The 115,539-nt window shown below is 33.9% G+C and overlaps 8 protein-coding genes and 1 long non-coding RNA gene across 9 annotated transcripts; 4 read left to right on the top strand and 5 right to left on the bottom strand.

Moving 5' to 3' along the window:
• Nucleotides 1-12,995: 12,995 nt before the first annotated feature.
• LOC142974946 (uncharacterized) lies at nucleotides 12,996-55,017 on the top strand. The gene is made up of 24 exons (XM_076117524.1): nucleotides 12,996-13,243; nucleotides 33,536-33,703; nucleotides 34,433-34,590; nucleotides 38,193-38,359; nucleotides 41,926-41,995; nucleotides 43,111-43,240; nucleotides 45,138-45,330; nucleotides 45,501-45,638; nucleotides 45,771-46,000; nucleotides 46,143-46,268; nucleotides 46,353-46,505; nucleotides 46,668-46,843; nucleotides 47,104-47,242; nucleotides 47,464-47,732; nucleotides 47,964-48,137; nucleotides 48,465-48,641; nucleotides 50,408-50,611; nucleotides 50,971-51,213; nucleotides 51,430-51,614; nucleotides 51,802-52,070; nucleotides 52,219-52,368; nucleotides 52,493-52,639; nucleotides 52,855-53,011; nucleotides 53,303-55,017. The coding sequence occupies exons 1-24, from the start codon at nucleotides 13,227-13,229 to the stop codon at nucleotides 53,501-53,503; spliced, it is 4,041 nt and encodes a 1,346-aa protein (XP_075973639.1). The 5' UTR covers nucleotides 12,996-13,226; the 3' UTR covers nucleotides 53,504-55,017.
• A 312-nt stretch (nucleotides 55,018-55,329) lies between these two features.
• On the bottom strand, nucleotides 55,330-64,307 carry wmd (serine-threonine kinase receptor-associated protein wmd). Its single transcript, XM_076117525.1, has 8 exons — nucleotides 64,077-64,307; nucleotides 62,648-62,782; nucleotides 61,230-61,388; nucleotides 60,189-60,310; nucleotides 58,946-59,027; nucleotides 56,651-56,818; nucleotides 55,890-56,104; nucleotides 55,330-55,605 (listed from the first exon to the last, which is right to left on the bottom strand). The coding sequence occupies exons 1-7, from the start codon at nucleotides 64,189-64,191 to the stop codon at nucleotides 55,911-55,913; spliced, it is 975 nt and encodes a 324-aa protein (XP_075973640.1). The 5' UTR covers nucleotides 64,192-64,307; the 3' UTR covers nucleotides 55,330-55,605; nucleotides 55,890-55,910.
• Nucleotides 64,308-64,792: 485 nt separating this feature from the next.
• Spase12 (Signal peptidase complex subunit Spase12) lies at nucleotides 64,793-65,242 on the top strand. The gene has a single exon (XM_076117523.1). It carries the CDS (start codon nucleotides 64,877-64,879, stop codon nucleotides 65,156-65,158), a length of 282 nt encoding a protein of 93 aa, XP_075973638.1. The 5' UTR covers nucleotides 64,793-64,876; the 3' UTR covers nucleotides 65,159-65,242.
• On the bottom strand, nucleotides 65,231-78,935 carry PGAP1 (GPI inositol-deacylase). Its single transcript, XM_076117522.1, has 17 exons — nucleotides 78,586-78,935; nucleotides 78,418-78,509; nucleotides 77,831-77,961; nucleotides 77,058-77,215; nucleotides 75,351-75,629; nucleotides 74,570-74,740; nucleotides 73,885-74,006; nucleotides 71,349-71,483; nucleotides 70,777-70,933; nucleotides 70,039-70,310; nucleotides 69,609-69,737; nucleotides 68,980-69,201; nucleotides 68,454-68,642; nucleotides 67,990-68,143; nucleotides 67,322-67,821; nucleotides 67,006-67,107; nucleotides 65,231-66,792 (listed from the first exon to the last, which is right to left on the bottom strand). The coding sequence occupies exons 1-17, from the start codon at nucleotides 78,736-78,738 to the stop codon at nucleotides 66,399-66,401; spliced, it is 3,360 nt and encodes a 1,119-aa protein (XP_075973637.1). The 5' UTR covers nucleotides 78,739-78,935; the 3' UTR covers nucleotides 65,231-66,398.
• Nucleotides 78,936-79,233: 298 nt separating this feature from the next.
• Nucleotides 79,234-81,406, top strand: Alg14 (ALG14, UDP-N-acetylglucosaminyltransferase subunit). Its single transcript, XM_076117519.1, has one exon. The coding sequence runs from the start codon at nucleotides 80,021-80,023 to the stop codon at nucleotides 80,672-80,674; it is 654 nt and encodes a 217-aa protein (XP_075973634.1). The 5' UTR covers nucleotides 79,234-80,020; the 3' UTR covers nucleotides 80,675-81,406.
• Nucleotides 80,748-84,758, bottom strand: LOC142974942 (uncharacterized). The gene is made up of 2 exons (XM_076117520.1): nucleotides 84,202-84,758; nucleotides 80,748-83,495 (listed from the first exon to the last, which is right to left on the bottom strand). The coding sequence occupies exons 1-2, from the start codon at nucleotides 84,535-84,537 to the stop codon at nucleotides 83,217-83,219; spliced, it is 615 nt and encodes a 204-aa protein (XP_075973635.1). The 5' UTR covers nucleotides 84,538-84,758; the 3' UTR covers nucleotides 80,748-83,216.
• Nucleotides 84,759-85,363: 605 nt separating this feature from the next.
• Nucleotides 85,364-105,575, top strand: LOC142974939 (uncharacterized). Its single transcript, XM_076117517.1, has 7 exons — nucleotides 85,364-85,605; nucleotides 85,682-85,839; nucleotides 93,079-93,235; nucleotides 96,969-97,565; nucleotides 100,266-100,556; nucleotides 101,810-101,915; nucleotides 102,375-105,575. Exons 1-7 carry the CDS (start codon nucleotides 85,560-85,562, stop codon nucleotides 102,535-102,537), a joined length of 1,518 nt encoding a protein of 505 aa, XP_075973632.1. The 5' UTR covers nucleotides 85,364-85,559; the 3' UTR covers nucleotides 102,538-105,575.
• LOC142974940 (uncharacterized) lies at nucleotides 101,802-108,757 on the bottom strand. Its single transcript, XR_012959586.1, has 2 exons — nucleotides 108,608-108,757; nucleotides 101,802-101,981 (listed from the first exon to the last, which is right to left on the bottom strand). It is a non-coding gene; the product is annotated as an uncharacterized LOC142974940 (long non-coding RNA).
• Nucleotides 108,758-113,276: 4,519 nt separating this feature from the next.
• CtsB (Cathepsin B) lies at nucleotides 113,277-114,579 on the bottom strand. Its single transcript, XM_076117516.1, has one exon. It carries the CDS (start codon nucleotides 114,440-114,442, stop codon nucleotides 113,429-113,431), a length of 1,014 nt encoding a protein of 337 aa, XP_075973631.1. The 5' UTR covers nucleotides 114,443-114,579; the 3' UTR covers nucleotides 113,277-113,428.
• Nucleotides 114,580-115,539: the final 960 nt, after the last annotated feature.

Below are 115,539 nucleotides of genomic sequence, written 5' to 3'. Positions count from 1 at the left end.
TTAAATATTGCGTAATTATTTAAGACGCAAACCTATAATCTGATTAAAATGTATAAATAGGTAAAAACCTTGCGTATTTCACAATTTATGTAAAATAAAAACTTTGCTTTAGTAACAACGGTGAATAGCAAAACTAATAGGTCACGCCCGACCAGCAGTTCGTAGTCATGTGATCTAAAGTTCTGAGAATTAAGTTGAGCAATGAAAATCGCCGGCTTAGCGAATCACTACTTTGAGTAGGGTGTAACGACTCGTTGCTCCCACCGCTTAAATTATTACTTGTTATACGCTTATTACACACTTTGTAATAAAATATTATTGCAGTCTATTTACTTCTTTTATGCGATTGTAGCAAACCGTGTCAGATTGTGTAGGCTTTGCTCTAGACTTCTGAGTTTGTTAGAAGACTGTAGTCCTATAGCAACTAGACATAAACTTTTTGACGATGTTTTTGTATCTTTTTGTCCAACATAGTTCGTACTTGTGTTTTAAATTATACCAAATAATTTATGTGTATTTTACGTTAATGTATAATTCTAAACTAATATTTTTTTATAAAACCATCAAATTACAAAGGAGCATTCAATTTATGAAAAGTGTTGATTAATTACATTTGCTGTCTCAATTATATTTATTCCATTTTGAGCCATTATTGTTTTAGATCGAATGCCCTCTAATTACTTAAAATATACTAAATTGGTGGGATAAGATAATCAAACCCAGGACAGATCGCTTATGCGCTTGGACCGCATCGCCATCTATTTCATAATTACTCAAAATATAGTTTAAACGGGAATTCACAAAAACAAATTAAAGAGGATACCAATCTCAAATCATGTGACTAGATTTTGATGTAATTAAAAAACCCTTGTCATGCTCAATCACGTTTATTTTACGATATAAACGTAAAAACTATAGTTTATGATAACCACGTGGATATTGCACGTCTTCTCGTCGCAGGTGCTTACCTCATCGTAACGCCAGGTCGTCGCACTATCACCTCAAGAGGTCACCATTCATCTCCATACATAATTTCTATTAAAACAAACTCGTTTATTAATAGACGAAATGTTAATTTGTCTAAAACCACGTCAGAGTTGGATAAAATAAAGAATTTGATGGACTCTTTACGTGTATAGCGCTCGTTAAAAGTATGAGGTTTGTTTAAAGTTTTGCAACTGCGTGTTCGGATCTCGAACACCTGTATTAGTGCTAAAAACCTTTAAAATTTTTGTTTATTTCGTATTTTACAAACTAATCAGTTGCTTTAAAAATATAGGACCTTAAAATCCTTACCATAGGTCCATCTGTCATAATATATTCTACGTTATCTATTCAATTTAAAATTACTTAATTAATGACAGTTGACCTACAAATATTGAAGCCAGTATGCAAAATGACAACTTGTTTTTATCAGTATCAAAATCTTTTCACAGTTTAGCTTAAATGTTTAACTAGAGTAAAGACTGTTGTTAAATATATTGTAGATAAATACATATATATAATTTTAGTCGAATTAATAAACACTAATTCGACTTAAAACATTTTGTAACATGAACAAACAAAAAATATAATGTTAATTTATGAACTGTAATGCATAATATTGTAACTAGCATAATATTATGCAGTTTAAGGATGTCCATTACTCGCTCTACTTATAAAAGGATACATACGAAATGCTAATTCGCAAGCGTAGCATAGTTTCGCTAGATTCAATTTACATAGAAACACGGTAACTGCAGTGTCGAGCCAGCCTCCACGATTACATAAGTTAAAGACAGTTTATTGCCGGCTTGAACCGGTTGGTGAATATAACGTGTCATAATGCGAATCACATGGCTTGTAGGCAAACCCGCGGTTCTATTGCCAACACTGGTAAAGATGTTGAAGAAGTAGGTACTATTACCGGTAATGTTTTATCAGAAATTAGTTAATTGGCCTGTATTCATCTATTGCAGAAGATAATGGTGGCGTCAGGCAGAATTAGTGCACTTTCGTTCGTGACTCAAAAGGGGGACACTCAAAACCCATGAAAAAGTAAATAAATTGCCTCTTAGAAATTATTTACTGTGCTGTTAATACGTATGACTGTTAAGATCAAAAGGAAATCCATCAGAATCCTTATTATTATATGTTGAAAGTTTCGTACTATTTAAATGTGTGACCCTAAACAACAAACAAATTATGCAATCAATTAGCACCTAAACTGTATGTGGTAACTTTAATTCTTAGAAGATAGATTGTACAAAAATACAAATACATAACGAAAACACATAGAGGAAAGAATTTAGTTATGCACCTAATATTTCGGGCATTTTAGCAAACATACAGCTACCATGCAATAAATTATCTTTGTTTAAAAAAAAATAGGCAACCAAGCTTGCTTAAAACATACTTTTTTACTGAAACTTTGTGTAGAAAAGGATCCGCTAAATATACGGTCATAGCCCCAATAAAAGCTATCTTATTTATTTACAGCCCAATTACAGATATTCAAACATTTCATTAAAAAGCTGAAAAAATATGATTTATCACTTTATTTGTATGTTTTACCAAGACCCACTGTTATCTGTTATGCCAGGAAGTTCGATGAAACCAAAGTGTACAAACTAAAAAACTAGTTTAGACGATATTTTTAAGGCAGGCTGTTTTATTGTCAATATGTAAACTAGATATAAATTATATTGGCTGTTTTATCAACACATTTAATATTTATTCACAAAATGGACATATCCGTCCCAATATTTTTATTTATTGAATCAGTCGACTTAAATTGTGTTACCAATACGTAATAAATAAGTAAGTAAGTATAAAAATCGATTACAATAATTGGATAAATCTCAAATTAATAAACAAAGTTAAAGTACCAATTACAAAGGTATTTAAAAAAACAAATACTCTATATCAAAGGGCACAAAAGGACATTGCACTACATCGTTTTGCGAATAAATGAATTGGTTCAAAGTTTGTGGAATAGGACTCGGCGTCTTCGCGGATCCGGGTCAATGAACCAAAAACAAGATGAAAAATATAGTCGTGACACTACTTTGTAGAATATTAAGTAAAATATTTTTATGACAATAGACGGAAACTCACCTGCAGCAAATATATAAAACGACCAAAAATTTACACTAACTGCATTTTGTATTTGTTCAGGGTCTTACATAAGTTAAAGATTTTTATATTTTTATGATTTTTATATAAGATGATTATAAATGAATATTTAAAATAATAATATAATTGTACACCATAGATTACTACATTCGTAGCTAGCTTGTCGGTATGGTAAGGCACGTTGAGGCTTACTGGACGCATATTCGGTTCGGCATTAATCGGCCTAGCCGGGTGGCAATTCAGAAAATATGCAGATGAACCCGATCGGCACAAGTGACATGACCGAACAAGTGAGTTAAATCGGTTTTGTTATTCGATAAATGTTGCCGAAGGGAACGTGCCGAACCGAATATGTGTTTTAAACTTCTTATTACATGCTGCTGGTTGCAAGACATGATATCACTAGTCACTTTGTAAGGAAAAAGACACCTGCTTATTAAAAAGCTATTGTTCCACTTTTAAGTAATATTTTACTACTCCCATTACGTTGACTACATAAGAACATTTACCAAGATTTTTATGCCTTTAAGTAAGAAGGTATGGTATAATTAATACATGGACATAATGCCTATGCTTAACACATAGCTAGAGTTCAAACGACGGATACATATCAGTCTCACGTGCTCACGATTTTCTAGATAAACTATAATGATACTGTGTTTTCCCGCAAGCGTGTAAAATGTTTTTGACGCATCGAAATGCTTCACCTTGAACAAAAAATTGATAAATATATGAACAATGACGTGTTCTTTGATCGTCATCGAATTCCCCTCGTGAAGTATGTTCTAACTTGAATGCTTTGTATGACATTCCTTATATCATCAAATTTAGAAATACGTTAATAGAAATACGTATAAGCTTATCTTATCTTCAAATCCAACAGCTCTACAATCCCAAATCTCTTTGTATTGAATGTGGCATGCTGTCACCACGATCTCAGTAGACTTTTTAGCCCAAGCATTTTTTAAGATGTTACTAATTATAATTGAGGTCATCATCTGTACTCACGAGTATTACCAAAACAAATCATTCTCGTGTATCCATAACCTACCCTGAATAAAAGATAACTTCTCATGAAAATTCTATTCAGTCACACTATGTTATGCCTAGTTGCCTACTTAATATATGGTTAGATTACAATTATAAACGCAACCTCCGGCAGTAGGCTTTTCTCACAATAATCTCTTAAACGTAATGTATAATTGTTCAACATTGTATTTAACCGCAGCGCTTAACTTGAATCTTAGAAACACGTCTCGTATGGTAACAATGATGGTGTGCGCTCACGACGGCGTCTCACGCGCATCCTTGGTAGAACTAACGATTGTCCCTTCTCCTATAGGTTACTGACCCTGACTGCAACTAACTAGACAATAACCTATGTTTAGTTATTTTATTTTTAATGAGCGCATATTATTGTTGATGATGTGCATTCGGAAATTCCCATTCATCATTTTGCTCATCTTTTAGTATCGACATTACGACATAAAAATCGTACCATAATTTTTCTCTTTTTTGTTTTAAAATAGAGTTGGGATGTAGAGCATTTCTGTGCTAACGCGACAAACCACAAATTACTCATCATCTTTTAAATTAGTAACAATGAGGCATGAGCTTTTTAGTTAACCGCAAGTCTTATTTATTAGACTTGGTTCTCGTTTCCTATTTGATCTATATAAGGTAATCTAACAATCCTTTATTTTTTGTGACTGTTATGAAAATAGATTGAAGACGGTGGTCTTTAACCTTAAAAATATTTTGATAATGAAATACTGACGATGATATACTGATGATTATGATGACATGTTTGCCAAAATTAGTTAATCAGTGTATCAGATCAATCAAGTTTAACAAAATCAACCTTATATGGTAACAATTTACAAACAACCTATTGTCACCAATCAAGTTGGTCCAAAAATAGCGTCCAATTTATGCAGCTTTCTAACCATCATAAATATTTCGGAAATATGATAGCGAACAAGTTATTAATTTATTACTTCACGTTTATAAATTAAGTTAGTAAATGTTTGAACGGAAATAGTAGCACGCTGCACTTGGCCGCTTTTTGATAGAATTGACCAACATGATATCAAGATCAAGTTGAGGAGTTCGTGGCTTAGTTAACATCAGCCGCGCGGATCGATCTCTGAGGTTAAGCTACGCTTGTCGAGGTCTTTCTGTGGATGGGTGACCATCTTACACATATCGAGTTCCTCCGTGTTTCGGAAGGCACGTTAAATTGTGGATCCCGGTTGTCATTTTCAAAGATCTTTGACAGTCGTTAACAGCAGTCAGAAGCTTGAAACCAGTCTTACTGAAGGATATCGTCTTGTAACTTAGGTTACTGAGTTGTAGAGGTTCAATAGGCAGTCGCTCCATCTAAAATACTGATATCTAGCTGCATCCGGTGAGACTGGAAGCTGACTCCAACAAAGAAAGGCTAGGCTGATACAATATCAAGATAGAGTTGAATTTAAACAAATAGACTATAGTCGTATAAATAACTTAAATATTCCGTGAGCATCATCACGTAGCCTCGTCCTTGTGTGATTCACACCTGTGTTGGGTCAAGTCTACTGCAATAATATATTTGAAAAGAAACTTAATATGTTATAGATGGTCTTTTTCTAGGTATTTAATGTGTCACATTTTACAAGTTACCGTAGCAGTATCCTCAAGTTTTTTAGGTATTCTTAATATTTACATATCGGCGATGGCGGTCCTGTATGACAAAATATATGGTTGTGAATGAGGCAAAGGAAGTTTGCAAGGATCGTTTCAAGTGGTTTCTTTCATCTCTGCCTACCTGTATGTATGTTTTAAATACCTATTTCGTAATTTTCATTCTCATCATTTTGTGTGTGAGTTGTCCAATGCCATCCAATTATTCATTTCTTTATTTGCTAAGATAATATTTTTGTTTCTTGTGTTAAAGCAAGCTGCAAGACTTTATAACTTCTACTGCAAAAAGAAATCAGACGGCAGGAAATACAAACTATCAAGATTTTCCTCACTCAATCTCGAATTCCAAATGATGAAAATCTTGCGTTTAAAAAAATATGAGCTTATAAAACTTTCATAATATTGTGCTTTATTGTGCAATTGTAGCCAACATTATTGACCTAGATATTAAGTTAATAAGTGAATAAATTAATTATATACATATATGCATAGTTTATAAATAAAACTAATTTCTTATTATCACCAAGTTTTTACGTGAATTTAAGAAAATGCTATTTTTATCTAACACGGGCATTAATTCCAATTATTTTTTTCTTGTCATTTGTCTTTGCCACATTCTTACAAAACCGCATTACCATTAGTATGTTCGCATAATGATCGTGGGGTCAGTGACTTCAAATAAACCGATCTTTACAAACCAATAGATACTACATCATATTTATCAATCAACATTTTCGCAAGGCATCATTAATTCAAGAGTCCTAATCGATTCAAGATAAATTAATAACAATGCTTAATATGAAAACAGTGATTTGTTATAAAAAGAAATATCTATATTCTTCTTTGCTAAATAAAGAGACAGCAATGCATGACAACAAGTCAAAAGAGCCACCTAATAAGCTATTTTTTTTAACCCGTTAGTGTCCCACTGTTGCGCAAGGGTCTCCTCCCGAATGAGGGACGGGTCAGGCCTTGGGTCCACCGCGCTGGCCAAATGTCAGTTAGGGAATTTCTTATAAACACTTCAAAAAAACGTCTTTGGTGTGTTGCCTCGAGTTCGAACCGTCGACTACTAACGTAGGAGGTGCCAACCTACATACAGCACTCGGCCATCACTGCCAACTGCTTACAAGCTATCGGATACGTATCAAAAAGTGTTGAAACTGGACCTAAGAATCATAATATTCCTACTACTCTTTAATGTATGTATCTAAATATCCATGTGAGGAATCAACACTAAGATAAGCTAGCTCTACGCAATATCTAATGAAGGACCTACCCAAAGTATTGCCTCAGTCTTAACATTTACGAGAGTATTTGATGGCTACTATTAAGATAAAGTATAAAATCTGAGATGTAGGTAATTTCCTGATAAGCTCTCGAATAGGTATAGTCATTTACGCAATTGATATAAACCATATAAGACATGCAATCTCGTTGTTTTTGGGGTATGAGCTTCTATACCTACTATTGATTAAAAATATTCCTTAAATGCAATGAATTGCGAAATACAAGGAAACGCTTTGTTGTAGTTTAGTGTAATGCTGTAAAAATGTGTCTATATTTTAGAATTTTCGATTCAAACACTTTCTTACAACATAAACCAACAAAGACATGCATAAATTCCATTCCAAACATCAGTAAACAATTCTTCGTTACGGAACTCCTTCAAGACAATCAACTGTTTCGACATGCGAGCACTAAAATCGTTGTGAAATCATCTGTATAAATCCTGCTTCGAAATAAGACCAATCAGAGATCACGACGCACCAGTTACCTACACGAACTTTATTATAGGGTCTCAAGTTCCAAATTAATATTATGTTATTACAAAACAGACGTTATTATTTTACAAACTACTTTTGTAGCCGACTTCACTCCTGAAAAGAAAAGAAAAAGTTTTATAATAGGTCTACTATTTTCATAGTGAGATAATTTTTAAGTCGGTTTAAGAGTGTAAAAGTCTCAACAAACATACAGAAACGTGATTCTCTACAGTCGACAGTATGATTATCAAGGGTCTGACGTTTCAAATACACTGCAAAAATAGTTCCTACGGCGGGCGAATAGTTCCTACGGCGTCTGTTAGTGGCGCTGATCAAATTTCCCAGTAGCTAGTTGGTTGTTGATAGTCGACAATCTATCACTTGATATTCGATGGTACCAATTGTAGAGTATTATATTGCGCTACAATACTGTTTAAAATATTCGTTAAGTATTACGTTATAAATGTACAGTATTATACGTATGCACTACACAACACCGATAAATTATGGTTATAGTAGCTTTAAGCATGTTGAAATCGTTTTGGTCTAAACACCATCATTATATCAATCTGAAACATCGTGATTACTGCGTACAGTTTATACCATGCGTTCTAATCATCGTTTTATTGCTCGTAAAACAGATAAGTATTACATACTAGTTTAATATAATATTACTAGATGGGCACTATTTTCTCACCGAACGTCGCACGTGTTTACAACACTTCTAAAGTAAAAACTAGTATAAAGGATGCTCAACATTAATAGCTTGTTATTTTCCAAAGAATTAAGGATACTACAAATTGTTTACAGGTTTGTTTACTATAAGCGTCAGGTAAATAAAGTCCACTTCATTAAAATTAGTACACAAACAAACAATAACATTAATAGTTACTACGTACATTATTATGCAAAAAGAGCCTAATAAAAATGCATTTTAAATTGCATCTGCATGTGACTTGTCATAAAAACTCCTAATTGGATAAACATACATATATCGCCTCGTTGCCTCCAGTGTCACGTGAGAATGATGAAAATAAACAATGCATGTATTTCTCAACGCTACCCTCGTCCTTGCCAACTGTGGGCGCAGATACGACCTTTTCACATTGAGCTAACCAACACGACGCTGATAAAAAGATAAGAATAATAATTTGAATATTAATAAACATTTTAGTAGCAATTTAATTATTTATTGATATTTATAAATAGTTTTGCTACTTTAATGTGGCTTACGATCTACAATAAATACTAAATTTATGTAGGTATGTGCTGCGACTTCTAACATTTTGAAATTACCAAAATTGCTGTCAGCTATCTACATTCCCCATCTAAGCGAATTCTTTGGTGTAAAATGAGCTTCACAAAAGTTAATTGCCTGGTAACAAGGAACAACATCATAACATTAATAAGTTATTTGATTGCATATTAGACGAAGAATATTTTGTTACTACTTTGTAAAATTACAATATTTTAATATCTACACTTTTCATTTAAAGTGAGGCTACAAATATTTTCGGTTCAGCACATCCGATTCAACAATATTTATCGAACAACAAAACCGACCGTCACAATCGGTTTAAACATTCAGGCACAGTAATGTCGAGCGGGATTTTTCCCGAACATTCTTCTACACATATTCGGCTTTGCCGCCCGGCTAAGCCGTTTGATGCCGAAGCGAATATGTGTGAAGCACGCCTCGGTCTTCATTTTCTAAAATGTCAATTATTCTTGCTATTACTACCGACATCTATTACTCAATCTTTTTCTCACACGGAATGAAGCGACTGATAATTATGTTAAGAAAAACAAAACTGAAAGTTTGTCTCTTTGTCTCAAGTGGACAGGAAAGCATGACTAATCGTAGTACTTTACCAGTTGTACACGAGTATTATGTAGGTACAGACATACACACAAGTTATTTTAAAAAAACCATACTTTCAAAATCCGTATACGTTTCAGAAGCTTAACAAAAATTGTAAGCGTTATGAGCCGCAATCAGACAATTTTATTTTTTCTTTTAATACATATGTGAAGTTTAATATAACGGCTTTGCGTTTTCTTCTCGACTGTACTCGTAAGCGTCGGTATGTGTTGTACATGTATGTACCAAAGGCTTTGAACATGCCATGCCTTCGACCACGTGCAACGAAAGTGAAATTTTGGTCAATATTGTTTTAAACCCAATACATAATAATATGTGCACGGATCCTCACGTAATGTTGTTTACAATGTATCTTCGGAAAGGAATTCTGCAAAAACAAGATTTAATTTGCAATATCATTGATCGGTTGTAAATATTATGGGCACATATAATTTTCTTATACAAGAAAACATGTGAAAACTGGTTTTGATAAAAAAGAGATTTTTTCATTACGCTGGTGTTCACTGTCTAAACGATTTACGTTATATAAAAGTAGCTTTAAAATTACTATACAAATAAAAAATGGCCCTACAATTAAGTTTAAAATATTTATAAACTAAACTAGGTCAATATTTTTTAGACCTTATAAGTGTTTTGTTTGAATCCAAAAGGGGAAGTTATAAGGAAACTAAAGCATAGTAATAAATATTATGTAGCTTTCATATCTTTGCAATAGAAAACTACTGTAAAGTATTTATCAAAATATACAACAATGTATCTAGATATATTTGTATCTATTATTATAGACTGCCTAAGGCCAGCCAAAATGGGAACATTTGTCACTACTTTCGTAAGCCTACTGACTCATAGGCCTTAAGCAAATCAGAAGCAATGAACCAAATTCATACGGATTTACAATACAAACATACACAGACGGCTAAGTCAAATCTAGAATCAAACAACGCACCAGTGAATATTATATATTTGTGTATTGTGTAAGTAATACCAGAATTATGAAGTCTTAGTACTATCATATCGCCTTCATGCAAATTTACTGACACTATAACTCACTTAAAAGAAAATATTAGGTCGGAGAAAAAGTCTTCTCGCATTATAATATGTATGAAATTGTAATCTAATATTTTCTCTACACAAGAAAGCTCGATATTTGGGTACCTCACGAGCTCACTGAAATAAACCTAATGAACCGTGTGCTCATTTGCGATTCTTGAAGCCAAAGAGATTTTATTACAAGTTCACACATGCTATAATGCGAAAAGACTTTTTCCCCGACCTAATATATTCTAAACTAGAGACTTAGATTTATCTTCTAAATAACAATAGTCTCTATAAACACTTTTACAAAGTTCTTTGTAATACCTACTAATGTAATCCTACAGTTCGATTGTCAGTAATTCGGTACTGACAAGTTAAAATAATTCTATGATGTCATCAGAGGGGCTTGGAAGCTCCAACAACTTTCACCCATGGAGTGGACACTTGACAATTGCATAACAGGGCAATGTTCATGCTCATATCAGATAATAATTAACTTCTATACACTGTATGTGGCAACTGTCGGATATCATATTGGTGAAGGAGAATATCTTATTATGGATAATGCATTTTCTAGTGTTAGTACTTATTATGTGTCAAATCTGTTGTTGAGAAAGTAATGTTTAAAGACAAAACAAAAATTGTACTTGATATCATCCTAATTTTTAAAATCTTCGGTCCAGGCACAATGCAGTTTTTGAAGATTTTCCAGTCTTCCGTCTAACTACTGTATTGATTGAAAATGTGAATTGATTGATCTGTAATTCTAAAAAAGGGCATAGTTAACATTTTTGCTGTATTATATTCTTAAATAATACGATGAGCTCAACATTTTCTATGATCATCGTTATAAACGTCCGTGGTTTGACACCTGACTGTGATATGGTAACCATCGCAAATACCTCTAAAGCGTTAATTACTTGTGAAACCCTTTGTCATTACATACTAATTGCTATTTTGCAAAGAACCTTGAATATTTCACGTGTTGTAACCAATTTCAATAAAACATTGAAAGTATAAAATACAATGTCCATGAAATAAATAAATACGGTACTTATTAAACAGAGGCTTTGAAAATATTTTCCATTATCATTAGATGTTAAATAACCCTTATTTTAACTAAAATTTTACAGCTTACTGGCTCTACACACAACATAAGAACTGATTTGACCCCAGATCTGAAAATGCGTACTACATCTATTATAATTTATTCTGATAGCTATAAGTTAATTCTTATAACAATTGGCCTAAAGCAATAAATAGAGAGAAAAATATTATTTTTGTGTATAAATAAAAAACGCCAATAATGACCGCTTCTTATTTCAATGCAAGATTTAAATAAAAGCTATACACCTGTGTAAGTACAGCAGTTCTTAGAGTTTCTGAAATATTAAATTGCAGAGAAATTTTAATAATTACATAGCAACAGTTTTGAAAAAAAGACCGTTTAAAATACCGAGCTTTACCTGATCTAGATATAGATTTATGATGCGTTTAGATTAGCAATAAAATAAATCCAATGATGTTACAAATTAGATCATATCTATTTATAAACTTTGTAAAGTGGGCGGTCAACGTTTGATGCATTTATTATTTATATGACCTTTCAAGTCTCTAAAGCTGAGCAGATTGGAGATATCTACTTTTATAGTTCCGTAGTTCATGAAGGGAAAATTACCCGGTGTCGTATATCTTACGTGTAATGTGTATGTAGTTACATACGTTTATCATATGACTTTTCTTAACAACCTACCCACATTCGCAAGAGTGAAAGTTGCGCGGTCACCACTTACAATCGAATAAATATTAACCCGTGTATTACATAATACCGATAAATATAATACTCGTTTTACTCGGCACGTTGATGTTTATGGATGACATTTATTTTATGCGTTTAAACAATAATAGTAGTAAGCGAATTCTTTTTTTAGATAAATATAGAGACGAGTCTAGAAGATAAAGAGCTAGACAAATAATAGAAAAAATAATTCATAGAACTTTTGATGTACATTTTAAAGATTTGAAACGTCGATGTAATTTTGGCACTGGGGTACTTCAATTACAATTTTGTTACTTTACCATTTAGATAATTATTTTTGCTATTTAGATTGTAAGTTTCTCATCTAAACTAATTATCACATACGCAGCGATCAGTTTAAATTGCTTTGCCGATAAAGATCTACCAATAACCTAAATAAGGCCTTATAATTTTGTTGGCTATTATGCTGTCCAATTCAACATCTAAATGCAATGTCAAATAAAACACCACAACAATGATATGACCAGCGGCAAAATGTAAATAAACAAATTGCACCGCAAAAGTGGGACACCATAAACGTTCACCGTGTCAGTAGCGCATAAATTGTCGGGGGTACGCGAAAATTTAATTTTGTCATCGAATACGCAACCGCTTGGGAAGATAGCGTCATCGCTGAACGTAACCGCGGAGTTTGATAACTTAACTTTCTCTCTGGGCGCTCGCCGTCGGGCTGCTGTACAGCTGAGCGAGCCTCCAGCAACCAGCCTCATTCCGTCTTTACCGTCGAGACAGCACGTTCGCGGCGAACGGTGCGCCTCGCCACCCGCTCTCACGCAAACCGCGATTTATTCAATTTAAATATTGACATTCGACCGTTCGATAAAAATACAAAAAGTGATTCCGTTTCAACTTGTCGTGATCTTTGTTCCGTTTCAATTAAATGTTTTTTGAATAAACTTTAGTTCAGTTGTCTATTGTTGCCGGCACCATGGGAACTTGTAAAATGTAAGTTGGCTAATTTATACGTGGTATTGGTAATTGTAATTAAGATTTCTCAATGTGACAGCCCTAGTATAATGGTTGGTTACTAGAACGACTGATAATCTTAAGTTCATTTTATTCGACAATCCCTTACGCTCCATCATTACAATAAGTGCTACGGCTGTCAATCAACTTCAGCTTTAGGACTTTGCAAACTAAAATTGAAGTGTCAAATCAACTGCTAAATTCCTCTCCTTCACAGAATGTAGGACAATGCCAGTCGAGGCTACAAGTTCAACTCGGCTTAATATTGATAATTTAAGCTAGCACTCAAACAATACTTGAACGCAAATAATTATATTTAGTGGTAATTTTATATTTCTTGAAAAATAGAAAAACTAAATTCAATAGGTACCTATATAGGTCAGGAGTTTTAAAATTTTATGTCAAAAGCTTAACTAATTCGAAACACTGGCCAATATTGCACATAGTTTATAAATAACTTTTGCTTTGCATATTAGAAATCAATTAAGTTTTTCATGCTATTTGCGACAAACGTTACATTGTAAACGTTTGCGAAGTGCAATCGGTCTTATTGCGTCAACCTTGGAAACTAAAATCACTACATTTAGGCAAAGAAACAGCTGAACTTTTAGTTCGTTTTACCTGTGACCTATCAGTCCGTGAACATTCAATATTATTATTCTAAATCTTTATATCTACATAATATTACATATATTATGTTATTTAAATAATATCCACGTTCCACTTTTATAAAATTACCGGTATAATCTATCTGTTCTTAATTTTAAGTCCTCAATTCCTCGTGTGTAGGTTTCTTCCACTAATAAATTATATAAGTCTATATCCTATTGCATATTACGTTATTTAATCAGAGATTATTACATTTAAGCACAAAAAGTAACAGCTGAAGCAATATTCAACAGACTGTCGAAAATTCTTTGTAAAAACGTCACAATGTTTTTTTTAAACGGTGTCAGTCGATGTGTTGTGGATCTAGAATTTGTCGATACTCTAAATTCCCATAACATGCTTGTTTCTAAACATACATATACAGGCATATACATTAAGCAATTACCCGATTAGTTTCCTTGGTTATGTCGAATGTAAGTTTAACAAGCATCAGATTCAGTAAATTATTTCTATTACCAGCTTATGACGTCCCAATAATCGGTCAAAGTCTCCTTGTAACTTTCCACTTAATCAGTCTCCGGAGATATTAAAAAATGAGACAGTCTTGATCAATATAGTGATAGGTTGATTTTATTAAGACTAGAAGTGTGATAAACTTACATAACACCTCAGAAAGTACACACAGGAATGTTTGAAACACGCAACAAAATCCGGTAAATAGTCAATCTATCTTAATAAACATTCCGTGAATCAATTAATGAAATTGACTTGCGATTTCGTTACGGTTAGCACTAGAATCTGTCTATACCCTCATTCCTTAGCCAGTTCGTCTTGCACCACACTTACATATAGTAGCCTGAATTGCGGACAAAAATCTGTGGTTACAATAGTGTGAAGATTGACAAGCTCTTTAGTAACCGCCGGTGATGATAATATTGTGTAACCACTATTTGTGTCGTACTCTTGCTTATGTCTTAAAGAAAAGAGACTATGTAGACAGGAGTGACAAAACGTCAATAAATTATTCTTACTGAACCGTTACTTCGTGTAGCAACGAACAAATTACTCTAGATATAATTTAAATTGATGCAATATGACCATCCGGAATGTTTCACTTAATACGTATACTGCGTAAGTAATACCAAATATAGTATAAGGATGTGAAGTTGATATTTTATTCATAAATGTTTTAATTCATCACCGGTTATTGTATCAGGTAAATGCCCGCGCAAGGTCAACCTGAAGCTTTCGCAAAGATATGAATCCTTTTACATATTTGTTCTAAACTATTTTTACAAAATTGCTATGCGATGTCGTGATTTAGCTAAGTACTTAGCTATAAGTGCATAGTGGATACTCTAGCGACACTCAGTTTAAAGTTAGACTTAAGTTCATGTTTTCGTTGTTCTGTGACGTGTATTGAAACGATGGAAATAGTTTCAAGCATTACTTAAAATGTTGTATCCTTTTCTACTTAATATACGTATACAACATAGTCCAAAAACACTTGTCTCTATGGACTAAAGTTAAAGTAAGCTCTGTTTAGTTTCTATTAAGGAAAATCGGCATCTACTATACGTATGTTATATTTACTTTGTTTAGCAGTTCCATTAGTTGACACCTTCAAATAGTACGAGAGTGCTGATAATTATTAAATAAATAGGTCATAGACACTATGTACAGAATTTATGTCAAGGGTAAATACCATTAAAATTAACAGATTTGTTTATTTTTGACATTATTTGACAAAAATAGAATAAAAGAAGTTTATCGAATGTCTTAGAGGTTATTTTACCTGACTTGGCAACACTTATAGGTGGTGGAATGCGTAATGAATGAGCGATAAAATCAAATGTCTCAAATGATATAATTGAACTGTGGGTAACCGCAACTCAAGTGTGATTGAACCCTATGTACTTGCATAGACATAGGAGCAACAATTTGTATTAGTGTCTTTCGAACTGTAAACTAGGTGGTAACTAGTGAAATATGTTGGTTGCCCAGAGTCGAAAATAACAATAACCTTTGACAATACTTTATCTATATCTTAAGACGCAAAAAAATAATTATTGCTAGGGATACCAAAAACCAAGTGATGATTATCATATTGATTTAAAATCGTATAGGCAAAACTACCAGCATTTTGATAAAGTTTATAGATGCAGTTACACAATTGTACTTTAAATAACGTTACAAACTCTAGTCAAGTCTTCTAGTTTTATATTCGCACATGATTGGATAATGGTTCGTAATCTCCGATGTTATTCCTCTATCGTAGGCCTCTCATCTCCAATAACATGATGTATTTAACGTAAACACATAAGAATGTTAATGAACACGTGACTCTACACCTGAGCTGTAATATTGAGACATTAGTAACATAGTTGTTTCAAACGTGCAAACTATGTACTTAGTAACAGATGCCTAGATGACCTGTCTTCCTCGTTAAGATTTATTGCATAACGAAGAATCTGCAATGTTACATTGTATTGCAAGAAATATGAATAAATGATAAATATCATTGGAAATATAAAAAGATGCGATGCAGAAAACTTTTTGGGAACTATCTTGGTGGACTCTGGATTGCATTTAACGCACTTACCATCATTACCTTTTGCCCATATATTAAATTGATTAATTTGTAGCATGAACTTATTCTCAAAACTAATGATCTCTCTTAAGAATATGACCATTTTGTACTTAATTCTCTTGATGTCCAATGTGATGATGATGTTAGTTCATGATGATGTGATTTTTCATTGGTTATAATCTTATTTTCTCATAAAATATACCGGGGATTCGTGTTTTGGAATTTAAATAATATCGTGTTTAATATACTGGTCGACTTATTATGATTCTCTCAAGTGCTTTTTGAGGGCTTTAGTCGCTTGGTAAACTATAATTAAACTCGAATACCATTTGCAAGCCTGATCGTATTATTTCAATAAATAACAAGAATCCGTTTACATAAGCTTCTTAATAAAACATCCTATGGTTTTCCTCGTATAATGAGCTCATCATAGTGTAAACATATAATTTTTCTTAATGAATTATGAGCAAGGAAAATCTGTACACGCATACAATTAGAAAAACGACTGTTTTTACTCATAATAAATCATTTGAAGTAATATCAATTACAAGTGAGCTTTTTGTTCTAATTTCTTAGTTCACACACACATAAAACGTAGTTTTTTGTTGAAGTATAAAAGTAAGCAGTCGATTTTCCTTAAGGATAAGTTAGACATTCTATTTGTTATTTATTCCAAATGCATAAGTTAAACAAGTGATAACAAGATAGATACAGGGTGTTGCAACGTCGCCATGACACAGGCAGCAATGCAGGTCACAATTGAAATGATGCGCACGCGCAGACGGCTCATCGAAGTCGTCACTACGCTGAATTGCGTAATCGCTGCCGGATTACGCGCAAGCGTGACTTCAATCTAACCGACATATTATCTAGATGACCGTTTTTGAATTTAAGCGAAAGTTACGCTACATTTGAGTTTAGTTTTAATGTCAAAGGTTTAATTGCGTGTGAATTGCATTTTACTGTAACCTGAGCGATATGATACTCTCAGAATCACTCATAATCTATACTAATATTATAAAGCTGAAGAGTTTGTTTGTTTGTTTGAACGCGCTAATCTCAGGAACTACTGGTCCGATTTGAAAAATTCTTTCAGTGTTAGATACTCCATTTATCGAGGAAGGTTATAGGCTATATATCATCACGCTACGACCAATAGGAGCAGAGTACCAGTGAAAAATGATACAAAAACGGGGAAAAAATTTATGTGACGCTAGCGAAGTTGCGCGGGTCAGCTAGTCTGTTATAATACTCAGAATCTGTTATAGCATTATATCAAATGTCTGTGTAAGCTATGATCTTTGTCTGTGGTCTGCACATGTGGTCAAAAAATAATTCTCTCTGTCTTAAAATACCATGTATTAAAGGTCAAATCTCGACAAATCCAAAAAAGCACACGACTTGTTATAGTTTAACAACAAACGAGCCTTTGTTCATACGCAAGAGGTCAGCAAACGCGGTGGTCCCGAGTGCGCGTACGCCGTAACTTTACGCAACTCAATGGGACCTCAGCCTTCGGCTTTCCGCTTGCGTAACTTCGAGTTTTCGATTTCTTCCAGCCTCGGGCGGATTCGCTTTCGTTCTCGCGCTTTTGTCAACGCATACATCACTATAGATTAATGTATGTTATTGTTAAAATACATGTATGCTTTTGTTCTGTTGATAGGACGATATTAATCTAGAGGTATATTATTGATCGTTGTAATTTGACATTCCCGTTCTAAATAGAAACAAGTGAAATAATAGTGGCGGTGCCCGAATGAAGCTGTAAGCAATATAGTTTATTGACACTTAAACCATTATTGCAGAAATTATTTAACTGAACTTTACGTACAAGTAACCATCACTAAGATTACGTTACAACTGCGGTAGTCTTCAGAAGACAGTAACTAATAAGATGATATATTATCCGGTTACCAACCCAAGTATATGACTTAATATTTTATTCGGCATACATGTCCGACTGTTCTACACCTACACAAATGTCAGGCCATTCATAAGTTGTTACATAACGTCCATTAACCGAGTGTGTGCTGTCAATCACCGCACTTCATTATCAATAAAAACGTACTTAAAAGTTCGCGGAAGAACATCACATACGTAGAGCCGGAACTTGGATGATTCCGAGTAAAATAAAGATATATCATGGATTGTACAATGATGTTTTTACCTTTTACGATCACGAAGATCCGTGTGAAGACATTAAGATGCATTCTGTAAATAAACACGTATAGAAATCAAATACATACTAATTCTATGGTATTTATTGGATATGTCACAATACATTTTTGCATACGATTAAAGTGTTGTAAATCCTCATATTGCATACCGACACAAATGAGAAGTAATTAATCGGTTTCGTAACATTATATGCGTATTCATTCGTCGACTGTGTAAACCTTTAGCTTACTTCAATTATTAGCGAATATTTACTCAAAGCTTTCGCTTCACACGAGTGGACTTATGTCATTTTAAACATCTTTCATTTAATTAGCAACCACACCTTTTTGTCAACTTGGTTTAACAATTTGCAACGCGATTTCCGTTAGCCAACTTTCGTGTGTCGCAAAAAGTTAATGTAAAATTTTGATTCTTAGGTACGATGTTTTGAGGTGAATACTGTTGTTAATTTAATTAAATGTAGCTATCGGAAAACATGGTTGCAAACATTTTGACATTGTCCTTTCTCTTATATTGCGAGCAACAAACAAATGCGTACAGTCATAAAGTCGGGCGCAAAGTACGAAGGCCGAATGACCGACAGCAGTAAGTGTTACGGTCGCTACAGACTGTTAGGTAAGAGACCGCGTGCTCATCATTACGGCATAACAACGGGGTAATAATGAATTTTCTTCCTTCCTTACGTATTGCACAATATTACAGCTACTACTGACATAACTACACTTATAATTTTTTGCCTGAATTGTACAAGTGTATTGATTAAACTTCGTAATTAGTAAAACGAAGAATACTGTTGTATTTGCAAGGATAATAGTGCAGTCACGAGATAGAATGCATGTCATGTGTTTTTTTTTATTCTAGTGCATCTTCGCAGATACGCAAACGGAACTAACACAAGGTTCATTACTTGAGAAGACTTCCTTCCGCTTCAATCTCAGGCAGTGATGGACCATGTCAAATATGCTAATATAATTTAATGAAAAAGTAATCTATTTTTATTATCTCATCACTTTGGGTGTCTATAACAGGCAAAATAATTAGAATCTACATATTCACTTCAGTCGTGAGACTTGCACGTGGGCGGAACTCAAAGACGCGGTTCTATTAAATTATTGTTTTCCTTATCTCATCATCTACTGAACACGGGCTCCCACCGAACCCCAAGGTTAGAAGCTAACTGCATGGTTAAGCCTTTATCTTATAAGTTACTGGTATTAATAATAAAGTTTTGTAATACCGCATAACTTTCTAGCTCTTACAAGATAGTAAAAATGTATCTTTTGATTTACAGCGAAAAGTAACGCCCTTAAGTAATTAAAAACAAGATTATTTTTTGTTACTAAGCAAAATTATACGGTAGGCATACTTTACTGTTCTATTATACAGCATGGTGTTCATAATTTATGGACGTAAGAATACTTAATTTAGCTAATCGCACAATCTATCAAAATCACAGTCACTATAAAATTTCCGGAGTATTTTTTACATATAGATGTTCACAACAATTTGATAGACAACTCATTCGCAGATTGATTTTGCCATATCGAAAAAACATTCGTAAAAAATAAGCGCCTGATTAATTTGCTACCTTTGATTTTTAATTTATGAGTTATTAATCAGGGAAATAAATAATTCATATCAACACACTGACGTTGACTGAAATATCGTTCCGTATCGCTATTTTGATGAAACTATTCGTTTATTCGTAGTGACTAAACGAAGGTTGACTAGGCAATTAGCTTAACATAGGTGATGTTGTGATGTATCAAAATACGATATTAAGCAACATTATGATTTATCACTTTATGCAGTGTTTTGGTCTTTGTTTCTTAATGCGGTAGATACCGGTTTTTCGAGTCTTTAACTTATTAATACATCAGTATTCAGTATATGTTATAAAGAACGTTATTTTTAACATATTGTAATAAACAATCTTACCCTCTTATTCATAAAAATATATGAAGTTATGAAAGGCTTGTAAAGTGTATTGTTTCTTTCACTCCTCAGCGAAACGAAGAAGAGAATACCTATGTATTTTAGTAGTTTATTAACTAAAATAGGTTTATAGTGTGTTTATGAATAAGAGGGTTAATAGTATCTTAGTCACAAAACATAAGAAAAATATTTCCTCTAAAGTTACACTTTGAAACGGAACTACATTACTCATCTTCACGCACGTTTACTGAGTTGACCAATCGTACGAACGCTCTGCTATTAAACTCAGTTGGCGAATAAAAAGCTCATATCACGGAGGCCGGTCATTTGGCCCTCTCAATGACGTAATCAGTGACGTCAATAGCAGTTCAAACCGTCATTTATCACTTAACGTTTTTCCCACCTGCAACCTCATCCTAGTGAAGACGTTTTGTGTACTTATTGAGGAAATAGTAACATTTACATTAATCATCATGTCTCTACGTATTGAAAGAAAAAAAAAGGATTAACCAGAGATACTCGAGGTTCTATGACTCAAGTTTGACGGCTGTTTCTTGAAATCCTGTACGATATCTAGTCACATATTTCACAAAAACTATGACTAACAAAAGCTACGACTAAGAGCGGAATAATCATGATAAGCGCGGGTAAGACTATGGGCCACAGCTAACTATCAATCGCGTTTTCTACTGCAACAAAGCATTATCAAAATTAGATATTTCTTATTGTTGCACACAGTTACTTCCCTGTGCTTGTGTTACCTTGAAATCAGACGGTAAAACAAATCGTTCACTTTATATCACAAGCACACATATTACCTTACAATAAGTAGTTATTTTCGGTTAATTATATGCAACGCAAAGATCACATAATTCACCAGACACTCAGTACCTGTGTTATTAACTTTGCATACGAATAAGGAAGGTAATAAATGAAGCAAAAAATCAATCTGAATATTGTAAATATTACAGACTATTACTACTGTGTATCGCTTTGTTAGATACAGGATGTGTCAATATAATTATGTAATGGTATGCTGATATAATAACCTTTTAATGAAATACACATACATCGTGTGAAGCAAATATGTAAGAAGCTATGTTGTACTAATTAGTTAGAACACCTTTACAAGAAGTTGTTGCCGCGTAATCATTTCTTTTCCTTGTTGGACGTAATTAGCACCCTCTTTAAAACTCAAATGCCACTTTAATTGGGGACAGATTAAACGTCTAAGATATTTCCCTTATTAAAACAAAACTCAAAAGATTTATTTATCACGTCCTAATCTTCAGACATATAAACAACCAAAACATCTTAACTTAATCACACGTCTACGAAACTACAATCTCTCCGCTAGTATCTTTCACAATCGTACACCGTCATTGCAGCTACCGGTCATAATATATCATCCAGTAGCATTTATTATGTAGACTTTGCCTTATACATCAATACCTTTAACTGGCCCAATGACCGATGTGAACTTGTAACTTTTACAACAAATATGGTATCGTATATATCTCAGTTGCCCACAAAGGTCACGACTACTACAAGCGTTAGGAAGTAATCAAAGGCCAATCAACCTTCTTTAAGCTATTGTCGTCTTTAATTACAATCGCGGTGTAATAAGACAATTAATAAAAACGTCAAACAAAGGAACTGCACTCGCGCTTTCCGTTGTTTCAATTTGTCGTCGCGTTTAGAGATGGATGATAAGCCTGGTTATAAGAAAAACTGGTCTTTCTTTTGAATGATTGGCTTGGATTTTGATATTTATAACCAAAACAGTTAAGCACCTATATTTTTAGGGAAGATGCAGATTAGAGAATCATGATACCCATTCATTTCATTTTTCCATTTCATAACCTTTTTTAACTTTTCTGACATAATTAAAACTTTGTAAAATTGTCGCTTTTAAATCCACGGTAAAGATAAAATGTGTTTTATCTTCCCGAAAAACTTAATAATGCTTTCGTTACCCGGATGAAATCAGTACTTAACGTGTTATTATAATAGAAAAACAAATTACAAATAATAAAGTTATTTATAAGCAAAGTATTCACGATACGATGTACCTACTGTATTATTATAAAGGTTAAATACAGGTTTTACATTGCAATATTCAACAAGCCATTTGATGGGAATCTTGTAAATTATTCATACACATTCTTAAACGATTAATTGCTGTGTCTTTTGAAAATTTCAATTGTTGTCCAGTAGTGCGTGATCGAGAGGTGTTTTATACTAAACACTAAATGCTAGTTATATTGTGTAGACATCACAATTAATTGGTGTTGACACTTCAATTAAACACACAGATTCTAGCCAATGAAACGTAACTAAGTGTTTTGTTGAGAATTATGGTACTTAGTACACGCCACGTCTAGTTAACTAAGGCTTAACAACCCAGATCTATCTCTCTATATATAGCCCGCTCCTACCCATTATTGCCAATAGGTCTCCCCTTAGTACGCCATTTTTTGCCATTCTGTGCTTATCTCATGCATTTGAGTCTAACACATTTCAAGACGTCGTCCGACCAAAATACATCCCAGATATTATTTATTGCTGATTTCACCACCTTTTGCTAGAACATTGACTATAAAAGAGTTTATTGATGTAATTTTAGCACACCTGTCGTAATAGCATTTTCTTTTATTGTATCAGTATTTATCGAACAGAACGGCTTTATACAACGCGTGTTTGTAACTTCGTTATTAAGTGTTTAATACCCAGTAACATTTAATTTATGACCCAACGTAAGTTAAATATGTTTAAAATCTCATGTGCGGTCATTGTAATCGTGAGAAAGTATGTTTGCTAAGCCTATTGCTAACGTTTGAAGCGTGTTATCAGGCAGAAAATTAACGTTAAGAAACCACTTATTAACTATTGTTATAAAATATGTTATGTAACTGACACGTCTAACTTCTAAGAAATGAATTACTGAGACACTCGTAATAGTGTAATGTGAATTGATCAATGTGACTTCGATTATAGAATCATTCTTTATTATACTCTAGAACGTCTAATAATACGTGCGAAGCTAATATTTTATGTTTTAGTTTATGAGGTCAGGTCAAATATCGTATTGTGTCACACCACATCGTAAATCAACGTTGCAGAAATACTTACATAAATTAATGCCTGGACAACGCAATACTGTAAAGATACGAGATATTTAACCATAGAATTTTAAAAGCTTTTTGGCAAAGCATTACAATTAAGTTACATCGAGTGTATGGCTTGCTTAGCAGTAACGAAAGTCCGTCTTTAACAGACTCCTGCCAACAAATTAATTACATTGGTAGAGATAGTGAACAGAACGTCATAAAAGGTTTTAATACTCAGTTTTATAGATTGTAGTATAAAATACTTTTATTGTTCGTTCCGATTTTTTTGCATTAAGTCCGTGATTAACTGAACTTGCTTCACTTACTTTTAAATGTTTTTATTTATATTGTTTTTTACTAACAAGCAATTAAATTGCCAGTCAAATACCGCCTGTTAAAAGGCGAGCACCTCTCGACGCCAAGGTTAAGTGCAAATTATTCCAGTTTTCACACAAAAAAGGACCTAATAAACGTACTCGAAATATTATGAACATTTGTAGACAGATACTCGACCCCGCGACACAAAGGAAGGTAATGCGTTTTATCAGATCTTGTTTTGTTAAGTGCGTATCAAAAATATTTTAATTCTTTGGTTCCGAATACATAATGTACTTATTTTGCATATTACGCTTGCGAATTGCCTATGATCATTCAAATCTAAATTTAAAATTTGATAATGGTCTGTCTATGAAAATAGATGCGTCTCGATGTCATCAATATCTTTAGTACTAACGTTTTTAAAGACAAAGAAAATAATATTCATAGTCTAATGGCTTTAGGAAATGTCATTGTCATCGAACGTAGGTAGAGGCGTTGAGATTTATTCTACAATCTTAGGGGCGTACTTAAAACTTAAATTTTACGCACGAACTTATAATTTTCCATACATATCTGGAAATCATGACTAACATACGATTTACAAAAACATTTTTATTACACAAATTTTCTTTAAGATTAGAAAGTCGACTTTTGTCCTGTAACAGAAGAACATTTGACGTTTAAACAAACACGTGTTATTCTCGTATTTATTCTTCTTTCATATTGACCTACGAATACAAACAACAAAGTCTAGCATCTTCGGAAGTTAATTTACATTTCTGTCATAATACTACATTATCTAATAAGAAAAGGAAAGCTCTCGCGTAACAGATAGACAAACAAGAATACTTCACATCTCGTGTGACACTTTATTATGTTAAGTATTTATTTTTGAATATTAATGATGGGTTATTTATTTAAAAACAAACATTTGTTACGTCATCAAGGGCCGCATAAATTACTGTAGCATTTGTTTATAGTGAAGTATCAATATAAATTTTCTCTTTCCATTGATCACGACATTATATTTTTTATTGCCAGTCTGGAGCTATGGCACGTGTATTGCGTTAAGTTGATTGACACCCATATGTTTTTAGCGCATGAACGTTACAAAAAAAACCATAGACCACAAGGAAAAACAACGAACTGTTAAGAAAATCGTTTATTAGTTCACGGCTTAGTTAGCTAAATCTTAAACTTTCAAGTTAATGGGAGTGATTTGTATTTAAGACTAGAGTAAATTTTGCTTGAGGTAACGAAGCCATGCAATTTTGTGAATTGGCAAAAAATGTGCTATATTTTGAAAATATCGACCAATCAGTGTTAAAACGCAACAATGTACCTAAGTCATGGACCACACCTTAGCTGGACAAAAGCGTGTGACAAATACATATCTTCAATACTGATTTTCACTTTTAAATGTCTCACACGTTCGAACAGCAAACATCACATTGTGAGGGATTAGGTAACCGTTTTTCCCCGAGCTCGGTAGTTTTCGCAAGCGTGTTGCCACACTACAGCTCTAAGAGTCAACGTTAATTGGCATGGCCTAAAGCACATTTACCCGCCGTACCGGGAGTGTTAAATTCAATTTGGTAGGGTTATGCTGTCACGTGATGTTGGTCACACCGACTCGATCGAGCGTGCAGATCGATGATTGAGGTTGATTTCCGCTTCACAATTAAGCAAATATTCACTTTCGGTTTTTTACTGATTCACCTATTGAGCAAGCTGACACGTATTTCTAGATTCACTTAATAGTATTGTTACAACATTACAGAAAATATCACAAAAGACTTAACTTACCGTTCGATCCAAGATCTAACTTGCTATCTTGAGCATATTTTATTTATAGGTATTTTACAACAACAAATACTTAAATTATTTATTTTACGAAAATTCAAAGTTTTTTTTAAGCCAAACAAAATTTTAGGATGAAAAGATATGACGTCTAGTTTGCATTCTTTAGAAAAAATTTCCCGCCAAACAAAGTCCGGGTATTTTCGGCCAGTAAATTAAGAACAAAATCGGTCAAGTGCAAGTCAAACTTGTGCAATTTGAGTTCCGTAAATAAAAGAGAAATAGTCGAAGTTGGAAACAGGTGTTTAATTACAGTGACAAAAAAGTATGCAACTGTGTTTCATTCGATTCCTCAATGTTAAAAGAATGCTTAGAGTTTTTAGCATTGAACTCAGGTTAATCGATAAAACTAGTTTTGTAATAAAGTAGTCTATGTCTATAACCTAAGTCCATTTCATTGAGAAGTGTTACTCGTTTATAAAAACAAACAGAGGTAGGGTGGGGCTTGCCTGATACACACGGTTGCCCAAGACCCGCATGCATGTAAACATATAACGTTACGTCATCTCATACGCATAATGCGGAAACGTCGAAGTGCGAAACATTTTTCACAAAAAAGTACGGCAAGTAAATACCGAAAATAACGTTAGTAAATTAACAATCAACTTTACAAAAACTATGACAAAATACATATCGCTATATAATTATAAAGGTTTCTTTTAATTGTTTTACTATTATATTTAAAGCAAGTCCAGCGGGTCCTGGCACGTTATAAAAAAATAAAAAATAATAGTGATTCAAAATTAGTTTCGTTTCTTAATTCAAATAAAATAGAGTTTTTTCACTGATCGAGATCCGGGGTAATAAATAAAGTTATGTGTTTTATTTTGTTAAATTATTTTTTAATAATATTGCAAATTTTATTTTTTATGATAAAAATAATATAAACAATAACTTTACAGTTCTTAAACTAAAGATTAGAACGTACAAATTTTAATAAATCTATGCTATCTTATCTTATTTATTTATTATTAATAAGCAGTAGAAAAACCTGATTCATTGCTTTTATATAAATTTAAATGTCAGCTAGCAACCTATGCCGGTAGTTTACAAGCTTCAGTCCATATTCGGCAAATGTAACAGTAACGTATGTAGTTGTTTCCTGACGTTGTAATTATATTACATACGATTCACACGTGTACTTCTAGTGGGTTGAAGACTCAGAAGAAGCATTCAGGATGTAGTCTGTCTCTAAGTAAAGGTCGACAGGTGTCCGGCTTGTGAGGTCATCTTTGAGCGTTCCAATCATGTGCTCGACTTTTTGTTGTTTTGTTAATACAGGTTCAAAAATATTGGAATATTAGCACCTGTTACTACTCGGTATAAATATGGCTTTCTATAAACTACTACATTCTTTTTCGGCTCATATTTTTTTTGGAGTAGATAATATTTTATAACAGGCACTTAATAATTAACACCTTTGTTTTGCATTTCTTTTTTATTGCCATAAACTGAATTTAAGAAGAAATCATCAGCGAGTTCAATTTTTGTTTTGTTTTAATAAAAAAGCGGGAATTGGTATATTGTGTAATTTGTTTGTAAGAGTTATGTATACACGGACAGTTTTTCGACGATTCAAGAGTACAATAAATAAATGTAAGTTCATATTTGAGAATTTATCGCAGTCCACACTTCCACAGGTAATAATATTTAACATTAAGATCTATTACAGGTACATAACTATCAATGTTATAATAATCAAATTAAAAGTATCTTAAATGTTCAATGAACCGAAGTTTTTTGTTGATAAAAATCCCTTGCCTTTACCATCTTAATAATATGAATGAAATTAAGCATAATTATTAGAAAAAATTGTTTAGTAAAAAATATCATAGCTTGGGTAAAATATAAGGAAAAACGGTTGTTTAAAGACAATTATTATGTAGAGATAATCTTTTAGACAACATAATTTTCTGGTCAACGATACCCTTCTTTTTGGAGTAGGTAATTAGTTTTTATAATACCTACTAATAAATTGCTCAATTTTGATTCGCCATGATGATGTTTTATTTATTTTTCATACTCACGTGATGAACTCATTAAATGCTGGTTACAGTTTGTTTGAAAGAAAATATATTTAGGAGTGAAAAGATTCGTTAGGTTTTATTGAATACTAATTATAATTATCTATTACAATTTCGTGAGCTTGATACCTATGTACTATACTAACTCATTTCTTAATTATATCCTGTTCTAAACCTAAGCAATTTAAATAGTGTTTTAGATCTTATATTATGAAGGTAACTGCATCAATTAAATGCATTAATTTATTGGTACAGACACAAATAAGTAAATATTTCTAATATGGGATCAATAAATTGCATAGAAATATCATTCCTTAAGCTATTATGTTGTTCACAAGCAAACATTATACTAAAGTTTTTGAGAGGTACATATATTTGCTAAATACAAGAAAGAACAGGAATGACTACAATTATTAATTAGTTTTCTTTCTCTCTGTGAAAAATAGATAACATAACGTGTTTTATCATAAATAGAAGAGTCACTAAATAGCATAAATGTTTTTTTTTGTATCATACTTTTAGATAGACCATTTTTATTTCTTGCATCGAGATATTAAGTATTAGTATGCTTTTCCGTACAATTCTACATTAACTGAGCTACATAAAATAATGGTCAAAACTTACTAAGAATTTGTGCCTGTGAACCCTTAAGCCATTTCAAAAGTAAGATAAATGTAGCTGCCGGCTCTTAGTCCAAATAAAGTGTAGGTCACTTTGTACTAAGCTGCTCTACTTTCAACTATAATCCGATCCTTTCAGTTCTGTTTCGTTGACGTGACTATAAGGTCAGTAATAATGCTTATCCGTTTGCCGAAATGACTTAAGTTGACTCTACATACATGGTTATCCGATTATGTGCAAATCACATGACTATTTACACAACCTTCCCAAACGAACAATGGGTGTCGGAATAAATCTCGAGTATCCTAGACCACTTACGTAGAGATAAATCATCTAGATAAGCCGAGCGCGGTACGTAAACTTTCAAGTATCTAATTGAGGCACATTTGTTTGTTAAAAAAATTGTTGCTAGGTATTCGAATATAATTTGATGCCGTTAACACGTTAAGTATCATTAATTACCTATTGTTGCAAGTGTTATGAAAGCTATTCAGACTATATTTAGTAGTGAGAAACTTTAAGACTTGTTTATAGGACAAACTAATATAATTTCTGCATGGTGCATCTTTTGAACGCAATGCTAACGACCGTATTTTGTATTATATTTCCCTAACAACAGCGTCGTTATGCGGGTCTACACGTAAATCCATGTTCAAGCATAAAAAGTTCGTGATTACAACACTTAATTGACTCGATTAGTACCTCGACTGTCCCACTTATCTTTGCATAGTGACTTACTTCTGCAAGTTTTCCGATCACGTGCACATTGTTACATTATCTACGTATGTATCATTGTGTAAATGACTCGCCTCTGTACATGGTATCAGCTGCATATTAAAACTCCAATTGGAAAACAAATGAGTCCACATGTCACATCCAGTGATCGTTTTCGTTTAAGTTTCGCCACATTCTGACCTTGTCCAACATAGTAGTCGATATCCATTTTAAGTGTTCAAACTTTTTGGTCACGTACTTCCCTCGGCACTTTCGCTTTACTACGTTGCTAATATCCTAATGATAAAGAGTAATAAGATCTTATTGCCACTGTGACATTGAATTCGTCTGGGTGTAATTGCCAACTTCAATGGCCTTCGTAAAAGCTCTTTATACAAGTTCCAATACCGCGAAAGAATATCGGAAGCGATTGTTTTGGAGGATAATGCAGTATTAATTCATTGTAATTACCGTTCAAGTGTTCATATCAAAAAACAAATTTAATAACGATGTTTTTACGATGATAAAGTTTTATTGAAGGTGTTCTTAACTTACAATTTAAGTATGATTTAATCGTATTGTTATTTAGTAACGATTATGTAGTTAAAAAATACGTATTGAGTTGTAGTAGCCGCCATAAAAACGATTTAAATTGTGTGCTTTATTTTTGTGTGCTTTTAATTAACGGCTGATTACTTGATAACAGTATTTGAACTGTCATTGTTTTAAATTAAAACAACGCATTATCTACAAATGACATTTGTAAGACAACAGATAGATATGTATATAACAATATATAGACATTTAAAACACAAAAGTGTACAACATTCGTGTTAGCGTGTTCAGAATGACCTACAATTGAAAAATCCACGGAATAACTGATGAGCTTTAGCATTTATGTAACAGCATACCATAGCATACTCGAAATCCGGGACCGTGAAAGCGGCACGTTGACATTTAGTCATAATATCGTGCTCGGCAACAGCTGACTAGTCGTTTGTTGTTCCTTTCAAGGCGAGACACACAAAAAGTCCTAACTAGGAGATAAAATGCGTGCTCCAGTTATGTAATTTAAACAAGTTTCACTGAATTGTTAAATTTATTTCAAGAGAAAACCGTATAACATAAAAAATATAATATTTCCATGTGCTATATGCACTATAGCTTCTCCTAAATAATTAGATGTTGACCTAAAATAATCAGTCAGGTTATCAAAAATTCATCGTGAATTAACACAAAGTAAAAATTTAAGAAGCGGAAGCTGAGTTTAAAAGAGGTAGTTTAATTCCAACTTACGCATTACATTTCATGACTTCTTAACAGCTCATTGTGTCCAAATATTGGGTTTATTCTCAAGCTCCATATATGTATGACCTGATGATTACTTCCATACAGAATAATTACATGCATCTCATATCACCTCCGGGTTCAAAAGAAATCGTTTAAGTTTTGGATCGTAATTGCTTTGTCCTTAGTCGTGTCTCACGAACATCATGATATTTGTGGTTTAAAAAGTTGTTTTAATTCACTTTTACATAATAAGTGCACTATGTTGTCTCGTAAGTGAACTTATTTGAAACAATTTCCAGTATAGTCTTAGCTTGTACTCGCATCTTCCCACCCTTGAAATGACTCACGACTATTTTGCAGATTAAGAATGGGTTAATGGTCAATGTTAATCAGGGGCAATGTAGCTTTCTCAGGAATGTTTATAATGCTGTATTTTCACAACTTACGCTTAATTTCTCACAAACAATAAAAGTTTATCTCTTTCAAATTTTAACAAGTTAGATTTATTGTTACTAGAGTTATTATAGAACATAATACTACACGGTATTCTCAAAAAAAATGCCAGTGAACGGTGAAACCATTTGTAAAACACGTAAAGAATTGTGCAAATTAGATAGTTTCTCACATGTAATTGTTTTACTTTCTTTCCCGTCTAATAACTTCGCAAGTGTCTTCAATCTTTTTATATCCATATGACCATGATTCAACGTATTTCAAAGACAATTCGTGAGTTCGTGAGCACACAATTGTACAGGTAATTACCAAAACAATGCATCTGTGTATTAAAATAATTAACTTAAATGTACAATTTGTTTGTTATTTCATAATAATATTTATTTACAATTACTTAAGGTTTAAGGTAATTATGGTTTGTAACGTTTCCACATACGTTGTGTTGAATCTTATCTGTAGGATACTGAAGAACAAAAATACTTAAATACACACAAACGGAAGTACAATAGAGGTTAGCAGTAAATAGCCTTTTAAAGCTGTAAGCTAAGATTATCATGTACTCTGCCTATGATTATAAGTATATTATCTGTGCTCTCTGCCAAGGGTTGAGTGGCGATGTACGTATTCGTATTACTTTTAATTAAAATTTTCTTCGGCATTCGAATTACAGCCTAAAAACGCATAATTGAATTTTACGTTCGTAAAAAAATCAATTAGTGATATAACATAAACAAAAAAGTATAATTTATTATTATATAATATGAAACTGTTACTGAACTCAAAGGTCAACCACTTACACTAATGCGGATATAAATATAAACGTAACTAGTTTAAAGCTATTTACAACACCGGTATAGAATTATTATGACTAAGTATTTTGCAGTTTCATTTGCATACTATGTGAAAACAAGTAGCATAGAACATTTACTATTTTATTTTAGTAAATGTGCAATTAATATAACTTAGAAATCTTCCTTATAAGAATTTAAAAAGGAAAGTTAGGAATATGGTATATTATTATATGATTTAGATTTATACATTTCTTGAATGACTAAGTTGTAGTTTTACAAAACCAATATACGTAAGTGAATTTTTATCTAATAAAAATTAACGATAAAATTCTAAGCCTTCGAATTTAACTTATGTTGGATTAGTTACGGATCGCTGAACCTTATGTGAGTAGAAAGTATGAACATAATATGTTATAAAACTTATAACCGGTACTGTATAGTATCATAAGAGATCATAGATAAAAATGAAAGCGAATTATCTTGCGGTCTTTGGTTACCATGTGGTCTAAGAAACCCTATATTATATGCATAATGTAGATAGCACCGAGGTTGCTAACCTGAAACAAATAGGCTTAGCATTGCCTATTTTAACCGTTTTCATAATAAATTTGAGTATTTCACTATTATCAACCAACCTGCGGGCTTACCACGTACCTCAGTTGACATTAACCTACATCAAATTGATGATCACTATTCAGTACATAGCTGCGTTGACGTGACGGTTTAATCACTATAAATTAAGGGAGACAACGATGTACAGTAAAATGGCTTTCAAATAGTTGCCAACTGAAAAACGTGACAATGCCAACTACCCTTGCCTTCAGATATTTTTCAGATATATGTAGATACATTATTTATTATACGTAAATAGATCTCAATCACTTCACATAGAGTCTGATTAGGCCTTTAGTGACCACTGACCACTTGTAATTATCTACTAATGTTTAATATCTGAAGAATACAGCACATGTACTTAGCAGTCATAAACCAAGTTTATAATTATAATACCTTGAACTCCAACGTAACGTGTGCCTTAAATGTGGGTTAACGACATATTAATAGTATTTCATAGTCAACGTTTAACAGAACGTAACGACAAACGTAAATCTATACTTTTAATAATATTATAAAGCTGAAGAGTTTGTTTGTTTGTTTGTTTGTTTGTTTGTTTGAACGCGCTAATCTCAGGAACTACTGGTCTGATTTGAAAAATTCTTTCAGTGTTGGATAGAACAGTTATCGAGGAAGGCTTTAGGCTATATATCATCACGCTACGGCCAATAGGAGCAGAGTACCAGTAAAAAGTGTTACAAAAACGGGGAAAATTCTGACCCATTCTCTCTTATGTGACGCAAGCGAAGTTGCGCGGGTCAGCTAGTGTGATATATTTCGACTGTTTTATAGTTATTTATAATTGTATTCATCTTTATTGCGTTCAAGTTAACGGTATGTCTAGTAAATTTAATTAGATGGATTTATAGTAGCTTGGAGATTTACGGTCTAAATAATAAATAGTAATTTTGTGGTTACAGTAAGCTGTATAATAAAAATATCCAATTCAATAATTAATTTATTGTCGGGTCGGGACAAAGAGCAAATGAATTCTACTGAATGTAACCTGCACGCTTCTTCTAAGCCAGTCGTTTAGTAACCAAATATCAAACATATATTAAATTATATCAATTGTATAAGGAGCTGCGGAGCTTTATCATCAGATACGTGACTATATTTCGAAGAAAAATCTAGGTACTAAATCATATTTATTTTTGTTACAGGATACGTCGAAGTTTATTGCTTTTTGCGGCTGTACTGGCTGTACAGGCGAGCGCACAGAAAGCAAAGTTAGATGACAGCAACATTCAAGCAGTGCCAAGCGACTTGAGAAGAGCCGTTAGTGAAGCCCTCGCTTTAGAAAAAAGGTTCTTATTAGGCGCTAGCGATGCGTAAGTACCTTATTTGTTATTTTATAATAATATGTATATAATTATATTATGTATTTATTGTATATGATTTCGACAAAGCTGTATTCCTACTTACGTGAAATTATTTTACCGTACTTATTATGTAAAAAATGAAGATATATAATATTTTTCCCTCGGTTTTGAGAACAGTGCAACTAAAAACTGATAATCTTTCGCAACTAGCACTGCTGTTGAAATTCATATTGGTCAAGATCATGGAAAAAATGGCGGCTAAGAAATATAGTGAAAACATATAATTATATTTATTTTATTCTTATTAAAGCCATGCTTGGTTGATAAAGCGTTACTTGGTTGAAATATTTTTTCCCAAACACCGTATCCACGCGCTATTTTTTTCATTAATTACCATATTTTGTTTCCATCACTAAATATATAGGGTCACTGTTTTTGCATTTGGTACACTAACTGTGATCTCTAAAATCAAAGTATTCGCTTCTCAAAGTTATTCGATGCGGATTCAAGCAATGCAACCTTTTAAGTAGAGATTTAAATACAACGAGCTATGAGTACAATCAGTAAAGCTTTAGCATAATGAGTGCGGAAAAATGTTTTTTACAATTCGCAGTTTCATGTCACACCAACGCATATAGCCATAGGTCATATTCACATGTTTATTTTTGCTTTAATGCCCCAAATATCATCATCATCAATTTACAATGACAGTATTTAATATTTGGTTTAATCTCACAGGCACAACTGCTCAGCAGAGGAAGACGAATCCAGCAGAATTCCGTGTCCTCCCAGCAAGTACCGCAGTGCAAGCGGTGAATGCAACAATGTACGTCACCGGCCGTGGGGCAGGAGGGGAGACGTGTTCCTTAGACTTATGCCGCCACATTATACTGATGGTGAGTGACCACTATGACAATCGATCTAATACAGTATTCAGCATGACAGGACACTTACATTAAAGGTAATAATCTAGAGCCTGGTAATTTGTTTCAAGCAATTAGAAATTAAATAAATACTTAGGTAGGTAGGTTCTTTGTCTTAAATAGTTGGTTCCAATCGTGACATTTGATAACCATTATTAAATTTGTTAAAAAATGTTTTTTTATTCAAAATACGACTGTTTCAATTCAATTAATAAATGAATCGTATTATTTATAAAAAAAAAATTTAACGTCATTCATCATACAACAAAACATAAATGTGCAGTTGATAGATTCATTTCCTTGACAATTAACGAGAAAAAAGTTAAAAACAAAAATTAACAATAGGTGCTTAATTTGGCGGGTTTTTGTGCCAACTAGTATTGCGATGTCCGTAATTATTGCAAGATGGTTTTACCTTAAGAGAGACATTTAAATTGCTATCATCAAGTGTGAACAAATCACTTGCATTCACGCCACCTGCCAGATGTTATGCAAGTAAATGTATGTATAGTCACTACCTTAAACATGCAGTTAGACGACGTCTCATTTTCAAACTCATGAAAAGTATTAAACATATTGGAAACATACATCAAACACTCCTTATTCCCATAAGAAAAGATTTTCAAAGAAGCGACAATTCTTTTAAATACAGTACCGCGATTTTCTACCACTACCGGCTACCGACAACCGGCTAGTTATCCAAAAATGTTGAATGACAAACGGTTCAGCGCCTCTAGCGGGCGTCGTAGAAACTATTTTGGTAGTACATTTTAAATGTCAAACTCTCAATTGTGGATGGTTCCAATTGTAGGGCATCGTGCTACTGCATGCTTATTTTGATGCACACATCTCAGACACGGCAAATACCTATAGTATACTTAAACTTTTATTGATAAACCCGAGCTTGAAAATGTGACCATGTATACCTAACTCGCTCGTGACTGTACATCATAACAGTCAGTGATCAAAGACAACCTCTATGCGTTATTATTGCTCATTGTAAAACGCGTAAAGGTTACGATAAAGAGGATTAAGGTTGTGGTTGACTCGTCTTGAATATGACTACATAATGTTACCTATTTGTAAAATATGTTTTATTTATTACTTCCTTTGATTTCAAAGGCTACGTGTTTTCGATAAAGAGGATACGAACTCAAGTTTTTAAAATATAACCGTTTGAATACAATACATAATGCTTTCATAATTAATTCAGTATTAAATGTATGACCGTTGCCCATAGTGAACCTTATCTTTGATCCAAAAATAGCAAAGCAATAACAAAGCAACACCGGCAATCACCCAATATAGTAAAAAAAAACATCAAAGTCACTATCTACTTTTGTGTTCAATGATTCTCCTATACGTGGTAACCTGCATATAAAAACATTGTACGTTGTCAAAAAACCCCCATGGCATTCAACATAGTTGTCAATTTTATGTAAATGGGAATTTTCAAATGACTTTGGTTTTACCCGTCGTCGTCTTGACAATAACAATACATATAAATTCTGTGAAGTAATCTTAAGTAAAATGCGTTTTGTAACTATTTTTTTTTTCCAAAAAGTGACGTAGATGAATCAACATTTTTCTATAAAGACAAATGTCAAAAACTGAGTATTAAAATGTCTTCTTCTTTTACCAATATAAGTAATTGTTATTCACTTAAAGAGTTTACATATTTTATTATTACTTAAAATAAGTTGGCTTGATATTTTAAGCAGTAGATGTAATCATTTTACCTTTAACTTTAACCTTACAAATCCATATGTCATGATTAATAATGTTTAGCTACCATAAGCGGTAGCAGGAGTATAATTTGATAAATCATAATGAAGTTTATAATATTTTTGAATATTAATAGTTTCTTATAAAGATGTATCATAAATACCTTCAAGCATTGCGACACAAAGATGCCATAAAATGCGTATTTCGTAATAAATGACAAATGACTACCAAACGCACATGACAAACATAACTTTCCTTTTTAAATCACGAAGCTTTGATAAGACTGGCTGTCGTAATACGAATAATGTTAGATGGTCTATTCATGGATATGCAGCCCGAGAGATCATACAAGATATCCATTCATTAAATGCGGGTGATTTGTCTCATTCAAGACGCGGAAGCGAGCTCTTCTCAGACAATAGACTAAGAATTTCCAACGTCCGAAGCTATATCTTAACTCGATACAAAAAGCAAATTGATTACAGGCCACTATCATCTCCAGTTACAATATATCTTCTTTTTAATTTATTGGATGCGTAATTTGAATCGATTTATTGCCAGTATTACCACAATTTGTAGATATCGCTTGTGAGATTTAACTGTAAATAAATTAAGTATCGGATCTTTCGGTATCACATTCTTATGTCATGTGTACGATAATTGCTTCGATAAATCAGATATTCAATCTTGACGTAGGCACAAAGATATATATAAGATGCAACATCATTAAATCTTCCGTTATTAAATATTAAAACACAGGATTTAAAAAACGCTTACGCTATTCTTAACTATTCTGAACTTCGCTCATCCTTAAAATATTTGTAAAATAAAAATTTATTAGTCTGGCACAAATCACTACTTATCAGCTATTAATTAGACGATATTTAACTACGAGGTTTTTTCGTAAGACTGCTGCCTAAACTATTTAACTTGTTAAAATACCGCAGTAAAATACACGAGAAATTAAATCCTCTAACGAAACTCTTTGGAGCTTTTTTGATATAAGATCAGATTATAACACAAATAGCCGCTCAAGAATGTATAAGTATCTAAGAACATTAAACAGCCTATTATTTATTCAATAATAATACTCTAGATTATTTTTAAATAAATAAAACGTATGTTATAATAAAAAATATTATATTCATTTCATACTCTTGATATTATACTTTAAATACTAAGCAAAATAAAACAAAATTCATATTTATTCATTGTGCTAATCTGATGGTCCATATTTAAGTTCTGACATTAAAATACTCGGTGCTATTACGATCTAAATACATATTTATCTATCTAAACGTCTAGCTTTTAATTATTAATCGGTCTAATATTTGCATACATATTATATTTCAATGCACATACCCATTAGCAATCAGAGCAATGCGTTAAATCTTAATGCATTTTGAAAGGATCCTATAATAGCGAAGATGTAATAGCCCGTCGGAAGGTAATCTCTACAACATGTACAATTTATTGACTTTAATATGCTTAATTGTATATTTCGCAAGGATCATGAAATAAGTGAACCGTTTACGTATGTCGTTGAAGGATACTTAAGGAAGAGAAGGGATTTTATAAACGGCCTGTTAATCTTTATTTTATCTGCTCAAGAACGCAGTGACGTTCGATGAGGAAGACGCTCTTCCTACTATTTTAATGAACCGAATATTAAATAACTAGTCTAGATAATGAACTGCTGGTTCCTACTCTAGTTTTAAATTTATTGTTTATATTAAATAAGAATTCGGAGCAGCTCTAAGATTATACAGCTAATATACAATATACATCGTTTATTTACCACTCAGCCTTCAAATCACTCCCACCCAACTAATCTATTGTTTTCCTTCTAGGAGTTGCTACGCCTCTCTCACCACCGTATCTGCCGGACGCCTCGTTAGCAGTTCATGCTGCGTCCCAACTGACTCCATCTGCAGACCACGACTATGTAACCAGTATGCTCGCCGCCTGGGGACAGGTCCTCATGGATGACCTTATTGCCACCGCAAATGGGAACAAGGTACTACACCTACTACTTTGTCTCATTTTAACATTTGCAGAGAAACAAAAACAAAAGGGCGACAGAGTTCAACCTTGCAGTACTCCTTGAACTATGTCATAATGTTCAAGAGAAATAGAAACCTAGTTGGCTTATGAATACAATAAGCATTTGGCACGTTGAAGACCCACTACACAAACGATAATAGAAACAAGGTGCCACAGGTTTGAATATTCAAATTCTCAGACGCTATGACAACCATATTAAAGTTTTGTTTGGTTTCTAAATGCTTATAAACTTATTGTACCTACACATGTCAAGGTTTAACAAATATTAACAAAAAACTACAATCACATATCCTTCTAAAATTAGTCTCTGATTCTAAAACGAATCTTAAAAAGTTCAATGATTTGTTCGGACTTTTGAATGGATTCGTTTCAGTCTAATGTAATACGTAATGGCTATAATCTGTTACGTGTCTAAGCTTGAGTCTAAATCACACATCGTGTGTTTATTGTGAAGGCCAGCGGACGCATGCTTTTTGTTAAGAGGAACGGATGGTGGCGCAACTTGACACCTATTCAATGCCCGCGTAATCATCCATCTAATGATGCGCACCTCCTATATACGCGATTTTTTTAACCAACTTGAACTTGGCCGAGACTCTACCAATTATAACTGATTATATGTTATTATCATTGATATCTTAGGTTGAATTCATAGCTGTATTATTGTAAAGATTCATTGATATATCTCATGGTTAACTTCGAGTGTTCGCTAGAACATAAATGTCATAATCATGGGCTTTAGGTTTACGACAATTATTATGCCTAAGTGGAAAAAAACAGAAAAAAAGGGATGTATGTCAATTTTTTTTTTACTTTTTGAACAGAAATATGATTTTATGAAGATAAGAAGGCTACGTACTCATTTTTTTTATGAACAAAGTAATTGTATGCTAAAGATTAATGATAGGTGGACGTTTATTAGAGGGTTATTATAAAGCTTCATGTAATTGACTATGAACTTTATCAGTGTCCTTGTAAATAACAAGCTTAAGTAATAAACTGTTGTATTAGAAAATAATATGCTTAATCAAGCACTTTTAACAGCCAGTCACGTCGTGACATTTTCATTAGCGAGTTATGGGTAGATGAGAAAGTCTTCGTGCCTTTAGCTGCCACGGGACGATTATATGTTTATTATAAAAAATCTGCTTAAATCATTAAAAGCCGGCTTTATAATTTTCGTAGTGGAAAACAAATGTGTTAACATTCTCATTTATAGTAATATGAATTTTATAGAATCTTCTAAAATAAAAGCTTATATTGTCTGCATAGAGGCTTTAGAGGATACATATCCTTATTCTAATCATAAAAAGGCGGATGTTGCTATGCGTGCTTCTAATCGGTCACGTTCCTTACTCTTGCAAAAACTAGTAATGTACCTGTTATTAGTGAGTGCTCACGAGTCCTACGCGAACTACGTGATGAACATCCAAGTGGTTTTTTGCCAATTTCAAATCGTTAAAACAACTAACAAGGATAACATTTTTATTAACCTTGCGAACGAAGCACGTGATGCTGTATCGAGTTCACGCGGTCAAAACCAGACTCAAAACATGTATTGTGTCATCATTAATAGGCGTTCATTATAAATTATACATTAATATTATGTTAAAAATGTACAATTTTATACTAAAACTGAACACATCAATAACAAGTGAACACAAGGCTGCGTTTCGTAATCTTCGTGATAGTTCGCGGGGTCGCATAGAAAGGTTACGTACGTAGTCGCAGTGAAAGCAATGATGAGGTAACAGGCTAACAGGCGATCTCTTATTTCCTTATGGGCCCACCTTTCGTGATATAGTATTAGTTTAACAGGAAATCGTTTCAATTGTTAAACAGCGGATATTCTATTGTCTTTATAAAATAGACTTTGCCGTAAATAATTAATACTATTAAACATAATAGCTATGTTCAAAAGCGAATAATTTGATGACGACACAAATTAAAATTGAAGTACTTCAACTAATTGGCTTGATATAATTAAAGGATTAAAATTCCAATTCACATTTACGTGATTACTTAGTAGTTCGGATATTTTGTTTGATCTTTAATGTAATTACGTACGTCAGAATTCAATTACTGAGATACAACGAGACATTAAGTAAATGGCTTAAATGTTTTTCTTGGATCGTACACATTTTATGGTAATAAAATATAATGAAAAAATAAGTAAAATACGAACAAATGTGACTTATACCTACGTTCTTAGGTACATAATCTACCAACGCATAAAGGGCATAGTAACAAACTAAGATTTGGACTATACAGTCTTGCGCACAATATTCATTATGTTAATCTTTGAGGTATAACGAGATTAGAGTGATTAAACTTTCTCTGTCTCGGTACAGAGGTAAGCCGTGCATTCAAATTCTGTCAAATTACGACCGTATATTGTATATTTGACTATGTAACTGCCTGACAAATAATAGTAGTAGTATTAACAATAGTAGCATAAAACGACATCATGTACCTACCTATGTGGTACATTGAAGTGTCATGTCAAGAGAAAGAAAACATAAACAATACAACAAAAATTTAATCCATACGTATTATAATACTAATGTAGTTATTAATTATCTAACTGGCATGGTTCTCTGCGACCATTTGACAATAAGACTTTTTACTTCACCAACATACAGCCTCTAACAATATTTTAAATCAAGTACCACGCACATTATTCTAATTTTATCATTTACGTAGGCCTTCGCTCATCGTTCCAGTTCAAATATTTATTCGTAATCGTTTATACCTTCATAGTATTTGCAGTATCTCTTCAATTTAATTATATTTAAGTATACTAACTCAGATATTCAATTAGCAAACGAGTTGTAGGATAATCACTGGGTGACCCACTCAATACAACCGGTCTATTAGAACTATAATTTTATAATGTGTGTAATTCGATCACTTGAATCTATACAAGACAAAACAGCTTTTAATAGCATACACAATTGACGGTATAATTCTTTGTTGATGCTGATATTGCGTTTCCATATTTACTGTGCGTAGAAAAATCAAACTGCATAAAACTGTTATACTAACGAGCTGGTTTAATGACATGCTTATTATCCAGATTATCATGTAAATAGGACAATACGCATGTCAAGATCGTATGATTTACGGATTAATATAACTCAAAGAATGCGGTCTTTGATTGAAGAATGTTGTAAAATATCGTAACTGTTTTAGTTAATGAAACATCAACCAGACATCTTTGAGATTTAATTTGAAAATGTGCTGAACGCAATATATTTAACTCTAAGTTGATTATTGAATGTAAATTATTATATAGTAGACACTGATCCCGGTGCACAGCTTTCTCGCGATATAGTTCTTGCTAATCCGGATTTAAAGAAAGCTATAAGACTGAAAGGAAGTTTTCCTCAGTTCACTTCGTAAATGTCTTTTCCGGCACTTGATGGACACCCGGGGTGTTGTGTATGGCCCGACCGTAGTCTTTAACCTGCGAGTAATTGAAACTGGATTCTAGAACTAACCATAACTTCTTTATTACAGGACTGCAAAGGAGCGAATTGCGAATATGTACGTTCAGCGCCTACAAGGAACATCGATTCATGCGGATTCGGTATGTTAATACGATAATAACATTTATTTTTATTACCACGGTTTTGAAAAAAAGAGTTTTGAGAAAGGAGATTGTATGCATACCATTAATAGAGTTGAACATTTTAATAACCAGAATTCGTTGCAGATTTAAGTTAGCAACAGTACGACTAGTTCCCAAAAATCAGGTTTTTATAAAATAAAAACAGCACGTGCAATGTGCATGACAAGAATATACACATAGATTGTTTATTTGCAAAAAATAAGACGTGGATAAGAATACATTTATCGCCTCGACAGCGATATTTTCAAAGAAGGTACCGGTACCTACTTATAGCAAATTACCTTGAATTCCTTGATTATAATTCTAGATGCATAGGCTCGTTGCGTTCTTTTTGAATCTGTACTCTGTATTTAAGGGAATTCAATTACAATGTATCAAATAAATACGCCTCTACCTAAACCGTAGAGGAAACACCAACGTGATGTTGTGTTGAAAGTTCATACGTGTTATAAAAACATCGTTATAATAACTTAATGAATATTCATACAACTAAATTGATAGACGCGTCGTTATGACGGCTCAACCCGTTTGAAATGTTGCACTTAAGGAAGTGTCCGAACAACTTGTTGCAGTGAACGTATCTTATCGAAATTTTGTAACGTTGACATAATCTTGTGGTTAACACGCGTTAAAAATGTTGAATGGCCAGTCTGATGGCTTGGGGGAAGTATGTCTCGAACCAAGGCTGGTCATGTGAGCGGTACTAGTTTAATTTGAATCGAGATTCTTCGTTTCATCATCGGTAATCTACCTAATTATGCTTGGGCATGGTACTAGTCGTTTGGGGAATTTAGGATCTACGCTCGAATGCAGTAATGTAACACCGAATTTTTAACTTGTTTACCGGATAAATTGGTACTTTTCAACAGATAGTTGTTGATCCATAAATACATATCGAAAAACTAAAAGCAGCACTAAAATAGTGCTTACTGCATGCAACAAACTTCGAAAAACCAATTTGTAAAGATAGTTAGTAATACTGTTAAGATTCACAATTCCAATTCAAGTCTTTTTTTCAATTCTTGTATTTAAACCATTATTTTTCTTTAAAAAAAACATTATATTTCCCACAGCACAACGTGAACAAATGAACTTGGCTACGTCATTCCTCGACGGCTCTGCTTTATACGGAAGCTCAGAGAAGGAACTGCGTTCATTGAGGCTCTACGATGCCGGCAAGATTGACTTGGACTCATGCCGCAAGTAAGTGACCTTTAGACATGACATTATCTACTAATTAAAATCGGCCTATGTATTTAAATTTTTAATACATAGTACTACTGTATAACAGAGTGTGCAATTCAGCCGCTGGCAAAGAATTTGGGAGCTCATCTTTTCCATTGAGTACCTTACTACCTTACCTATACAGACCTACAGTCGTCATAGGTTTGACTCCAGCAAATTCATGTGAACCTACAAAACTTGGTGTCGTCCTAACTTTAATACAGGAATTATTTTGACGTCATTGCAAAATAGACCCTAACATACATTAGTACGAATCTTATATACCAATTTTATTCAACTATTTTATTGTAGTCTTTTATAGTTTTGTGTGCAACACAACGTTCCAACTGAAACTAATCGTCTTATTTATGATAGCAGCGATATTGTACGGTAATTGACTTAAATGTCAGATACGTTTTAGTTCTATTTTGAACACTAATTGGATTGATAGGATCGATAGTACTGATTGCAACAATGTAGGTCGTGAAGTGGTTGTAAATTAGTCTTACAATCTGAAAATCTGCACTTGAACATTTATAGGTCAGACAGTCAAGTTTTGAACTTTTACGTCAGCCCTACACTTCAAACAAAATTATTTTTATTGATCAATTAAAACGTTTGCTTTACTATAGTATAATTTAACTGTTTAAATTACTTTATACCTATAATCAGGCCTAAAAATAAATTCGAATAGGTACAAACACGGAAGAAAACAAACAAGTAATTAGATTGCATCACTGAATCCATTCCCATACAATACCGATCACAGATATTATAGAAACAGTGCTTTTAATGTGCGAAATTTTCCCATAGTTCGGTTTCTATTCAATATGTTCAATTGTACGTACATTCTGTTCATTAGCACTTACACGCAAATGTGACCGTATTTAGTCGAAATACGATTAACGTTAAAATAACTTAAACTTATTTTAATTAAATTTAAATTAAATTTAACGTTGCAAAAGACACCCTGTATAACCCACTTGAAACCTAACGGACACATACCAAAAAGATTTGACACACCAAAAAGAACTTAAAACTATTAAATTGTATGTACCCAAAAACCTTACGTGAAGATACTTAGCAATATTATTTTTTTATTGTATTAGAAAGATAAATAATTCTTTTAAGATTATTTTAATTTTAAAGTACTTAGTCAAATATTGAATTCAATCAATACTACAAATAGTGGCTTTTCAACACAAAGCTATAACGCTTAGGTGTCGTCATAAAATGGATTGTATGCAAATAAACCGTCAAAGTAACCTTGAGATGATTTGCATTCTCACATAGAGATTTCAATCTCTTACATATTTGCATTGGCAGCTATTGACTTTACAAGTGCGTGAGATGCGGCGAATTGAAATGATGGTGGGAAGGCCGTACGTCAGGAAACAGATGTTTTCATTCACTATAATTATATGATTCTATCATTTGATGGTAACTTGCTTATAAAAAGCTTATGTAAAGACAAGCAAAATAAGGATAGACATCGTTTGCTGAATAAGTCCACTCATTAAAATAACGATTATAAGCATTTAAGTGAACTTATGTCATTATCCCTGTATGGTTTGTTGCGCAACGTATCCTTATATGGAGAGACGGAACAAAATACTCGGTTGCGATCGATTTGGTGGATAGGTCAATTCTTGCATAAGAGTTTTTTGTGCTTTTCCATTACGATAAACAAAGCTACAAATGGTTCAAACACTTATTTGTGCACTGTACCTGTTCTTTATGTTCCTTATTATTTAACTCTATTCATAGTACCCAAGAGTGGCCAAGAGACATACCGAAACATCGGTCAAAATTTAAAACACCAATTTTCTAAGAAGCATCCTTTAGTACAAAACCAACCTCTATTTTGCTTTTTCAGATGCAACGACGGCTCTCCGACCGCACCTTTATACGCAGCTTTGTTGACGGAACACAACCGTATCGCCGGAGAACTTTACTCTTTGAACCCCTTCTGGGATGACACCACACTGTTCTTGGAGACCAGACGAGCTATGGCTGCTATTATTCAGCATATAACTTACAATGAATTCTTGCCTGTTCTGTTGGGAGAGGTAAGCATTTTGAACAAATCTTGTTAATCAAAGATGATCTGATTAACTTTATCCCAACTTCTTGAATCTACAATACCATAAAGACTCTCTAGTACCTACCTACTAAGAAATTTAGGCAACATTTTGTACCTGTATTTTTCTTTGGATTACAATGTGTTTCCTTGTTCCAGGTTGGTATGGCTAAAGCTGAACTGAAACTGACATCTTTGGGATTCTGGCGTGGATACTCCAGCGCTAACCGTGCTGGCGTCTATTCTGAACTCGTTGCCGTAGCACCCATCTTCCATGCTATGATGAATGAAAGATTGGTAAGTGTCTTATCATAGCCTCTTACTGAAGATAATGTTTAATTCTTAAATAGAATACTATCTTGATGTGTGTATTCAATTCTAAAATGTATTATGTGCTAGACAATATTAAAATCAATCATTCATTTATAGATTAACACCACCACCACTCTGGAAAGCCTGGTCCGCACCAGCGCCCAACACGTCTCCCGCTTTCAAGCTTCAGCTCAATGGGACTTGAACCGATCTCGTGACCATGGAGTGTCTTCTTACTTGAGAACCTTGAGGATGTGTGAACCTACTGCTAATGTTAAGACTTTCGGAGACTTCGCTAAGATGGGCTTCGATAGAACGCATCAGGAAATGATGGCTGATATGTATAAGTAAGGAACTGCTTTTGATCTTCTTCTCATGCAACCTAATTCTTTACGTGAAAATTGTTGCCAAAGATGTTGAAATAGGGAATAAGCATCAAGTGCTTTGCGTTTTTCAATAAGTGTATTTATGTATTTGTGTGCTTTTCAGGAGTGCCGATGATGTTGAACTGATGATTGGAGGTGCTATGGAGAAGCCAGCCAGCGGTGCTGTTGTCGGATCTACCATTGCTTGCGTCTTGGCTTTGCAGTTCGCTAGTTTGAAGAAGAGTGACAGGTAACAACAGTTTAATATGGAAATTAAAACAGTATTATTATACTTTGTTACGAATATTTTGTAACGAATTGATTGCTCTTCTAGGTTCTGGTATGAAAACGACCTGCCTCCATCATCGCTGTCTCCCGAACAACTTGGAGCTATCAGAAAAGTGTCTCTCTCGGGACTACTCTGCGGCGCACAAGATTCCATCACCAACATCCAACCCAAGGCTTTCGTGAAAGAGGATCCTTACTTGTAAGTTTAGGTTTATTATTCTCTCTATTTCCTCCTCATTTTTTTGTTATTTAACTTCTTGGTGTTGATGTGATATTATTATAAAGAACTGTTATTATTATTCTATTCACGCTTGAGGACTTTCTTCTTACGACCTCTTATTAACCAATTTGTTTTTCTCAGGAACGCTGGCCAGCATTGCTCTCAACATACCCGCTTGGAACTGTCTGCCTGGAGGGACGAAAGTGGAGCCAAGGCCGCTGAACAACTGTCGCAGGACATGCTTGCTACCGCCATTGAAAAGGCCAAGCAAGAGATGGCTGACAGGAAACGTTTGGAGTACATGCTTTGGGAGACACGTAAGTAACCAGTGTAGTAAACTTACTTTTATAGCAGTAGATTCCTTTTTTTATTTCTTTTTTATTTGTAAGCGCCAAGACCACAGTCCATGCCTTGTTGCGAGTTGGCACTATGCCTACTACTCAACTGATGGCAAAAAATGAAAAAACTGAAATGGTTGCATGATTTAACAAGAAGTACCTTTAACACAGTAATTCCGAATTGCTCACCTTTTCCAAGTCTTAGTTCCACTCGCTTACAATTTGCCTATTTTTGCCAGGTGGAGGAGCCGATCCCAAGTCACCAGTAGGAACAGCCGCGTCGTTCTCTAAGGCCAACAAATACGCCCTGAAACTCGCCAACACTTCGCTCTTCCTGGAGTTCGCTACCAATGAACTGCTCAACACCATCAACAGCGGGTGAGTTGAACTATAGCAAACTTTTGATTATATTCAGTTCTGCAACTTTAAAACCTTCTTAGTTTAAACTAACATACCTTTACATATCAATAATTCAAACCGTGATGCTATCCAATCATATCGTTTACTTCGAATCGTAGCGATAATGGCAACTAGGGTGAAGGCAACTTTTGAACGTATAAAAAAGATCCAATTTATTAAATGCTTTCCTTTATTTACAGACACCGTCGCAAGCGTCAGATCTTCGATGACTCTCTTGGCTTTGGCACATCAGACTTCGTAGACTCTCTACAATCCGTTGATATCAGCGGTTTCCTCGGAAATGACAACTCTGGACCCATCATTGAACCACAGTGTGATGACAAAGGACATTGCGACCCTGACAGTCCGTTCAGAACTTACACAGGATATTGTAACAATTTGAGGAATCCTAACCTCGGGAAGGGTCTGACGACTTTCGCAAGATTGCTGCCCCCTGTTTATGAAGATGGTAAGTCAAAAACAAAGAAAGATTATTTTTTAATAGTCATATTTTCTACTAAAAAAGTAATTGACGGCAATATTGAGACTATGACTTTGGGCGACCCTATCTTATCCGAAACTGTGATGTGGTCAGCAAATAAACCAATGGTTCAAAATCATTTATCACGGAATTTTATCTCTATCTGTTTCCAACTGTGTACTTCAGAATTTACAATAAAATTATTTTGTTTTTGTTCAGGTGTAAGCCGTCCTCGCATCAACTCAGTGGCTGGAACTCCTCTACCGTCTCCTCGTGTGGTATCAACAGTGATTCACCCTGATATTTCCAACTTGCACACTCGTTACACCCTCATGGTGATGCAGTTCGCGCAGTTCGTCGACCACGAGCTTACTATGACACCCATTCACAAAGGTAAGGACTTTACAAAAACATACTTAGTACGAAATCAAATTTAGATTTACAGTGAAAATAAGCAAAAACATCAGTGTTGCTTCATTGGGATTTAAAAGGGCATTAAATTTGACAACTTAATAAACAGCAATTGTATTTCATCTGGGAAAACAGAATGATGGATAATACTTAAATTCATTAAATTTCGTGATAGGTAAAATCAGAAATAGAAGAATTTTAACCATTTTTTATACTATTAGGGTTAAAAATGAGAAGACAGAAGTCTCAAAAATTTACAAGTTGAACAAAGTTTAGGAACAAATTCTATATACCCTTGTGCTATTGCAGGTTTCTTCGAGTCTATCCCCGACTGTCGTTCCTGCGACTCTCCTCGCACGGTCCACCCTGAGTGCAACCCGTTCCCAGTGCCCCGCGGTGATCATTACTACCCTGAGGTCAACGTCACTTCTGGAGAAAGGCTTTGCTTCCCCTTCATGAGGAGTTTGCCTGGACAGCAGCAACTTGGTGAGTATTATTAAAATGTAATTTTAATGCGACATAATGTTATAGAGTAAGATCCCAGAGCTGCCAGACCTACGTCATTTTAGCAAAGCTGAAATTTTGAGGATTGTTAGTATAAAGGGTCTGTTAAGAGGTATGCACATCCACTACCTTGAAAGCGGGGCCGTTTCTGAGGTAGCGCGGAGTGAAGGTGCGTAAAAAACGACCCAACCTACGTTATAGTAGCAAAGTTGGTTTTCAGATATGTTATTAATGATATTATGTAGAATTAAAATTGACTATTGCCAGACCGTTTCCCGGGGCCATTAATTCTGCCAGACGCCTTAAATGTTATTAAAAAATGAGGTCAACTACGTCATAGTAGCAAGCCTGAATTTTATATATGTTATTAAAGGTACAATTTTAAGACCCCCTGTATGCGGACAGACCATTCCGCAGGGCCCTTCGTCCCCTAGACGCCATTAAACTTTCCCTATGAGTGCGAGAGTAAGAGCATTATTCATACGCATAAATGAAAAACAATTGAATTAAAAAAATAAAAATTGAAAAATTATTTAATACTAACTGACCCGCGCATCTTTGCTTGCGTCACTTAAGAGAGATAGGTCAAAATGTTACATAAACGGGTTATGTAACATTTTTCACTGGTACTCTGCTCCTATTGGTCGTAGCGTGATGATATATAGCTTATAGCTTTTCTCAATAAATAGGCTATCCAACAGTAAAATATTTTTTTATTCGCACCAGTAGTTCCTGAGATTAGCGCGTTCACACAAACAAACAAACTTCTCAGCTTTATAAAATTAGTATAGATTAAAAGTACTTGGAATCACGCTACGACCAATAGGAGCAGAGTACCAGTGAAAAATGTACATAACCCGTTTATGTAACATTTTGACCTATCTCTCTTAAGTGACGCAAGCAAAGATGCGCGGGTCAGCTAGTATTCAATAATTTTTCAATTTTTATTTTTTTAATTCAATTGTTTTTCATTTATGCGTATGAATAATGCTCTTACTCTCGCACTCATAGGGAAAGTTTAATGGCGTCTAGGGGACGAAGGGCTCTGCAGAATGGTCTGTCCGCATACAGGGGGTCTTAAAATTGTACCTTTAATAACATATATAAAATTTAGGCTTGCTACTATGACGTAGTTGACCTCATTTTTTAATAACATTTAAGGCGTCTGGCAGAAGTAACGGCCCCGGGAAACGGTCTGGCAATAGTCAATTTTAATTCTACATAATATCATTAATAACATATATTATCTGAAAACCAACTTTGCTACTATAACGTAGGTTGGGTCGTTTTTTACGCACCTTCACTCCGCGCTACCTCAGAAACGGCCCCGCTTTCAAGGTAGTGGATGTGCATACCTCTTAACAGACCCTTTATACTAACAATCCTCAAAATTTCAGCTTTGCTAAAATGACGTAGGTCTGGCAGCTCTGGGATCTTGGTCCATTATAGAGCTGCTGCAACATCAATATCTCGCCATAACCGGTGTGTTACTACTGTTAGAACATTTAGAAATTAGAAAGAAGAAAATGAACCTACGGACACTTCCACAAAATAAACGACAGCAAAATCGATCAGGAATAATTAAATACAAGACCAATTAAGATCTACCGTAGCCGTGTCGTGACAACCAGATATTTGATTTGTATACACCAACGATGTCTGAGACAACAATATTTTGCAGTCCCAGAAACTCTAGTTACTTGTTGAAAGAGGCGCCTATCAATAATGTTCAATGTTCCTTATCCCAGGTCCTCGTGAACAAGTGAACCAGAACACAGCGTTCATCGACGCCTCCGTCATATATGGCGAGAATCCTTGCATCGTTCGCAAACTGCGTGGCTTCAACGGACGTCTGAACTCTACTACCAACCCTGCCAATGGCAAAGAACTGCTGCCTAGAAGCGACAGCCACCCTGAATGCAAAGCGGCCAGTGGATTCTGTTTCATTGCTGGTAAGTGGTGTTACACTGATCTTGAATGTCTAAAAATCATATGTATAAGGTATTACGACCCTTTACATTTGACTCAGCCAGTTTAGTCCCGAAATCCATCTACGAGCTTAAATTCCTATTAGAATTAAGTACATCAAAAGGTTGAGTTTAAAAAAATATATTTGTAATTGTTTTTTTTAACTCAACCTTTTCACAAACCACAAAAAATTACAAACAAGGGTAAATTTTAATTGGATGCCTTGAAGAGTCTGGTATCTAGGTCTTTTCATTATGCTCCAGTTAAAGCACCAAATTGTGAAGGTATTCACAAAAACTATATTATCAGACATATTTAATTTACGATAGTCGTCCAATTCTAGGTGACGGTCGTGCCTCAGAGCAGCCCGGTCTTACCGCCATCCACACAATCTTCCTGCGTCACCACAACCGTATCGTCGAAGGTCTGCGTGGAGTCAACCCTCACTGGGACGCCGACCAGCTGTTCGAGCACACGCGTCGTATCGTCGCCGCTACATTCACTCACATCATTTACAACGAGTTCTTGCCTAGACTGCTGTCATGGAACGCTGTCAACTTGTATGGATTGAAGCTGTTGCCTTCAGGTATTTTGCAAAACTGGTTAATCTGCAGGGATTTAGTTTAGAAATTCTATAAAAAAACTTAATAATACATAATTTAACACAGTTAAGATGAAAATTTTATACATATTCTTATACTCAAGAAATAGATTTTTATAATTACACAACAAGGAAGAAAATAGTAGGCACAAGAGGTCGTTATAATTCCACCACCAAAATAACCAAAATTCTTTTTTCCAGGCTACTACAAAGAATACTCTCCTACATGCAACCCGTCAATCGTAACTGAGTTCGCTGCTGCGTCATTCCGTTTCGGTCACTCTCTGCTCCGTCCACACTTGCCCCGTCTGTCTCCTCAGTACCAGCCCGTGGAGCCACCAATTCTGCTCAGAGACGGATTCTTCAGGCCTGACATGTTCATGAACGTGAGTACTCTAGTGTCATAAAAGCTGTACATTAAAATATTCTAAGAAAGCTTATTAAGCTTGTGAGGAAACCCTTAAGATATCTTAAAGGGGAGTTAAGGTTAGACAATGAACTATTGGAATGGACTATGTTAATGGACCCAAGAGAACTCTATTAAAATAATTTAACATTTTATTTTTGTTTTAGCACCCACCTATGGTAGACGAATTAATGCGTGGTATCGCCTCAACTCCTATGGAAACCCTCGACCAATTCATCACTGGAGAAGTCACCAACCATCTGTTCGAGGACCGTCGCATTCCCTTCTCTGGTATCGATCTAGTCGCCTTGAACGTGCAAAGAGCTAGAGACCACGGAATACCCAGTTATAACAACTACAGAGCACTTTGTAATCTGAAGAGGGCCACTACTTTTGATGATTTGGCTAGAGAAATCCCTGATGAAGTTATTGCCAGGTATGTTCTTTACAGACTATATTAAACAGACTAACTCGTATGGATATTTTGAACGACAAAACAAGTTTTCTCTAGATTGTTATTTCTGGAACACAATAGAAAATTTGAATGCATTTAGGCAAAATCTTAATTGAATTTTTATCTGCAGGTTCAAGAGGATATACGCCACAGTTGACGACATCGATCTATTCCCCGGTGGTATGAGTGAGAGGCCGCTACAGGGAGGTCTTGTTGGACCTACCTTTGCCTGCATCATCGCCATCCAGTTCAGACAGCTGAGGAAATGCGATCGTTTCTGGTAAGACTGATTCACAATCCACAATGTATTGAACACTTTTGGAATTTATAATGGAACAAACACAAATTTCAAAGAGAACCTACTCTAGAGAATTTAACTTGATATTCATTTTGATATTTTTTAGGTATGAAAACGACAACCCTGGAGCCAGATTCACCGAACAGCAACTGGCTGAAATTAGGAAGATCACTTTGTCCAAACTGATGTGTGACAACTTCGACCACCCCGGTGACATTCAGAGGGCCGCTTTCGACTTGCCAAGCAACTTCTTGTAAGTATAGTATAACATGAAATAATTAAAAAAGAATATAAAATTGTGGTTACAAACCAAAGACTTCATGAGTCTCAGATTAAGTAACCCATTACTGTGAACAGTCTCACTGTTGATCTTTGATAACCCAGAATGATGGAGGTTATAGGGTCGAAGTTACAGTTACAGTGGTATTCGTACAAAAATAAGCTCTAATATCACATTTTATTATTCAGGAACCCACGTGTGCCATGTTCATCGCTACCTCAACTGGACCTGTCAGCTTGGCGCGAGAGCTCGGCTCAAGGCTGTCTCATCGCCGGTCGTTCTGTAGCCGTCGGAGAGTCCGCATTCCCATCACCTTGCACATCGTGTATCTGTACCACTGAGGGGGTAAGTTTTTTTACCAATTCTGTCTTTACAAAAGTTCTAGCTGTTATAATATTTATTGCTTCTGGTCCGGCCCCTCGGTACAAAAACGCTTGACATAACTTACTTTGAACTATTTAAATCTCGCATCCGCGAGGTGACCACTTTCAACTATTAATAAATTATGTATGAAAAAATTGATCAGCGCCTCTTACGAATTTTGCAAGAACTAATTTCTTTAAGTAATATTATTATGTCAAACGCTACTGAAGCGTAAGTTAATAAGAATGAGCTAACATAAGTTGTGGTTTACAGGCTCAGTGCGCGTCTCTGCGTATCACGGACTGCGCGCAGCTGCACCGCGAGTGGCCGCGCGACGCCGTGCAGCGCGACGACGTGTGCGCCGCGCAGTGTGGCGCCAGCGCCGCCCCAACAAGCCCCGGCGCGTCTCGCCCCCCGCGCAGGCCCAACATCAACTTTAACTTCCCCGACCTCTCGCCCTTCGTCGCCAAGTGAACCCGCTCATAATGCGGCCTAGTTCCGTGACTCAGTGAGGGAGGTAAACGTCCTCCAAGAAAAAAGACATTGGATATTATACTGTAACTCTAAGTGAAAAAAGTTTAAAGTCGGTCCGCGAGCGGCCGGTCTTTCTACTTACCGGCTCCTGTGCGGACTCGTAGGAGCTTCGTCGCAGTCGAGTAGACTTATCCCGGTGGCAAATCTTCATCTTTTCGCTCAAAAGTAAATTATATACTCGACCGTCGGGATAAATCTATTCGACTTTGCGGTGATTCCTCTTTGATGAAATTATTTTTTTACTGGCGACGTCCGATTTTATATTTATTAGTGTTCGTGTAGATGCGTGTAATTGTAAATAAAAATAGAATAAAGTGCAGCTTAAAATATCGAACGTTTAATAAAGACAAGAATACAAAGTTGTCGATCGTACCGTTTAACGTAGAGTTACCATTACAGATTACCCAGACACGAAATATATTTACAAATTAGTCACAACGCTATTTACCTTTATATTTGCTTGACTGATTGTGACGTCTCATATCTTTATATATACTTAGTTTTAGTAACCTAAGTTCTTAATTAGATAAATCCTAAGGACGTCTGTAGCCGCCAAAAGCTACGGCGCCAAATGATGAAACAAAAATATGTACAAACGCTGTAGCTTAGAAAATGCTATCTTTTGTTTAGTTCTATTTTCTAAATTTCAGTAGTTTGATTAAATAATATAGTTGGATTACACCTAAGTTTCGTTCTCTTCTTATATTTAAATAATGAGGTAACTTTATACAAACATTATTTTATAACTTCTCTAATGTTTATTTGAAACCTTGTTATAAGTCTTCACATTTACATTTTAAATTGTGTATCAAAATCGTGATATTGTTTGAATTAGGTACATATATCGTAAAATGTTTGAATATAAAATGTTGTGAAAAACAACATTCTAGATAAACAGTCACAAGATATTTATTTCAGTCTAAAATTAAATCAAAAATGTCAACAACATTGTGATTTAAAAAATAAACTTTAATACCTAGACTGTAAGTATTTACAATTTATTAGAGGTGACGAGATTTTTTAATATTTCGAAGTATTTATGGCCATCAATAGCTTTAATCGATGGAGTGAAGTTTAAAGCATACTTCAACAATATTGTGCTTATCACAGTAATATTTACTTGTGGTGAATCACAGATTACCCGACCAATGTTACCATACCATAATATTATTATATTAATGTTTGTAAATGTAATATTGAACATTTATGCATACCATTATAATCCATATTTGAAAAGAAGCTGCAGCCAAAAGTTAGTCTCGAATAATTTTACACATATTGTATCTAGCTCACTATGAATAATTAAATTCACTGCCTAGTTGTGCCTAGGGATATAAGTTCTTGTAAATTATTTTGTATTATATTGGATTAATTAAGCATAATACAATTTGTAGTTGTAATTTTAGTTTTACGAAATGAAATCTCACCTAAGCAACAAAAATTGAATATAAATATTTTTTATTTACAATGTGGTTTTATTTATGCTTTCGTTTCTTGATATATTACTATTACTAGTTACTATTACCACTACTTTTATAATGGAGACAGACACTAATAAGACACTTAGTTTACGTTTACATGAATGATAAATATAACATTAAGCTTGAATATATGAATACTAGACATAGATAATCCATCGAAGTACATAAATATCTTATTTTAAGTATATAAATAGACTTATATTAAGTTACAGAGCCAATGTTACTTTACATGTTGCAGCTCTAAACTACTCTATTATACTCTTAGGTAGAATTAAACTGCATAAAATATTTACAAATCACTTTATTTTGTTGCATATCAAGTCTATTTAGTTCCTTTTTACAATAAATACATTAGGTCTGAGTATAAAAAATTGGTGTTGCGTAAAAATAAACAACACAAACTCTTAAAATTTACCTTGAATACTTAAAAGTCTTGATTTTTCAGGCTAGTCCCCCCTTAAGTTCATATACACATGGCCTGGTGACACAAACACCACACAACAACAATGGTGATGTCACCAAGAATCCAATTTAGATGCAATGTCACTGACCCTCTTTATCCTGCAACAAAAAAATATTATTCTCTTATTATTGCCTTCATTATGCGAAACTTTTGATATGATTTTGTCCTAGGTTGTTACTGCAGGTGCGCTAACCAGGTGGTAAGTAATCGTAACCTACAACCCTTTATGGTATAGAGATTAGTGGCAGACATGTCAAATTATTGTGATCCACAAAGTAGTTTAAAGTCTAGTTATAATTTGTGATAATAGTTTTTATGCTGTTAAAAGTTTCTGCAACGGATAAAAGCCTAAATAAATATGAATTAAATCAGGTATAATGACCTCATGGAAAGGGAAGTGGTATCAGTTGGCCGCGACCTCCTTGAACCCGTTGACGACGGGCGCGTGGTCGTTGCTGCGGCGCCACAGGCCGTACACGCGGCCCGGCACGCCCTGCCACAGCCGCACCGTGCCGTCCTCGCTGCTCGTGGCGTACAGCTCGCCGTCCGGCGACCACCGCACGCAGTGCACCGGACCGAAGTGACCCTTGTTCGACTCTGCAACAATAACAAAATATAATTATTACTTTTGATTTTTCTAACCACCACCACACACTACACTAATCGTGTCCCTATTCTGTGAGCTAACCGATTGCGAAACATAGCGAGGTTTTGTAACAGCAATCACTGGATTCCACGTCGCGGATAATTTGGAGCCGTCTAAAATTATTACTATTAAACATAATTTTATTGTTTCATGTTTAACATGCCTGATTTTCACAGTAGGAGTAATATCCGATACAATGATCGATGATTACAATAACCTGTTATAAAGATTACGATCAATGTACACGATATGTTACCATACAAGTCACGATGACATAATTTTGCAACAATTTCCCCAAAAGTACATTATATTTCGTAGTAGATTCATTAGACTTCTAATCGAAGACAAAAAGAAATGTACTCTTTTACATATACGTAGTTAACTTAGTTTTGATTGAAAAGATAAATGATTTAATTTTAATTTTACACTTACACTATTCATATGTTGTTTTTTTTTATACGGAACATTTTATGATAATATTTCTAAAACGTGCTTACCCAATTCAGTTCCAGTGTTGTAGTCAAACTTGTATACTTTAAGGTTCTCTCCGCCGCAGACGAAGGTGGCACGGCTGGGTGCTAGCGACGCCGAGTAGCAGTTAGTTGGCACTGAGAACTCACGCATCTTGCGCATCGTGTCCGAAGAGTAGAATGATACGTTGGTACCTAGAAAATTTAATACATTTATTATTATTATTTAGTAGTTGTACATTAATATACTAACCGTCTTATTCATAAAAATATATCAAGTTATGAAAGGCTTATAATTATAAAATGTTTTGTTTCATCCACTCCTTAGCGAAATGAAAAAGAGAAAACATATTATAGAAGCTTTTTAACTAAAATAGGTTTATAATGTGTTTATGTGAATAAGAGGGTTATACTTTATTTGTATGTGCAGAAGATATACATTAAATACGGATCCAGCTCCAAAAGTCACTATACAACTCGAAATGTTCATAACTTCTTTATTACAAAATTTTAATGAATACCTGAACTAAATCAGGCAGAAATTGTTGGAATTAAACATTTCGATCAATGAAAAATGTTTTTCCGGTGGAATAATAAGTATGCATGCCCCAGAATATAGGGCTTTGAAAATTGAATATGATGAACGACTTTTGGAGCTGACTGAACAATGTAGGTGAATGTACATAAGTAGGTATAAATTGCTCACAAAAAAAATCCTCTAACTCAAATGCTTGCTACTTAGTACATTTTATGATTATTATTTTAATTTTTATAATAATAATGAACTTATTGTATAACTGTAATCTATACTAATATTATAAAGCTGAAGAGTTTGTTTGTTTGTTTGTTTGTTTGTTTGTTTGAACGCGCTAATCTCGGGAACTACTGGTCCGATTTGAAAAATTCTTTCAGTGTTAGATAACCCATTTATCGAGGAAGGCTATAGGCTATATATCATCACGCTACGACCAATAGGAGCAGAGTACCAGTGAAAAATGTTACAAAAACGGGGAAAATTATGATTCTCTTATGTGACGCAAGCGAAGTTGCGCGGGTTAGCTAGTTAACTATAGTAGTGACTCGATAATTATATGCCAATTTCCTAATAATCTATTCCATAAAGATAACAGGAAGGTAAAAGCGGGACTATTAGTGATTCTGCGTCACAATATTTACGTCAAATCAAAGGCCACATTTTGTTTTGATAAACAAAATAAGGAAAAGTCGATACAAATAAAGGTCAGTCATTATAATGTTTTAGTCACGCCGCACAGATCGGATCTACGCAATATTTATTTGACCCCTAACACTATTATTAAGATGTTGACATCTCGTATAGAAGGACATTGCATAAGAACACTTTCGAACAATATTTTATTTTGCGACTTGCCTACATAAATTGATTTGTCTCTATTTTCAGGGCAGTAGAAAGATAGCATCGATCATGAAGTCCCAGGTTCGATTCCCATGTCGGGCAAAAAGTGTGATTGGTATAATAGTAGCAAAGAGTTTGATCACATGCTCGGTATATTGTAACAGACTCGCCTCCTAACAATTGAGACCAATAATATTTATTGCGGAACTTCTACACATCGTCTTATACCTTCGAGTGTCTTATGCCCATGATGTTATGTCAGTAAATTAAATCATAAAATATGTCGTTATACATACTTTAATAACCATATGATTAGAATAATTAAAATGTACACACCCTCTATAATTCGCTGTTTATTACTTGCCGTACTATAATTGTATAGCTACCTGTATTTACGCAAGAGCAGGTGTGTTTTAATACAATAATAAATAAACCAACCTTGAAATAAAATAGTGATACTATTATGTATCAGGGTCAATCGACTACAACTTATTAGATACGTCACTATAAAGGTAGGACTACATTAGGCCGACGTAAACGACACTTCGGAATGATAACACATTTACACTTCATTGAAAAAAAATGCGTAGAATTTTATGGAAAATCAGATTGATGTCCATGTACACACCACCATACTTCATAATATTAGGTCGGGGAAAAAGTCTTCGCATAATAGTATGTATAAACTTGTAATAAAATCTTTTCTCTACACAGAAAAGCTCGATACTTGGGTACCTCGCGAGCTCACTGAAAGAAACCTAATGAACCGTGTACTCATTTGTGATTCTTGAAGCCAAAGAGATTTTATTACAAGTTCATACATACTATAATGCAAAGACTTTTTCCCCGACTTGATATACATTTCAAATATCGTACTAGTATGCCTCTTGGAATTGATTTAAAATATATTAATATTACAAAAAGGTATGAAATTATTGGATGCTTACCATGTGCTACTGTCAATATCGCGCCATCCCTTGATAGTTCTAAACTGTTTGGAATGGTCGGGAATTCTACTTTCTGGACCTCCTGGAATATTAGAAACAATACATTAGTTGATTATTATTTAATAAAGTGTCATTTGTTTAAGTGTTGATTCGTATACACACATATTTTAAATGATTATCAGGTACCAAAACTACCCAACATTACTGAACCTATTCAAAAGCTTTAACACTAAAAGTAGTCTATAAACGATTAGAATATGCTATATTTATTTGGTGAACACGTTAAAACTTTCGGGAGTTATTTACCCTGAATCAAACGCGCAGATCAAAGTTACTCATCAAATGGAGTCTTAGTTTTAAAACGTATGTACGTGTTATTTATTTATTTCGTATTTAATCGCTTCGAAGTCCACAGACAATCTCATTAGAATAAATGTCAGTAATTTAGCTAGTGTCACATCATCGCCCACGCTCGGCGAGTAATCCCCAAGTTACCTATTAACCTTTTTGTGTGGGCGTCATCGTATCACAAAAATAGAGTACTGCGCGGTAAGGACATTGATTTTATAAGCAACGTACCAACACTTTTCCTTCGTTAAGGCTTTTCAAATTTACGACATCTTTGAAAAAATCTCTTAATTGAGTGTAAAGAAAATCGTTTAATTTTATTGCAACGTTTAGATGGATTAAGCACAATTTAAATTAGTCAGAAGAACAGTGATTGTCTTACTAAGTCCTAATTTATACTTGTTAATGCCGTTTTATAAGTAAGTATGGCTTTAAATATTTTGCGTACAAATTTCATATGTTTCACAACCAAAACAAAAGGTCTGTATGACATTTTTATACGCATTCTGATAGTGTAGACGTCCTTCGAATTCCGATCGAAAGCCGTACAAGAGGTAGTAATGTCGTGTGGATACACCAAATATGCCCAAATTGTCAAAAGTGAAAAGTGGCTTCAGAACAATTTATTAGATTATTATTCAATACTTTAAAAATAAATTGTAATTTCGAAACCTCCACTCGAAAAACAACGAAAATAAAATTAAATCGTCTCGTACCTAACATAGGATATTTAGCAGGAAAATAATTTGAAAACATGGGTAAAAAACGTCAATTAATGATCTTTTTAATTCCTAACTCTAATTGCTAAGTAATTGTGATGGAAACTGGTAAAAGTTAGTAACAAATATAAAGGTACTTATAGTATGTCATTGTATTAAAGTATTGATTAGTTTACCTGTCCGCTATTACGATCCCAGACTCGCATTGTGAGGTCATCGCTCACGCTGACTATGCGTGAATTGTGTAGAAACACTGCATGTCTGATGCTACTCGTATGTGCGCTGAATTTCTCCAGAGCTGTGGACAACACAAAACAATATATTAAAATCAAATAACGAGAGAACGGCTTCCAGAAAAATCAAATGTATTGCCTAATTTGCTTGGCAATTTTGATATTTTCACCATTTTTTTTTTCTATACCAAAGTAGAAAGCTTTCGTCTTATAAAAAAAATATTTAAGTTTGTATTTTCACAGGTATTTATTATGTAGAGTGAGATTTACTGTTTTACTCCACTTTTACTTTTTCCAAAAAAAGGTATTTACGACGATACATAGGTACACATATACAGTTTAGATTATTATTTAACGAAAGTTAATTTTACACAAATATATTTAGGTACGTAAATTAGACACTCCACAAACAGTCCAATAATCCTATTATAATCGGCTGTTTCAGATTTGGCCAGTGACGCGATAATCTTGTTGAATGATAATCGATTTACGGTACTCGAGAGGCGAATAGTTTAAGGTCGTATACAGGACAAAGGTAATTATTGCTTTCTGTAAACCAGTATCACGTTATGAGGTCAGTTCACTGAGTAATGATTTAATGATGAGGAAGAAATTAATTGGTAAACTTATTAAGTAATTTACAGCAACCGAAATTTCGTAAGGCAGTGAGTTTGATGAAGACTTGGTAGTTTTTTTACAACCAATGCTTAAGCCTTGTTTCACTGCCTCTTAATATTTCTCAAATAGCTTATCAGAAATTATCTTGTTTTGATGCATGATTATTGTTAGTTTATTTTTAGCAAAAAGTTTACATGACACTTATTTGTAACCTGTGAAACTGGCCCTTAGTTTACTACATAATGCTCCCCTGGGGCAACTATGGGCACGTAAACTTTACCCTGGCCAATATCTACATAAGATTTATTACAGTTACTGGCGATAATAAAAATACTGAGAAAAAGAAAAATATATTGAGGTACTTACGTCCAGCTTCAGGTTTGCTTAAATCAAAAACTCTAATAAGTTTCTCGTTGCTGGCAGTGAGCAGGAGCGTGTCGTCGGCGTTGAAGTTGACGCTCTTCACTATGTGCTCGTGATCGAATGTGTGTACCACTTCACCGTACCGCGCGTCCCATAGTTTTGCTGCAAAATAAAATTTTGGTAAGAAAATATATTAGTTGATACTATTGATAAATCATTGTCAACTTATGGAACACATTTTTTTGCCGGTCGTCGTGGCTGCAACGTCACTATCATCGCACCGGGTTTTGTGGATTGATAATGACACTTTCTGCCTATGCTTTAGCACCCCTCGAAAGGGAATTGTCAGAAAATAATCTGCAAGCACTACCATTATACATCCAATGGGTGTTGCCAATGGTCTTCATGTTGTAAGGGCTACTTTAGGGTTGACCATGACTTTAGTAACAACATAATAGAAATCATAGTTTGCTTGGTGATGGAAACCATTGTGAGGAAATCTTTACGCCTCAATGCAGATGCTACACTTGGCCAACATGCTTTTTTATGACAATTAAATTAAATTTTGGTAACAGCTTGCCAAAATGTAATAAATACAAATAATATAATCAGTCTATCGCCGCTATATTGACGATACGACCATTCGGTTCTATGGTAGTGGTCTCCACACTATCATTGCATTGTATATCAGGGTTTTGATTTCCGCACAATGACCCAGAAATATTTTGTGTTTAAGTATATTTGCAATGTTTTATCACCACATGAATGAAAATGCCATTTAATTGACACTGGCCTTAATAGAATTGTAGTTAGATTAGCTATAGATCTTACAGGCCTGATTGAAACTGAACTGTCAAAATGTCTGGTAACAAATAAGGTACCAATCAATAAATCAGCCTAGCCTTTCTTCCACCTATGTTGGAGTTGGCTTTCAGTCTCACCAGCTGCAGCTGCATACTAGTATTAGTTAGTAGTTATTAAGGTACCATAAACCTTTAAATGTTAATCGGGCATACAACCTGTGTCTACTATTATGATAATATAATCTTCCTATTATATCATTTTATGTTTACCTCAATCTATTTTTATTAAAATGAGGAATATGGACTGTTTATCTGTTGTAATGCTGCAAAAAGTATTTCACCTTGCATCATTCAATCAAACAGGAATTTATGTAATGGTGAGAAATGATTAAAGGTCATTTATAAGAAGTGTGATGTAGGTATTATTAAGCTCCAATGTCTTAAGGACAATATAATGGACAAAGATATTTGCCAGATCATAGATGGGAGAGTCTAGAATGGCAGATTTCTATTGGTCAAAAGGATCTTCAACAAGAATTTGTGAGTTCTTGGGTGTTTAGTTCCACAGAGCAGGTTTAAGGGGGGTCAAAATAGTAAACTACTTGTGTTTGTTCTTACCTGAAAAGTCAGCAGCACCACTGGCAGCAAGATTAGCATTTTGAGTCAAAGCAACCCCCCACACGGCTCCTTTGTGACCCTCAAATGTGCCAATCCAGTCACCTGTCTCACCTTGCCGCAACATGGGCTTGCCATCTAAAAAGGAATTAATAGTGTTTACCAACCACTAATACACAATACTCAAAAGAAATTGGTAATTTTATATAATATTTTTATTATTATAAATCAAATATATAATTTAGTAATAAAATTGATGTAATAAATTTCACTGATGTTGGAGCAATTGATTTCAAAATATATAATTTCAAAATTGCCCATTTCCCATTTTTATACAATTTTAATTAGAAAGAATGGTTTCCTAATATTTATTGTTACTCCCAAATTCTGAGTACACCTGCCACAGAGAATAAATAAGTAATAAACACAGTAAAGAACACTTTAGCATCTACTAACAAACATTATAATGAAAACTAGGTCAAATAGTATTCATTATAAAATTGAATGAAAACCTATAAAATGTGTTTCCAAAAAGCCTGTCATAGTGATTTTGTAAACACAGAGGCTGTGATAATTGATAAGATTGTAATTATTTGATAATAGTGCATACAATATGCAAATAATGCATAATTTATGATAATAATATTACATTCACATTCTTATGTATTGTTATCAAGAATGGGGTCCTCAACCAAACTGACAAAGCACAAGTGTTATCACTCAATTGCACTCACACAGCATGGTGAAAAAGCCAACTCATTATAATGAGGATAATCTAACACAAATAGATTGTCAACCTTCAAGTTAAACTGACTCAACCACTTGTACAACATGTTTTATGAAAGAAACATACCTCAAGATTGTGTACATAAAAGAACAATAGCAGGAAGGGACACTTACATAATGTTATTGACTATTTTCCTTTTATGGAACATATTGAAAGTTACTTAGTAACATGTTTACAAGCCCTTCCATAAAGTAAACATTAATGTCAAGTACTCTGACAAACCTTGAGCAGGCACAAGGTGACCCACAACAGGTGAAATGTCAACATTCAACATAGGAACAAAAATTTCATACAACAATTCATATGTACACAAACGTATGGAGCTTGTAAGTCATGCTGTGATACGTGAATAAAAAGCACGAGCGCGGCCATCAAGGCGAACAGCTGAGGAAACTACGAGCGGATACTCAAGGTACTTCCTGCATGTCCGGAAAGAGAAGGTCACAACATGCATAGAATGCACGCCGGCCGAGCGGATAGCTCCACACAAACAAGAAAAGTGAAGGCCTTTCGAACACATCTCGTCACCAACATCTGTCACGCTTAATCACTACGCCAAGACCCGAACACACTTGAAAGTCTTCCACCCAAATATAGGCCAAGGCGAAAGGGCACACTGATTACAAATTAGTCGTCAAAACTCACCTTTGCAGGCCGAAATTAAATAATACCCATCTTTTGTAACGTCACTAAAATCCAAATGCACGACTGGTCTAGTATGGCCACCGCATGTGAGAGGAACTTGCTTGAAAGTTGTCATTTTGTTACTTAATTTTGTGTATTGTACTTTTTGAAAATAAAACTAATTATCTTTGTTGTTAACTAAAAATTAACCTAATGAGTCTGATCGTACTGAATGTTGACAATCGACTGACGGAAAAGTGTAAGTGAGTATTGCTATAAACTTCTACTAAAACTACCAACTCAGTGTCATTAACCCATTATTCTTAGCTTGTGTTTAAACGAAATTACCGAGGTTGTTCAATTAAATGCTACGAATTTATTGAAGAATAATTTATAAGAATATGCAGTGTTCCTATCTTGATTTCCGAATTTCTATTTATATCCATCCTCTTTAATTTATTTACTGGTATGCCTATCCTACCAAAATGATAAATTTTTTAATCTGGCATTTTTGCACTTGTTGAAAAATAAATGCTGTAAGGAGGTAGGTAGTTCTAAATAATAAATAAAGATATCAAATCTATAAGTTCGTTAAAGGTATGAATTCTAATAATTAATTCCCCATGTTTCATTGTTAAGAAGCATTTCTAAACTAAGAAAATAATAACGATTGTAGTCGACTATCAAGTATATTATTTTCTTACATAATGTACAACACTTTTTCAACATGACGTGTCATTTGACGTTGTCAAATTCAATTTGTTGTGGATTTGCGGTCGTGTACTAGAAGAACAATATTTTAGAGAAAATAATTTATCAATATGGATTTCTTTACGTCTATACCGACTCATATTGATTATGTCGGACAAGCTAAAGCAGAAAAATTATACAGGGCCATTATCACGTTGTTCAGTATCGTCGGCTTCGTTTGGGGCTACATCGTTCAACAGTTTTCGCAATCGGTCTATATTTTGGGAGCCGGATTCATCTTAGCAGCGATCCTGACCGTTCCTCCATGGCCCATGTACCGTCGCAACGCACTAAACTGGCAGAACCCAAGGAACAATGAAGAAAAACAATCGAGCAAGAAAGGGAAGAAGTAAATGCATTTCAAATGATAATGACTACATGTGCATTCAATGTTTATAATTATTATTCTCAAATAAAATAGCTAATAAGGTACAATACTCTTTTATTGTTTTAATAATAACACAATTAATTAAATCCTTTTATAAGATTGCACTCGGCAGATCTTCATACAAAATAAAAGCTGTGTTACCAACACACACATAATATACAAATTAATCACACAACTCTTGTATCAAAAGCAATTTTACACAAAGTAGAAATAACACAAATTAGGTACAAAATTAGCCGAGATGAATTTCAATAGAAAATTATATTCTAACATTACATACATTATATTCCAAATTCTATCAAATTTATTTCTCTATCACTAATATTGACATATTACTTTTGATGTTCCTTATAGCACCAATGTATAAAATCTCAGATATGTGGAAGAGGTAATTAAAAACATTTAAGTAGTAAGAAGTACTGTTTCATAACTGAAAGATGTTATTAAGAGTACAAGTTGAGCTTTGGGAAATAGATCTATGTGTAGTGCAGTGTCTGCAACCATAATTTCTTCAACAACTACATCTTTAAACAGAGACCAATCGCAACAATTGTGTTAAAGGTCACCATACTCTCACGAAACAATCACACATTTTAATCTCAAAATTCTCTTATTATGGATAGTGTAAAACTTTCTAGAGGTGCATTAACTTCCTAATTAAAAGGGTTTACCTAATAGTGGATAAATGTCTAATCAATTCTAATGGAATATAAAATTTTATTATCAAAATAGAGTGCAATGGTCTAAATAAAGTTTTACAAGATTAGAACCTCCATAGTCCTTAAAATTAGGGACAATTTTAACATTTGTGTAGGTGGAAAACAATCATTAAAATAATAAATATTTACAAGGAGCTAGAGGTATTTTGTAAAAAATGTGAATAATGCTCAAAGCAATTTGTTTAAAAAGGGAATAGTAGAAAAATTTTGAATACTAATTTCAAAGTATTAATATTACAAAACGATTACCATTTATCGGTAAGTGGCAAGTAAAGCTATTTTAAAAAGGTATTTTTGTGACATACAAAGTTCATAGACTCTGTGCTATATTGTGAAATAATAAAATTCTGTAATCAACAGCCACAAACCTATGACAATTTCATACATCTTGCGCACTACACAGAGTAGTACAATTCATATGTTAAGTAATTAAGTTCCTAAAAAGATAAGGTCCCTTGTAAAATAATAATCAGATGTGAAACTCCACTATAAATTTTCACTAAAACTGAATTTCTCTCTAAGATTACTAAATATTCTATAGATTCTGCTCTCGCTGCATACATTACAATCATCACTAGAAGTGGGCGTCTCTTCAGTATTCTCAGCTTGTGCTTTATCCTTCCCACTTTTATCATTAAATTCACTAGCAGATGTTTCTTCTTGCTTTTCTTCACTTTCTTCCTTCTCTTTTTCACTACTATTAGTTTCATTCGACTGTGGAACATTTTCGATAAGTTCTGTATCTAACATCTGTTGTACAGTAATGACGGCAAACATGAAAGTGACGCCGTAACTTACTACTGTAAGGGATAGAGGACCTAAGGTAAGTATGAATACTGCCATCGTGAAAAGTAAAGCTGTTACTACGTCGTAGTGTTTCCTGTGAACAAACATACAAGAAAATATTTAGAAATTAACAAAATGCGGAAAATTAACTCCACGTTTATAGTGATTTGAAAATGTCTATAGAATGCCACAGCGCCTTGTTCACGTATACGCATAGTTTGTGCGAAAACGTGCACGTATAAGCCTATAATAACAAAGCAATAAAAACCGTTAGAAATAAGGGTTTAGTGTACAGTCAAAAACTTACAGATTTCGTCTTGGCCCATCAAGTTGCCATATGTACGCTGAGCAAGCAGACATGACTAGACCAGTGTGATAGGACGTATCAGGTTTTAATACCATACTGTATCTGTAAGAAAACAAACAAATATTAGAACTATTGGCAATTTTCAACAAGGTTGGTTTTGAATCTTCATCTAGCGTCTTCCAGAGGTCTTCAGCTGCTTAGCAATATCAAGTTATGACAGTAGATTCTACTGGTTAACAAAGGCTTATTCTTCATATTAGCAAAAATAGTAATAGCTCAAAAATTGTGTAAACAGTAGAAAGTTTTTTTTACTTACGAGAAATTCCTAGCCCACGTGAGGAGCGCGGGTACATTGACTAGAGTAACAACCACCCACATGAAAAACATCATCATATGGAAGTTCAAATTGTTAAGATCTTCGTCCACATCGGAATCAGCTCCTTGGCTATTCCTTTTACGACTATTCTTCCTTCCACGAGGCTTCTCTGACGTCACTTCCTTTACCTCGGTATTGTTTTCAACAGGCACAAGTTTATTACAGTCAGTGTTTTCTTTTTTCTCATTTTTAAGGTCATCAACAGGCACGATTTTATTGTCTTTGCTACCTTCTATACTTTTTACATTTTTATCATTCGTACTTTTAATTTCTTCGTTGTCTTTTTGACTAGAGAGTTCGGTAGAAGAGCCTGCTTTCACTAGACTAGTTTCAGCCTCTTGTGTTTTTTTGCTTTTAAACATACGACAAACTCTAGCTGCTACTTTTGCCATTAGTTTGTAAACGTAATCTTCGAGGTACTCTTCGTACATTTTGGAGAGCTGGAACAGAAGAATTTAATAAGATACAAGTTTCAAAAAAGTACATTATTTTCTGCATTACAGTAACACATATTTTTTAGGAAAGGATAAGAAGATCTTGTAAGAACTATATAAATAAAAAAATACTGAAAAAACTCATGTACAAGAAATCATAATAATAAAATTTACCATAAATGCGTAGAAGGCAGCTCCAGCAACTAAAGCAGCGGCCCCACAAGACAGAGGCGCACCAAACAACAGTGCGCCGGTCACAACCATCGGTACTTTCTGAAGACCTGACGCCATCTTTTCAGCAAGGCTTGAACTGCCGCGCCACATTATCCTACAATATAAAGCATATTACAATAATTTACAGTACATTAACGTTTTCATCTAAAGCACCGTTCTATTACATTTATTAAATTTATTGATAGGCTTGTCATAATAAGCAAGCGTTTACTCACCGAGAAAAAGTATACGGTATAATAGTAATAGAAATCGTTTCGGAAATGGAAAGGTTTAAAATAACTAGAAAACAAGAATTGAATGAAAGCTTCGACAGTATCAGCAAACAAATATTCAAACATTAAAATGTCTGTTATTATTAAATTGTTTTAATGCTACCTGTCTTTAAAAGATGGAAGCGCACTTACCTAAAGAACAGTCTATGCGCTATTTGTGAAGAGAACACCATGACCGCCAGAACAGCCGCTGCCGTAATATTCACAATGCCTAACGCAGTCATATACGCCGGGACCACTAACAATGATTTTATAAAATACTGCAGCTCTAGGTTTCTCCAACTAGCGTTCTCGAATAAAAACGATAATGCTGGTATTGTTCTGAAATTTAAAAAAAAAACTTTCAAAAACTGCTTATGTCGGCCTGTGGTCCTAATAGTTAAAGTTCAAAATGGCCTATATTAGTATACAGTACAATAAGTGTGGACATAAAATTTGTTGCATATACCTTAGTCTGATAAGGCACTGTCACGTGTACAACTGCGTATACGTACACATACGTGCACGCAACTTACGTGCAATAGCCATCAATTTTACAGTGCTAACACTACAATCACTCTTATACCACCTACATATTATATTTATTATTCAATAAAATACATTCCCTAAATAAATAAATAAAGAATAAAAAAAAATACATTAATTAAAGTTTACTTACACTAAAACAGTAGCAGCCAATCTTCCGAACACAAGTGCGTAATACGGTTTGACTCCTTCACTGCACAACGCACTGTGTATCGACACGCAAGTCCCGTGCTCTTGTAAATGCAGTAGATTGCTCCTAGCAGCTAGTAATACTATCGCAGCTACGTATGGTACTAATACTGGGCTGTAGTTACGTGCTAATTGAGCTAGACGGTGGTACCATGATGTTGATATACTGAAATAGTGATTTTATATTAGAAGGATTACTGATAGTCCCTTTGTGAAATCGCGTGTGAAAAAGAACCTGTTAAAATCACTAGCCCCGGTTTCTCAGGTATGTTTATCGGTAGTTTATCTATTCAATAGCGTTAAAACTCATACAAGAAAACTCTATTGAATAGATAAACTACCGCAAAATGTACTCAGAAACCTGGGGTAAGAGCGTTGGATTACGCCATTGTATAGTGTTTGGGGACTGTAAAAGGGGCTTTTTCTTTGATCTTTTACGACTACGCAATAATATTGGATTTATTAGAAAAATAATGTTGCCAAACCAAATTTCTATTAAACTTAATCTCAGTACCCAGTTGATAAGTCCTTTACAAAGGAAGTACTAAGTGGAGAGTTTACTTTAGTTTTTACCTGATAGTATAAGTGCACTGTGGGTCTAATAATAAAGTTATTTTAACATGCTCTGTAGCTTCCAGTCCATTAGTGATATTCGGATTACTTTTAAACAGTCTCAATTTCATCGGAGTTCGTTTCGCTTGGCTGAAAAATAAAATTATCACCTTTACTTTTACAATCTACTAGTCTCTCGTTATGTTATTGCTTATTTTATAAAAATGTATCAGTTTCCTTTATTTAAATCACAAAACTTAACTTTGATTGTTGAACTGTATTGTAATCAAAACATTTTTATAATAATCCTTACTATTTGTTTTACCCTTCACTATTCTAACAATCAATTTGACTACTTTTTCATACATTACTTTTAAGCTCACGGAAGGAGATAACATTGTCATAATTTTCTCACTAAAACAATTTGCACAATATATTCAAAAATACTTACGTAAAATAATGAAAATACTCATGATTAGCTGCCCAAGGTACGTGCATTTCAGCCGACACATGATACTGTATCGCTTTACAACTCGCCGTGGGCTCCACATAAAGCAAGTACGCTTGATACAACATATTGAAGTCCTTCAATATCAACTCGTAGTACAAACTCTCTTGTTCCGTCTCTTGTCTTATTATCGTTTTGCCGAAGGAGAAGTCCGACGGCACATTTACAAAGATCTCTCTCGATGCGTGATCGTTTATATCCACGTTTAATACTATCTGGAAATAAGCTGGAGATATTACGATTCTAATATCGATTCCATATATTATTTATGTGTTTTATCAATCAGAATTATCTATACATCTATACGTATTAATTTCTTAACATTTCTTTAGCACATTTTGCCCTAGACAATAAGGAAAAGCCTATTTCTTTGTTTTGATATCTATCACCAAATATTGGGCTGTAATTATGGATATTCTATACGACCAACAAATGAAACAGGCATCTAAAAATATCCTTGTAGAACATAATCATCCAAATTAACACGTTACTTGAACATAGAGTGAATGACCCTTACAGAACATAATCATCCAATGAACATGTTACTCGACCCTAAGTCTAATTAATTAACATTCCCGGTAAAATATTGACAACAAATTCAACCAAACAACAATATTCTCTACAAAATAATTGTATAAATACATAATTATATTATTTCCTTATAACAAATAGTTTTCTTACCGGTTTCCTAGTAGGTGATACTCTAACAATAACATGCGACCAATCTGGATGTTGTTCCTTTATATTGTGTAAATGTATTGTAGCTAATTTCCTTCTACCAAAGTCTGCAGCGGCACCTGTCCAGCGACTTAGCTCTGATAAAGGTGTCGCTTGTTTACTGAAAACAGTATTAAAATAAATTTAATATGTACGAACAAACATATTGTTATACGAAGTATGTATTATAGGGCTGGATTAGGTTATTTCTAATTCATATGTTCTTAATGAAGCTCTATATTTAAGACATTTTCTCTCTCAAGCAATATCAGAGTCAGAATTCCTCCAAAGACATATTCATATTATGCCAGTTATATGAACATTCATGTTAATATACGGACGTGCACGTGTACGTATACGTTGATTTACTGTTTACATTATACGACTATTCGGTACACAAAGTGTACAAAATTATACACAAAAAAGACTTGATGTCAGCAACTAATTCTCCATAAGCCAAATGTTCGCATCCTCTTAAAGATAGACGATAACTGACATAATATATTTATAGAATATTTCCATAATCTATATCTCACCAGTATCTATAAGTGTTATAAGTGAATTTAGCGTTGCATCCAAATATCCATTCCTTATCGTCGACATTCACGGCCTCGACCGCTACGAATCTGTTTTGCGGGAATCCGACGAGACGAATCATTAGATATGTCGTTCTGGGAACAAATAATAAATATACATTATTACTAGTTGTAACAAAAATATCAATTGACAAAAATGACACAAAAACAACAATCAGAACCAAACAACTTTATATGAGTCAGGAGAATATTTTCTAAGATAGGATTTGACTCATAAAGTCGACCGCAATTTTACTGCCTTATTCATAGCTCTTCGAAATATTGTTATTAAACATCAGAAATAATCAGAATCCACAGTAGTAAATCTAAATTTTGAGTCAATAGTAGTGATCGTGATAGTTTCTTACTACAGGAAATAATACAAAAAGGACGCAAGTAAATCTACAATAAAAAGAAAATAAAATACTAGACGTTCATTCATTCCTCAAGGTACTCGGCCAGCACGAAGGCTAAGGAAGAAAAAAGTATGACAAGGAAAATGTTTATTACTCAAGTCCTTTTGTATCCATAAAATATAAACGCTATGCAATATGTATAACAGGTATTTTGCTGCAAAATCTTTATTAACTACTAGCTTCTCCCCGGAACTTCGTCCATGTGAAACCATTTCCCCGGGGTAAAAAACGTATCCAATGTGTTAATTAAGTTTATAGGCTTTCAGTGTACCAATTTTTCTGTGTGTTCGATTTCACTACAATCTGTCCAGTAGTTTTTTCGTGAAAGAGGAACAAACATGCATCCACACGAACATTTATAATATTCAAAAGGTGAATTAATCAGTATCGAATTATATTCCTTTTCATATTTTTTGTAAAATTAATAGCGACAAATCTTTGCTTATTTCGTTTTACAGTTTACGTAACTAGTTGAATAGAAGTCTAGAACGTCTGAATAGCCGAGTTACCTAAGACATACCTAATAATACTGGCCGGCTATCTAATTGGCTGATTACTACTTGATAAATAGAATGACCGGGACGTTTGCGAATAAAATAATAGTGTTTGTTAGACGTTATACAAGTATTACAGCACAATATTAACATTTATTTTCATCTTTAATTATAGCAATCATTTCAATTGTGAACATAACAATTGGAAGGAATTATTTTGTCTACATTTTTACGGAGTCTACGGAAATGAGGCGCTATAGGTTTTTGAATAGTTTGATCTATCGAGGTTTGTCTTGCTATTCACCCTGTACTTATATTAACTAATAAGAATCTTAGTCATTCTGTAGCCACCAGTATACCTAACCCATTACTTTAAAATCACCTGACACCTGACCACATAATAACTAATCACCGGGGGTTACAAAAATGTCGTTGTATGGCAGACAACGACAGCATACCGCCTAAGTGGCGTATCTCATTTGGGAATCGAATCCAGGACCACTGATACAATGGCATTGTGTAGTGATAATATTAACCATCGCAGTAAACGCATCAATATTAAACCAAGATCTATAATTTGATAATAAATCATCCACTAGTTTTATAAACGTGGCATTAATAAGATAAGTGACGTAATAATATCGGTGCCAAACGCCTGTCAATTCTACAAAAAATGTACATTCAACTATGCATTGTTTACGTTCAGTGTGAAGGTTACAAGGCATTCGGGAATCGTAATCGTGACCTTCTATCGAATATTATGTAAAGTTATACAGAAATATCCAATTGACGTAATATTTGAATCCTAAAATACATAATTCCTTGATATCTGGAAGTGTGCCAGTGTACAAATCTTCCGCGACTGCTCGTAAAACATTAATGAGTGATTTGCTCATCAATTTCTATACTAAAATACTTAATTACTTTGATGAATAAGCGGCAATTTTAGGCGTGATGGTGGCATAAGTCTTTTATGTTCTTACTTATTAGAAGAGAATCATGATCGTAAATGCGTAATAAGCCATCATGCGCCGAGTTCGCGGTCAATCAAAACGATACGCCCACTTATTTTTATAAGAGTTTCTTCAAACATGAATCCTAGTATAAGGCATAGATTTTTTCAAGATTTTCTTGTTACTTGTTACATATTATTATATTAATAGCAACCGCAGAATCCAAATCTAACATGGCCTCCGAAGATCAGCCGATATCCCATCAAGTAGCCATCCATCTATTAAATATCCGCGGCGAAGAATATACCCCAATTGAGACAAATCAGTAAGCGCAACTAAATGAGCCACTTACTATTAAAAAGACAACAAATTATGTAGGTATTCATAACTGTTCATCCAATGTGACTTTATGTGACATGATACCAAGAATATCGATTGCAAATATCGGTAAACGGTTGTCAAGAGGACTGTCAACATAACCGATTATATGATGACAAGCCTTTTCTACAGATAAAAGGTATTTGTCAAAAGCATCTAATTTCCTTTAGCTTTTATCAGAAACCAAAATAACATCGCTTACAAAGAAAAAGATAACCATCAAAAGATAATATTGATATTGAAAATGGAATCGTACTTATCTATCTGTGGTCTTGATACTTGATAGATACGTCTGTTGTCCTCATACCAGAATGCGTCAGCAACCATGGTTAAATTAGGGCGAACCACATCAGGACTCAATGTCATCGAACGATTGGCCTGAAAAATAGACAACTATCTTATCATGGCAAGTTCAAATATTTACTTAACGATACACTATATAACTGACCCAGTTTAAATATTATCTTAAGTCTAATAAACTCTAATCTGTTGAATCTACGAAAATTGTTTGCTTTTCTTTTTAGCAGATTGCTAAAAGAAATCAAAGTTCAAGCGCCTTCGACAGTATTTTTTGCAGAGATTTGAGCCGAATCGACTTAAGGAAAACTTTTTTAAATGGTAGTTAACTGATTTCAGTGATATTAATTGGCCACTAAATGAGTATTTAAATGACAGGATCTTGTTGACTGGGACTCGAACCCGTAACCCAAGGTGACCCTTTTCATTACACACCACACGCACAATCGACTCCACAGTGTCCATGTAAACGGCCAAGGTCTGCTCTTGGCCTTAGCTAGGTATCCGGCCCCCATTTTTAGAAACCACAGATTTATATTTAGACTCAGTGACGGTTTCATAGCAATCAGATAAACTATCGTGTTATGTAAACATAGTCAACACAACATTGGTAAGATAACGTCTTGAGAATTATATTATACTACCTGGAAGTACTGCTTTGCTCTTGACATCAATAGATCTTGGTTTTCAGTTATTTGCTCCGTGACTGGATCGACTATTGAAAATAGGAATCTGTTGATGACCATTACTAGTTGTTTGCACCATACGATGCATACGTGGTCTGGGGAAGCCCATACGCCGGGAATAGCTGTAGTCTGCAATAGAAAATGGAGGTTTTTTCTTGCTTCTACAACGTACAATCTAGGTAGATATGTTCACGGTTCAGTGAGCTACTAAGCGTAAAAATTAATGTGCGCTGCTTGCTTTCATTACCGACATCACACTTTTTTCTGAAGAGTTAGTTAAACGTATTATTTTAATGACGACCACAATTTGCTGTGCAGTCATATCAGTTGAATGTAGTGCAAATTCTAAAAAGCTACTCCTGAGAATAAACCTCAACAGGTAATACTTGTCGAAGGGTCGTGATCACTTAGAGACGAAAGACTGCAGTTATAGGTTTAACTTAAGGTTGCTACTGAGAATTTACTAGACAATGTCGTACAAAACGTAAGTGTAATGCTTGTCGATCCAAGTCGTGATCGCTTCGACGGAACTAAGTGCGTGAAGAACAGACATGTAAACCATAGCGCCTGTATCACGACAACATTGTTTCGTAAACTGTCCCTATTGATATAAATCACACACAAACAACGTGACCGCCTCATTTACATAATGCGTGCGGAGAATACGTAAACAGAAATGTTTACACAATGAAACTGCAAAGATATAATTACATAACTGGTAATAAAGTAAATTACTCACCAGTGCGCTTATATAGCTGTCGTTGGATGACGTCAGGCCAGAAGGCATTAGAATATCGCGAGGACCGTTACCGAAACTGAACAACATTTTCTTCTGTTTGATGTCCATGTTACTATTTACGTATGTGTCCCATTCAAGGTTCATTAGCATGTAGTAGTCATCCATTGCTGCGTCAACATTGATCACTGGCGCTTCTAATGGTGCCGCCAAAGTAATAGCTACTGAAGTACTGTTGATGGTACTTGGGTACGCTAAAAGCCGTTTGGCTATGAGGCCTCCCTGTAAAGAATATTGTAGTTTATAAATAATATAGTAATCCTGGGCATATTGTCATTTACTGCCAAAGATGATCATAGCGTAGTGGTTAAGGTGCTTAGCAAGACGCTACCAGTATGTGCAGATGTCGTTGGTTCGGTTCTAGTAAGGAAAATACCCATTCGTATATTTGAATAATGTGTGGCAGAAAATTGTATACGTTGTTTGTGTAAAGTGGCAGCGTAAGATAACATTTTAGTCCGGAAGTATTAATTTATTAAAAAAATATCATATAATATTAGGTTCTTTGAAAAGTCTTGGGTTTTAACACAAATGAAGTCATATAGTAAGCTTATCGGTTTTATTAGTTAACAGTAATTACGCTATATATTGATAACAATTCTTATCTCGTAATAGAAATTGATAGGCACTTAAGATGTAATACCTAACATAGCGATAAGAATAAGAATTATAGTTCAAGCGAAACTTATCCAATCCACTTTAGTCCATTGAAATGTTATATTTGTTAGGCTTTAGCTCGGGTTTTTCAGAGACGCAATTTTATTTTTTTAATGGTCAATAGGAGTTTAAGTTCAAGTTTGTGGGGTCACCTAGTCCCCCGGTCTCAACCCCTTTTTCCGAATTGTTGACTGGCGACGACAAATGTAACTTTTCAATGGACTCCTTAAACTTATGTATTTTTTGCTGCTCATTGTACAAATGGAATTTTATTTTGACACATTGCAGAGATAATACGCGCATTATATCTGTCTCTCTTGATTTATCAGACATTATCTTAAACGCAAGATGTGCAAATCCATAAATCTGCAATTTTTGTTTTTCTTCATATCTCTAGATATCTACTTAATTGACGTCAAAGTTTCTCGGAACAGGGAAAATGCATGAAAAATATTTTAAACGCTAGATAAAATTTGTAATAGATTATAGGATAATATCAAAATTCTACAATATCTTCATCAAACCAGTATGTACTTGTACTTTTCTGTGCTAGAACCCTTTTAAATTATTAATACTTTTAAATAATTTATTGGTAAAAACTTTCACTACTCCATTTCACATTCAATGACTTCAATACAACTTTCAATACTACTTTTCTTTTTATTTCCATATATCATTCCTTTATAGAACTGTGCATTAACTTCTCCACTGGCACTTGGCCAGCAAGGTAGACTCAAGAGCTAAATCCTCTCTCATACCCTGGTCACCCATAGCTCACAGTGAGTAACCCTGTGGCAAGAAGGTGTGGTTATATGTATGATAACCACACCTTCTTCCCACAGGGGCAGACAGAGACCAGAGAACGCCACTTAGTACTTTTATTAATTAATATATCCATACATAATGATATATTATATTATATGAAATATTATTTTGGGTAATGAATATAATGATTAAAGCAGTGGTCACACAAATATTATTACTGCAACTTACCATCGAATGTCCAATAAGTATAACAGAACTTGGTATAACTTTGGTATACTTGTTGCTCTTGTATAAACGTAGTATTTTTGATATACAGGCAGCTGCAAACTTTGTCTGGCTTTGTAGTACTCCTCCATAGAGTCCAGACAATTCTTCATTGTAACTTACTGAAATTCATAACATTATGGTAATATACTATATTAAAACCTACATAGTAGCATACCTGTTATACCTAAGGGTGTGGGCAAAGGTGTATGAAATGAACCTGCATTTCATCATTAACATAGTCCCATGTAATAGGGTGCCAGTCTATCACAAAATATACCAGTGATACCGAACTCTGGACTGCTATTGAGAATATCAAATATTACTTATATTATAAGAGTATTAATATGTACCTATGCACTATTATTGAATGAATTGGAAAGCAAAATATCTTAACTTATGGGACAATAAAATTCTAGCACAAAATTAATGGCATTTGTCTATAAATTTGCATAAAACCCATTTACATAAAATTATAAGAGATTTATTGAATCTAGTAACATGCATTTACTAATATCATAGTTACCTCTATCCTAATGGAGATAGTCATTTCACACTCTTATGCAATTAAAATAAGATTTTAATCACTTTGATAACATTTTTCTATTTATTATAATAGGGCATTTTATACTATAACAATAATGTGTTAGAGTTCAAAATACTTCCAAAATGAATAAGACATGTCATGTTGTTAATTGACAATTTAAAAGGTTTTATCTCGTCTCTTGTGTACTTACTTGTGAAGAAGTCAAAGTGGTACTGGTAACCTCTAGAAAGTGCCTTTCTTAGAGCAACCGATGCTAAGGACCTAGCTTGCATGTGACTGCCTGAATTACCAGGCAGAAATAATACTGGCACTCCATCGAACCTGGTGAGACATGTCATAATAAAAATATATACCTACCAAATTTACTCCATCTTCTCATAAGTGAGGCATAGATCAAAGAGTAGCACTTACAATCTATATGAAAGTTATTTAATTTTATGCTTCATGCAAAAAGAACAAGTAATTGTTATTAAGTCTAGTCATCCCTTCTTGACATTATTATTTATAATCCTGACGAAATTTTATCATTAAAAAGGGAATTGAAGGAAATGGTCCTATAATAGTAGGTGTATATAATGTAAAAACAATGGTATAATTCATAACATTATGTTACAAATGACCTAAGTAAGCTTAGTCATGAAAAAGTACACCATTAATTAAGAGTTAATAGAGAAATGTGTATTCATTCGTAATTAAATATATAGTAGTATAGGTGAGGCATTCTATTTAGAATCATAATAACATTTGAATAAAATATCCTATTCTATATACACATACCACATCTTCCTGGCTCTTTCGGTAAATCTTCCCTCGCTGTATGCGTATAATCCATATTGGGGATATATCTTGTTTTCTGGCACTGTTAGACGCTAAAAATACAGACGAATGAATACACTGTACATAATGCTTATTCTATGAATGCACGCATTATTAAAACATACTTACAACGAACTGGGGATATTCAAACATGTAAGTCATTAGACAATAGTTATTTTTGTCACTAAAGTGTACATTTAAAAAACCGAGTAGATAGCCCAAAACAAATATAAAGGAAATAATTTGAAAGAGACTCGAACGAATAATGTCTAAGAATCTCATTTTTAAATAGTTATTTTAAATATCTTAATAACACTAAGTGAAGAACTTCAATTCATTATTGTTTTTTATATCCTACTTAGTTTCACGAAATTTAAATTAGCATTATCACTCGTCAAAGAAATAAATATTAAATAAAAATGACATTTGGCTCGCTATCGCGTACAAACTGTCAGATCAGTTGTCAATGTTGTCTTAAATGTCAACTTAGTAAATCATCGACGCTAGCGCGCTAGTGTTCATGTTCAAGCTTCACAGTTTTCGCACATTGATCATTTTTATGTACGACAATGTCTTGTTGTTAATTTGAAAAATAAATTAAGCTTGAAGTAGGTATTTTGCACGATGCACCCCTTGCTTGTACTGGTACTGACTTTACTGACTGACTTAAAAGCAAAGAGAATAGAACGGTAATCAACGGTAGAAGCAATCGGAACGCTCAAACAAAATAAATCGATAGCCAGCCACTGAATTTGACAAGTTTGACATGGGCTTTGACAGATATTATTACCAACCTGTATAAAGCCCGCTGCACACGACGCTTGTTTTGCTGCTGGATTGCTTGCGGGGCCCTCTGCTGGCTACTCTGCTGTCAGCGCTGCGAGAAAGTGACGTCACTGCTGGCTCTGCAGCGTGGTTGCGTGCTGGCTGTCGATGATAGAACGTGTGCTATTTTTCGTGACGGCTTGCTTGCGTGTTCTCTTTTTTTCGTGCTCTGTTGTTGAAAAAATATGTCGCAAAGGTGGTCTCCGGAGCAAATTAATGCTTTACTTGACGCATACAAAGAAGAACCGTGTTTGTATGCAACAAATACTCCGAATTACCACAACAAGCGTCTTCGAACTGAGGCTCTTGATAGAGTGAGGAACGCAGTTTTGGGGTTAAAGCCAACCGTGACGGCAAAAGAGTGCTCAACCAAGTTTCACAATTTGAGAAATCAATTTAATATCACTTCGATGCACGCCTAGCGACAAGCACCGTGTGAAGCCAACCTACCAAGTGAGCCATCAGCGCACCCAGCGCCACAGCCAACTTCGAACCCAGCGGCAAATTCTAGCAAGCTATCTAGCAGCAAAACAAGCGTCGTGTGCGTTGGGCTTAACTTTGTCTTCGTATGATAACAAAGTTGGTGGATTCAGACCCAATATTTTTAAATATTATATTATAATGTGAAGTATAAAGTGTGAGTTGCATAAACCTAAAAAGCAGGAACAAGCAAGTTCTTTGGACTACACCGAGACGTCATATTATATTCGATACACACTATTGTATTATTGATACGAGAATGTCGCTATTGGACGAATTTCATATCTTTTCGCAAATATTTTGTTTATCTCTTGTGATATTTATGGTGGTTCGAGTGATTTACTTGTTATACAAGATATTCACCAGCCAATGTGGCCTCTCGAGTACAAAACCCCTACGTACTATCATTTGTATTGGATCAGGCGGGCATACGACTGAAATGTTACGGCTGGTGAAGAGCATGAACATGACCAAATATAACCCTCGCATGTATGTTCTCGCCGACAACGACGAAAGCAGTGAAGTTAAGATACACGAAGCTGAGAAGGACCATATCAACTATAGACTAAGCCGAATACCAAGAAGTCGTAATGTACAGCAACCTTACCTTTCATCGATTTGGAGTACCTTGTATGCGATAGGACACGCTATACCAATCTTGCTTATTTACAGACCTAATGTAATATTTTGTAATGGACCTGGTACTTGTATTCCAATATGTTTAGTTGCTTTTTTTATGAGGTGTGCATTCTTAATGGATTGTCGAATAGTTTTCATTGAAAGTATTTGCCGAGTTCGAAGTCTATCACTTACTGGGAGAATATTAGAATTCTTTGCTGATCTTATTATTGTCCAATGGCCGGAATTAAGAGATGCATGTTATCGGGCTAAATATTTTGGAAGATTAACCTAAATGATTTAAGACCCACATAACAATTAATCTCAATTTATTTATGTTTTATAAAATCAAGAAATAAAAGAATGTATCTTGAAAAAATGTATAATTTTAATAGTTCTAGGGAGATCAAAACACAAATATTTGTAATTTGTTTATGAATCATAATGTAGAATGTTGTCAATATGATTCCATTGGCCAAATCTGTTTTTTATAAGACTTTTAAATTTCTATCTAATGGACTTTTTTGATGTCTTGTTGGTCTATTTCTACAGTTTTGTAACAGTAGTTATATAAGTAATAAGTAGTGGTTCTGAAGGCTATAACCATAAACAAATATCAATATAACAGAATCTGCCATTGAATCAATAGATAATAAGTTTTTTGAGCCTTGAATGCTCTTTCATATATTACAATTACTCAAGTAGCAGTTTTAATAACAACTTACTATACTATACAACTGTGTACACTTATAGTACTCCAATGTGTAAAATATTGTTAAGCACAAAGTAATTTCAAGTACATATTAACATAAGTTAGTACCTATATACCACATTGTGTAAATGTACCTTGATACAGTTATTGAGCTATTATGACATTATTCAGGCACAATGGTTTTATAGTCGGAAACGCCATAAAAATAATTACAATGGACTTATTACTGAATTCCAACATGTTAATGTTAATTAAAATAAAAGTTGGGATCATACATCAATTAACTTTATTTTTCAATATACTTACTAGTTTTAAGACATGGTTTTTATTCAATTCCATTATGTATAACAAATTCTATTTTCTATAAAAGAAGCAAAGAGTGCTTCTTTATGAAAAAAAGGCACATGACTTGTTCATCTAAGGACATAATATAAGGTCATGTTTGACCTAGAGAAGATCACTTCATTTAAGTCTTTTTAAGTACTTTTTTACTTAGCATGTATTCAAATAGCCTTGACTGAAATAAATGATCTCATTTAAACAATATAAGTTGACAGTAACACAGTTGGAAAGTGGAACATAAAATATTTGTGTTATGTAAATAGTGCATCTGTCCAAGTAATAGTATGGCAGTGCATTTAAACATTAGTAAAAGAAAATAAAGGCTCATAACTGGATTACTTCTGACTCTTTCTATATTATTATGTATAATGTAGATCAAAGTGTATAAGATTAATATTTAAATTGGTCCTAAATTGCTCACTGACAGGATATAAATGGTTTTATTGAGAATATTGCCTTGGAATTCCTGTCTTGTCAGCGCACAGGCTATACTGATTATGGTAGTAGGCTAGCTGTGACCACAGTCAGTATATAGTGTTATATAATAGACATGCATTGTGAAAGTTTAAAAGTTAAGGTTTCTTATCTAGTTGGGAATAAAATGGGAGACCTTAACGACTGGCATGTCTACATTATTATTGCAAAAAGAAATGCCTGTCAGTGTGCACAGGATTTTGAAAACAATATACTTGTTTAGTTACCAGTAAAAACTGCTCTTTTTTGCAGTCATTTTATTCTATAAAATTCAAATGTACCAAATATATTATGAAACATCATTTATCTTTGGCAGTAATTTATTCAACCCTATCTTGTTTGTTTTGCCATGACATAATCAGATCGAAATTTCTTGGGAAATCTGGCAACTTTATCTATATAAATGCATCAGTCTTCATATCAACAATTAGCAGCATCAGGATGCATAATGCAACAAATAGTGGAGTAAATAAATACATAACTTTCTCCCTAGCTCCTTACACTGGGCCTACTGATCCTAAACATTTTAATTTTACAAAATTAGCATTTTTAAGGAAAATAAATTGCATTTTTGGATTAGACACACCTTAGAATAAAAAAGAATTGACACAAAAAGTGTCCTTGTCACACTAGAATAACCACAACAATGTGTGACTGCCAAAAATGCTACAACAAAATAATACTAGAATGGACATTTTTGTACTCATTTGTGACAATAATTACACAGATTAAAATAGCTGCCATGACTTGAAAGTTTTTGTGATCTTAACTAAAGTGTGTGACCTCAAAGATTTTGCAGTATAGGTATAAAATATTTGAGTTTCTCCACTGTTCTGTAGTTCTATGAATGTTGTGCTATAACATTTATTCTTCGTTCTCATGTAGATCAACAGGATGAACTAATAGCCCTTCAACAAAATAACCTTCCTTATGAATTTCAATTAAGTTGATAACACTTGTTATTGTTATTAAATGTAAATGATAAATATGTTATTATTGTTCCAAATGAGAAGTAATGTTTATACATTCAAACAGATCTAAAATCACCTCTTACACAAAGAGATCAGCTCACAATGACTGGCAGTCAACACATCACAAGTTTATCTTAAACTAGATATTAAATTACAGATACCCTTTACAATGAGATATAATAACAATATCGCTAACAAACCAATATTTTAGGCACGTCTGAGAATACTATATTAATAGTAAGTGACTATGTATCTAAAATTATAAGTACAAAAGGAAGAATTAAGTTTTTCTTAGTCTCTAAGTAATAAACAAGTTCTCATAAGTGTTGTCCTCAGTTTCAGGGTTTACTATTATCTAAGTTAGAACTAGTTGTCTGATTACTAGTTTCTTGCTTGGCACTGTCATCAGATTTGTTTTCCATGCGCAATTTTTCATCATCTATGAGGTACATAGCTTCATCATATGTTGGAGGTGGTGGTTCTGAACTGGAAGGCTGAGGTTTACTGGTGGCCGCATTTGATATTAGGGCATCATATGATGGAGGTAATGTTGCACTAGATGCAGTGCGAGGTACCTGACCACTGTAAGCTTGTTCAGCTTGGACTGCTGCCATATCCTAAAACAATAATTTCCATTTTGATACATAATTCTCACTTTCCGCAATATACATCATTAATAGGTTTTAATTAAGCCTATCTGTCTTAGCTACTTAGTTTTATCGCATATCGCAAAGTTCAAAGTGTAGTTCAAGGAGAGACTTAAGTGTTTATTCAATTATTGTTGAAAGGAAATATGATTACTTATTGGTACTATGTACTGAAAAATAAAAGAATAATAAGTAATGCAAAAAATACACAGATTTTTATCTTGATTAAAATGTATGTTTGTGACCTACTGTGTACTGTTATGTACACAATACTTGAATGACATGTCCCAGTTCTATTTATATACCAAATAAAGTGTGACATTTTTTGACAGATTGGTATTCAAGAAAAATTTTAAGTTGTTATTTCCATTTCAATAAAAATAAAATGTGTAGGTATAATTTTGTAAAACGTTACCTCAGTTGCATCTACAAAACAATAAACGAAATAAAATTTAAAAAAAAACAAGTTGAAAAACAAAACAAACTGCTGATCAAGATAATGTTTATTATCTTTTGTAATGTAATTGTGTTGCTAAATGTTTTTATGAAATGAAGTTGGTTTAACTTTTTAATGAGTAAATTAATTTGATGAAGCCGACTTTGACTGAAAGTTTCATAAAAAAATCTCTGTTCACCCTTAACTACATGAGAAACATATTGAAGAAGTATAACTTACCCTTATAATCGCTCTCTGGTGCAGTAACATTTGTATAACGCTCTTTCTCCGTAAGTACAACATACTTTTAACAGCAACCATCATTCCAGAACATATAAAAATCGGTCCTACGAGCCACATGTGTCCTAAATTGCTGAGAATGTAACCATCGGCATCTCCCAATGCCAACACCGTGATCACAGTTCCCACCGAAAATAAAACCATCGATAGTACGAAATAGGAATAACTTGTGCAGTCGCATCGTCCGAATCGCTGGTCTTCGTCAAAATCGTAGTCTCGACGCCTAAGTCGATGTAAACGTTGTCTAATGAAAGGGCTATCGAACACGGTAGCCATTTTTTATTAAATATAGGCACACTGTTCACATCCAACGCATATTCTGTATTTACGCTGATAGCACTCAATAAACACGCGAGGAATCACTAACTTTCTTACTTTGGAAAGTGTGTGAAAAATTGCTAGACAAACTAATGAAAAACAAGTCTGCCACAATCTCCAGCCATAGACGAAAACACTAGTGACGGACGAGTGAATGCAATGCAAATCGAAATAAACTAACTGATTTTATTTTCTAAGGTTGACAAATAGATAATAGAGATTTCTTGCTTTTGTTTATATAGAGGTGACCATAAAATATATTATGTAGAAGCTATCACAATTAAAAGCTAGTTAGCACTCCAATAATTCTACAATACAACAACCTTCACCGTTTTAATTTCGGTAGTATATTCAATAGATTTAATGACACCTAACTTGACTTATCATTTTGATTATTGTTGTGGCTAAAAGAAAAAAAGTTAATAGTTATAGAATATAAAATGTGTAAAAAGCGGACCAGGCGGACACCAGGACTAAGTGGTAACTAAAAAGTAAAAACGGTAATTACGTTTAGGTAATATAAAATGATTATTTTTTTGTAGTTATACGTAGACGGCAATCCTATTGGGTATGGTAGTAACATGACATATAATTAACAATTAGTTCAGTTCTACTGGCACAAAATCGCAGTAGTATAATGCTAATAATGTATTATAAAATAATGATAACTGCTAAATTGATTAGTCGAGCGAGTATATAATTATTCGACTTAACAAAGATATAAGTTTTTGCAACTAATATCAGAGAACAGCGGATTCTGACGAATCTGTCACTGTCAAAACTGTCAATGACTTGATTGTTCATGTTTTTGTGACGACGTACCACTCAATAATAGTAAATTTATTTGATACAAAATTTGTCTCTTCGCGTTATCCTTTATTCGCAATACGAATGGTCATAGAAGAACCGATAGTAATTTTTGTATCTGCTATGGTTTTAGTGTAAAATTAATAATTCCTTGGCCGTTTGTTTGATTCGATATGGCCCCTTTCATTTTATTTATCGTGGCATTTGTCTTAGAAACGGGTAAATGGATTTTGGTTTGAACATTCTTTGTGAGTGATGTTAGAAAGATCTTCTTGCTTATGATTGTTGTTTTTAGGGAGCGTATTGGCGTATGCACCAGTAGCCCTAACGAGTACTGGACCTGCAGTGCGTGGATCCAATGTGACATTCACAGCTACTATTTTATCAGATTACTCTGGTAATCAACGCAAATTTGTATTCTGCGATGATGCGGACCCACAAAACTATATTGAGGTAAGTAATCTAGTTCATTTCATTTATTCTTTTTATAATTTAACATCATTTACGAAATTTATATTCGAAGATATCTGTAGGACGAATTAAATTATACATAACTTTCACCTTCTGTAATGATTATAATTGATTAGGGATATCATGAGTAATCACTTGCCATATAGTATCATATTTACTGAGTTGTAAAATGTATGACATGTGGTATTTCTAGAATTATCAACTAATACTGCAGTTAATTTTAAAATCTGGAGACAGATTTTTATAGTCATATTCAGATTTTTAAATATCTGCTAGTTAACAAAAAAAAACATATCTAAATCAAACAGATTGCTAAAATGTTATACATTGTATGAGTCAGCTAGCTAATTGTAAATTTAATGGATCAGGTATCCAATATATCACTTCACATTATAGCTGGTCGAACAATAACTAATTTGTAGTTCTAAGACCCCAGACCTGAATGTAAATAGTGAGTTTAATGCTTGTAAAGGAATTCTCACTCTGTTGAGTGTCAGGGCCCTTTATATTTACTACTGATATGTTATCTTTGTTATCAGTTTATCCTTATATGTTTGTTGGATTAATTGTCTACATACTGTGTTTGATATTTGGATTTGTTTATGGGGACATTATTGTATGACCTTTTCTGGAGGTTTAAGGGTTTATCTCAATTTTTAAAGCCAGGAAGTTTAATAACCTTCATGCTATAAAGACTGCTTTGTTCCCTAAATAAGTAACAACAAAGAGAAATTTTTCTTTGATGAATACTCCTTAATTTTGTAGCAGCAATAAAAAAAACATGGGATTCAAGCTACTGCCCAGATTGTTTTTTTTTTTTAAACAACTGTGTTTGTTATACAGTGTCCTTAACATTATTTTACACAAGAGGCCCATTTTCCACTGTAGGCTTGTTAATGACAACATTTTTCTTTTTATTTGTCATCATAAAGTGTCCAGCAGTTGTACAAATGTCAGCTGTAGGTTGAATATAAAGGAGGTGGCAAGAAGTTATATCACTTGGTTAATATCTAATTTATAGAGGTATTATAAACTGATAATATATAAATGACATAAATAAATTTGAACAGTTAATTTCCTACTAATAACCCTTCAACTGGCAACTAACCGGCTCCCGGTAATAGAAAAAATACTCTATACTGGCAACCGACCGGGAGCCGGTGAGCAAGATACTACATATTATAAACATTGATTTAAATAGTACAACATACGTTTATCTCTTGTCCGCTAGTTCTAAGTCCGAAAGAATTAGAGCAAGACAGCACACAAACTATTCATTCAACGAACGAGCGCACTTGAAGGCCAATATAAATTGTTTAAAATTCGCTATCGCGCCGAGTGTTAAGTGTTTGTGCTGTGAGTGTTTTAAATAAAAAATAATCGTAGTTTACGCATATGTTCAGGAGAAACATGGAAGGGCAAGTAGTTTATAGTATATACCGTATATTTAACTACTCATAGAACATTAGTGACTACATTTCATCAAAATTCAGCGTATTTATTTTGCCAATACTAATGTTCGACATTTTGTATTGACGAATCATACCAATTTTAATAATAAAATTCAATTGTAAACTCTAGTGATATGTGATAAAACAGCAACGTTACTCTATAATCTCGCTATTTTAATTTAAAACAAGCCTAAATACGCTTTGATTTGTGTGTAATATGTTTTCAAAACAATCGCGTGCCCACCTTACCGGGAGCCGGTCGCTTGCCAGTATCGGTACGTTGCGTTAATATGGATGTGGCGCACGAATATTTTTAATGTTTTTATATTCAAAATATGTACGTATTTTATATAGTCTTTCATGAAACGTTTATTTTGCTGTTTTTTTTTAGTTTGCATTTAATATACCGTCCATACCACTCATAACTAATACATAATTTGTACAAAAAAAATAATATATTGAAGTGGCGTATCCATACTATCATAGCATTATCCATTGTTGAAACTCACGATTTTGTTAAAATTTTGAAATAATATTTTTAATATTTTTCTTCTAGACTATATGTTTTTGTCGTATCAACATATATAACAATTAATATATTTTATGATTATCATAACAGATTTTATTGAATGTAATCTGGGGGCACGGAAGTGCCCCCGCAAGTCGAGCAAAAAAAACGCGGCACGGCCGTAACATAACATAACATACTTTTCTCGAAGCAATTCGGGCTATTTTTGACACCCCTATAATTTCGTTGTGGATAAAACAAGAAGCCTGGATTTTCAGCAACTAATCAGTCATTGTATAAACACGGTATATTTAAAATTTCAGTCAATTTGAACCAGTAGTTTAAGAATAACAACTTGTTAAAATTTTGAATTTTGTCACTCACTGATTCACTGACTCACTGACTCACCGATCATCAAAAGTCTAAGGTACTTCTAGCAGACTTAGAAGCTTAAAATTTAGAATACAAATAGGGTTTAGTGTCTTAATTATGGGAAAATTTTAATATTTTCTAATTTCGGTCCAGTTTTCTAAATACACTAACTGCAACAATAACTTTGTAATCCCATATAAATGTATAAGATTACAAGGTTACATTTGCAGTTAATGAATTGTTATTACTGTAGAAAATAAAATAAATAGGTGTAAATAGGTACCTACTATATGAGGCATAACGGGAGAGGGTAAAGGGTGGGTAAGGGTGTTTAGCCCATGAAACTGAACAACATTCCCATAAGAAAATATGTTGAATTATGAATAAATAACGTCTTTCCATACAAATTGGACTTATGTTCGCTCTACAAAAAGAAGTGAGATGCCATCAAAAACATTCTGTAAAAACCTCAAGTCTCGCCGTAAAAAGTTGTGAGATCTATATTATACCAAGTCGATTAATCTATTTAGTCTCTACTTAAAGGACCTGTCTTAAGTTATTACGTATGTTATTATCATGCCAATTTAAAAAAAATACCTCTAAAACAAATAGATCGACTTGGTCATCGCAAGAAAACACAAATTCGCCATTATTAACATTTTAGGAGCATTAACTTCTTGTCGTGCTTTGTAGTGTGATACATACTAATAATCAAATCATGCGATGGCCAGGTCGGTCTATTTGTTTTAGAGGTATTTTTTTAAAATTGGCATGATAATAACATACGTAATAACTTAAGACAGGTCCTTTAAGTAGAGACTAAATAGATTAATCGACTTGGTATAATATAGATCTCACAACTTTTTACGGCGAGACTTGAGGTTTTTACAGAATGTTTTTGATGGCATCAGTTTTATTGTAATAACAGTTTCGCCAAACCCATGTCATTTCTTATTATTTGTCAAGAGGTTTGCAATTTTGCTTTTAGTTTTTATCTTGTGCACTCTGGGATCAAACAAAATTTACTTACTGTTTGATGATATGTTACATGCGATGTAATTTAAGCTATTAAGTCATATAAGTGCCTAATATTTTCAAAAAAAAATTCTAAACTCGACGCTTTATTTCTGCGTGCGCTCAACTTTGCACCTCTTGTGATAGATATTTATTCAACAAATATAATATAATTTTGTATGGAACCTTATACTTTATTCGTGTTAATTGTAATAAAGGTATATTAAACTGTATATAAAATATATTTGTATCACTGAAACGCCTTGTATTTATTATACATAAGGCTATTTCAACAAAATTTGGGTAAATATATAAGTTAGTTACATTTGACTATCTTTAATTATTTATTAGTTGCTATAAATTCGAAGAGAACCAATTGATCAGTTAGGAAATTTAAAGAAGATTACAAAAATGTATAGTTTTATATCATTTAATATACAAAATACGTACGTATTTTTCGATTTTCGGCAACTACTCAAAACAGCCGTTAATTTTTAAATGACCCTTGCCAGTTTACGCAAATATTAAAAAATGGCCGCTGCCAGTTGAAGGGATAAGTAAGGGGGTAATGAGGCAGGAGTCAGACATTGAGTCCACTACCCTGATACAGTTTGGGGACTTTACACACCTTCAAGAACTGTTCTAAAGAACTCTCAGGCAGATATGTTTGCATCACAATGTTTTATCCTAGAATAAGTGATAATTATTTATCTTTTTTTTTTATTAACAAAGTAGTACAAATTAAAACCTGTAAAAGGATATTCATGTCTGTAAATATAATATACTATATACGTAATATAGAATGATAATATTAAGGAAAATGAGATTATTATATAATATTTATAACAGTAGTCTTTGTTTCACTGGGTAGGTTACATAATTTTTTACATTGTCATGGTCAGCATGAACTCTTGAACATATCGAAAACACATGTTGAATAGGGATAGTAGTGTTTTGTAACATTTAATTGTCGTGTAGTAAATGCTCCAATTTAGGAAATATGCATGGAAGAGATTGGCACAGGATCAGGAAATGTGGCCTAGACTAAATTGTGTCCATTGTTTGTATGTTTGGAAGATTCCCGCGACACAAGAGCAATTCTTAGCATGGGAGTTGTGTTTTTTTTTCATATAAATTAATGAAATTACATGTGTATGATTGGCTGAATGAAAAGGCATCAATGGTTTCTAATAATTTTATTGTAGAGAAATTTTTCTAGCGCTGATATTTCCGCAAGCCAGACATACAAGCATACTGCAATGAATAATTATTTCACAAGTGCTGTATGTAACCAGTTTACAATGAAAGGCAGTGATAGCCTACTTAAGTTATCAGTCTATGAGGTAAAACGTCACGCGCCATTTCCCTTTAGATATTAAAGTAAGGCATCAAGTATTCGGCAACTATTTTTATGAATAAACTAGCTTTTACCCGCGATTTCGTCCGCGTGATTTGTGACTTAGGACAGAATGTTAATACAAACTTTCATCCCCTATTGTAATCCCTTGGGCGGAGAATTGATCAAAATCCTCTCTTAGCGGATGCCCACGTTATAACATCTATCGGCATGCAGCTGAGCCGGTGGGCTACTAGTTCTAATATATTATGATTCAATCTTATCTCATTTCGATAATGCTTAACTGTTAAAGTGCCTACATTTATACTTAAGCCTTAAAAATTGCGTTTTGCGTTGCAAGTTTATTAGAAGTATAATAGGATACGGGAATTAAAGTCAGTCTGCGACCACAGGCAATGTAACTTACGTTGGAACGACGAAAATTCTATAGTAAAATTCGTGTTCGCCTTATACTTACACTTACGTATATTATTTGAATAATAAGCCATGTAAAATCTCACAGAAGGACATACAGTACGTCATACAGTCTAACATGTTATCGCTGATGTCCTACGAAGGTCAGATTCTGTTCTCATAATCGACTGTATCGAAATGTATGGATAAGTAACAATGTTTTCGTGTGATCACAGTATGCAGCATTTAAAGATATCTAATATCAGTAAACTAGTAATAATTATGACTATAAACAAGCTGTTTTGCTCTTTTCGTAATTTTTTTTTCAATCAATCGATCCATGACATAGGTCGATCCATGGTTTCAGCAAATTTCAGTACGAACATCGATACTTACGGTATCGTACCGTGACTAATTATCCTTCGAAACTATTTTTAGAGACATTTGCTATAAAAACATACCTACCTGTGCCATCATGCATGCCATTATATGTATACAGGGTGTCCCAAAACTCAACGATAATCCGTGACAGGATGAAAGGCCAAGTCATACCGGTTCTAGGAAAAATAAAAAAAAAATTCCATATCACTTAGTTCAGCAATAATAGACACTTTTCAAAAAAGTTGAAATTTCACACCCTTGGTCGCATTTTCAAGTCCTGTGATCACCAATGTCACAATTTCGCTGTGTTTTTTTGAATTTCGTGATCTTCATTAAATATGCTATTAATCGTAAAACAAATTAATGCACAAAACATTGTTAATTTAATAAAAAAAGTTAAGTTTTAGTGAGTCATGGTTCACAAAAATATCGTTAGTTAACTTTGACACTTCATATTGAAAAAAAAATGTACTACACTACCCTTGGCAAGTTATTTCAAAAGTTGGCGCATTTAATCAAGATTTCAAAACTGTGCAACACTTGTCACTTTTCTTGCCATTAAAAATGATATTTTTATTTGAACGAGAAAAGAGGAAAACAATTCGGAATTACTTTAGTTTAAGGAGAATAATTTAATAAGAACGATGGTTCGTTCATTCTTTTTTTTTTATTATCATTACCTATTATGTTTATTACATTAAATATTGGTTATGGACTGACTCAATTACATCTTTACTAAAAATAATTGCTTTCCTCTGGCACGAATACAGGCTCTGCAACGGCGTACAAAAGATCTTTGCACCAGTCAAGCAAAATTCCTTGCATTTATTTCTTCTGACGCTGTGTCAATTTTCTGGCGAAGTTCTGATAGATTTTGTATTGATTTTGAATAGACTTTTTATTTTATACATTCCCAGTAAAAAATATCAACTGGATTAAGATCGGGGGAACGAGGAGGCCATACAATTGTACGACTGCGTTCGATCCATTTTCGAGGATACTCGTCGTTCAAATAAAAATAACATTTTTAATGGCAAGAAAAGTGACAAGTGTTGCACCATTTTGAAATCTTGATGAAATGCGCCAACTTTTGAAATAACTTGCCAAGGGTAGTGTATTACATTTTTTTTTCAATATGAAGCGTCAAAGTTAACTAACGATATTTTTGTGAACCATGACTCACTAAAACTTAACTTTTTTTATTAAATTAACAACGTTTTGTGCATTAATTTGTTTTACGATTAATAGCATATTTAATGAAGATCACGAAATTCAAAAAAGCACAGCGAAATTGTGACATTGGTGATCACAGGACTTGAAAATGCGACCAAGGGTGTGGAATTTTAACTTTTTTGAAAAGTGTCTATTATTGCTGAACTAAGTGATATGGAATTTTTTTTTATTTTTCCTAGAACCGGTATGACTTGGCCTTTCATCCTGTCTCGGATTATCGTTGAGTTATGGGACACCCTGTATATAGCTTCATGGTTGACTGCTTGAAGACTATTACTAAAACTCTTTTGCCGCGTCTCTGTCTGAAGCCAGAAGATAGAATAATTTAGAGACTGATAGAGACTTTGTAACTGACTCTGTGATGTAAACTGTCAGTACGATGCTGTTTCTCACAAAACTCCGAATAATGATCAGATTTCAGGTAGCGTCGGGGCCGCTAGTGTTTTTATAAAGATTCTATAAATACGCTATATTTACACAGAAATGATGCTAATAATAGCTCTCTGTTTCAGATTATTAGTACAAATAAAAGTGTAAATTATACAGTCGAGTATACCAAGGATAAATATGAAGCAGGACAGTACAAGATGACATTGGATCTCAAGAAGCCTATTATATTAGATTTTTGGTCGTCTATCGGAGCGAATGAAACAGCGTTTAATCTCACAGGTGAGTTATTTAACTCCATCATTAGAATTTTAAGTATTAACCCCCGGTTTCTGAGGTACATTTAGCGGTAGTTTATGTATTCAAATGCGTTTAAACTCATAAAAAAACGCTATTGAATAGATAAACTACCGCTAAATATACTCAAAAATCGTTCATATGTCCTTTTTTCTGGGAAGAAGTCCATGTATGTTATAAGAGGTAGTGAAGTTTTGCTTCTTTACATGGATTTGCGAAGAGCCGTACATCGTAAAGGAAATAAGTGTAAAACACGATTAGTACATATTTAATCTTAAAATATACTTTAACACATTAGGTACCCAATTTTAGGAACCAAATTCTTAACTAGATTCTGATTAACCAAGGCGATTCCATTCTAAGATCCCTTTGATCAAATCACTTTACCGATTGATGAATTAGTTAGTTACTTATATACCTGCTGTCATGAAAAAGTCGTGAGTGTAAACCGGTATTTAAATCAATTGCAGCATTTAATTACAATAAATAATTATTAATTCCTACTTAAAATGCAAGTACCTATCTGTTCAAGGATTACCTTCGTAGAATTAAGATATTCTCACAACTTCTTATATTTCTCATGTTTTGTATCGAGTCGTAAAGGTCATCGTATTCTTAAACGTTTCAGTTATCCGTTTTATTTGCAAGTAATTTAATAATTCGTTTATTTCGTTATGCATAATTATCTTTAAGAATTATGATCAATTAACGTGTTCATAATTCGTTTGTGTTAGTAGTTATTATTATAGTTTTTTGTTCATAAACATGGAGATTATTGTGAATATTTTATAGTATTAGCCATAATATTGTTTTCTATTGATAAATACTTGGTCTATACGAACGAGATTCACAGTAAAACACTCGAGACACTAGTCAATGATCCAATTAGTGGGCAGCTCGGATAACCCTTTGGGATCTTGTTATTTCAGGAAATCAATATGGGCGGTTTTGCATTACTCGCCAGCAAATATACGTAGAAAATATTGTAGTAATATTCACGTTACTTGTGGTTTATTTGCAAAAAAAACTTGATACGTATCTTTTGACTTTTGTACGTGAGATTTGTACCTATACATGCACAGTGCACACATAATATGATGAAGCCTATGCAAAGTTTAGTATACAAATAGTCATTCTATAAGTTGTTCCTGAAGCAAAATAACAACAGGACATACTCAAGTCTGCTGTTATGTTATTTCAAAAGGCCTCTCCAGTCTCCCGTGGAATTTAAAATCTCTTTGGCCTTATGTACGGCCTTTTCGGTTATCTCACGTAGTTCTGAATCATTCAGTCCACCAAGTACACAGTAATATAATTATAATTAAGAAAATAGATGTTAACATCATTGCCCTCTTTCTGGGACAATTCGTTTAAAATATTTTTGTATTCTGCTATATGAATTAAAAACCAAAGGAGTGGTATTATATGACTTAAACATAGCTTTGATAAGTCACGTCTTTGCATCTGTGTAAACAATACGAACATTTATATGTATAACTGTAGAAATAATGACCTGGTGTGATACCTTTCAAGTTGTAAACACATTGTAAAGTTACTACAGTCACGGGAATGTTTGTGCGTGTCCATATAACTTAGTAGAGAGCCTTGTACGTAAGGTTCGCGGCTGGCGAAGGTACACAAAATTCAGAATTTTGTGTACTAAATCCAGGCTAATGCAACTGACGGTGGTCGGTTTAATACAGCAATTTTACAAATATTTATATTATTAATTATCTAGATAGATCGTGTAAGGGAGGCTTTGTACTAGGTTGTCAGACTATAGTATTCACTAAATTACGCCTACGGATTTTGATACTGAAAATAAACATGGAATATTATTTATCACTCCGCGATACACGTGTAGGTAAAGTGAACAAACAGATATACATTACTCATTAGTATGGATTTTATGAGTATTTTATTATTGCGTAAGATACCTACATTTAGAAAACTGGTCCTCTCCTCATACGTAATTGTAATGTATGCAACTCGTTAATTTATTTTCAATCGCCATAAGCCAAGCCATGGAAAAATGCATAAATAATCCTATATGACTGTTTCTGTATGTTGTACATTGTATATCGGGCTGCTGATCGTGAAGTCCCGGGTTCAATCCCGGGTCAGGAAAAGTGCTCTTAGTATTTTCAAATTTATATTAGAATATTTGACAATACTAGCACGGAGTTTGGTAACTTCCCCGGTAAATGACAATAGGCTCGCCCTCTATTTCATGGGACTAACATTGCTACAGTACGTAAGTGTATTTTATACACCTCTGTCTAAATCTTCGGGGTATAACAAGCGTGATACTATGTATGAATGTAATTTGAAGCCTAGATTTGAATGCTACGACCCATTGTCACCCTAGTTTGTGACCGGAATTTGAATGTGCGAGACACTTTAAAATCGATCAGCTTTCATCATTTCTTTTCACCCTCGATACTATTTATAGATCGCGAATTGTGAATCATGTTACATTGTTGGTAGGTACATTCCGTTGTAGTATGGGCTATCATAAGGAAAGATACCAGCGTATCTGGTTTTCAACTGCTTCCAAGAAATGAGTCACATTTGAGTCAGCTGTATCGTATATTGTCGAATCATCCTGAAGCCCTTTCTATAGAACTCTGGATACCAGACCTCTACAAGACCTAATATTAAACTGCTTGGTCAGACCTTTGAGATAAGACTTATGACTCTTCTTAAGTGTCATAATATATAAAGTGTATCATAAGTTTTAAACTTTCGGGTTGCATGTTTGTTATATAATAAAACTAGCGGACCCGACAGACGTTGTCCTGTCTACACGTTACTAATAAATTAAGAATTAAGTAAAAAATCATTGTCCAGCGGACAAAATTGTGAATCTAAACCATTCTCAGATCCCCTTGAACACACACAAAAAATTTCATCAAAATCGGTCCAGTCGTTTAAGAGAAGTTCAGTGACATACACACTTACAGAAGAATTATATATATAAAGATACAGGAATTAACGCCAACACGCATTTTTACCAGACTGTTTACCGTAGAATTCCTGACGTTTCGGAGTAGGTTACCTACATACAAATTAGTAACTTGCCCAGTAACGTCAGGCATTTTAAGGTAAAATTCGTGATCGCGTTAATTCCCGTATTACATTATACAATCTACAGTGTAAATAAATCAGTTTCGAAATCCATCCATCCATTTTATCAATCTGTTTATATCCGACGCAAATACTAAAGCGTGTCAATATAAATGTACCGTGATAACATCGATGTATTATCGCATAAATAATGTAAAACATGTTATTTGTTCATACTCTTTAGTAATTTTACGACTGTGATACCTGATATGTTGTAGGCACCTACTTATTGTCCATTTTATGTTACTCTCCGTCAACCTTCAGTTACAATTCTCTTGAACGGCAAAGGTTTATGACCGATATACAATGCGACAGAGTGAAAGAACTATGTGGAGATGTTTTTAACCGCATTCACTGCCTATAAAGCCAAGGAAATACCATACTTAACCTTCAACGATGTTAATATTGGCAGCATTTTTTCTATCTTATTTCAAGTTTTTTGAGGTTGACGTTGACCCATGTAATAAAACTCTTGCTGTTAGTAGGTTGAGGAAAAATCTAAGAATTATCATGTTCCACAGCGGGAGCAACATGCATGCATTTAAATAGTTTCGGGGCTTTTTGTATAATCAAAATGTTGTATTTCTTACAGATTCATTACACGGCACTCTAGTACTAAGACAGAACGAGACAGAAAGGCCGAACAGTTTCGTATCCGTCAACAAATCAGTCAACCACTTCATCAGGATCCCAGATGAAGAATTAGAATTCTTAAAGAAAAACTCTTCGACTATTGTTACATATTGGTTCATTGATTGCGAATTCATAGATCAGACGACAGACTTCGCATTAAATTATACGTATCCTGATGTAATGAGTAGTCACGATGTTGAAGCGATCGTTGTTGCGAATAACGAGCCGTTGAAGCCGATAACGACGACGACTACGACTACAACAACAACGACAACTACTACTACAACAACGACAACAACTACTCCTAAACCAACAACAACAACAGTTAAACCAACAACGGTTCCTCCGGTTAATACAACAACTGCGGTCCCGACAACTACACCAAAGAATGTAACAGAACAAGATGCGTCGGCACATAAAGTTGCTAAAAGAGCAATTTCTAATAGAACTACGATGAAAGGATTGACAGGAATTGAAGCCTTTAAGTGCAATTACTCATTGCCACGTGGAAATGCGTATACGTATGGACGTTACCATCAAATTGTTCAAGTCAGAGGTAAGCATTTTTTTGTTTCTTTACTTCTGTTTGTGCTGAAGGATTTCCTGTACTAATATTAATTGGACCGTAACATTAATAGAACCGGTTCATTAGTTTGAGAATTAAAATATACGTATGCCTTTTGAAAATAGTATCGTATTTCTAGGAATATAACGTGTTTATTTCTTGTCTAAATTATTTTTAATTCAGGCCTTATCCTTGCTCGTTAAATCGCTTCTATGTGATATCTGTTAAAGAGGATTACTTAAGTAGATTAGGTCTGTTTTAAGATTATCTGTCCGAATCTTTGAAACAAACAAATTAATTTATAGAGAATTTTCCATGCTACAGAAATCCTTGTAGTTAATTTAAAAATTCTCGATTTAGATGCGAATTTATCAGTCTTTTTTATTTATTTATAGCCTTCTATTAATAAACGAGTTTCAAGTTAGTGTTAGTAATATAAAGAAAGTTGTTTATTTATAGCGATCTAGACTAGAGTTCTAGAACATATTATCCTATTTGGTTATCAATGTAAAACATAAATTTAGTTTTGCACAAATTTATAACTCGTTGACAACAATGAAATCATTTAAATAACATTTATATGCACGATTATAGCTAAATTGGATGATTATATATTTTTTCCTATTCATTATCCTTGTCAGAGGGTAAAATGAGGTTGTTTTTCATGGTACCAAGAGCTGATCTCGCCAACTGTTATATCATTCCCTGTCATCTAGTAACAGTGTCAAACAACATTATAGGCAGGTCTTCACCTTCAAGTTATTAGAAACTAGCGGCCAGGTGCGACTTCGTTCGGTTATACATTGCTTGTTGAACCTATTTCCGTGGGAACTTGGATCCTGCCGATCCCATATAGAGTTTTTCTGGAAAATAATAAACACATTTAGAAGAAATAATCCAATTTGGTATAGTTGTTTAAAAATAATAAGATAAATTCAAAGGTAACTTGAGTAAACTGCTAAGTAGTACATTTTGATAAAGTTTGTATGGCATTTCTATGGTCTGTTTTCAGCAGAAAGAAGTATATTTTTTTTATAATTAAACGGAAAATGTCCATATTTAAACATAACACCATACTTAAATAGTCGGTTTAATGGGGTCGACAGACTTTCCCGCTATTAAGGACATAATATATATACTTCATGCAACCTTTCCTTTACGTTAGGATAAACAAGTTTAATAATGTAAAACGATATAGTCGTACAAAAGCCGCTAAAGTTGTCTTTATCCAGTCCATCACTATTTACTTTAATAAAACAACACAAGTTGAATCACGGGCATACGGGTTTCCAATAATAATTTAAAAAACTGGAAGTGTTTGTTAAATATCGCATTATAATAATATGTTTGGTGTATATTCGTAATGATTTATAATCAATTCCGTATCGGTATCGTATTACAGCATGGCTGCTCTTAGTCACCCATCAGTTGTATAATAGTGTTATTTGAACTGAGCATCTGCGTGCTTCGGAGGGCACGTTAACAGTCCCGGTTGAAGACAATAAGACAACAGTCGTTCAGCCATGTCAAAGGCTTTTCGGGCGGCTTGAACAACTTTTACACTAAGTTGACCACTAACCACACGATAAAATAATATGATAAATAAAAGTCGTATAACTTACGTTGTATGGCCAGCGTCAAAAAAATATTATTATATACGCTGTTATATTTTTTAAAGCATTTTTACAAATGAAAATAGTATAATTACTACAGTATATTAACTTCAAAGTAATTTAACGATCGCGGTCTAACTTGCTTGATGACCAACATCAATAATCAAATTGATATTTTGTTACAAAAAAGTACGATTTAAATTGTACGATGAATAAGCTTAGACTCGGTCAGCGTAACATGCGCCGAAACGTCTAGAAATAGCCAAAGTCAAAGCGTCTTAATTTGTGTATTATTTAATAAGAATGTGTTATTTCATAAGTAAGACTATTTAATTCAATCAATTCTATATTTCGGAGCAGAGAAAAAAGTAAATAACAATTTCGATAACTGGTTTCATGGTAAAACCCCAACAGCAATTCTTTAACGGATATTTTATCTTTTTATAAGTTTATATATGGTCGTTGTATATGACGCATTTAGAGAGTCATATCAAGACCAGAGCTATGTATAGGACAGGATGTTTTTCCGGTTTTATAAAACGTTAAATGTTTAAATGTGTATGGCAAATGCTAGTGATACGTAAAAATTTGATTGCACTTATATTTGATTGTAATTTCATAATTATTGCCTTTAACCTTGGGGTCGCTGAACTGTTTATACCTATGGTTCATAATACCACAGGAAAATAATAGATTTAATGCTTGATTACGCGTTGCTGTCGAAGTTTTTTTCCATTTGCTACAGGTACAGGGAATTCAGAAATAAATGGCATAACAATATGATATAAACAATTTTTGGTTGGAATTAAAAAGGCTTTTTATATTTTATTGATAAGTATACATGTATAGTAAAAGGATTAGATTTTTTTATATAAGCATCATTACATCGACCGGAATATCATCATTTTTCTTACTCTTATCCCACGTTAAGTAGGAAAAACACTACGAAATCAATTGCTCCTCAAACTGTTATGTCATTGTGTGTACTCGCCTATAAATATAAAGTTAATATATAAGATCAATGATTATTATAATTATACGAGTTTTTTCTAACATAAATCTCTACTTCTACTTACAGAACCGATATCAACCATCAACATCACAGGGATGAACTGGCTGCAACACGGTGACTTACTAAACCTAGCTGTCAAATACACGGGTTCCCCGCCTTTCCAATATTGCATACAATACAAGCTAGGCCAGTACAATATTACTGGCAATGAGTCCTGCAGCAGTATAGCTTCTACCGTGAAGAATGAGTTCCCTCTGGTACATTACTTCTCGGATAGTGAACAGCACACAGTTGTTGTTGTGATCGTCAACGATATTGGGAAGACTGTGTCTAAAGCTACTATTAATATTTATAAAGGTAAGTTATTACCAGTTTTCAATTTTTCAAACTGTGACCGATATTGTGAACAATTTATTTTAAGAAATCTGTAACAGTTTCTCAGTCGTTTACGTGATATTTAATAACACCAGGACATTGATATGGCATGCTATACACAATATATACACACAAATAATTCAATGGCACATTTTGAATTAATGCTAAGAATAAAATAGTTCAAATTTAATCGTTTAATTGGCAGACTGTGCACGATTGTCACTTCGTGGTTTAAAATTTATGCCACCTAAACGACGGGTTTCAATAATCTATCATCGTTAGATATAATAATATGTATATTTTACACTGCAATTATATAATCTAGATCTTGTTACTTTCTCTTGAGTTATATCGGTTGTCGTAACACTTAGCAATCTTAGCCTAAATTGACAATGGGTTGAAGGAAGTAGAGTAACATCAAAAGAAAAATGTTACATGAGGCGTTTTGTGATAGATACTTTTGTTTTAACGACTGTCGTTAAGCCTTGTCAAATGCAAATGTTTACTTGCTTGAATAATTTCGGTACTAGCTAACAAAATGTACTAAAAGTGGAAGATAAATTACTTCAAAAATACAGTTTCAATATATCCGGTATTTAAGAAGTATGTTTCTTACGGTATGTAGGTATCCATTAAAGGGAATTGTTATCATACATAAAGAGGAAGTTCACGATGTATTGTTCGTTTAAAACAATGAGCCGTGCTCTCGTTTAATGAATCAGATTATTTAATCCCACAACTGCTGCGTCTTGGTTTATACATACTTTAAACAGCAATTTGTACTTAATAAACAAATTACTTGATATATTTAAAGCTTGTTAAGTGACTTAAAAAAAGATTTTACCGTTAATATTTTCTCGGATTTGTATTGGTGTTAGGTACAAATTTACTTGACTGATCTGTAAAGAAAATCCCTGGAACCGGCTTAAAATATTGTCAACATGCTAAGTATGCTAAGTACTGAAAACAACGCACTGCCTCTTAAACTGAATTAGCATTTAAATTTGGAGTATGAATCAATCAGAATCAGTTCAGTCGAGAAATACTCCATGTATTTCTAATAACTCGACTCACCTCTGAGGAATAGGATAAAGAAAGAAAAATTAAGGAGATCTTTGAACGCAAAAGTAATGATACCTAAATTATTCCCTTTATGTTCGATTATTGTCAATAAATAATGTGGACTGTTGAATAAATATAATAATATGTTAATGCACGTATACGTACTGTTTCAGCGCACGTGCACGCTCAGCTGTCTGTCATAGTGGTGCCGGTGTTCTTCTGCTTAGTCGCCGTCATATTAGTCGTGTTCGGTATCGCCTACTATCAACATCGTACCAGGTTTGTACTCTTTTTATTTTGCTATTGCCATTACTGCTTTTAATGTGTGGCAGGTAAACAATGCAGCTGAAATAAGAAACAATTTATTTTGGTACTAGCAATCTGTAGCTCGATTCTCTACTACTATCGACTGGAATATTTTACCGCACAATACGATACAGTAAAGTGCTACGATTTCTGTTTTGTTAACCCGCTACTAGCCCACTGCTGGACTAAAGTCTTAGGGAGGGGTTAGGCCTTTAGTCCCCCATTAGTATACCATTTACATCCTTTATTTTCTTGTCAAGTTAGTTTAGTAACATTTTCGTCTTCGTCAGCCGAACTATTTAGATTTTAAAATCCATGCCTAGCGGACGTGCACGTATTACACGTACTTACATAGATTGTGCGTGCACACGTTTGTACGTAAAAGTGTCTCGATTTAAAGAACACAATTAAGATTTTTATTGAATGTTTCAGACATACAGTAGAAGTAGCGGACTTCGACTTCGGCCAAGCCCATCTCGACTACAAAACGTTCCGGGAGCGACTGCGGGACAGTTTCCGGAACGCATTCGACTTCCGACAGCGCGACGACACAGAGTCCCTTACTACCAACACACGATACGACTCCATGACGTAAACACTTACATATACCTTACACAACTCACTTTATCGACAAATTCGCATCTATATTATATTTTTTCTAATTATTTTTTATATAGATTCGAGTTTGTCGATACAAGTATCGTGATAAGGGCCATTATTTAATATTTCGGTGATACACATGTACTAGAAAATATATTCACAAAAGAGTTGAAATAATGTGAATGTATGTGCATGTGTGTGACCGTTTGCTAGTCGGATATATCTGTGGGCGTGGCTTATGACGTCACACATATCATTTGAATATCAGATATAACTGCAATATTGAGATCGATTGACTAACGATAGGTCTAGTACGGTGTTCTGGGACATGGATGGATTTTGTTGCTAAAAAGTATGCTGACGAATTGAGAATGTCCTCTTTTTGTAAAGCTAGTTAATTTTGAGTAAAAATATGGGTAGCCAATAATTAATCAGTATGCTTTCTGAATGGTATCGGATTGTATTTATATTTAACTTTATTTAAGAAAACATTTTAATAAATTTCTTATTTACAATCGCTGAATATTAGCCATGACAATACAATATGCGTTTAAATTCTCATCTTTCTTCTCAAACTCCCTAAAAAAATATCGTAGCATATGCGATAAATGAAATCTCATGTTACATTATACCATACTATTGTCCACAGGTGTCTTCGACTTTATAGTACGACTACATAAATATTGCAATTCCGTTATAAATCTCACGCACGCTTGCGATTAGTCTTTAGTTTGTCAGATGTATTTGAAACGAATGGCAATATTTATATAGTTGATACTGATTTGATCACTAACAAGATAGCTGAAGTAATTGCTTTCAAGTCTCCTTGTCTATTTTTAGTTGAATGTTTTAACCCAAATTATATGTTGTTTTAATACTATTATACAATATAAGTACATTCTACTAACCGGTTATTTAAAATTAATTAATCACGGTTTATAAAAAGGCCTATTGAAAAAGCGAAATACTTTTATTTAGAATTAGAATACTAATAATGGCTCTTTATAACTCTCTTATAAAAAAATATTATTTAAGAAAGTTGTCTTGTTGGTGATCAAAAACAGTAATTTTCTATGTCTGTGTCAAATGTAAAAGTATTAATATATTTATCACATAATTTTAATTGTCATTCATTCCATTTTCCTAGTTTCTTTGAATATGTAATATAGTGACGTATTTTTTTTTTACTTCAAATAGATTATATCGATTGTTGTAGTATAGGGAGAGTTGGTCGTAACTCGTAATTGTACTGAACAGGAATTGTGTTGTTTAGACTAGAATATCGCTTCTGGTTTGCGTCGTGAGGTCCGCGAGTCGAGGTCGTTCGAGTCCAGCCCTTATTTAACTTGTAAAATGAATCTTTATATAAACGTCCTTCACATGAATTATCTACGAAACGATCTTATACTTTAGGCCACGATTTAGAGCGTTTACACATCGACATATTTTCTTTTTTGATATTTTTTTGTGACTAGAACACGCATGGTATACGCTGGATAACAAATACGTGCACGTTTGTACACATACAAGCGTACACGAGCTTACAAATCCTCGAAAAATAAATATGAGTCAATAGTAATAGTTTCATCGCGGTGTGCAAACGCTTCTAGAATGGTTAGCTTTAAATAATATCCAGTGTAGTCGATAAACAAAAAGCTATTAATCGTAAAAATGTAGTTTCGTTCGAACTATGGCCTCTCAATAAATGTTTTTATTAAGTGTACGTGATCTCTGTGTCTGTCTCGTCTTTTGTGTGTCATTTGAAATATATTTGTACCAAAAAATCATTAATATGTTGTATTTATAAAGTTTTCTAACAGACTGACGCGTGCGTAAAATGATAATAATATTATTTTTTATTGTTATTTTTGTTTGCAATTATTCTATTTGATTATTTAGGCTTACGTCTATTGCACTACGTAACTATACATGTAATTAATCTAATGTGTTTTTTCTGTGTTAAATTGGTTCCCTATACTACGTGATGTGTAAACGGGAGAGAGGGGTTGGAACAAATGCGATAAACTGTGATACGTGACACTCAATCAAGTGTAAAAAAGTTGAACGTTGGGGGACGGTGCGTCGAGCCGCTAAATTTGACGCGACAACCGCGCGGAGGTGCCGCTCCTTAGATGACGCCCTTGTATTGCGCTTCGTTTATTTCACAATTGATGCGTGTTTATCTTACAATGTTACGAATAAACGAGTATTCGCATTTAATGCTTCGAATATCCCTGTGTTGAATCCAACTTCGAAAAAAATATAAAGAGTAATCTCCTGTAATGTTTTTTTTTATTATTATGTGTCGTGTGTAGTGCAATAGGCGTAATCAATTTTAACATATAATTTTAATTTTTACTGGTAACACTAACTAATATTAGTGCTACATAGGGCTGACGCGCACTCCGGGTGATCAGTCATGGTTTGTGATATATTAGATTTAATCAAATTAGTCTATAATCAATCATGTATTTAATAAATTATTTTGTGTTACAAGTGTAAAGAATATAATATAAATAGTTAGTACAAAAATAATGTGTTTGTTTGTTACTTAATAATATGGAAAATTCGACACTCGCAGTCAGTTAAAAGACTAACTGTATTGCTAATAAACATTGTGTACGTACATACGTATCAACTACCTCAGTTGACAATTAGTGTACGTTAAATTGATGGTCACTATTCAGTACATTGCTGCTTTGACGTAACGCGTTAATCACTATAATCTAAGGAAGAAAATAATGTACAGCTTAGTGGCTTTCAAATAGTTGCAACTGGGAAAATTGATACCACTTCTGATTAGTTGAACAGTGTTTTGTCACCTTCAATCAATCTTGAAACTCTATGAGCGAAAAAGACAAAATATTGTGTAACTAATCAGATCTTACGCGACGTTTATTAGTAAGACAGTAATAATTAAATAATCTTGACTAATCAATTTCTTACCTATCAATGTAAGGACCTCAGTTTTCACTCTGTGCACTTGTGACACAAACACTTTAATTATAATTTGTAGTTACAATAAAAATGTTATTTAAATATTTGTGTTTTAATACAGCTTAACATTGATGTCCCTATGTCTACTTTTGCAAAACACAAAAAAAATGAATCGCTAAATGTGTTGTAAAGCGCACGCTTCAAGAACAACTGAACCGATTTCGCATAATTATATAATATTACTTTAAGTACGAGGAAAAAATGAAAGAATCTGCAGCTAGTTTTACCTAAAATCACAACTTTTTCCCATAGAGGAAGACAAATACCGCAGATCGCCACTTTGTACGATCCTTACAAACTTCCCATGCTTTACTCACATCCATACATCTTGTCATACAGGACAAGAGGATGTATACTTATCCCTATAATGTTAATTCTGTATTATTTTCTAAAAAAGCGGTTTCAATATAACAACAAATATATTAATTTCTACATATTTTTTTTTTACTTTGTTATTCGCGAGTTATTTACACAGTTACAATTTAAAAATAAACCTATCATGAATTTGATAAGCACCAACTTGTTTGTCTCATAGTTTCGATAACTATGTGGTTTATTATCAAGAGTATAGTTTGCAGTAACAAAAGAATATGAACCAATTTCAAGAAAACCCAGTTTTTTCCTGCTTCGCCCGTGTTACAGGTTAGGTACACTACCTGTATACGAAATTTCACGAAAATTCGTTTTGAAGTTTAGGCGTGATTAAGGAACAAAAATTTATCCAAAAGTCCAGAATTTTGAATATAATAATATAAATAAGATATAAGTTCGTTTTTTATCAAACACAGAGGAGTGTGAACTGTGAGGAACTGTAAATACTTACTTACTTGATATTTCGGTGTATCGGTAACTTAAGTCGATATTCAAAGAGTTAATTAGCTAAACAACTTATCTAGATTCGCTAAACTTATCTGAAATCAAATATAGCTCAAAATATCAATTTCCCTACAGCACTTACGATAGTTTACGATTAGACACTAAGCAGTTCTATTTGATCAGTCTATATTCTCTGAAACTAATTAAAACTTAAGCCTGTATACTAAAGGTACTTACATAATATAAAGTACGTCTATGTAGTCTGATGACCCTTGTACGTTCAATTAATGACTAATCATTGCCTACTGCGTAATTCTACGAGCGAGTTGCATTTATTGAAAGAGAGTTTAGTAATTTTCTATTGAAAACTCTACATTAACTGGTCCGACTGTAGTAGTTGGAGGCCAGATTACTTTGATCTTTTGAAACTGTTTTCCTCCTAATGCTTCGTTTTAATTGGTGAATAATTTGCGATAGGTAATTAATTTTAAACTAAACCTTTCATATAGACCTTCGTTCTCCCGTAGGATATAATGAACGATTAAAGTATTAAAAATCCGTGATCTAAACATGAACAGTCCCCTACTTATATGAAACAGGAATGGAATTTTGTTACAGATGTTGTTTGTTTCTGAGATCTTATAAAATTAACACTAATACTTTATTGCTTATCTCTGCTAACTCAATGAATTATAACAAAGAACTATTTATTTCAAACAAACACGCAAACGCTTACTAAAACGATGACCCCAAAAAGACAATGCAAGATCAACAAACGATTACTCATCGTATAATGTTTATAAATAAAAAAACGCTACCACTGCGGACGCGGATCATTTCCTGATACACTTTCTTGACCTTTTATGTATGTACTCGTTATAATTCTGCCCGCGAACAAAAAGTACTTGTAATGAAAATTTAATAGAATCCTAGCGATCCAACTGTGTACAAGAGGGAGCGGTCTATAAAATGAGAACTCATGTTTTATATGGGATTCTCCCCTATCGAGTTTATACTCGATGTTCTTTAGAATTTGTAATCGAGATGTTTTCGCGTTCTAGGAAATAGGAATTCATGTAAAATATTCACCGTTCCCGATTCTATAAAAAGAGCCTTTCAAATGAGGTTTCCCTTTCGTTCCCTATATTTAGATAGCAGTATTTATTCTGTGTTGTCTACAAACACAATAGGATGACTCGATAAAAATAATCACTTGTGTTTTGATTAAAACAGGTTTCAGTCATATACACTACAGGCCATTCAAATTTTTCAATAAATAATACTCATAGAAGGGTTCTGGTCACCAGCGGTTCTGGGGTTCAATAAACTTTGAGTTATGTAGAGTATCTAAATTAAATAGTTTGAGTCATCTAAAAATAATTATTATTTTCTTATTGACATACATTTCTGTGTGCATAGCTGCATAAGACTGCCTTTCGGTGTGCAATGAGTGTGAATAATATCTGTTCTAGAAATAACATACCTTACTTTCCATTTTCCAATATGTTTGACTACTTCTTCAATATTTTCACTGGTAGTATTAGAAATAATGGTTATAAATAAAGCCTTAGTTTCTGTACTTAATTTAAATCGGATGACTTATCAAACATCAAAGTGCAGTTTAGCTCATTCATTGGCCTCATAAACGTTTTATACACCGACATACTCATATCAAAACGTTTAAACTTCGTCTCGTATTTTTAACGCTAACATAAATACCACACATTTGCATTCATATCCCATAAGTTATGTTCGCAACACTGAACTTCTGTACTAATTTACACTGAGCACTGTAAAGCCGACTCAGACATTAAAAGTATTCGTTTTTCGCATTTCATTAAAATTTTAACTCGGTAAGCGCGGTCTAGGCATTTTAAGTGCCGTCGGGGTTAAGTCGCTTTAATCGTGTAACGAATACACCAGGACTGTTTTAAATAGCCTACTCTCGAGCCCTTAATGAACCACGGCCCTCGGGGGCGACACCCGCGAGCCAAGCTTAATTTTGAGCAATGAAACTTTGTTAATTATTGTTATTTTTATACTATTTTATAAAAGTTACCCAAACATTAGTAGTGTAGACACGTTTAGCCGCTGGCTGTCTGTAATTAGTTCGAACAACATTTTTTGTACTGATAATTTGGTTCAATGTAGCCACCTACTAACCTATATTTCTTTGCTCGGAGATCAAGATACGCTATTAATAGGCGCTGTGAGAGGACCCGAAGAGAGTAAGGAGATTGCAACCTACTTACAAACGCTTTATTCATTGCTTGAATGGCGGAACATCCAGTGATCCAGATTAACTGCCACCGTGCGAGATCTTTGTCGTTATGTTCACAATAGCGCCACAAAACCGATACATAAGCGGATTACAAATATAAACTACATTGTTAACTATATTTTTACGATAACGATATAAACCCACGAGCAAAACAAGTTCAATATTCTTCAATTTAGTTTAGTACATAAATAAAATAACAATATTGTATGTACTAAATATTTAGGGTATTTCTAAGTAAATAAGATAAAATATTTCGTATTCCATGCCAGGTGATCCCTCGGGCGCAAAATTGTTATTGTCATATCGGTTTTCATACATTTTCGTGATCATTAAGTGTAATTGTCGTTTGTGACTCGGTGAATTACGGTTCTATTCATCATATTTCATTATTATAATATATCTGTATATTTTTTTTGATTGTTTTTGTTGATCATCACGATTCTTGTCCTAGAAGAGGTAGGTACAAATTTTACAGGCATCATTTGATAACTATTTTCTTATGGTCATTTGGTATGGTGTGTATCTCCTGCAGAAGATACAATAAGCGATAGATAGAAGAATACTTGAATTGAAGCAACATCTTTCTAGGGGCCTGAAAAGGCCTACGCGGGAGTGACTGGGACCGCATTTTTATGGTACCAACTGCTAAGTCCTCTGGGTACGGTCTACCTAGTATAAACCATAAAAAACAACTTAATATCGCGTAGCAACAAACCAATTGCTACAATAACACTTAGCTACGCAGCGAAAATTAGATATTAAACAGTAACAAGCGACACTTATAGATCTTCATCTCTAATTAATTGTAACACAACAATATCTTAGGTTATTATCTGAACTATAGATTACCTAATACTAACGCCTTCGCGGTATTGAAGGAAACACTACACGTAACTAACACAGCTATTTGATAACAACGCATTACTAACGAACCACCTATTGAATTTCATACTGTGAACATGTGGTTACGTTACCAACGTTCAGAATTTATCGCTTTATGATTAGTTACATTATATTCGTAAAACTACTTATTCCTAAAACTAAAATGGTATTGAAGTAGAAGGTTTCTCCTCTACTGGGCTAAATATAGGTACTTGAAGCTGCAGATAAAAATGTGGACAAAAATTTGATTAAGTAAAAAAATATTGTTGAAATAATTCCTGCTCTACAGTCTATACTAACTCTAATCTAACTAAAATCAGTCTACGAGAGTAATTTGACTGGGTTCTGGACTAGTGTAACTAGTTATTGTGTAGTTACAGGTTAACGTTTAACTAGACCCTTGACCCTATGGTTTAGTGTTCAAATGTACACTAAATATACGTTTAAAATAAGTTTGATAATAAACTGTGAACTTTCTGATCTATTCTTATCCGGATTGTAATCCCACCACCTCTTATATAGTCATATTCTTAATTACAGTTCACCTTCAAACCGTTCTGATAAGGAGTTCGTCAACCCTTATTCATTGAGCGCAGATTCATTCTTGTCTACTCCCGAAATAGCTTAACGAAAGTCACGCGATTTTATGAGCTTCATTCTGTAAAGGGAAGTACACACTTTTCGTGTTAACGTTTTGGTCATCCAACATTGTTTTTTTTTCAGAATTAAGTGGTTTCGCGTGATCACTTTCACTTAGTTGATAAAGCTTTTTCTCAGAATCTATCTGTAAAATACTTCTGTTTAGCTAGTGACCCTTACGTTAATAATTTGAGGTCTTACTACTTCACCATTTTATTGTATAAAGGTCATTGATATGACCTTAAACTTAATGCCAGTTTGCTTTATGCCAACATTTATAGAATTTTATTTCACTGTAGGCATTTTTGTCATCTAACTTTATATGAAGAAAGCGTTTTACAATTTGATTTGGCTCAAGAATAATACCAAAATCATTACACAAATCCAATCAATAATCGTACCGGGCAAGGAACCCGATTGTAACCAATTTTCACCTTTGAACCGAAATGCTTAGCAAGCAGTAAAGTTTGTAGTCAGTGCTGACTGAACAGACCCAATGTGAACGTGTCTTTACTTAATTCAGCCCCTAACATTAGTTTTAGACATGTTCATGTAGATGTCGCTTCTATCAGCAATGGCTCAATGGCCAGATATCGAGTAAGTTATAGAGAGATACCAGACTGATACTGAATTTTAGTGAAGCTATGTAGCATTATATTGTGGTTGACATGATTGCTTTAACGAACGACAATTTTATGAACATATCTTAAGGACTCGAAGAAAATATAAGGTGATATATTTTTACCAATTATTTAAGACGACATTAGTATATTACTACAAACAAAAGAATATTACAAATGACTGATATTGGGTAAAAGCTGGCTCTAGTAAAATCCGTAAGGCTGCCTGTCCACCGAAGCGGAGCAAGGCTGCGGTGCGGAGAAACGGAGAAATATTAACCAATCGGAGAGAACCACTCACGAGGAGAGGAGATTTTGTGCACTCTTATTGGTTAGTATTCATCCGTTTCTCCGCACCGCAGCCTCGCTCCGCTTCGGTGGACAGGCAGCCTAATAGCAGTGTAAACATTGTAACTAACTACTAATTCATTCGGGGGTCTATATATTGTTCTTTTTACTTTTCAGTTGGGTACTTATCAAAATTTTCGTAATTTTACAATAATTAGAATTGAACTTCTTTAACTACCTTCATCACTTTCTTATCATTATTTTACTTTTAAGTTCATCATAATACTAAATATATAAATTATTATATCAAATAACACAAAACGGCTGTTCCAGATAAAACGAAACACATGACAATGGTATCAAAATGGGCGGATGTTCGTAATCATTTGTTATTGAATTTATATTATGTTCTACGATAGGTCGTTTAATATGTATCATATGACATTGCTTATTGTAAAAACATAATTATATACGATTACATGATTCATATTGTAGCTATTTCAAAGTCAGGAGATGATTATTTAATTACAAAATGGCTGAGAGAAGCAGAAAAACGAAAAAAATGTCGTACTAACTTCGGCCCATAACTTCGCCCTCGGTCGATGTTTTCCAGGGATAAAAATTCTATGTTTTAAACTATCTGTGTATCAAATATTATGGGAATCGGTTCAGTACATTTGAGGTGATTGAATTAATCCATATAATCATCTAAACATACAAACATTCAAAGGTTCGCATTTTATATTTTAAGTTAAATTAGAATAATAAAGAATGATTATATCAAAGTGCAGTTCTGTTGACCGGAGAGTCCGGAGACTTACTTCTTCCTTCTAACACACAATTTGTATCACACAAACTGTATGTGTACAATTATACTTGCTTTGCAGTTTTTTTTTACGTGGTTTATATTATGAATAGCCAACGAACAAATAAAATACTAACGTATTGCAAACGAAAATCGTTTTTTTTGTCGTTAACTAGTTTTGCTATGATTCAGCCAGTGTTATTAGTTTTTGAACTTTTTGTTCGGTTCGCCTGCGGTTACTTACCTAAGTTCAAGATCCATGCTAACATTCGAAACGAAAATCAGTATAAAAATGTATTACTTCTCATTAAAATTATAAAAGAAAAGAGCAGAAATAAAAAGAATTCAACAAAAAAAGAGCTTCATCGGTAATGTTCTTTAGTGATAACGATATTTACTTTTGCAAAAAAGCAGGAAATGCGTAGAAACGCGTCAAAAACGGGTTCATCAGATGGTGTTTAAACAAAGACATGATTATTACCGCCTCACGGGAACTGTGCTCGTCCGTGGAGACAACTGTGTAATTGATTTTATAATACTTGATGTAATTACGCGTAACAGAACCTAATTGCCGGATAATATAATTATCATTGGAGAAATTTGTATTTAATAATGTAATAATTACTTTAATCCTTGTATGACAAGATATTTAAACTAAATGCCACAAACTAAGTTTGTCGGGATCTAAGCAAGTGAATTTCTTTGTTTTTTGTTACCCCCATGGAAAAAAGGCGTGTTTAATAACATTTGTTCTAAAGACATTATTATACTATTATGTGAAAGGTCAATGAGAAGTTAACGTTGTATTTTGAATACCAGTTTCAACATGTACGTATACTACAACCCGATATTATGATGGCAGTAAATTTTTGAGAAACCTCTCAAAGTAGCATTAGCTAAACTAACTGACTCTTATCCAAAGGTCACGTAAGAGACCGTTAGAAATGAAACAATGATAAATTGTTAACAGATACAGATGTGTTTGTTTATACAATTCTGATGTAATATATCTAAGTACTGGTTGTCACTATATAAAGAGCTAAGACTAAAGCCTTAGCGGCTTATGTAGTACAAGTTCATCGGTAGGTTAGCAACAGTTCTATAATTTAATCCAGTACTATGTAGAAATTAACTCGAAACTTAGTATGTATAAAATAATTTGTCAAATAACATCTTATTTGATTAAATAAACTTGCGTCTTTTAATTATTTTTGTGATGACACTGAAAATTCCATGGAAATGTCTGGAATCAAAATAAAATTATAGACATCTGTCATTACATTAATAATAAACATCAACACGTTATTAAAGTTCAGCAGATAATAATTGTTGACAGTTTTAATGAACTCGACGCGATAACAGTGTAAGTAAACATTATTTTATAATGAGCAGGGAAATTATACGAATTTATTTATGTAACTTATTTAATATTGGTACAAAATATTTGGTGTTTATAATATCGTTGTACAGTACGTATTTTAAGTAATTTAACTAATTAGTACAATATTTATATACTAGAGAGAACATTATTTACAACAGTTTAATTAACGAAGCCACTTTACTGAGGTATTAGAGGTTCACCAGCAACAATAGAACTTTCAATGCCACAGTGATCTTCTCCGCGCAGGATCTTGAAGAAACCATTGTCACCCCAGTCACTGTTCCACGAGTTCGCAATCAGCCAGTATTTGTTGCCGTTCTCCACTCCCCAACCAACCATCTTTATAGCGTGACCGCCGAGAGCATCGCCCGCAATGTGCTTGTACACACCGTTCTTGTAATTAAGTAAATCTGCGTATACGGTAAATGCGGCTTCAACGGGGCCATTCTTGTATAATTCAGCCTTGATGTGGTCTTCATTAGCAGACACTGAGTACACGTGCTTACCGTAACGCTTGTCTTTGTGGTAGTCTACCTTGTAGCTGTCCTCGCAGGTCTTGTGGCATTTGGGTGTCTTGTCGTCGCCACTGCATGGCATCCTGTTACCGGGAACGTGGTGTTCACAGGGAGGAATTTCATAAGGCCTGCATCCTTGGCTTGAGTTGTAGCTGCCTCCTGAGACGAGACCGAAGTGCTTCCAGTACTCCCACGCGAGTGATGGCATTCCACCGTTACAACCGAGGCCGCAAATGGGGCAGCAACTCAGAAGATCTTCGGCGGAGAAATGGAAATGTGCACTTCCGTTGGAGTAAGTACAGTAACGGTCAGTCATTGCTTCCACCGCACCAAACGCCCAGCAGCTGCCGCACGAACCTTGATCTCTGATTTCATTTAAAGTAGGGCAGTTCGGCCACTTGTCCCTAGGGTCGAAGTTTTCAGGCAAGCTTGCAATAAGGTCAGCTTCATGTTCTACCTTCGGCAGCTTGGTAATGTGGGTATCTTCTATAACACCCATGAGTTTCTTGATATGCTTCATAGGCGTATTGATTGGGAAATTGCGCGCGGCTTTCCATAGGTTCTGTTGCGAATTAATATGAGTTATAATCTCATCGGTGAGCAGCGGATTGTGTTCGGCTGCAGCGAGCGCGAGTGCGCACACGAGCGCAACTAGAGTTGCACGCGATGCGGCCATTATTCACTTCTTTATTTTCCTTTTCACAGCTGAACGGCTAATGGATGTGTATTCGGAACGAATGTGGCGCGACGACTGAGCAGCGGCGGCTGCGGCGGTTGTAGTTGATACTCGTGCTCGCACGCCGTGTAATTGGTAGGAGAGCGCACGATACGGGGGCGAGACAGCGCCTGACCGCGCGTGTCGAAGGTTAACAATACATCTACAGTTACCAATAACACAAGCCAAACAGATATTATACTTGAACGCTTTACAACGATTAGCAAATATTTGTTTTGTATCGGTTGGAAGTAATTAGATGGGGATCGGCGTCGAGCCAATGTTTGCTTCATGTCAGCTTTATCTAGATACGACTGAGACTTTTGACACGGGTCTTAATGGCGTCCATTATTGATGTTGTTTCAAGTATGAAGATACAAGAACTAGTTATCGAGATAACATATTTGTAAACTAACATCGCTGCTTGATAGTTATTTCTATCTACAGTTGTGTTGTTTGAGTTTGATTAGTAATCATAAGTTTTAAATGTTATTGGCTGACATTGTAAGCACAAAGAGAGAGATAGATTATCCAGAATTTTTAGATTATTAAGAAACTACATTTAAGATAATTGTGAATATCAACAAAAAGCAACTTTACTGTAGTTGTTAATAAATATTTTATTAAACAACAACAATTTCGTAGAACGATTGTTTGAGGTAAACAGCAGGTAAAATAGTTCACAGCATTGTACCTATACCTATTTATTAATGAAGTGAGGATGATTCAACTTTATTTCATGTTTAAATGGTGTGTCATTGTTTTGTTTATTCAATAGCTCGCAGGTTACTAAAATTTATTTATTGGTGAATTCATGACTTTGTTTCAGTGACATTTCTTTGTCGTCTGGGTTAAGCAGTACTTCTGATGACACCATATTTTCTCCTGCTTTTAACTAAAGTTTTTATGGTCATTTTTGGATTATTAATTATATATCAGATTTTACTTTTTGAGTACCTACACTTTCATTGGTTTTTCAATTTCAATCTGAAATTTTCGTACAAAGTTTTTTCTTCAAGCTATGTACCTAACTATGCAAGACTTTGACTACATCATTA

Source organism: Anticarsia gemmatalis, chromosome 8 (genome assembly GCF_050436995.1).
Source record: "Anticarsia gemmatalis isolate Benzon Research Colony breed Stoneville strain chromosome 8, ilAntGemm2 primary, whole genome shotgun sequence".
In the NCBI taxonomy this organism is placed as follows: domain Eukaryota; kingdom Metazoa; phylum Arthropoda; class Insecta; order Lepidoptera; family Erebidae; genus Anticarsia; species Anticarsia gemmatalis.
Note: the sequence above shows the minus strand (reverse complement) of the source record. Positions and strands in the feature narration are given on the sequence as shown.

What these genes read in the sequence shown, in the direction of transcription:
- CtsB (XM_076117516.1), bottom strand. Translation starts at nt 114,442, where the DNA reads ATGGCCGCATCGCGTGCAACTCTAGTTGCGCTCGTGTGCGCACTCGCG.
- Spase12 (XM_076117523.1), top strand. Translation starts at nt 64,877, where the DNA reads ATGGATTTCTTTACGTCTATACCGACTCATATTGATTATGTCGGACAA.
- LOC142974939 (XM_076117517.1), top strand. Translation starts at nt 85,560, where the DNA reads ATGGCCCCTTTCATTTTATTTATCGTGGCATTTGTCTTAGAAACGG. An exon ending in GGCATTTGTCTTAGAAACGG is followed by an intron (nt 85,606 to 85,681) that starts GTAAATGGATTT and finishes TGTTGTTTTTAG; the next exon opens with GGAGCGTATTGGCGTATGCA. An exon ending in ACCCACAAAACTATATTGAG is followed by an intron (nt 85,840 to 93,078) that starts GTAAGTAATCTA and finishes TCTCTGTTTCAG; the next exon opens with ATTATTAGTACAAATAAAAG.
- Alg14 (XM_076117519.1), top strand. Translation starts at nt 80,021, where the DNA reads ATGTCGCTATTGGACGAATTTCATATCTTTTCGCAAATATTTTGTTTA.
- LOC142974942 (XM_076117520.1), bottom strand. Translation starts at nt 84,537, where the DNA reads ATGGCTACCGTGTTCGATAGCCCTTTCATTAGACAACGTTTACATCGA. An exon ending in ACCAGAGAGCGATTATAAGG is followed by an intron (nt 83,496 to 84,201) that starts GTAAGTTATACT and finishes TTATTGTTTTAG; the next exon opens with GATATGGCAGCAGTCCAAGC.
- wmd (XM_076117525.1), bottom strand. Translation starts at nt 64,191, where the DNA reads ATGACAACTTTCAAGCAAGTTCCTCTCACATGCGGTGGCCATACTAGA. An exon ending in TTTAATTTCGGCCTGCAAAG is followed by an intron (nt 62,783 to 64,076) that starts GTGAGTTTTGAC and finishes ATTCCTTTTTAG; the next exon opens with ATGGCAAGCCCATGTTGCGG. An exon ending in AAGCAAACCTGAAGCTGGAC is followed by an intron (nt 60,311 to 61,229) that starts GTAAGTACCTCA and finishes TGTTGTCCACAG; the next exon opens with CTCTGGAGAAATTCAGCGCA.
- PGAP1 (XM_076117522.1), bottom strand. Translation starts at nt 78,738, where the DNA reads ATGAGATTCTTAGACATTATTCGTTCGAGTCTCTTTCAAATTATTTCC. An exon ending in GAGTATTTTCATTATTTTAC is followed by an intron (nt 69,738 to 70,038) that starts GTAAGTATTTTT and finishes TTTATTTTTCAG; the next exon opens with CCAAGCGAAACGAACTCCGA. An exon ending in GCGCATAGACTGTTCTTTAG is followed by an intron (nt 68,144 to 68,453) that starts GTAAGTGCGCTT and finishes TTTATATTGTAG; the next exon opens with GATAATGTGGCGCGGCAGTT.
- LOC142974946 (XM_076117524.1), top strand. An exon ending in CCACCGCAAATGGGAACAAG is followed by an intron (nt 38,360 to 41,925) that starts GTACTACACCTA and finishes TCTTTATTACAG; the next exon opens with GACTGCAAAGGAGCGAATTG. An exon ending in ATTGAAGCTGTTGCCTTCAG is followed by an intron (nt 51,214 to 51,429) that starts GTATTTTGCAAA and finishes TCTTTTTTCCAG; the next exon opens with GCTACTACAAAGAATACTCT.